A 144,179-nucleotide genomic window follows, 5' to 3' on the forward strand; every position below is an offset into this window, starting at 1 on the left:
TCATCTCTTCCGATGATTTTTGGAGTCATTCGGCAGAATGTTCACATCGTTGATGCTTGAACAGAATATATTTTTTTTAGATCACCATTGAAGTGTTGGCCTGCAATTTCACTTGTTTTTTGCGTTGGGTTTAACTTCCATGTGTGTAAAAAAATTCCTATTTTATTTGATTTCAATTTTTAAGTAGGGACTTTATTCCCTACGCTTCAACTTTTATGTGTAGAAAACCCCTTCTGTATTTATTAGGGAGTGGTTTTTAGTATAAAATACGCGTCGGCGCGAAAATCTCCCTAATTTTCATTTTCGAAAGTTAGCAACTATGGATACTAGTTGAAGTGCCCACAAACTAGAGAAAGGCATTCTCGTTTTCGGCATCCCAGTAAAGATTCCATTAAGACATACTTGAATAACCCTTACGAGAATTTGTGTAGCCCACAAGCAGAGAAACCATGAATCCGCCTTTTTAATGAAAAGGGATTCTGGTGCTCCAGGCCCTGGACAAGAGAGAACCCAAATTCTTTGACAGTTACTGGGGGCACCAAAACGCACACTTGCTCTTTGTTATATACATAGAGTCCATTCTTGTTGCTGGCATTAAGGACAAGGGTCCAGTCTGTTCTCAAATTTTCTCATCTTCACTGTCAAGATTGGCTCAAAATAGTGACAACACTAGCATCTTCTGGATTTTTGTATACATATTTTAAAAATTCATTTGGCTAAACAAAAGCATCGGCCACTTGTGACTTTCCATATGTCGGTTCATATTTCCAGATGGTATAATGTAATTGGGTGAGAATTCAATACATGGTCCATGATAGATATGGGGTAAATTTTATGCTGATCAATAGATTGATTTCTGTTGGGGAGCAGGACCATCCTACCACCCCCCCATACGAAATGATGTGTTCTGTTCTTTCTCTGGATATATATATATATACCTACCAATTTATTTACTATTCTTTCAAACTGAGCGCAACTCCGGTCCATCACCCTGGGCAGTTTACAACCAAATTAGATGTGGCAATTTACTTGCTTTAAGAAAAAAGATCATGGCATACAATTTCATCGTCACAAGGTCCCCTGTGTAGCTACTTGAAGTTTCATAGGCCACAGCTCCCTTCAAGTAGGTGAGGACTTTCTTTTATGAGGAAGTGCAAGTTCTTTTACAATCTTCCATATGTAAAATATTTTTAAAATCGATGCATATTCCGAGATTCAAGAGGACAGTGATTGTGCCCGAGTGGCGCCATGGTAAAATGCTCGTCTTCCACTATGAAGGTTACCATCAAGGTCCATGGGTTCGAATCTGGGCATAGAACGTTAGAAACAAGTTCACCTACCGATCCTGGTTCGGCCACCGATGGATGGAGCCTTCATTTCCCACCCAACTCCTTTTGTTGGAAATTGCTGTATGGCGATATATGACCGGAGTTGGTGTGCGGTGAAGTAGTGATTGTGTTTGAGTGAATTGGCTTCAGAAGAAAACCAGACCAAATTTTATACTGGAGACTTTAATGCAAATCAAAATATACATTATAAATACACAACCTGTTTATACTAAAACTTTAAGAGCTATGAAACAGTTACATTGTTTCATAGCTCATTAGAATTTTGTGGCTGTCATTCAATAAACAGATTTTCAGGCTAAAGGGCCAATGTGAAACTGAAAATTGTTTTCCTCTCCCTAACACCAGCAGTTAGCATTATCATGTTAAGCAGGCTAACCAATGAATTGTTGCCCTTAGAATAGGCATTCAATTACAAAGGCTCCATCAAGGCCCATATACAATTTACTGCCAATTACGCAACAAAAAGTTGGCATCAATACGAGATGGAACTGACTCACTGAAACAGAATCAAAACTATTATTGCCCACTTTAACTGACTGATACAATCTAAAAACCTGTTTAATTACAAGTCAGTCACAGCTGGCAATGATAATATTCTATTTATTTCAGTCAGTCTCACCTAATATTTATTGATGATGCTAACTACCAGTGTTGGAGAAACAGTGAGTCAATATGCAAGTTCACAACGGCCTTTTAGCCTCAGGAATTTAAAAGAAAAATCACATTCACTATCAATACTTGTCTTTAGTTCAGAAGGCTGAATGTTCATGTGGCACACAGTTAAGATGCCACATTAAGCCCCTCCGTCTATTTCTTGAGCACTCCAGGTACATAGTCTATGATGTGCTAATCAGCGATGAAAGTTTTTGCTGCAATTTGAAAAGAACAATATCGTAACGTCTGGGAAATGTTTTTTCTTCTTTTCTCCAGCCTAAGAAATGAATTATTCTTTTCGGGCTCATTCCATAACAAATCGACCAAAGAATAAAGAGTTAGCTGCATGAACAACTGATTTTTTTCGAATTCTTCACACGTACAAGTGGTGTTGAGGTACGAAAACACCCAAATTTTCAACGACCTGCTGCATGTATACAGTTAGTGAATGAAAAATTGTCAAATGTTGCTAGGTCATTATGGTGACTACAAAATCGGCATTGGCACCTGAAATTTTCCATATCTGATTGCTAAATCAGTCTGAATAAAACAAAATATGATTTTGTATTTATGTGTTTTTCGACATAAAATGGGATAATAAAGTTCCCCAACAGTAGGAAAAAACATTGTTTAGAACATATTAATGGTAATCATTTTTCAAATTACATTTGGAATAATGACAGCGCACGTTGACAAAAAAAAAAAAATCAGTTTTTTTAAATTGATACTGGCATTCTTCAGTCATTTGACAATTTTTCATTCTCATTAATTGTATATACTAAACACTTGCAGCGTTAAAACTAAATCTGTGAAGGCTACTTTCAATATTAATTTTTTTTGTATTTCGAATGGCATAATCAAAACAAATATTTATGTATTCATTTCAAAAAATTAAACACTTTTTAATGTGTAGTAGACATATCTGTTGTTTTTACTCACTGAAATAAAAAGCTCTATCTGAGAAAAATAGCTGCCAAAATTGGTCGAAATTTGATTTTCTGTTCACAGAGAAAAGCTAAAAGATTTAAGCTAAAATATTTCCAAAAGAAGGCCACACAAAGAAATTTCATTGAACAGAAAGTTTCAACAAATACTAGTGTTGCAACAGGAAAAATTGATAACCTTGATTCTTCAAGTTTTTTTTGTTCAAAATAATGGTGGGCTTTTGATAAAATGAGGTTTCAAAAATTAGAAGCTCAAGTTCAGGGTGATATACGATTCTTCCAATTTCTACTGTTATACTATTTTTATTCGGAATATAAAGAAAATACTGTTTTCATACATACCCATCACTCCTATATTGTTTCAATATAGCTGCTGTATAAAAAAAAAAAATTTTTTTTCAAGAGTTCCACCAAATTGAAACTCATGTAACTCCACAAATACACGGAGCAGGTTCCTGAAAATTTGAGTGTTTTCATACCACTGCACTACTTGTACATGAGAAAATTTGAAAAAAAAATCTGAGTTGGTTGAGCAACCCTCATTGGTCAAGTTGCTATGGAATCAGCTTTTGCAGACAAAGAAAAACGCACATTTCTCCAGTTAAAAGTTCAAAAAGTTCTGACTTCTGAAGAAATGTGGATGGATCCATTAAGCACATCAAACTGTATGCTGGAGCCTTAAATGTGATTCACCTGTTTTCCCGCACAGTCAGGAGTCCTGAAAAATATAGAATATTATTAAATTAATATTCCACACCTATAAACAGTTTTGTCAAAACAATGCAAATATATAATTCTAAAATAACATTGTTTCAACCCAATTGTTTTGTTTTAACTAGCAACTGCGATTTTTAAGGTACCACAAGTGTGTAAATACCTACTGCTATGTACGAAGTCATTCTTGTTTTGTGTACTTGACACATAAGTTTGTGTGTAATTTGCAAATGCAGATTTAATTAGAGAAAAAAAATAGCATTATATAATCCGCATATGTAAATTACATGAATCACTAATGAAATCTTAAGGAATGGTAAAGGCTATTGGTCATAAAATTGTTGCGGATCTCTCATACTTCTTTGCCAAGATGCACAAAAACTCACAGGAAAAAGGATTTGAGAACGAAGAAAATTTTATTTACAGCAACAAGAAATCCAGATAACTAGAGCAGCCTTTTGAGCATACATATTCTCTCTTCGAATTTTTAAGTCAGAGTCCTTTTTAGAATCTCGCTCTTCTATTCAAACAATCGTATGCCACACGTATCTTACATGTGTTAAACAAGCTTTTTCGAATTTTCATCCTTCATAACAATATTATTTTCTCTTTTTTGTTGTTGAGAAAATGTAAATTTTTCTACTCACAACATCTATAATAGTGTTCAATTTTTTTTTACAACTGAAGTGACCAATAAAAGCAGTTGAACAATGTCGCGGAGTGGTGAAAATGGAGAAAAAAATTTGCAGATCAGCAAAAAATATATTTTCACTCAACTTTGTGGGCACAAGAAAGGTAGCCATTTCACATATATGTCTTGCAGACATAAAACGGTTGTGAACCACCTGGCCAAAACAATGGCGACATTTTAGTCAGCATTTTGTTTGCAGCTGTATCAAGAAGTTTTTCTTGCAATATGATTCCTCGTGAATCACAATGGTTGCACCGTTTAGGCCAAGAATTCTTCAAAAACTACCACTCAAAACACTGTGCATGTTGACCGATACTTTTTACATTATGGTATTGTCAGGATCCGCAATTTCTTTGATTAGGGGCTGCATAAAAACTAAAATTTTTATACTTGGCGTGATAATTATAATTTCATAATTTATCTCATGCGTACTGTTACAACTGGATTTCCAATGATCATTTCTAATAATATTTTTAAATTCAAGTATAGTCCTCAACAAAATGAAACTTGGATACGTCACCCCACATGAATCTATTCTTTTCCAGAAGGACAAGCCAAACAAGAAAGCTCAATACGAATTACCTAAAAGAATTGAATAAAACTTGTCCGACGTGACATAACTTAAGCTAAGTCTCATCCCGTGGTTGGAGGGCTATATCGTAATGCAAGTTTTAACTATGGTGCTTATTTTGATTTAATATGTTTGTGGCATAGCCCACAATGAATTTACTATAGTGGATTTGATAACTGAAAACAATACAAAACAACTGAGATATTCTTTGCCAATGCATTTACAATTTGATCGGTCTGCAGCCTACCATCTTCAAATTTATGTCCCTTCTACTCCCAGCTTTATGGCGTTTATTAGAGAGAAACCCTCTCAATACCATATATACTTCAGGAGTTCTTCGTAAGGTGGAGGAATTATATTGTAGCATTTGCTTCAGTGTCATGTTTACCAGTCACGGGATAGAAATGAGTAATTGAGAGACCCCTGGGGGTGATAAACAGGATTTTCTCGAATTATTTATGTGCAGAATTTAGATCCTCATAGTCAAAAATGTTTGTTTTATCCATACAAAAAATAAATATACAGTCAAATACACTTATAACATACACCGTGGATATCACATACGTTTGTGAAGTCCTTGAAATTCGGCCCAGTCACAGCTATATATTTCATCTCTGTCATAAAATCAGGGCCTTCTTAAGAACATTATGAGCCTCCAGGCCAAGTGATTTTGTGAGGCCTTACATGGCATATTCTCAAAAAATTCAACTACTTCTCATTTTTCTGAGGCCCCTCTTCTTTTAAGGTGCCCGGGTGGGCCAATGCATTAAGACGACACTGCATAAAATACCCTGCTTAAAACATACACTGTGGATTTAACATACAAAAAGAACAGTCTTAACAAAGAAAATAATTCGGATATAACATACTGCAAAAACACCCTAAAAAATATAGTCAAAAACAGACTTTTTTACAACATTCATTGTATGTGGGTGATATCATGAGGTTTTTGATTGAAATTCTTTTCAATATACGAGAAATTACATTACAATTTCTCATTAACAGATGACACTTTAAAATTTTTATACTATTTTGGCAATACAATCTGACATATGAAATAAAATTTAATAAAATCCTATCTTTTTGTGCAAACTGTAGCATCTATACGTTTCAAATTATTGTATTTTTACTTTGTGATCTCTTCATGGATGGCGATAATGAAAGAACAATTGATGCTAATTCAAGTATATTATTGATTGGTAAAGTGTATGTAAAATTTATAAACATCAGTGGATTTTTTTATAAATTGTACAATACTGTCAACTTCAAAATAAAGCTTTTAGAAACTGGAAAACTAAAAAAAAAATCATTAATATTTCCAATTCCGAAAATGTCTGCACATTTTTATACCAGATATCCACCCAAAAACTATATTCATGATATATTCAGTTTCAATTATATGCGGCATAAACTTATTTTGTCTGCCTCAATATGAATTATATGCATATATGCTATTTTTACGTAAGCTAATTTCAAGACCTCGCTTATAAAATATACACTTTTCGAATCTCCTAGGAGGTATGTTATAACTAAACTCGGTTATATTTTCATTTCTAACTGCTGTGAGTGCTGGGCCTATGCAGATGCATACCTCACAATCATGACCGATTCAACACAAGGCCAAAAAAAAACCCAAAAAACAAAGCTAGAGATCATGTCTTCATCCGTCTAATTCCAGGAAATATATTCCCCACATTCATCCTTAGTGCATCAGACAAAATGTGTGACAAAACCAAACACATCCAATCAGCCATGCCCAAGGGGTCCAACAGACAAAGTCATGTGATTTCTATCATTGGCCTTAAATTGAGTTGACTGTGGCCAGTCCCTCCTACATTCGTCTCTTTGTTTGTGTGTGTTGCTATTTTCAAATTAAAATATCCGAAACTCAGTTGTCGCAGGTACAATATTATATAAAAAAACAAAGTTTCAAAACAAAAAATATTACATGAAACCTAGAAAGTTTCCTTTATGGAAATATCCTCTCCAAGACTGCCAGGCATATCCATGTCTTCTTCTTGTATGTATATCTTTGACAGTTCGTGAATTTGTTCTCGTACTTCATTTTCTGATTCAAAATAATTCTGGGAAAAAAAAAAGAAACAAAAGTGAATACTTAATACCTAATAAAATTATGTTACGAGTCAATTTCCGTGCATAATTGATTTGAATTTGGGTTGGGTTTTTGACAGTGCAAGTGTAAGGAATTGGTTAAAACCGAGGTGCTCACCCTTAAGAAGAGTGCCGACCACTTGATTGATTCGAAAACGTGTCACTGGCCACTTAGATGATACGTGAATGTGCAGCAGGTCACACAAGTGAACTGTAAATATGCCGCAGATCACTCAAGTGACCTGCAAATATGTCATAGATCAACTGAGTGATTTGTAAATGTACTGCAGGTCACTTAAGTGATCTGTCAATGTGCTGTGGGCAACTTGAATGATGTGGAACTGTAGCACAGGTCACTCAAGTGCTTTGTATATGGCTGTTTAAGTGGTCTGGTACTGTGTCGCATGTCGCTTAAGTAATCTGTAAATGTGCCGCTTAGCTAATTGAAAAAAAAAATCATGTTTGAGTAGAGATCGGACGCAGATTTAGTTGCTATTCTGTATTCGACTCTTTTGCTAAATATTCAATTCGACCGAATAATGCTTAGGTATTTGGCAGAATATTTATGTAAATCTGAGCACAACAAACTAATTTTAAAAAAATTACATTAATTGGAATTTTTCGAATCGATTAAAAATTTATTGATGATACATTAATTATTGTGTGGTGCATACCCATCCCTTTCTGGGCAAGAGGTTATGTCACGACGAATTTCCGGGATAAGGAAAACATGAAACTGAAAATAGAATCCTACTGCAATGATGAGGATTTGAGCATGAATTACACAATTCCACTAACTGAAAAATGCACCTACACAAGATAAGTATTGAGTTACTGAAAGGGGCAAAGAACAACTAGAGTGGAAAACTAAGTCGTAAATATTATGATGTGTTAATACTTGAGAGTAAATAATGGTTGACATTTTCTTAATTAGATGACTATTATTAGATAACTTCATTAGAAATTTATTCTGTAAGTAGTGATACCTCGGCCAATGAATGCCTTGCAAAACGAAGATTTTTTTCGTGATTTTTCTGCTTCTGATAACAGATGCAGATTCAGCAAACTGACATTCTTGATGATATGAATGCACGCACGGACATAAAATAGCTGTGTTGTGAGCTCCGATCATCACAATTACTGTCACTAGGGCCCAATCAACTCATGTACACCTCAGAATATTTTTTCAGATGTAACTACACTTCTCATTCTGAAACCCTTTGAACCATTTCCTATAAAATGAAACATTCAGCCAAAATAGAAAATGCATTAAAAAAAGTTGTAGCCTATGTTTTCAGATCATGCGTTCTTTCAGTGCTCTTAGCATCAAGCTGAACAGTCTGGGAGATTATATTTTACATCAGCATGTAACAAACAGAAATAAGCTGACCAAATCACAATGGATGAGGACACATGAATTAGATTGGGTTGTGTTAACACGAACTTTATGGTAGACTAAAGCTAGTGTTGGTTGTGCACATAACTGGAAAATAAAAAGATCTTCAGCATCTCTCTCATCTTCCTGTAGATTCTCATTTATCCAATTTTGAAGCTGTTCGTATAAATACTTCAATCAATTTTTGTCTTTTTTACAGCATTCTCCTTAGCGTTTTAAAAAACTAATCTTCAAATTTTGGGCAAAAGCTGGAACAAATCAAACAATTTTTACACAGAAATCTACGGGAAATCACGTTTCGGCTAATGAACATGATTCCAAAACAAATCTTTTTTGTTAGCCGAGGTATCATTGTAATATTGAAATACAATATATCATTGTTAAATTTCATATTGTATCATGGGAACAAAAAAATCGTTACCAGTTTTTAAGATTTATTTAAATAAAAAATTGCATAATTCAATTTATCATAATTATTTCGTTGATTTATACTCCTGTAATTGGACTTGTTATTCTGTTATACAAATTTATATAGATATATATATATATATATACATATTTAATAAAATTCCGGATGCACCCATCTTTCGGGAACGCTTTGATATCTCCTTGAGATGGGAAGCGGGGTGTGTCCTGTCCTTCAATGTTCAAGCATTAAAGAAGTGACAAACCATTGTAAAGACATAAGCATGTCTGAAACGAATAGCTAGGGAACCATCGTAACCAAAGTAAAATTCCGAAAGTGATTGTTGAGGTCCAGGAATCATTGTTGTCAGACAGTTTTTTGCCGGTTTCAGGCCTTTATCCTGCTCTTACAAACTTTTAAACTAGCCTATCATTCAATCCGGGCCCTGTTCGGTATATATGCAAAATTTCTATCAATCTAAAACTGTAGATTTGTATAGAGAGCATATATACACAGAAAATCAACTATATATACATAGACTAGCTACAATACCCGGCACTGCCCGGGTTTTCTTCAATGAGGCTTTTTGGATCATGCGCTATCTCCCTCTTTCTTTGAGGGACATGCAAACCGTGTCTAAGTTAACCAATATGGCGACGTCCTGCACGACTCATGAAAGAAATAAATCTAAATTTAAAGAAACATAGAAATGAATAGTCCCCCCGCCCCCTTTTTTTTATGGGTGTTAGGTATTTCGATTTCCTCCCCCTGAACTTCAAGTTATCTATTTCTGCCTGTTTGAGCTTCGAAAAATGCTTAATTAAAGCTGTGGAATTTTTTCGATGCACTTTACGGGGCCCATAACTAATTTTAAAAACATCCTAAACTATATGAATTTATGCAAATAAATATCAAAAGACAATACGGAGACATTAATTTTCATGCTTGAGAAGATATAAATAAAAAGTTGAAATCAATGTTATTACATGGATATCAAACTCAAACGTAGATCCGGCAAATTATTCATATTTTTAATTTTCTGGGCTTCGTATCTCCAAGTGAATTCCATATTTCAAAAATCGAGAATTCAATTTAATTTTTAAAATTATTGATGTGGCAGGGAACCCCCCCCCCCCCCACTAAATTTCCGTATTTATGCAGTTAAATCGGCAATTTTAATAGTGATTTCTACTATGAGGATCACCCTTTTCCTGACCCTCAAAGCGATGATGGTGATGATTATGACGTCTATTCAAAAAGCCTCATTACTGAGAGTATTGAAAATGTGGCAAACCATTATAAAGGCATAAACTATTATACATAACTGGCAGCATTAATGAAGTGACAAACCATTGTAAAGACATAAACACGTCTGAAACTCATCGCTAGGGAACCACGGTAACCAAAGTAAACGTTCGGAAAGTGATTGTTGAGTCCCAAAAACCATTGTTGCCGGACAGTTTTTTGCCCATTTGGGGCATTTGCCCTGGTCTTATGAAATTTTAAAGTAGCCTATCGTTCAAGTCGGGTCCCATTTGGTATATATGCAAAATTTGGCGACGATCGATCTGAAATTGTAGATTTGTATAGAGAACATACACACAGACACACAGAAAATCAATTATATATATATAGATTGTGTTGAATTTCAAGATGATTGGTATTCGGCAAAAACATTAGCAGAATACTCGATATTCGGCCAAACCGCTATTTGTCCTATCCCTAGTTGCGGGTCACCCCACAGGCACCCATATTTGTGGACTGGCTTTTGAAAATACACTAAAAATGATTATATATAGTATGCATCAAAAGAAATTTTTTCGCCTTTTCATAATATCTAATTTATATATACATACATACATTGAGTACATGTTCTTTGCCCCAACCCCCTTGAAAAAGTTTAAATGACGGCTCTGTCACACCAGACGACTCCGAGGATGACAGGTTGCGCATATATGATTTAAACTGTCAAAAAAATTTAAGTTAATTTTTTCTAACATAATTACATTAAGTAATGAGAGACTTAAATTTGTGCAAATTATAATTCAAAAATGATTATGAATTCAACTAAGCTATGCTAAAAAAACTACTACTTTTAAAAAAAACCAAAGATGGCAAAAAATATGTTAAATACATGTCATAAAATCACCTCAGTAACGCAGTGTTTTGACATCTGAACATTTTACTTAACATGGTAAAATAATGAACAAAAATATGAATAAAAAAAATTAAATGATGTCCGATAAAACCCAGTCAAGAAAAAAGAGGACTACTTTGGCCCATTTTCTTCATTCTGAAATTATTTCTTTCATTAATTCTAAATTCTGATCCATTCTGAAATAGCTTTTTATTGCTTCTGAAATTATATCTTCCGTCGATTTTGGAATTGCACTCTTTTTGCAAAGAAAAAAGAACCACCATGAAGAAAGTGACTGTTTTTATTGAAATTAAATACGTGTAAAGCTCATACACAGATAAAGAAATGATTAAAAATTCAAAGCCGTAGAACCCACCAATGGCTATCAATTGCACACTGAATGTTCAAATCAGTAATTGGTGATACCCCCCCCCCCCCTGGCGGAGATGCATGCTTGTATACGGCAATGTAAGGAGTGATAAAGATTCCTAATCTCATCTTGCCATACATTCTGTCAGGTATTCATCACTTGTTCCTCCAAATCTATATCTATGGCATTTTGGGGTGCCAGAATCTGGCAGCCTACCATGCCCCATGCATGTTCGATTGACGAAAGGTACGGTGACCTTGATAGCCAAGGAAGACTAACAACAGCACGGAGGCAGTCCAGATATATGCGGGCCGTATGGGGCCTGGCATTATGTTGTTGGAAAATGGCTTTATAAGGTCTTCGACAATGTCGTAATGGCATTACTGGTTGTATCTCCAGGGAACTACAATGGCGACAATGAGGAAAAAATAAAACGTCTGTGATTGTGTTATCTGTTTTATACAATGTTAGTTGTGCAGTAGAAATGCTCACTATGACCGAAGTTAACATTCATTAGCCTTGAAAATTTAATCATTTGCATACTTGCCATAAAGGAATTAGCATGCGAAATTTCAAGATGATCGGATTATTTTTAAGGGGTGCTTTGTTTTTTGTTTTTTTGCAAAAGAGTATTTCTTTCATTCTGAAATTATTTTTTTGTTTATTCTAGAACTTTTTTTTTCCTTAATTCTGAAAGTGTTTTCCGTCTTTCCTTTCATCTGAAATTCTGATATAGTTTGTTGGTAAACACCTTTGGCTCCAATGCCAATGTTAATAGTCACTTTCTTGACCAGTAAATCAGCACGTGTTTGGTCCACTTTCATCTTCCATTTCACTCTTGTAGACTCCTAAAAATACTTTAGAGTGTACAGTGACATTGTAGCCAGGGTTGCTCAGCACCCAGAGTAATTTGTATCCCGAAGGTTAAGCATCCCTAGAATTGATTCATATATCAAAATCTCCTATTTGAATACAAAATCTAACACCCACAGGCATAAGAAGATACAGGTTCAGTGGAACGGGGTAAGGGGAGGGGATCATCAGGAGGTGGATGGCTGTCCACCTCTGCCTTCTCTTCCCCGCCTATGCTAATAATACAATTCTTTTACTGAATAGGGATGTGATCATCTCCTTTGCTCCTTTCCTCCTGTGCCCACAGGTTTGAAACACTTCTGACGTCATCCTATTTACAGTTGTTTGAGCAGCATTCACTCACTCTGGATTCAAAAGCTTACCAAAGCCATTTTTTCTTCTTGCACAAAACTTACCTTCTCTTCATCAGAGCTGTCCAAATCAAGGGAGGACTCAATATCCATCACTGAATCTACGAATTTATCAAATTCTTGAGCATCTAGCATACTCTCAGAAGGGTTACGGTCAGAATTTTTTATTTCCTCCATCTCATTGATTTGGTCATCATCTTGGCCCCTGATCTGAAATGAAACAAAAAGAGTGTGTGGAAGGAACAAAAATTCCAAATAAATACTGTATATACCCTTGTATAAGCCGACCCCCCTCCCCAAGAAAAAATCAGAACATTTTAGAGGAGAAAAAATTGTAAATTTTCATGTCTTCAGTTCCGTCCATCACATCACTGATACACTTTTTAAAGAGTTTGATGATTTTGGTGGAAAAAGAATTCAGTGCGCCATGAATCTACCGGCACACTAGGCCAATGTCTGGTTTCTTTGAGGCACCTTTTTGGTGTTTCTTTATCTTAGGAACTTACCAATTCGGTACATAAATTCCTTAAATAGTTTTTAAAAAGCCTTACTAATGCTCATATCTAGAGGCTGTGAAATCTGTTAGTCGACTGGGTATCAGAGAAATGACTTTTTTTTTCAATTTTTTTGTTTTGGCTTCAACATAGTCAGTTGTGAGGATTGAACATTGCAACAAAAATTACTCTGATAATAAGTGACACCATCTTAATCTTCAAGCTAGCCCGTAAAGGCCAGAAAGCTGTACAATTTGATAAAGTGGGAAATCAATATTTCCTCCTTAAAAACTGGTCCATGTATAAAAACCATCCACCCCCAGATTAAAAAAGAAAAATTTTCAAAACTTGGCTTATAGGACAACACAAGTATATATTGTAGTTCATTCTAAAGTGTGAAAGAGTATCAACAATAAAGAAAAGTAACTGAATTATATTTTTGCTTAACATGATCACGAAAAAGCATGAAAACTGAGGTTTTCGATTTTAAAAAATAATTCATAAAATTTGCACCCATTTTTATGGTTCTGAAAGAAGTTTTCCTTGTATCATTTGAATGGAAATTTGTTGAGATGTTGACAATTGAAGTTCTTGACGCTTCTTGTCATGCTTTAAGTAATAAGACAACCTGTTATTGGAACACTTGTAAAATAAAGGCAGAAAATCAAGAATTTCAATCATCAGTGAGTTGGAAAATTTTCAACATCAGAATAAATTTCTTTCAGTATAAACAGGGTATCCAGACTAACAGTATCAAAAAATGTCATCGTTATGATGCGCCATCGATATATGTGGTTCTCAACTTCGAGATGCAAATGCGAGCCAATCTCCCATTAAAAAGTCTCGCCACAGAGAGCAACATGCCTACAAACAGTAAAAAATATTCAGTCATCATACTTCACTACTTCACTTCCGAAATATAGGTGGCAACAATGAAAAATCAGACAACACTAAATAATAAATAAGCACTCAGACTGTTAAGTACACACACTTCCACTTCCGGCACAACTCACTAGGTAATAAATTGCCCATGGCGATAGACCCAAGTTGTGCTCGGCTTGAAAAGAAAAAGCTGCGCTGACTGCTAGCATGGGGACACAGTGATCGTCTGAAGTTGGGTTTTCTGTGGTTTTTCAAGTTTTAGATATAAACGGATGCCGTTCTCCCATTTAAGGCTACCCAACGAGAATAATCAGGCCTACAACATTTAGAGCTTAAGCATAGTAGGTGATACAGGCAAAATAAACTGCCAAGTTGTTTGATCCCGAATTAGAAAGACAGATGTCAGCGCATAACTGAAACATATAACAGACATTCCTCAGAAACAACCTAAAATTATCAGAACTTTCTAGCACCCAACCAATATGGGTTTCGCGAAAAATAAAAATATAGAAATAACCATTTTAGAACTAAGTAGCTATTTAAATACCAGATTTAATCATAATAGATATTCACATAACAGTTTTTCTCAATCTAAAAAGAGCTTTTGACTATGTGGATCTAAGGATACTAACAGAGAAACTGTCATCAGCTGATATACGAGGTAATACATTAAACTGGTTTAAAACATATTACCTTGATAGAAAACATGCAGTTAACATATATAAAGAAATCAGTACATTCCTAGAAGTTAAAAAAGGTGTCCCCCTGGGATCTGTCCTTGGGCCGTTATTATTTCTTATTTACATAAATGACATATTCAAACTAAATATAAATGGTAAATTAATCTTGTTTGCAGGCGACAAAATACTGTATGTTGAAGATACTGAAATTGCAAATTTACTAAAAAGTCTAAGAGGACTTACACAAAATCATCACCTGGCTGAAGAAAAATAAACTTAAATTAAATATACAAAAACCAACTACATTTGTTTAAAAACAAGAAATATAAATAATTTAACTGATACAAAAATCAAAATCCATGATAACTGCCCATGTCATTTGATCATTTTTGTTGCACTACAGTCATTTTCTGCACGCGAAGGCTAATTTTAGATGGGGACCTACAATTTATTGCCAATTCCAAATGGCAGGCTTGTTTTTCTTATACTCATTGAGTCAAAATATTTCATAATGTAAGTGCCATGAAATTGATAGACTTTATGAATACAACTACCTAAGAATAATAATACAAGATGACCTAAAATGGAACTCACAATGTGAACAAATAATACAGACGTGCCACCTTTTGGAATCCAGAAATCTGGAGATTCTCCCGAAAGGGTTACCCCCACCCCTCCCGGCACTCAGACTTGATCAAAACAAAATATTCACAAAAAAAAAAAAAAAAAAAAAAAAAAAATCGAAATTTTTCAAAAATCAATTAAGAAAAAGTTTCATGTCCCTCCCCCCCCCCCTTCCCCGAGCAGAATATAATTCCATGTCAGTCTTTCCATGCAGAATAGAGAAATCACATGTACATACTGTTCCTTTCGTGGATGCTATCAGTGATTGATAATCTTGGGTATATGAACTCTTAAAAGCTTTATATTTAGCTCTATATAGCTTAAAGCTTTATATTTTCTTTCTGAAGACATATTTAATCGGAGGAAACAACTTAAAAACTTCAAAATACAAATCTGCTGACGAAAAAAATTGGGCTACAATAACGATTATACAGGAATTTCGGCAACTAAGATCATGCCTCTGATAAATGATTGCCAATACACGCTACATAAACAAAGTCACGTCTTTGCCAGTTGCTTAAATGCAGTCACCAAGACTTTTTTTACGGCTACTTGATCAAAATGACCACAGCTGTCCTCTATTGGTGTTTTCCCTAACGATGACGGCAATCATTGACGCCACAATGTGAAAGCTCACATAAAATCTAGTTTTCAGCCAAAATACAGAGAGCGGAAGGAAAGATGAAAAGTCCGGAGTCTCCCGTCGAAATCTGGAGAGTTGGCAGGTCTGTATATAGATTAAAAAACACAATCGACAATAACTTTCTAAAAGATTTATTATATGCTTGGATATACTCAATAGTAACTAACACTGCTTGGGGAGGTTATTATCAAACAAATATACAAACACTAGATAATATATATAATAGAATAAGATCTCAAATAACAAACATTACAGCAAACAATTATATAACAGAATGTCACAAACTAACTACTAGACGAAACTATATTTATATATAGTGCCATATTAACGCAGGGGTCTACCTGGGCACCTCAAGAAAAGAGGGGCCTCACAAAAATTAGAACAGGTTCAAATTTTTGAGAATTTGCTAAGTAAGGCCTCAGAAAAATCACTTGGCCAGGGGGGCCCATGATGCTCTTAAAACAGCCCTCTTTATAAATTAATAAAATTATCATTCTTAAACAAGACATATGGTTAGAAATGAAAGAAACAGAACCTATCTATGTAGATTGAATAACTTATATCAATTGCAGAAAACAAATAAAACGCTATTCCAAAAGAGTTATAGATATAACTGCTCCGAAAATGAACCATTACCATGCAACTAATCATACAAATAACAACATATATGATCCAATCACAATATATTTATAATTCTCAATAAACAATAGTTTAGAATCTATACTACAACAATAATGGACCATAAAAAAACACAATTAAAATAGTTCATTCTAAAAACATAAAAAATATAACAATTCCTGTAATCAACTTAAAAATACACGTGAATACACATTGTACGTGAATTCTGTGTTCGTCAACTGACTAATTTTATATGTTTATATTTAAATATATATGAATATTTTCTTTGTTCAGTTAAAAAATATGTATGACTTTATAAAATATTAACTAATTAGTACTGTAACAAGGCGGTTGCATGATTCAATCAACTCTTTAATTTAACTTATATCACTGGAAGGATGATCAGTCCCTTGGGGTCACAGAGTGTCTGTCATTGTAATGTTACTTTTTCAGCGTCACCTCAAACCTAATTTTGTACAAAATGAACTAAGCGGCACATTTACATATCACATAAGTTGCCTGTGGCACGATTCCAGAGCATTTAAATGGCCCGTGGCACATTTCCAGATCATTCAAGTAAGCACATTGAATGTGCCACTGGCACATCAATGTGCCAATCAATCACTCAAGTGACCACAACACATTTACAGATCACTTAGTGACCCGCACGAGTGTTACAGAACGCTTAGCGAACCACAGCAGTGTTTCAGAACACTTAAGTGGTCTGCAGCACATTTAGAGATCCCTTGAGTGACATGTGACAGTTTTAAAGCAGTTCAGCAGCCAGCGGTGAAGTTTTACATCACTCATGTTACCCACAGTACATTCCCAGATTAATTAGATGATCCGGGGCACATCCCTGTATCAGTTAAGTGATTCACAGCGTAATTATGGATCACTTGAGCGACACACTGCACAGTACCTGAGCACTTAAACGGCCCTTGACACATTTCCAAACCACTTAAAGGATATGAGGAGCATTTAGAGATCACTAATGTGGCGCTATAGAGGACTTATCAATAGGGGGAATGTTAGTTCAGGTGCCCACAAACTAGGGAAAGGTTTTTCTCATTTTTGGCACCCAAAGTAAGAATTCCATTAAGAATATATATATATTTTTATAAAGGGTGGTTGATGAAGTAAGCATCATTCAAACCTCCCCTCCCCCCCATCAGTGCTGATGTAATACTTGAATGATCCCTAATGAATATTGATTCTGAATATTGATTATTTCTTAGCATCTGCCAAAAATTTATATGAGACAACAAAAACATACCAGGTATGCAAATCTGCCACAGAGTTGCATTATTCAATTCAAAGTAGTTGTGCATGGACCTCTCTACTATAAGCCATTAGTTTTAGATTAATAGAGTCACAAAATTTTCCGATTCACATATCTACTCGGTCTAGCTGAAATTTTTATAGTTTCTCTGATTATCATTTTACAAGAGCGAAACTACAGTCAGACTTGGCTATAACGACATTAAAAATTCCTGGAAGTTCTGTTATAACCACGGTTGGCGATTCACAGGCACAACAGGCAGTGCCTTGACACAAACCTAACATTTCCATGTGAAAACTCCTTGTAACCGTGTATGAGCAGCTATCATACCAATTATACTTGTAATGAAAAATAGAGCAAGTATGACACAAAAAATCTGCAAGAGACATTCCCAGAAGATAATTGAATTTTGCAAATTATATTTGGTTCCACTTAGCCCCTATTTCCATTTGTCTTGGTTTACCTTAACTCAAAATCTTTCTGGAAGAGATTCCTTATGCCCCCCTCCTCAAAAAATCCATCCTGCTTACGATCTGGCTATGCTACATTTCACGCACGATGTCTATAGTTCATACAGTTTCTCCAGCAAAATCTTTCTGATCATTTCTATCACTCACCAAAATTTTTGAAAGTAGAAATATAATTCAAAAAATCTTAATCTTACGAATGTTTTTCCCCTTCACAGAATTCTTTTCTGAAATTTATCAAATATCTGCATACTTCGCTGACTTCTGCCTGGTTTTTCCTCTGGCCAATTCTAATTTCTCTGACTTTCCAGAATGCTGAGAATCCCGTCATATTTTAGCCACTTTTCTTAAAAAAACAATGTCCCCTAAAATTGTAATGAGCATAGTTTTGCTCTTTATCAAAAAGAACAAACACTTTTTTCTTTTTAAAGCTTACCTGGTTTCCTGCATTAAAAAATTTTTCTGAGTCTTCAACTGGAGGTACGAAAGAAGACAGATCCAATCCATCCAGATCTTCAAATTCACACTTTTCGAAAAAGTCAATCCCAGAAAACTAAAATTTGGTAATACAACCATGAAAGAATTCCATATTCTTAAATAAAGCAAAATAAAGTAAAGAAAGGTTTTCTTAGATTCAATGATTACAGTCCACGTAGTAGTACTTCGATTAACTGGTAGAGTAAATCACCTTTGATATTAAAAAGCTTGGTAAATGGACACAATCCCCTGAATATGTGAAAAGTAGAATTCAACTGATCACATATTTATTTTGACTGATGACAGTTTTCCCTCCGTCCATATCCGACAGTTTTCCCTCTGTCCATATCCAACTGTTCAATTCCATACCCTTATCTCAACTTGATTGTCTTTTATAAAAGATCACCGAACACTCGGCACAATGGCACCAGAGATAGGCATGTGCTGTCTAATCTCAGGGCCAGAACGATATTATACTATCGACTAGGGCAAGCACATATTTTGGCGAATCCCCTTCCTTTTTATAAGGTTAGCATGTTCTTAAAGGAAGTCAAAACATGAATTCAGCACTGTCTTGGTCTAGCGTTTCGTGGGGCAGCACTCGAGATTGTCAATTGTGGATTAAACTGACTATCCCTGGTCAAAAGAGGTCCAACTCCACTTTCTAACAAAAATATTCTGATGTTTGTTGTTAATGGTATTTTTAATTTAAAAATTGATAAACTGAAGGGTATAAGACTATTACTAAAAAATTACATGACCATTCCACAGTAAATACTACAATTGCAAATATTCTTCAGGCATCCAGTCATCAGAATGGCGACAATTGCATTCACAAATCGTATGAAAGTGGAAACTGTTCATCATGAAAAATCGCCAAAACTGAATTTCAAATCTGTCTGCAATATCTTTATGTTTGTACTTCATATCATTCCCCCCCCCCCACACCAGAAGCATGAATGCGTCAATTTGGGGAGGGGGGGGGGAATGGGGAGAATGAATGTGGAAAATGACGTTTGATTGTTTACTTTATCCATGTTACTCTATGGAAGTTATTTTCCTAAAATTTTTTTAAACATGCGTTTCAATAAGTATACACATTCATTTTTCTGGCAAAACTTCGATAGATATACAAGGGATTATGTTTCTGGCGGGGGGAGAATGATATTTTAATCATGTAGAACAGTGGTTTTCAACCTTTTTGGAACTGCGGCCCGGTGAATTAAAATTTCTATGAGTCTACGGCCTGGCCTGGAAGAGTTTACTCATTCATAAGATAATAATTGATAAACAACCAATTATCTTTTAGTTATGAGCTAATTATTTGATTAATTATTTAAAACCCCCTTTATTCAATTAATTAAACCCTTTCAATTATTTATTAATTTTAAGACATTTTAATTAATCTATTAATTATTAATTAAAGCTATTTATATTATTAATTGATTAATCAATTTAAACCACTTTAATTAAAATTATATTAATGAATTTAATCCATTATTATCTTATGGACTGATGTAACATTTTTTTCTTCTTTGGTACTGTATTAATAACCTGTAGAAGTCAAAACATAACCTAAATGAAGCGTTTCATCAGCAACTGCAGTAACATCCTCATTTCATAGGTGCCGGAACTTGGGTACTGAGGCTGTTTGAGCACCCCAATAAAATTTACAAGGGGCTGAGCCCCCCAATAATTAATCAGTATACAATGCAACGCACCACTCCCTCTCTTGCATAAGGGCTTGAGCCTGCATATAAGGGACAGATGGAAATTTTCAGCCCCTCTGTGTTTTTTCATTTCGATGCCTCTGCCTCATTAGAAAATGCAGTTGATCGCAAATCAATCGAAAAGTCTCAATATTCAATTTTATAGAATAATTGCACATAGTTTGCATGATACGAAGCTTTCAAAATATGAAATTTTCATTCCCAGTGGGCAATTAAATTTATTTGTGCTGACATCGATGCAACACTTATTAATTAGCACTTTTTTAATAATTTAATGTAAAATATATTTTACGATTAAATTTTGTATTTAATCTTAGCTGGAAAGAAAATAATGATATAAAAAAAAACAGTATATTGTTACTCACCATTAACACTTTCGGGCCTGAGCCTGACTCGGGATGCCGTTTTTGTTCAAGGGAACTAAGCCAGAGTCAGACTCGGACTTAAATTTTAACTCTAGTAGCTATAAAATAACTGAATATATATGTTCCCAGTGTTTTTAAACATAATCTATAAATCTTCTAGTTCCATAAAAAATTAAAAAATATAGATATATATACTTATAAATGGCAGCAGCCAATGGATGTAGCTTTATGAAATGATGTAGAAGTAAGTATAGTTGAAACACATTCGTCCTCTTCCTAGGGAAGGTAGCCATGTTTGTTGATGACAAGGTCTCCCCATTAAAAAGTCATGCCACAGAGAGCACCAGACCTACAACGATAAATTATTCAATCATTACACTTCACTCATAGTTAGAAAAACTGGTGGCAGATAGCAGCACTACACACACACACACATATATATATAACAAGCATTACACAGAAACCAACTTAACGCGCATTCCAATATGTACGAATTCGTTAGAGGAGTCAGAGGAATATTAATTCCGCAGAGGAATATGGACGAGGTGCATGTCTGGTTTAGTAGTAGTAACGGGGAGATCGGCTGACATTTGCACCTCGAAGTTGGGAACCACAGGAAACCAACTTCAGCCGACCACCACTCTGGCAACTGGGGGATTCGAACCCGAATCCTCGCCATGCAAGTCTGTCACTATGACCACTTGACCACCACAGTGGCTTATCTATTACTTCTAAAAAAACACATGGTTTCAACATGCTTAGCTTTTTTGATCGGGGTTGCTAAACATGTAAAGATGTCTTTCTCTAGGTATTAGGCACAGGCGGAGATGGACTTGAAAGTCTGGGGAGGGGCACGATGTCAATTCATATATACATTAGATCAGTCAACTCCACCTTTGACCCCGCTCCCGTATCTCTGTCCATGGTATTAGGTACCAAAAGAAAGATTTGATCATCATGAAAAATTTGATTAAGGGTGAAAAAGGTAAAAATCCAAATCTCTTGGTTGCAACATAATCTGCAGCAATGTTTCATCTAAAGGCTTTGTTTTGGGAATGCAAATTGTGCTCTAGCAAAAAAAATAGAATTAGAAATCTATTGTCCCTATAAAATTGATGAAAAAGAAATAAAAACGTAATAAATAAAAAAATTCTGAGTATAAGTGCTTGTCCAACTTGAAAATAAAATACCGAAATGCATGGGACATCTTTCAAGTGTGTGCACAAATATCACGTTAAGTGGCTGAAACAGGCAAAATACCTTGTCAGATTCCCCTATCACTTACACATGGTAAAATTTAAATTAATTTTGTTCACAATGAATTTTTCAAAAAACAAACTTCATTGCTGACTATATTTATTTCATTTATTTAGCAGGTAAAGAAGTGTCCCTAAGACTTTTCTTCATAACTTTTTTTGTCCTATTTCGTGAGAATAAGTATATGCTGTGGCTTCTATAAATATAATAGACTAAGACCAGACATGGTCCACGCTCTGTCCCAAGAGGGATGTAAGCGTTTTACCCCGAGGGGCTGGACCACAATATAATAGACTGAATAATTTATGACAATTGGCATGTAATTATATCCATTGCAGCTCCTAAAAGACAATTCTGGGATGGGGGGGGGGGTCAGAGAAATCAATTTAATTATCTTAAGGGAAGAGTCAGATTTACTCATGGGCGGGTATGGCATTTGCCTAACGCTTCATGATTTTTAGGATGCAAAAACATTTTAACAATATATCGTCTGCGTTCAAGCAGAAGTCGCTATGTTCGGTTTTAAGATTGTCAATTTAAACCATTCATGATAGGTTTACAAATGTTTAGATGACTGGTTTACAACTATTCATATCATGAAGGGCACAGATTGATAAACTTTCTGAAGTGCCAAAAGATGTTTACGTGTGTCGTAAGTTCAATACCTCATTCGTCCTTGCCGGAAACTTTCCTGACACAGTAATACAACAGAAACGGTGCCGTGACCACAGAAAAACATTGCTACCACAGGGAGTCCCACAGCGACGGGTTAGTGCACAACCACCCAGACTCTTAAAAAAGCTGCCATTTGGAATCGGCAATAAATTGCAGGTCCCAGAAAACCCCCCTTGTGTGCAGAAAAACAGGGGCAGATCTAGAGCTCGCTGTTTGGAGGGGTGATTTTACAAATAGATGAAAAAAAGTCATTTAAGCATGGGGTGACCATGTCCCAAATTTTTCATCGCTTGTTGGGGGTGATCAGCCCTCCCCAGATCCACACCTGGCAGAAAATGACAGTGGTGCAACAAAAATGATCTAATGATCATATCATGAAATAATTAATTACTGCTGTCGTCCATCAAACCCAAGATTTTAATGGACTTGGTGTTCAAGCGAAAGTCACCAACGACAACAGTTAAATAAAGAAACACTAGTTTAGATGCTTTGTCTACTCTTAATGTTTTGCTATTTGGAATAAACTGCACCTTGAAAAAATCCTTTCAACACAGGCAATGATGTGGCTGTAGTTAGCCCCCATGTTCACACAAATCACCTATCGTTCTCTGTAATTGTATCTTTACCCAAAACATTATAAAAACTATTCTGCCACTCAAACTCAAACATTGTATCAACCTTAGGGTGTAAATTTTTTTTTTTTTATCATGAAATGATTCCAACTTTCCCCAAAAATTTAATGTAACTGCCAAGTGCAGAGGTGTGGATATAATACTGCAAACTCTTACTCCGGCAAGACTCCATATTATCAGAAAGTTATTTTACGCGCTTGAGGATCGCGTCAAATGCAAGAGACAAAAACCAAGGCGATGAAACAACTACTTATTAGTAACGATTAACTAACATAATTTATCAGTGCTTAACAAAGTTAAAAACATTTTAGGTTGTAGTTATAAAAACATGCTAGCATCCGACAAGCGGGAAGGTTAAGTGTAAAAAGGCAACAAGAATAGTAACGATCTTCATTTTATAGCCAAAGACCGAGGTAGCGCATGCGCCGCTACATAACTCTATCCCCAGTTGATAGACAATACTTGACTCTTCTTCCACTCCTGGTTATGTAATCATGGCTCTTTGGTTGATCTCCTGGTTGAGCGTCTGACGTTTGTTGCTGGCTCAATGATTCAGAGGAAGTCTTGACATTGGCAGGTATCATATACGCCGGTTTTATTCGATCTATATTCACCAATTGTTCTCCTATATTGAAAAGAATAAGCAAGTTTATAGGAAAACGTTTTTTTACCAAAAATGGTCCTTCGTAAGGTGATTGAAGAGACCTTTTAGTTGCACCACGTCGTACAAACACATGTGAGCAAGATTTAAGTTCAGCTGGTATGTAAACTTGATGTGATGAGTGATGTTTAGCGGGCACTGGTTTCACTTTGCATCTGAGCTTCAACAATTAATGTGCATAGTCAGCTGTCTTTAGATGATTTTTTGATTCAATGACCATGTCCCCTGGTAGACGTAGTACAGTACCAAGAATGATCTCAGCTGACAAGGCATTCAGGTCTTCCCGATGAGCTACTCTGAACCCCAGGAGTACCAGTGGCAAGGCATTCACCCAGTTCAAATCTTTGTGGCACATTAACGCTTGCATCATTCCATTGCACTTTGGGTTGTATGAAGTTGTCCTAGCAATTTCTGTACCCATGAGCTTGTAAAGGGCACGACCAAGTGAGATTTAAACTGTCTACTCTGATCGCAAATGACCCTCAGTGGCACACCAAATCTGCTAACCCAATTAAACATGAAAGCTTTTGAAATTGTTTCTGCAGATACGTCAACAAGAGGGACCGCCTCAGGCTAGCGTGTAAAACGATCAATAATTGTTAAGCAATATCAGTATCCCTGGCATAAGGGTAAAGGCCCCACTATTATCTAAATGTGCATGTGCGAAACGTTCATCAGGTGTTTTAAAATGCATCAAAAAGATTTTGTGTGCTGAAGTATTTTAGTCTCCTGACAAGGAATGCACGTTCTACACCACAAAGTTATATCTTTTTACATATTGGGCCACACATATTTTGAAAAAATAAGATTTTTTGTAGTTCAAATTCCGGGATGGGAAAGATTATGCAATGAAAAACGTCATTTCTCAAAGTTGCGAGAATGGAGGTTCGAGCTTTTTCATCGTTATCGCAAAACTACGAAATTTCTGAATCCGGAATTTGAACTAATACAAGTTCTAAACATGTTTTTTCTTTCCCACTCAAAATTTTTTCTAATTCGGGATCTGACAGCTGCTCTTGCTCCCAGAAAGGTAGATCATCGATTGATCGAAATTCTATCTCAGAAATCCTGGAAAACGAATCTGCAACAATATTGCTGTTGCCCTCTAAATATCTGATGTAAACTGTGCAATAAAATCTAACTGTCGTAAACGACATGAAGATGCATTTTCATTCTTCTGTTTCGAAGCATATAAGAGGGGTTTATGATCCACAAATAAAGAAAATGATCTAGCCTCAAGCATATGCCTAAAATGTTGTATAGCCAAATAAGCAGCCAAAAGCTATCGTAAGTGGAGTATTTTTGCTTTTGGGTGTTAAACCTTTTGAAAAGAAACCTAAAGGTATAGGGCCCTCTGAAGAATTTTCTTGTAGAACGGCACCTATAGCAAATCTACAATCCAAAATGAGAGCAAGATTAGCTGATGGAGAAGGATGATATAACAAAGTTGCATCGGCTAAAATTTATTTTGACTTCAAAAATGCATTTTCAGTTTCTTCATTCCACTCGACAGGGCATTTGTTTTTGTTTTTTTCGTTTGAACCCATTAACAATTTATTTAGGGGTGATGAAAATTCAACAGCTTTTCGACAGAAACGTCTGTAAGAATTAATCATTCCCAAATATTGTTGAACTTTTATAGTTTTGGGCTTAGGAAAATTGATAATGGCATCAACTTTTTTTTCATCTGTTTAATTCCATGACTATCAACTATATGTCCCAAAAAACAAATTTCGGTTTTGGCGAATTCACTTTTATCTAAATTAATAGTTATGCCATAGTCCAAAAATCTCTGAAACACTGTTTCCAAATGTTTTTGGTGCATTTCAACATTTTCACTGGCCACAAGGATGTCGTCCAAATACAGAAAAACATAATCCAGACCTTGAAGCACCTCATTAATGAAACGTTGGAATGTTTGAGCAGCTCCACAGAGCCCAAAATTCATAACAGGGAACTCAAACAGACCAAAAGGTGTAATAATTGCTGTTTTAGGGATATCAGGGGGGGGGGGATGGACCGGGATTTGATGGTAGGCCCTAACTAGGTCCAATTTGGAAAATACCTTTTTGTTTATATAAATTATGTGAAAATTAAACCGGCTATAATCTCCTGTAGGCTGCCAGTCGCTAGTCCCTTTAGGAACCATGTGGAGAGACCACTTACTGCGAGAGGGTCTACAAAATTACAAAATCCCTTCTCCAATCATGTACTCCAATTCCCATTTTGTAATCTGTAATTGAGACAGATTTAACCTACGGGCTCTAGCTACAACAGGGGGGGGGGGGGGGTCCTGTTTGAAGATTTTCTTTGTGACTGGGCTTAGGATAAAACTCAGTAATTTCTTTGTACTTACTAGGCAGTGAATGATAAGGATTATCTCTGAAAATTGTTTTAATAGTTTGGATATGTGAAAGAAAAACCTGGCTTCTTGAGATGAATTTTTTTTTTTTTTGGATCCCTCAAACATTTATTTTTAATGTCCACTAATAGGCCGTAATGCAAGAGGAAATCAACACCTATAATGGGTTTCAAAACTTCAGAGATTACAAAAGGTCATTGAAAATTTTGAATAAAGGCCAAAATTCAGTGTCAATAATTTTGAGCCAAATGTGCGTATTTTTGTTTCATTTGCAGCTAAAAATGCGAGTTTTGCAACGGGCATTTTTTTGAAAGATACAAAACTGGGTAGCAACTTACATGGCTTCCAGTATTGATCAAAAGTTTCGTTTTTGAAATTTTTTCACTTACGAAAAGCCTGCGACATGTGTTTGCCGGTTTGTCAAAAACTGTCGCAATTTTTTCCGGCGAAACTAGTTTTTTGAATCTACAAATGAACAAGGCTTGACGCACCTGGTTGCACGATTTCCAAATTTTTTATGATACCAGCATTTTTCCCATTTGGGTTGCGAAACCGGATTTGTTTGCATTGTATTAAAGCGAGTATATACGCGCTTAACTGAATGAGTATTATACTCGTTTCTCAATTGAGCGATGGAAGATTCTAACTGGTCAACTTGGTTTTGCAAACTTGTCAATTTTTGCGTACTCGCTATCAACAACCATAACTGCATTTTCAGAGCACTCGCAAATTTTGTCTGCCAAAACAGCAAGTCTTGACAGATCATCTTCACTAGCAGCTAGCAAAATAGACCTAGTGGTTGAGGGCAAACAATTCAACCATAAATTTTTTTAGGAAAGAATTTTCAACTAAACCTTCACTTAGACCCTGCATTTCCCATAAAATGAATGACGGTTTTTTATCTCCAAATTCCAAGGCTTCTAACAAAGTCTTAACCTTTTTTGATTGAGAGTCCTCAAAGCCAAAATTAAACCAATTTTTAATACTAAATAAGGATTTTCCTGAGGTGGTCTAAACAATATCGGTCGCATGACTCAGCGTTTGCAGTTCAAGAGCAGCTACTAAAGTGTGGAATTTCGTGATCTCTTCACGACTTCTGACTTTATGCCCGATATTATGTCTACTAACACATTTGAGGTGGTGGCATTCTTGCTCCATGTAGCAAGATAGCATTCTATTTCTTTGTCACAAAGGTTCTCACCAATGAACTTAACTACAGAAGAAAAATTATCGGAGACTGCCCATTTTTTTTATATCATGAAGTACAAAATCTTTATATACTTTGTTAGTCTTCTGCACAGCAATTTCAGTTTTTTCAGTAAACAAACACAAGGGATTTTTGGATGCAGTTTCTGGTACGAACTCACAGCTTGTGTTTCTGGCAATATAAATGGTTGTTGCCACCAGGATTGTCGTGATTTAAATCATGATTTCAAACAACTGATTTCTTTTTTAAAAATCACTGATTTAAATCAACTTTTGTTGTAATTGAATAAAATTATTAATGCAGCTCTAAACACTGATTTAAATTTTTGTTAAGTCAATGTATGATACCCACATCAATGTATGATACTACATACAAACATACATATATATTGTAAGCAAAAATCCTTATGAAAAGTTGAACTTGAATACCATTAAAAGTATCCTCTGCAATTCGAAAAATCTTGTGTCTTTTGTTATCCTTAATGCCAAGACTTTTAAGCGTCTCCTCATCGTCAATTTCTTTTATAAAAATTGACCTTGCCAGAGCTGAAATCAAATTGTCTCTCTTATTATGACCAAGATGACGATCAGCACAATAGTCCTATCGTGAAAAAATTACTCTATAAATGGTTATATAAAAACAATAAACATATAGGCTTATATGCACTTTTAGCAAAACATGAAACCAATACTAAATAGAATGTCTGGTTTAACAGGTCAAGATTTATCCTTCATGATGTTGATGATAGGATCAGTATGGCACAAGGAACATGAAGCCATGGATACGGCATGCCACATGACAACTGTTCAAGCGGGTGGCAGAATCACATTCTGGGGAGCATTTTTCTGGTATATACTCTTGGTGGTTCAGAGTTTCCATTGCTCCAATGTCCCCCCCCCCCCCCCACCCAGTCATCCGATCTCCATCCAATTGAGCATTTATGGGGATGAGGATGAAAGGACTGTTGAAAGCTCAGAAACACCATCTTTGGGAATTAAGAGTTGCCATTCCATTATCATGGGATAATACAGTCGAATCCTGTTATAACAAACGCCATGAGACCGCGAGGAATCACTTCATTAAAACGAAATTGTGTTAAAAAGGAGTTTCAGGTTACCTATCATTGTTCCTATGTAAACTTATTTGGGAGATTAAAAGTGTTGGTTAAAACAAGATTTCTGCTAAAACGGTATTCGTTAAAACAGGATTCGATTGTATTCCTTTTCAATGGATTCAGCAACTTGTAGAGTCCATGCCTAAAAGAATATCTGCTGTCATCATTGCCAGAGGAGGTCCCACATGATATTAGTGGCAAGTAGCAGGGTGTTCCTAATTTTTTGGCCACTGAGTATCATATTTACTTATGTATTTGACAAGTTTATTCTTTTTTCGTTCCAAAAACCTAGGTCATCCTACATGTGCAAGTTCTTTTTTTTAGTGCAGATCATGCCATTTGATGTGATCAGGACCCTGATATCAATAACCGATTGATCGCCAGTAGCATAGACAAGTATATCTCTAGAGCTGGTACCTAAGGCCGTGCACATAGTGAGGCAACCAAGAGGTACAGAAGTACATAATAGAGACTAGCAACAGAAACAACTGTCTTGTTTTGTTCTACACAGCACACCATAAGAAGCAAAAAAAGAGAAAGAGGCAGCACAACGAGGTGCTGGAGTTAAACGTGTTTGTTTTCACCCCGGTCTGCCGATTGTTTTTCTTTCTTCCTTTTTTTTTCTTTCACTCTTCTGCAGAGGGATCATCATCACAGCTTTACATTTCAGAACCCCTCTGGTCCCATTTTCTCTATTCTCAACTTTTACTATGTGCAGACATCTCTTCCTCCACCCTTATGCATTTTTTCTTCCTAGTCACAATTCTTGGAACTCTCACCTCTTTGCTCTACTATGAGTGCCATCTTAGTCATTTGGGAAATACTGCATGCATTTTGAATGTACTTGACAGATCGAAAAATGATACTTTGTGGATCAAGAGTGAAAAAAAACGAGAGCTGTATCAAAGTTTTGCAGATAGTTTGAGGAAACAAAAGATGATAGCATTAAGAAAATTTACTAAAAATATTACGTAGTAAACTTGAAAATGTGCTCTGAAATCCATGCCAGAAAAATGAAGGAACTGCATTATCGATATATAGCTGGATTGTGTGTTGGATAGTAATGTTTGTGCATGGATCAAACCATATGTGTGATTTAAATATGTCACACACACACGTATATATTATATATACGAAATTACATCTGTATAATTAATAGATTTTCTGTTGTATGTATAATAATGCGTAATTCCCCCCCCCCCCCCAAATAAAGCAGAACGTTCTGCAATGAAGACTAGAAATGTTTTGGAATACATTCCCATAAGAGTTTTCTACATTTTCCTTAAAATTATACAAATTGTGGAATCTGAAGAAGATTTCTGAAATCTGCAGTAACCAAAGTGTTTCATATAATGTAACCAGCATTTCATAATGGCTGTGTCCTAAATATCAGTGATATTTTCCAAGTATGCAATTTTGTAATTTACAAGCAAGTTTACTTGATATTAGTCATAATAACTTACAGTGTAAAGTTCCTCATGTCCACGAGTGTAATCTTTACTGCGTCTTTTACACCGGTCATGTTTAAAAAGCTTTTCTTCTTTCTTTTTCCATGTTAAATTAGGGTATTTTTCACTGTCCAACGACTCTATCAGAAATTCAATTAGGCTCTTTCTTTCTGGTTTTCTACCAGTAGCAGCGTTTTCCTTTCAGCTTTTTTTAGTTTTAGGCATTTTTCTCGTTAGCTGTAAAAGAAATAAAAAGTTAATCAAATAATAGTGATATACAGAACACTTAATTTTTTCACAAACATACAGCCCATAAAAATACCAGAAAGAGTGCCTTGTTACTGAAAAGAAAACTTCCTTGATATACCACCTATAAAAAAGTTATATATTTTTACCACCTATTTTTTTTCATCTGAAAAATATTGTGTGCTAGCTATAATACCCGACAGACCAGACACGACCCAGACTCTGTCCCTCCCGGGATATAAGCCTTTTACCCATGTAGGTTGGGTCAGCTATAATACCCGGCACTGCTCAGGTTTTCAATTGCTGGGCAGATAGAAAAAGTCACAAACCACTGATTAACTGATGCTTCAGTCGATCAGTATTCAGATAATCGATGCTCAACTGTATATTATCTATTAATTCTGCATAAGTTTGTGGTAGAACATAGGGCTACTAGATGTCCTCCTTTCTGATGTCATTTCAAGAATCCTCCTACTTTTATTTAAAACAAGGATGGTCAATCCACTGCATGCCATGGTATCAGGAGTGGACATGAACGCTTTCCACAAATCAAAATCACTATTCCATTTTTCAATCAAAGAAATTCTCTCTAGCTTGTAAACCCCCTCCCCCCCCTTTTCTTATGAATGATGGTTTTGTAGGCTGCAATACCCCTATCTAATACGATAGAAACTCTTAAAGTGATAATGTGTTGCTGTTGGTTTTTCATTTTTACGCATAGTTGCTCGACGTCCCATGTGTATGAGATTCAGGATTGTCTATATGGGGGACATGCATTTTGTAATACAATTATATTGTATATCCATGATTTCTTGGGGAGGGGAGGCCAAGCCCTCCTACAAAGTTTATTAGAAAGAGGGGGGGGGGCCCAAGCACCCTGAGTCCACAGGTTCCAATGTCTGTACCCAACGTGGTGTATTGGTAATATGAACTTCTGCCAATATTACATACACAATCTACATTTTTTGTGATAATCAAATATATGACAAAAATAAATCAATTTATCAAAAGAGTGACGAACTGAACATTTTTACTAAAATAAGGCAGCAAACAATATTTTGTAGAAACTGAAAAAATGTATGTTGTCATACTCATGTCTAGTAAAAATGGAACATATGGTCTGCATGTTAAAACTCAGAGAAGCATGCACATAAAAAAAATAATGTAGATTGTGTCACAGCTTGGAAAAAAGTTACCCCCCCCCCCCCCGTTTTAGAAAATTCACCCTTTTGTCCTCCTTAGGTTTTAAAATTATTTTTCTTTTTATCCTGAGGATTTTTTTTAAAAACTTACAACTTATAGGCCTACAATCGTTCCTGCTTAGAACATTTTCCCACTTAGAATGACTAATTCTTACGAATTTACCTTTTTTCTTATATTGATAATGTTAATTTTTCCCGGATACAATGTCTGAATTTTTTGCTATGCCCGCTTACAACATTTAAAAAATTTTCATTGGGCTTTTTTCTCCCTTGAAAACAGCATACTTTTTCACTCGTAAAGAAACAAAAATGGTGTTTGTCTGTGTGCCAGCCATTAACTATCATGTGAAAAATACAGTTGGGGTATTTTTATGGCTCTTCGGAAGCAGTTATGTTTTCAGCATAAAGAATTGACTGAAAAGTACATTTTTTTCCCTTTTTTTCACAGGTTTTATGAATTTTCAAAGTTTTTACAAACTTTTTGCCCACCCTGTAGATAGATAGCAAGAAAATTAGTGAGTCAGCAAAATAGTCCTCCTCTCTCTGGTCATTACAGAATTATTGTATGTTTACTTATGGTGTATTGCATTATTAGCCTAAACAAAGTATTTTATTATATTATTGATGAAGTGCTTTTATTAGTCATTTTTATGTGAATAATTATAGAATGAATCATCCAAGTTTATATCATTTCATATGGGGAAGTTTGATTCGTTATACGAGAGCGATTTAGATAACGAGCATGTCAACTAAAGGAATTAAGCTCATTAACCGACGTTCCACTGTATTTTTTCTAACGCAAAACAATCGGACAGACGCTCCCATAAAAATTTACTTTAACCCTTAACTGGCATGGTGGGGTCATTTTGACCCCACGCATTCTTCCTCTTGCTGCCCCTTGAGAAAGAATTGCATCTGGACCATCTTATTTTCAGTACCTTTCAAGCTAGTTATTTACATGTGTTTGACAAATTTATGATAATCTAATTCTTCCTTCTATATGATTGATCAAAGTTACTGGGGGGTCAAAATGATTCCACTTCACTACTTGCATAAGTCCTTTGTCTGACGGACGGAGTGTTCAGATCGAAATGGTGTATCGGAAGAGCGTCAGTTTTCTCAATTTCAAATTAGTTGTGAAACATCAGATATCTGAAGTGATCATGAGGATAGTATTGTTAGTGAATTGTATGTAAGATCTGTGTGATCAACACTTCATAGTGTTGTTTACAAGTACTATGTTACCGATTTAGAATAAGAATAATTTCCGTACTTCTGAAAATATCGTACATATTTAGAGAGATATAGATGGCTTTTTTCTCAGCCAGAGATATCAAGGAAACAGTTATTTTCCGGATATTATGCTGAGGTGAGCTCGGAAAGAAAAGTAATCACGTCTCCGCCGGGACTCGAACCCAGGCCCTCTTGCATACCGGGCAAGCATGCTACCATCTACACTACTGGAGACACATGAATCTGCCTTCCTAATTTCATGCACTGTGTCGTGAGGCGCTGAAGTAGAGGCATTAGTAGCCTCTCTTAACTTCAGGAAATGGCCCCCCGGGTGGGACGGTTTAGAGAGATATAGATGGCTTTTTCTCAGCCAGAGATATCAAGGAAACAGTTATTTTCCGGATATTATAACTGGAATAACTGGATATAATATCCGGAAAATAACTGTTTCCTTGATAGTACATATTATTTTAATTTGTAAATTTTATTTTCTGAGTACATTTCTATCATATTCTTGTTCATTTTTAAGTCATGACAGTTGCGCTCAAAAAATTTATTAAGTAATTTAAAAATTTTCAAAAGTCACGTATCCTTCCATTTCTTTCGAATGTGTGTCTTAATAAAAGAAAACTTAGGAAAATAATTAAAGAATTTCGAAAAAATATTTAGTGAATTAATTGACGGATGAACGAAGTCATGTAAAAAAACCCATTGTTTTTATGAAGATTTTCTTGATTTTTAAAATGCATCAATACTTGCTCTAGTCAAAATGACCTCCCACGACGCCAATTACCCACAGAATTTTCACAATGACAGTTAAGGGTTAAACAAAATTAGAAAATACGTGGAATTGTTGTATTTGTAATCAATCAACACATACACGACAATGACAATACAGAACCTGACACAGTTTAAAATTAAATTGAGGTCGATGGGCAGCTGGAGCTTTGGCAAGCAAACCTAAGACTGGAATGTTCACTTATTATTTTTTCGCCATTATTTTAGTACAGAAACAAATCAATAAAAATTCATACTTAGAGGATAAAACAATAGCAAGAAATGAGATTCAGTGTTTCAAGAAAGGAAATTTCCCGATTTCCCGCCATCTCTGCGAATACCATTAACTGCGACTTCAACACGTGCTCGCGTCAAAGATCAATTGCACTATTTAAAACAAGCATGGAATTCACATTTTTAGATATAAAAACAAAAAAAACGTAAAACCTATTAAAAACACAAAATAATCGAATGGTAAAATAATTTGCTCTGGTTAAATTGTTTCGATCACGAACATTAATAACATTACGTAAAAGTAAACTTATTAGATACTTCCTTACCTTTCTGAACGGTAAATAATAAGAATATTTATTGCCAAATTATTTATATTAATCGAAATCAAAAAAAAATCTTATCGATTGGGAACTTTTTAAAAGGAAACTTACGCACACACCTGTTAACTTCGATCGCAGCCAGCCCTACACACAAGAGAGCATCCGAGCAACTGAGAGAAGAAAATAGATGTTCAAGCAAGATTTCTATGACTGGAATATAATGTGTTTGTGTGTGTTCAAGGTTGTTTGTAAAAACAGCACCAAATAGAAGGGTGTGTGACTAGCGGCATTGAAATGGCGACTTATCTCCAAGTTCTAAAGAAGTTTATTGTCGGAAAACGAAAAGCCCTTTTCTGCTGACTTTTAAGGTATCCGACTACGTTGGAAACGTCATTTTGGAAGAAAATATAGATTTCCATTTTTTTGTTTAAAGTCCTATTTGTTGTGATTCCAAATCAGGCCTTGTTTTGTTTATATGATGTTTACAATCAAAGTTACGTTCACTTTAGTGTTGCGTTTTTACATATAAGTAATACGCGAATAAAGACTTCAAACGTGTTTTAGGCCGGTATTACACTATAAAAGTTTTGTAAAAGTGCTCTTATAAAATTTGAAAAATATAGCCAATAAACTGATTTGTTGCATTTGCTCGAATGTAACCTATAAGCTTTATCGGTTGGATTTTTTAAGTTTTATGAAAGGAATGTTATCAAACTTTTATAGTGTAATCCCGGCCTTACGAAGAATAATATTTTTGACATTTTACTCTAGTTTGTGACATGATTTGTAAAAAAATCTATTCATTGCATCATTACGAAATTGTAATGTGATATTTTGCTATGCATTGTTGAGGTTATGAACCAAAATCTAAGGTATATCACATATATTTTTTGAATTGCAGTGTTTTATAGACGACATGTAGGATGAAATTTCAAAAAATTCACACATATATAATTTTAGTATTTGGGTGTAATTTATGAGCATATCATGCAATCCTTTAAATTTTGGTTCATAACCTTCAACATTAATAGCTAAATGTACTGTCAAAATCACAAAGCATTTCATTAAAAAAAATTTTTGCTATCGTGTTTCGAATATCACGTGAATTTTGCCTAAAATTTGACATAAAAACTACTTTCTCATAGAAAATGTCATAGGTAGACCAAAATTTGTCACTGTCTTCATCATTTCGAGACACTTTTTATTAAAAAATGTTATTAAAGTTCACTCCAGTACCATTTTAAAGAAAAGTGACAAGAAAGGTAGTCGGATACCTTAAATTAAACCTTTTCAGGGCAGAAGTGGTTCAAGAGAATGTCTGGTGGGGGGGGGGGGGGTATTTTTTTTTTACAGACAGGAGTTTGAAATCCCAAGAGAGGGGTCATGTTGTACAAAATTTCCCAACATTGTGGACAGGGCCGCAGCATATACCCTCTCGGGGTCCAAGCACTGACATTTTTTTGGGGGCCCCCCCCCCCTTAAAAAGGCAAAAAATTATACAAAATAGGTACATTTTCTGTGAGGGCCCCCATTTGCCCCGATTGCCCCAGCCTAGTTACGACTCTGAGAGTGAGGTTTTCTTCGTCGGGGGGGTTATTACCCCGATCACCCCTTCCTCTGTGAAACTGCCACTGTTTCATGCAGGGGTGGATCTAGAGCTCGCTGTTGGAAGGAATGATTTTCAAATTGTCGTGGATTATATAGGTGGACTATACGTGTCCCGTATTTTCCAGGATTAGTACCGACAGTTCCAATTCAGCGAATTGGAGTCTGGGGACACCCATGGGCAAGTTTTCTGGGGGTACTTGATGAATCACATTTGTTTTTTGTTGTTTTATCATTGTAAAATTCGCTTCTTCAGTAAGCTGGTGCTTTCACATGTTCCTTTCCATAGCACACTGAAGTGGGACGAAATAAAGATATGTTGTGAAGAGAGGGGGGGGGGGTGGCGACCCTAGTATATATATACATTGCCCCTCTCTCTAAAATATATCTTTTTCATGCAATGAACCGTGCGAATATAAGCTCAAATTTCAATATTTACTCATTCATAGGCGTACGCAGAATTTTCTCAAAGGGGGGGGGGTTACGTTTTTTCCTGCAAAATAACACTATAATCTCGGCTTGAGGTGGGGGGGGGGTTTAGAACCACAAGACCCCCCCCCCCCTTGCGTACACCAATGCAAAAGATATAAACTATGAAGAAAGCATGCAATAAATACAGATAATCGATAACAGTAACAAAGTATGCTCAGGGCCGTCTTAAGAGTATCATGGGCCCCCGGGCTAATTGATTTTTCAGAGGCCCTATCGGGCAAATTCTCGAAAATTTCAACCTGATCTCATTTTTGTGAGGGCCCCTGGGCCGTGCCTTAAGACGGCACTGAATATGCTTAACAAATGATGGATAACAATAACAGTATAGGTATTGTGAACTTTGGCCTGAGTTTGGTCCAACCGTCCATGTACGGTTCCGTTCGGTGCATACGAGCTCCAAGGAAAGATTGAGATATTGGTTGCCTTTGTAGAGAGTCTAGTGCGTTCACCCGGAAAGTGAAAGGAAGTGGGTTCGATTCCCCGCACAAGGGTAATTTTTTCTCTTTCCTAAATACAGGGTGGGCAAAAAGTCCGTAGAAAATTTAAAAACGAATAAACGAGTGACTTCGGTGGAAATATGCATATGAGACCGTTGTAAAAACTTTCGCTCCTAATTATTCGGCGTTTTAATTTACAGTTGGCGGAGAAGGGAGAGAGAGAGGGGGAATGAGGTACAACAGAAGGAAGGGGAAAACTTAAGGGGACCGTTAAGACCTTCGGAGAAATTCTTCTCACCAAGGACCCTTAATCACACCCCCTGAAAAACAAACATTACCTTATATGGCTCGATGACCATCTCTTTCACTCTCTTACAACCCTTTGTAATTCGACCCGTGTTTCTCATCTGGGGCCCCAAGGCAGCAGTACCGTGTACAACTGTATCTTAAGGGCTAAACTTTCTATAAAATAGATTTTCCTTCCCACTATTATTATTATTATATGTGCCATAATATATACAATTAAATATAGGTGTAATCAAATGATTAATTATGTAAGATTCCACTGTACAAATACAACATAAGGCAAAATCTATTCAATATAACAATCTTTTCTTTTCTCTACAATTAAAACTATTTTAAGATTAAGTTAATGTAATGTTATGATGAATTTTGACAATTCAACATAACAAAGTTTAATTTCAAACAAAATGCATAGAATATTTTTTTCGCTATTTTTCCATTATTTAAGTAACATTAACATTGTTGTTGCGTAGTAATAATAATAGTAAAAAAAAAAGAAGAAGAAAAGTAAGGAGAGAGCAGAGGTCAAAAGGTGATGAGAGCTCCCCTCCCGTTCCCAGAGAGAGAGGGGGGGGGGGGACAGCGTTTTTATGAGTCAGTGTGTGTGTGTGTGAGTGACTATGAGTTGAGACCTCGAGCTGGTCAATTGTACAACGATTCCCTCGATCGGGATTTCGTGCGAGTGCATTTGTTAAATTTGTGAATTAAAATTATCGTAAAATTCTAGAAAGAGTTTGCAGTCCACTTTTTTCGAGTGAGTTATCGTTCAAACATAAAGATTTGATTGATATTTGATTGGTTGGCAGGATATTTGAATGCCGAGCATAAGGATTTGAGTAGTAGAAAGATGAAATTTAGCACTTGAAATATCAAAAATTTTGAGAGTTTCACGATAACAAACAATGATTTTTTTGCGTCAGTGTGTAACCAATTTCTCATAAGTAGGGCTCTGATTTTTATGACCTAAAGATGAAACGTCGTTGCTGATAAGTTATTAGCTACTACGTTTCTTCTTTACGTCATAAAAATCAGAGCCCTTGTCATAATCTTGTATTATCAATAATTATACGGTTTCGAGATGAATGTATGTATGTATAGTGTCACTTTATTGACCGTAACATTTATTTGAAGACAACCAACCAAAAAACAACGTTAAATGCGAATAAAACGGTTTGGTGTTGGCGTCAGAAGAGACGGGGCAACAACTTTGTAATTGAGTTTTTGAGCACACGGTGTCCGTATAAAAAGTTAACATTTTTATTTTAATAACTATACACCCCCTTGCAACATGAATGGCATATCTGAGTAGTATATACACGTTATTTGGATAATTTTTCTAATTGAAAGTATTCCTGTACGGTGAACGCGGTTTGCCAGTAAAGTACCATACGTCTTGTTATCTATGCACCCTGTATATTACACATAGTAGTGCCTGTTATGTGAAATGTTGTTGTTATAGGTTGTTAAAAAGCTCCTTTAATATCAATACTTATAAAAGCAACATCCAGTTCTTTGCTCTTGAATTCGTTAATTTTAGAGAGTATTAGGTTGAGGGAACGTCTATAGAATTGCCTGACTTAAAGCCGAATTGAAGGTTAGAGTTACAGTTTTGGGATTCCAAGTGGAAGTTGAGTCTTTGGGTCAAAAGTTTTTCTAGACATTTACCTCCTGCCAGCAAAAGGGTTATTGGACGATACGAGTCGATTACGTCTGGTTTATGAAAGAGTAAAGATAGGGCAAGCACTCAATGGTCTGGCTGGATTCTAACCGTATAAGGATTGTGGATTTTCAGGATTATGATCAGATCTACCCTCCACCCCACCGTGTAGTACTTTGCTCTGAGTAGACATCAAAATTGTCTAAAGAACCGTTTCAGCTCACTTGACAACCACCAGTGGCCTTTAGGGGTTTCAGCTGTCAGGAGTATGGCTTATCAAGATTATATGAGCAGACCCCCCCCCCCCACCCCCCACCCCAGAAGGTATCGCCTCTGAGAAATGCCGTGTTTCCGCATGGGCTTACCTTGTCACGGCCTGGGCCCTCAAGTGCAGAATGGACCTCATAAAAATGAAATACGGTAAAAATTCTCACGACTTAGCATGCAAATCGACATGCAGACGTTTCTAGCCGGGTATGGGGGGGGGGGGATTCAGAAAAGTCGCCCATAGAGAGAGGGGCACATGATGCTCTTAAGACGACCCTGGCTCTGAGTCGACACCAAAAAGTGTCCAAAGAACCGTTCTCGCTCTCGCTGAACCACCCGTGATGTTTTGTTGGGATTTTGATACCGTTGAGATATTTCGGCTGTCGAGATTATGAACCATACACCCATACGGGACACCCTGTAAAAATCGATTCCGCTGCATTTCAAATAAAATGAATCCCCAATTTTAGCATCCATCAAATATAATACCATATCTTAGTTCGCAATTGAACTGCGAAGGCCGTTCCTTTTCCGCCATATCGTGTCTTAAAACGAGCGTCTGACAAGCCCGTTGCGTTTTTGATTGATTCCCATAGGAGTGGCCGACTACAACCGACAACAAAGAGGGTCATCAACCCTCTTTGTGTTCGGAAACAAATTGAAACACTTCGAGTCGACGACGTTCGAGTCCCGCCCATTCGAATTTGTTCGTACGTATGGGGGTCCCAATTAACCAAATGCTTTAAATATTCTCGTCCTTTTCACTTACCGCGTCACTGTGACGCGTGCGCACGACCCGCATCGTCCCAACTCGAATGCTGCCGTCAATTTTTCTCTGTCAAATTCAAAGACCCGTCGTCCTTTACATGCATATATGTATATATAATCGATTACTCTCCAGCGGTTTTTAGACTGATTATGAGAGTGCTCCGGACACTTATCGTGGAGGATGATCGTGTCTGAAATCGAATCCGTTGACTATAGCTCCTTAAACTGACTATCGCGTGAGTATACATATGTAAATTTTACTTAAACATCCGTATTAAAAGCATTTAAAACAAGAAAATCAGGAATAATGTTCATGTGATCAATGTTTTTTGCAACATTAATAATATATTAGTTATTATGTGTCAGGCATCTTCAACCCGTAGAGCACCACCGTGCTCCCTGAAGCTCCCGGAGTGCTCGTTGCTCATGTCCGATTCCGTGCTCGCGAGCACTTGATCAACGCTCCAATTAAACACCTTTATACAGTCAAACGTCGTTAATGAGTCATCGGAGAGAGAGCAAAAATATGACTTAGTAAGCGGAGTGACTCGTTAAACGGAGTAAGCCGTAGCTGTGCCAATTCCTGCCCGAGGACGTTTGACTTTGTACGCATTGCATTCAAAGATCGAAATCATCCTGATTTCATGCATTCCTACGCCAAACTTGCAGTAAGGGTGCTCTTCTTTTGATGATGGGTACAGGCAGTGCTCGTGATTAGAAAAAGGTTGAAGATCTCTGTTCTATATGATTAATTTGAAGTTGTATTGTAATCACTTGATGATATAGTGGAACCTCCCATTAAGGCTACTCCTCATAAGCGGACACCTCTAGTACGGACAATTTCTTTTAATTCCTTAGTATAGGTCTGCGGTGCACAAATTTTTTAGTCCGTGGGCCGGAAACTTGAATGTGTATGGTTACCATATGACCCGTATTATACGGGACATTTCCGTAATTTTGGCCGTCCCGACTTTTCCATAAAATATTTCAATTTTCAACGAATCTTATTCGAATTTCTATTTTTTTTACTGAAATCAAGGACTGAGATTATAAATTATGTGATGATAATTATCACTCCAATTATCATAATTAGTTGTAGTCAAGCAAACAGATTCATCACAGCAACTTTACTTTCCCTTCGCAAATTCTTTGGTTATAATTAGCAACTTTACTTTGACAATTTTTTGTTACTATAATTGGCAACTTATATACTTACTATAATTGGCATCACTTCCCTTTGACAATTTCATAGGATATAATTGGCAATTTTTTTCCGTTTGACAACTTTTTTAGAGATATGTACTTGGTGATTTTTTTTGCCCGTATCATCCAGATTTTCCGTATTTTCCATGACGAAAATATGGTGAGCCTTTCATTATTGATACTTACTGGGAACGTCATTCGATGGTTGGATTCGGCTCTGTGATTGTTGACAACCCAAAGGTTGTGCACCCCCTGGTATTGGGCTTTAAAATGTATTTCACTGCTTTGTAAGGACATTTTTCAATTCGCGGACAAGCTTTTCTGTCCGATATATGTCCGCTATCAAGTGGTAAAAAATTCTTTTAACTTAAACTATACTGTTGTACACTCATTGCCATAAAAATTTGCGCACCTAGAAGAAGTCGTCAAAATGAAACGAAATTTTACACATGTAAGTACTACGTTGATATAAGTAAGTGATTAGAAAATCCAAGAAAAAGGATCATTTATTGCAGAAAAAAGTACAGATTAACAGAAGGTTTAGTACTCTGTTGGACCCCCCTCGAGCGCGAATGCACGATGCGATACGAGCGGGCATTGAGGCATACAAGTTCCGTATGATGTCCTGAGACATCTCGTTCCACAGTTGCTGTAAATGCGCCTCTAGTTCGACCAACCTCGTAGGGTGTCTAACCTGCCGTCCCAAATCATCCCAGATATGCTCGATTGGTGACAAATCTGGGGATAGAGCAGGCCAGGGAAGGGTGGTAATGTGGCGGAGGCAGTCTTGTGACATCCTTGCTGTGTGTGGCCTAGCATTGTCTTGTTGAAAAATGGCTCCTGGGAGCCCTGCCATGATTGGCAACACATGTGGCTGAAGGATGTTATGAACCTTCCGCTGGGCTGTCATTGTATCATGGATCAATATTAGGGGTGACCGTGTATCGTAAGCAATGGCACCCCATACCATGACACCAGCTGTGGGAGTGGTGTGTCGCTGTAAAGCGAAGACAGGATTGAAGCGTTCACCACGGGGCCTCCACACACGAACACGATTGTCATCACTGCTCAAGTTGAATCTCGATTCGTCGCTGAAGACGACCTGGTTCCATTCCGTTGCAGTCCAATCCCGTCGTGCTCGACACCACTCCAAACGGAGGCGTTGGTGGGTGGGTGTCATTGGCAGCACACGTAATGGGCGCCGCGATACCAGATGTCCTTCAGCCAGGCGCCTTGCGATGGTTCGGGAAGACACAGGGGCCCGTAGTGAAGCTGCTGCCTGTGTCTGGATAGCCGCCAATGAGGCAGTTGGCTCTACGCGTGCGTTTCGGATGATGTGACGGTCTTCTCGACGACTGGTCTGTCGAGGGCGTCCTGAACCTGGTCGCCGTGTAAATGATGTCTCTTCTATCCACTGGTCCCAACACCTCCTCACAGTAAAATCAGAACGGCCTAGTTGACGAGCTACTCGCCGAGCTGACCACCCAGCTTCCATCATCCCGATGATTCTTCCCCTATCGAACTCTGACAACTGCTCTTCGACGGCGGCGTAACGGCATGTCTACCTCAGCATTTCCTTTGCAAACGATTAAATACACTCCAGCAAGCTCTGCTTACCTGTTTTATACTCCAAGGAGAACGAAGTTCAACGCCCTCTAGTGGCATTACGCAATGCGCAATCACGCTGCATTTCTAATCATTTGCATATCTGCCCGACATGTACCTTCAGGACAACTTTCGTTTCGATCCCACAATTATTTCTTGGTGCGCAAATTATTATGGCAACGAGTGTATTATACAGGGTGCCCACTCTTATCGTTATTCAATGGCTATTTACTTGACCGTTGGTTTTAGAGACAACTTTCAATTGGAAAAAATGTTCAAATGTTAAAAATTTATAAAAAAAAGTTACAAAATTTACATTTTAATGCGGTCTCCCGACCTCTGACTTCACATCAGAAATTTGGCGCCATGGCCCCCACATCCTGTAGCGGGGCCCCCTAGGCTGGGATCTTTTGCGGGGCCCTCGGTCAGACTTTTAACGGGCACCTTCTGCAGTTAATTTATAGCGTGAAAAAGCAAAAAAATCATGATAATCGTCCCGAGCCCCAGGATTAGAGCCTTGTCAGCCCCCCCCCCCCTATGTGGGGGCCATGGTTGTCGCCCTGTCTGTCCTAAGGCCAACAAAAAATTTCCACTTTTCTAAGTGCAATATTCGAATTTAAAAAAAAAACCGGGAAGAAGGGCAAAATGAACATCATAAACTTACGGATAATGCTCATTTCCCTCATTTACAGTTTTTCCCCTCATTTTAATTTCAAATAGCTCGGCGAATATTGCACTTTGAAACATGGAAAATTATTGTTGGCATTAGGAGAGACAGAGTAACAACTGTGTTAGTTGAAGTCAGAGGACGGAGGACAGTACGAAAAAAATTTAATTTTGTAACTGTTTTATTAATAATTCTTTAATTTGAACGGCATTTAAGATGATCGACGCGACATCGTTTTAAACATTTTTTCTTACTAAACGTTGCCTCTAAAACCAACGGTTCAGGGAATAACCGTTGAACAACGATAAGAGTATAATGTAGATATTCATGTGCGTCCATTCAGAAGAAAAAACGTATTACAGTCAAATCTCGTTATAATGAACTACAAGAGATCGGAGAAGAATCACTTCGTTATAACGGAATTTCTTTATAAAGGAATTCCAGGTTTTTGCATTGTTCCTATATAAATTTATTTAGGGGGGGGGGATTAGAACAGTGTTCGTTAAAACGAGATTTTCGCTATATCGGTATTCGTTAAAACGGTATTAGACTGTATTTGCATAGGCGGGGAGAGGGGGGACCCACCCTCAGTGTTTCCTCTCTCTCCTTCAAGGAGCCTGTATTCGCTTAGTCTTTGAGTTGAAAAATATTAAAGAATATTCTTTTTTAAATTGAAAATGATCAAAGGAAATATCTTTATATATAGGGTGTTCCAAAAAGAATCACCCGATTTTAAATCACACTTAACGGACCCACACTTCGCGACGCTTAGAACACAAAACGATTTTTGTTGTTCAGTCGCCATAGGAAAACGTATTCCACTGAGAAATCGGCATTTTCAAAATGTCTGGGCTTGTGATTGCTAAAGTAAAAAAGCTTTGAAGAAGGCGAGATATCTCGTCGATACCGGTGAGAGGGTTAAAATATTTTCCCACCAAAGAATTAGCTTCATCAAATTCTTTGGTGGTCTTCTTTATTTGTTGTCTAAATTTATAATTTTTGGAAAATTTCCTGCGTCTTGAATAAAAAACAGCCAATTTCTATATAATTCAACAATTCTATGTAATAACTGCGCTGAACACAAACCTGACCCTAGAAAAAAAGCTTGATTGACTCCACATGTAATTCCACATTTATTACATGTATAGTACTGCGATACAAATACATAGAGACACAATATTAATAAAAACACAGCAAAAATGCACAGAAACACAAATATACTGTACAGTAGTTTATTCATTCTTAACGTGGTGAAATCTCCAATAAAAAAGAACCAATAGAACTTTTTTCAGGGTGATGTTCGTGTTTAGCAGATTACAATCAATCGGAATGGTATGTTTTCAGGTATGTCGGCGCAATTTCATTGTTGTCCAGAGTTATTATGAGCAGTGTTATTCGTTATGCTCTGGTACTGCAATATGTTAGTATTTTCTTCATTGAGAAATCTGATATTTGTCTTTTATAGGTGCTCAAAAAGTACCAAGATGTTCAACCTGATTTCATTGGTCAGTTTTGGGCTTTTGATGAGTGTTGCTGATTGTGGGGTACAGGTGATTGAAAATTTTTTTCTATAACATGAAATACATGCGAGTGTACATTTTGTGTATACAGGGTGTCCCACAAATGACTCCCTGATTTTAAAATGAAATGGCTCGGAAACGGTGATCGATAGGAAAATAAAGCAAGCATATACTTATTCTGAAAGCCGTAAAAATCTGGTTCAGAATTTTCGAAATTAGTTACAGATATTGCCGACATGGAGTGCTATATGTCATGATCGCAGTTTGGAGCCCGACAAATAGGGGCAGGGGCGTAGCCAGAAATTTCGTTCGGGGGGGGGGGGGGACCAAAGTGACAGAACAATGGATTTGGCCATCTTTTTTCCTTTTTTCGGTCATTTTCTCACATTTCGGCGCCCTCTCTGTGCTACTACGAAAGACACACATTTTTGTATCTATTGTGACGTGATTGCGACGACTGCTCGCAAAGGACAGTTTATAGCCTACAGTAGACTCTCGATAATCCGGCCGTACGCTAGTCCGGCCCATCCAGTAATCCGGTGTTTTTAGGTGGGTCATCATCTAGCCTTTGAGGGGGAAAAAACATGCCTGTGCGCAGAAGTTTATATGAGTTAAATGAGCTTTTTCAATGAATTTCCAGTAATCCGGTGATTTCGGTAATCCAACTGTCGGTTGTCGGATCCAACACACTCGGGTCTGATATATGCCGGATTAGCGTAAGTCTATTGCATTTTTCTGACTCGAAACTGCTATTACAGCATACAGCGCCCCCTCTTGGCAATGTTTGCAACTCATTTCGAAACTTCTGTATCAGATTTTTACGGCTTTCAGGCATTTATTATGTTTACATGGTTTTTGAAATTTTATCCGAATGAACATGATTCGGGGTCCTTTAGGTCCACCGCCGGTCTACGATTTATTCTTTTTAATTTTACTTATTTGCTTTGTACAGCCTCGCACTTTTGTGTATATGTTACTGCCAAAGCTCGAAGTCGGCCACTTCGTGAACTGGCCAGCCCAGTTGACACGCCAATGTCAGAAATTCGGGCTTTGGCCGGCCACTACATATATATCGATCTCTATGATTCGGGGTCATCGCCGCGTTGGCGTATTTTTTGTGATATTTATGATCATTTATAATTAGCCGCAGTCTGGTATGTCGTTAATAAGCCATCGTTACTTATGACAACCCTAACGATCAAAGGAATCTGAATATCGATATCTAGTGATCCATATATAGGGATCGACATATATGGGCCGGCCAAAGCCCGGCGATAGCCCAAATTCCGGACACTGGCCGGCGCAACTGGGCCGGCCGAGGTTGACGAAGGGGCCAACCTCGGGCTTTGGCAGTAATATATATATTTATACTAGAATATATTACTCTGAAGCTCGTATTTGAATGCATGTTGTCAAACGGTCCTCTTGGTACCATAAAATAGGAGGCCGCGAACTCCTTGTATAACCCGACTCTCTTCGTATATGTCTGACCTCGCTCATGACTTTCGTAATTGTATATGAATGCACAAACATGACTTAGGGTTCCTTTAGGTCCAATGATGTATAGGAACCCCAATTATTTTTCTTTTCTCCTTGCACTCAGAATTTTCTCCGGCACGACCACGCCCTCTAGGGCGATGAGCTTATATCGCGTAAGTTGACAGAGCCTGGTCATGGTCGGTCCGTTCCGCGTATTACGTCTTCTATATCAGTGGTTCTCAACCTTTTTTTTGTCCATGGCCCCCTTTCAACCATTTCTCATTCCTATGGCTCCCTCTTGCGAACATGAATAATTTTCTACATATGGTTACAGACAGATATCATATGGTATTTATTTTTAATGCACGATTTTTTTTTCAACACCCATCATCCGATAGAAGATCCTAAAATTGTAAGAACACTTGATTGTAATAGTTGAAGATCATTATCACAAGAATGGCGCGAAAGATGAGAATCTAAAAATATTGCAAACTAGACTTCACATTATTGCCAAGTTCTTCGATTTGCTTTTCGCAATTTTCATAAAGTACGCCCAGGGCTGTCTCTTAACATTATCATACGCCTACATACAAAGCGATTTTTCTGAGAGAGGAACTACTACCTTGCTAAAAATTCCTACCTACCTATTTGCATATTTACTCTTGAAAATCGGAACCAGATCTAATTGTCACTTGGTTGCCAGAAGTGCCCAGATGGGCCCATGCAGTAAACCAAGTTCTACGAGAATAAGGACATGATTTTTGTGGGTCATTAGTGGATCAACTGTGTAGTTTGATCTATAGAAGTAAAAGAAATGCTACCATGTGTAAATTACAAACTTGACAATGTATCTAAAAAGAAAAAATACCCAATATATATAACGGTGAATCATCAAAAATAAGATACCTACTGGCAGGGCCGCAACTGGATACTTGAGTCGGGGCAACTACTCATTTAGGCACCCCCCCCCCCCATAATGCTGAAGGATAGGTTGAATGATTGAATTTGCGCCCCCTTTTGTAATGCGCCTGGGGCACCAGACTCACCTACTTCCCCCCCCCCCACTAGTTGCGGCCCTGCCTGTTGGTAATATTATGGCCATTATAAGATTCAATGGTTTCTCCTTGGAGTGTTGGTACAGCCTTTATCCATCAACCGTTCGTCGTAGTGGTATTGTTATAATTTTAAAAATTCTCAAAATATGACCAAAAATCACTGTGTACGAGTTTTGAGGATGAAAATACAGTGTACACAAAATGAAAAATGTAAATTTTTGTACGATCCCCCCCCCTCTAATTTCCAATCAGACAGTTGTTGCTCTTTCTCTTCTGAGCCCAACAAACAAATCACGTGTTTTTAACTGAGATATTTAAATTCAAAATCGGAGACAGGTGCGGGCTCAGGAGAATTTCGCGGCCAAATGCAAAAAAAAAAAAAAATTTGCGGCTCCCTCTAAAAACATTTTATGTAGTTGCTCCCGACTTACAAACTTTTCGAGTTGCGAACATAAATCTTGGAGGGGAATTTGTTTTCAGAGGGAACGCATTTTATTACACTAATTTTTTTTTCATTATTTCAGGAACGCGTTGATAGTCTGGATCGTAATCAAACACGATCCGTTGAGAGAGAATGACATTTAAATTAATTTTACAAAATTCATAGATTATCAATAATAATTAGGGCGTGGTCCACTTCCTGACACTTCATCGTGGCTCGAATCATATTGAACAGACGTCAGTTTTTTGGCATATTTAAAGCGCTTCATCATCTCCTTATCAAATATACGTTGCAATTCGATAACTTTAATCATCTTTCGAATTTTTCATTGCTATTTTTGTGTAATTTATGTAAATTAATAGAAATCAATTATCGGAATTCCATGACTTCCACAAGAGTAGGGCTGACAGGCAGGATCGTCGTAATAGCACCATAGGCCCACCCCGAGCCAAAGGTTTTTTGGAGGCCCTACCTGGAAAATTCTCGAAAAATTCAACTACGTCTCATTTTTCTGAGGCACCCCTCTTCTCTTGCTGACCTTCGGGCACGGGCCGGGGTGGGGGAAAGCATGCGTTAAGACGGCACTGCCTAAGGTTCGTTTTCAGTTTTGAATCTGGTAACCCTATCTGAAGATCACATAATCCGTGTTTTCACTTATTTGTTCGATCATCATTCATTGTGGAAAGAAATAATTATTTTTTCTACATAAAATCGATTGTTGCAAATGCACGAATTTTGTTACCGAAATTTTCGACTCAAAAAAATTTTATGCCAAAAAAATAACAAAAAGAACTTTCTCTCTTTTCATCATCGCCCGAATTGCCTGAAATTTCGAGATTAAATGGCAACAGCAGTATATGAATCAAGCCTCTGGAGAGAGTATGACGTCAGCGGTCTCCGCCTTGGCAGTGCTGAGAACTGTGTCAACACCACACTAGAAATATATTTAGTGTGGTGTTGACTGTGTCCCCCAATATCTTTCGTCGGAACATCACGTGACTCGGTGAAAACAAACATGGGACCCCCCCCCCCCCTTCCCCGTTATTTTCTTATGGCATAAATAGGAGTTTAGAACAATAAATGAAGAAATAATTTCAGCATGGACGAGATAATTCCAAAATTAATGAAAGTTATAATTTCAGCATTGAAAAAAGATAATTTCAGCATTAATGGAAGAAAATATTCCAGAATTAATGTAAGAGATAATTACAGCACTGATAAAAGTGATAATTCCAAAATTAGTGGAAGAATTAATGAAAGCGATAATAATAAAATTAATGAAAGATAATTCCAGAATGAAGGAAAGAGACAATTCCAGAATGAAGGAAAGAGACAATTCCAGAATGAAGGAAAGAGACAATTCCAGAATGAAGGAAAGAGACAATTCCAGAATTAATGAGATATAATTTCAGAATTAATGAGATATAATTTCAGAATCAACGACAGAAATAATTCCAGCATTAATAAAAGAAATAATTTCAGCATTAATGAAATAAACAAATTCAGAATTGATGAAAGCAATTATTCCAGCATTAATGAAAGAAATAATTTCAGCATTAATGAAAGAAATAATTCCAGCATTAATGAAAGAAACAAATCCAGAATTGATGAAAGCAATTATTTCAGAAGTAATGAAAGAAATAATAATTAATGAAGGAAATAAAATTCCAGAATTAATGAAAGAATATTCAAAAAATAATGAAGGAAAATCCATAATTGATGAAGGAAAATTCAAGAAATTATGAAAGAAATGATTCCAGTATTAAATAAAAATAATTTAACCTTTTTTCATCTCTCTTTAGATGAGTTCTTCTCTCTATCCTTCTTTTAAATCTTTAAAACCCAATATTTAGAGACCGAACTGTACATTTCTTTGGAAAAATTGCCAGGCGAGAAGTTTGTTTTGACCGAGTCACGCGATTTCCTTGCATTTGATGTCGCTGCGGTCGCGGTGGCTGGATTCTCCCTCCAGTAATGTCCCACCAGTAATGTCGTCTGCTTCTCTCCAGGTTACTTGTTTTGGACTTCTCCTTGTGTCCTTAAAAAATAACCGAACTGGTAGTTCGAACTTCCAGTTCTGTTTGTGAGCTTAGCTTGTAGGGAACCGAACAAACCGTCTGTCGTCTGCTCATTAAGAGGCCCTTTGTTTTGGACGTCTCCTCATGCTCAAATAAAATAATCGAACTTTCAGTTTGAATTCCCAGTTCAGTTCACGAGTTTTGTTTACAAGGAACTGAGCGGAATAAGGCATATAGTTTTTTTCACTTTGAACTTCATCATCACCACATTAGTCACTTTTAAATTTGACATTAGATGGCAGCACATTACTATAGAGTAATTCACTCTAAAAATTACGATCTAAAGCCGGGTTTTCCTAGGAATAGGTTTCTTGCGCTGCGTAAACCGAATTAGACCATTTCGCGCCGGCAGAAATGTGTTACATAATTACGCGACGCGTTTCTGTTTTCCTAGAGTGGCGCATCAGATCAGGACAGCTATATTATAGTATATATCCTTGGCATCAGCTGCTCTGTCGTCTGCATGCTCCGGTTTGAAGGGAAGCGAAAGAAAACACACGAGAGTATCGGCAAAACCACGGCGCACGACGCATTTGACTCCTCCAGAAGCAGTCGGCCAATCCCGCCCGACGTAAAACGCTGTCGTGAGGCGTATTGCGCTCTGTAGGAAAACAGTCATGCTGCTTTACTTATTGGTGAGTGGACGGCGTGTCGCGCTGGGCGAATCACGTTGCGCGTGGCACAGCAAACCTACTCCTAGGAAAACCTGGCTTTACCTGTCGTTTGCTTGTGTGGAGGACCTTTGTTTTGGATGTCTCTTTGGGTCTTGAAAAAATTACTGAACTGGAAGTTTGATCTGTCAGGTCAGTTTATAAGCTTTGAATGAAAAATTTAGTTTTTTATAGCTGAGCTTCGTCATCACCACATAAGGCACTTCTGATTTTGAAAGTAGGTAGCAGCACCAACAATATTTTTAAAAATGAATTTCTTAAAGTATTCTAAAGTATTAAATTAATTTTAATTCCCTTTTAAAATTGTTAGTGCCATTGTGAATTCGCGGCAAATGCTACAAGGCAAAAAAAAAAAAACTGCTTTGGCGGCGAAACATTTCGAGTCACCCGGTATATACGGATTTTGTCATTGCTTAACGAAATGACAAAACTGTTCATGAGAACATAATAATGATTCATTATCAGAATTTCAAGCCCATCGGATAATATAAATAAGGGGCCATTCAAGTATATATTACGTAAGCAGATATTCATCCATTTTTGACCCCCCCCCCCCCCACTTGTCAGCAAAACACTGACCCCCCTGTCACAAAATTTCGTCAGCAGCTTAGAATATTTCATATCTTCACAAAGGGGTGGTTGATGACGTAAGCAACCTTCAAACCCCCCTCCCCCTTATCATCGAAAAAGTCAGCAAATCCGAAGCCCCCCCCCCTTCCTCCCGATGCTGACGTAATACTTGAATGACCCCAAATCAGATTTTCAAATAAGAAAATTATCAATTTGTTGACTTCAATTTCGATACGGCGTAAATCTGATATTACGTTGGATGACGAGCGGCTTCGAGCGGCTTTTCAGTTCGTAATATGGCCGCTCTCTCGCAGGCGAACGAAGCAACGTGCGAGCTGGCTTAAACACAACACAATATTTCACATAATAGTCTGTACTATATTTAATATACAGGGAGCATAGGTAACGGGGCATATGACATTTTACTAGCGAACCATTGGTCCTAGAGCCATACTTCCAGTTGGAAAAAGTACCCGAATAATGTATAGTACTCAGATATTTGATTCATGTTGCCGGGGGTTATATAGTTATTAAAATACAAATGTTAACTTTTTATGTGGACACCCTGTGCCCCAAAACCCAATTGGAAAGTTGTTTCCCGGTCTCCAACAAAAAAATTCATCGTTTCTAAGTGCAATATTCGCTGAGATATTCGAAGGAAGATGGAAGAAAAAATCATTAAATGCGAGGAAACCATTTTACCCGCATTTAATGCTGTTTTTTTCCCCCCAAATTTCCTCAATTTTTCGAATTCGCATATCTCGGTGAATATTGCACTTAAAAACGTGAAATTATTTTAGTTGCCATCGGAAAAGACAGAGCAACAACTTCTTAATTGGGTTCTTTGGCACAAGGGGATGGTATAAAAAGTTGTTTTCTTTTATTTTATAACTATACAACCCCTTACAACATGAATGACATATCTGAGTTGGACACGTGATTTGGATACTTTTTCTAGTTGGGTATGTCTCTAAGACTAACGGCTAGCAAGTAGAACCATACGCCATGTTACCCATGCAGTCTGCATATACACGTAAAAAATAGTTTGAGACGAAATACAGTCGACTCTCGTTTTTACGAATACCGTTATAACGGAAAAATCGTTTTAACGAAAACTTTTCTAATTCCCCCACGGATAAGTTTACATAGGAACAATATAAAAATCTGAAATTCTTTTGTAACGAAATTTCTTTATTACTCCGGTCTCTTGGAGTTCATTATAATGGGGTTTGACTATATTCCCACCAAAAAAAATCTGATATTTTTCCACTAAAGTAATTGAACTTTTGCAATTTGAACTGAAAACAATCCTTTTTATAGTGATTATTTCATTTTACTTTTATAAATTTCGGAAGGAAACAAAAGATAGAAAGGGTGGGGAGAAAAAAAGAAAAATGGCCAAGAGGAGCTCTGTTGTGCGTAAATGCCATGAAATTCCACTTGTGCGCAAGGGGATTCGGGCCTTACACTCAGTTTTATGACAAAATTTCACATTTATGAGACGTTTGACTACGGTCACGATTAATCTCTATATAGCTTTCAATATTAAAATATTTCATTTATACGAAGCACAATTTCAATTATTTGGCATTTTCATTTTGACTCGAACTCCAAATCTTTGGCATTTAGACATCATTTCCAACTATCAAATCCACGAGGTTTTTGCAGATTGTGAAAACGCGTCGCTGAATTAGTTTTGCATGCGTATTATCAACACTGAAAACCACAAATTTTAGGTTGACAGCTACAAAGAGATGAATTCAGCCGGTTACGGACATTTCAAAGAGTGAAGACTTACGTGAGAATTTATTGCACTTTTCTGAGAAATCAGCAGATGCAGTGAGTCTCTAATAAACGGATTTAAATTGCTTTAAATGTGGTCATACGCCATTTTAGAATTTTTTTTTTTCTAATGTCCACAACATTGTTCTTGCAGGATAGGAAAATTGCATTGAAATTATTTGGGATGTTGCAGGCCAGCAGAAGGCCGCTGTGGTAGTCGAGTGGTCATAGTGACGGACTCGCATCGCCGGGTTCGAGCCCCACCGTCGCCACAGTGGTGGTCGGCTGAAGTTGGTTTTCTGTGGTTCCCAACTTCGAGGCGCAAATGCGAGCCGATCTCCCCGTTAGAAAGTCTCGCCGCAGAGAGCAACAGTCCTACAAATATTCAGTCACTACACATCACTCACTTCACTTCTGAGATAGGGATGACAGCACTGAAAAATCATACACAACACTAGATACGCACTCAGACTGTTAGGTACACACACTTACAATTCCGGCACAACTCACTAGGTAGTAAATTGCCTATGGCGATAGACCTGAGTTGTGCTCGGTTTGAAAAAAAAAAGGCCAGCAGAAGGCTTACGTAGTAGGGCAGTTAATAGGAAGCATTACAGTATAGATTAAAAAACATTTAAAGATGTGGTGTCAATCTTAGTCCTACTAAGTCCCAATACATTATCTACGTACTTGGATTGCATATAGAAACCAATCAGCAAACCAAATGACGTTAAGATCGTCTTAAATATGTTTAAAGTCACGTTTTTCCTGTTAAATTGAAATGAATGGCATATGAACACTCGCGATTTTGAAACAACGGTAATTTTATGCAATTACAGTTTCTTAAGTTATACAGCAAAATTTAATTTCGCGGGTATTTTTCCTCATGTATGATTTGGTCTCTTGGAGTTCGTTATAACTGAATTCGACTTTATTTCTCTTCAGTGGAGGCAATGGGTGTTGTCATACCCCTTCCCAAAAATTCATTAAAAAAATACCCCAGAGCAATCGTTCTTTATTCGAATTTTTATAAATATATATTCCCCATCGGACCACTCAGGTTCAGAGGTGTCGCGAGTTCGATACCCGGTTCATCCTTGTCAGAAAACTTTCCTGACACAGGCAGGGCCGTCTTAAGAGCATCATGGGCCAAGTGATTTTTCAGAGGCCCTCCCTAGCAAACATTCGAAAAATTCAACTGCTTCTAATTTTTCTGAGGCCCCCCATGCGTTAAGACGACACTGGACACAGGGGTACAACAAAAAATGGTGACTTGATCGCAGCAAAAAATTGCTACCGCACGGAGTCATCCCCATCGAGGGGTTAGCGCACCAACCTCTCGATGAGTATAAGAAACAAGCCTGCCGTTCGAATCGGCAATAAATTGTAGGTCCCGGTCTAACTAGCCCTCGTGTGCAGAAAATGACCGTGGTGCGACAAAAATGATCAATGATCAGACCACTCAGTGCCGGTTGAAGATAGCTTTGTGCTAAACTAGATGGCTATACGTCTGTAATTGCATGAAAACGATGGGGTTTTTTTACGCACAAGCTTTCATTTCTCACCCATCTACTTCTTGGATTGCATTTACTACCAGCACTCAAAAGAATGCCAATGAATGGTCAATAAATCTTTGTCTGCTTTCTTTATGGCAGCCCTCTTCGAATGAAAAGTCTTCGAACATCCACAACTTTCTGTCTTTACAGTGTTATTCCATTTTGCTTAAACCTCTTCCATAGTTTGTGTCAGGGCCTACTGTCACCCCCAAGTCGTAAACCCACCGTGAGATCATATGGCCCCCGGTTGAGAACCACTGTTCTAGATAATATTTCTGTGTTTCGTCTATGTTTGTGAACAGTGTTTCACCAGGCTCTAAATTTCTTAGCCCCTGATCTAGAATTTTAAATTCACTCAATAAGTATCGTTCGAATATTTCTGAAATGACTTCGCTTTAGAGGTCGCCCCTGACGGTCACGCCACTAACGCAAAACATCTTTGACAGGTGCGCAGTGCTCTGCACGAAGTCATGTCCGAGGACCAGTTGATGAAATACTTCGGAGTCCGAGACAAAAAACAAGGTAAAACAAATTCAGTCATACTTCATACTGCATTAAATCGTGTCCGGAAAATTCACCGACCAACAAGTCACCGAATGGAAAATTCATTGTCGGGAAAACTCACCGACGTCAGTTCGACATGAGCGAATGAACGTGTGAATGAATGATCGCTTGAGCAAGTGAAAGAGTGAGTGAATGAAAGGGCGAACCGGCCTGTCACTAGAGCTGGCTCGATCTCGCTGATTCACGTGCAAGGTCACTCAGTCAATCACAAGGTGGCTCATTCTATCACTCACTTCCTGGATCACTCATTCTATCACTCTCTTCCCGGGTCACTCATTCTATCACTAACTCACCGTGTCGCTCACTCTGTCACTCGCTAACTAGCTCACTTACACTGTTACTCCCTGACAAGGTTATACTCACTCTGTCACAAGCACTCGATCACCGGATCACGTACTTACTTGCTCTAGGTCACTCATTCTGTCCTAGATCCCTCAGTCTACTACTGGGACGCTAATCATGAGACTCTCTCACTAGGTCACTCACTCTATCTCGGTTTCTCTCACTCGCTCACTCACAACACTAACCACTCTGTCACTCACTCCACTCTATCTCGGTTTCTCTCACTCGCTCACTCACAACACTAACCACTCTGTCACTCACTCTATCTCGGTTTCTCTCACTCGCTCACTCACAACACTAACCACTCTGTCACTCACTCTATCTCGGTTTCTCTCACTCGCTCACTCACAACACTAACCACTCTGTCACTCACTCGGTCATTCCTCGCTCATTTATTGGCTCACTCACTCGTGTCGAACTGTTGTCGGTGAATTTTTCCCGTCGATGAATTGGTGGTTACTGAATTTTCCTTAAACGGGATTAAATTATTCTTGAGAAAACCAAAATGTGATAACCGATAATATACTACTACGTTCAAAACGTTCCGTGACTTATTTTATTACGGAATAATGAATATAGATAGGACCTGCTTATTTGGTGTTTCCTCCGAAGTGACTACCCTGTGCAATAATGCATTTTTGCCGTTTTTCATTAGAAAAAATAAATAAATGCTGATTGCAAGTATTTTTTTTTTGTCACGTCCTCTAGTGCAGGGGTCTTCAACATTTGTTGAGTCACGAGCACTGCCTATGCTTATCATCGAACGAAGAGCACCCTTTTACGGTAACGTTGGCGTACGTATACCTGAAATGTGTATAATTGTAATTCTCGAACGCAATTTCTAAATGGGTGTTCAATTGAAGCGTTGATTATGTGCTGGTGAGTGCTTCAAGGAGCACAACGGTGCTCGGGAGCAAAAGGTTGAAGATGACTGCTCTAGTGCCTTCATCGCTGTTCTTCGCTGCACTTCTTCGGAACCTGAGAATCGCTGCCCCTTAAGTTAATTATTTATCCGAGGAAGAAGGGGGAAAAAGAGTTACGTGGGGGCAAGATCAGGGGAAATAAGCTGGTTGTGGAAGTATCGAAATGTGATGTTCTGACAGGCAATCTGACACCAGGATGGCCCAGACCTGCGGGTCCTTAAACGTCTGCATGATTCTGTGGGACACAAGTGACCAGATCTTTGGAAGGCCAAGTCGTGGGTGTTCCAAGCACTTGGGGTGCACAAATTTTGCCGCACTTCCCTCATTCTAGTCTAATTTTTGCTAACTATTCTTTTCTCGAATTCACCACCATGTGCTAATTTTAATTCACTTGCGCCCCTCCCCCACTCTTGTGTCTTTAAGTCACTCTTTTGGCCACTGCCATGCCCACACATTCCCTAAATCACAGTTTTAGTCATTGATATGCTTGCACACTGTTCTAATCACTAACATTGAGCACACGCTCTAGGTCACTCTTTGGTCACTCACTGAGATATTTTCTTGATTTATAGGTCACTCTTTGGTCACTCACTGAGATATTTTCTTGATTTATAGGTCACTCTTTTGATCATTTACACGTTTGAACATGCTGTATGTCACTCTGTTGGTCTAACATGCTTGCACGCTCTCTAGGTCACACACTGACCTAGTCCCTCACTCTGTAGGTCACTCCTTTGGCCATTCACATGCTTGCTCACGCTCTAGGTGACTCACTGATTTGGTTTCTCGCTCTGTAAGTCACTCTTTTGCTCACTCACGTGATTGCAAACTCTCTAGGTCACTCACTGACGTAGTTCCGCACTGTCTCGGCGATGCGGATTTACTTAAGGTTATATAAATTTTCCCACCCTTCTCTCATTACTTATTTTCTTGGCCACACATTCCTCAAATTTGCCGCCCTATGAACTTGCTGTCCTGAAAAGTGCCCCCCCCCCGTAAATACGCCGCTGGGTGTTCCATCACGACAATGCGATGGCTTGCGGGATTCCTGTGTCAGATTACCTGTCGATACTTTCACACCAGCTTATTCCCCTGATCTTGTGTCGAGTGGCTTTTTCTTCGGATACAGAACGTGCTTAGTCCTAGAATCATGCTTTCCACCCCCCCCCCATCCTGGAGCAGGAGACCCTAGGCTAAAACTTTTCACGGGCCCCCGGCCCAGACTTTTCACGGGCCCACTCTATGGTAAATTTATAGCGTGGAAAAACAAAAAGAAAATGACGAGAATCGTCCCGGGCTCAGAGGCTGGAGAGTCCTGTCAGCCTCACCTTTGTGGGAACCATGCCTAGACTGGTACCTTATACGTCTAACAGACGTAGTTTCGTATAGGTTTTATTAGGCATAGATTTTTAGGTACCATTCTAATGTTAAGGAGCAACGACTATCAGGTTCCGAACAAGTGCAGCGAGCAGCGACGAAGGCACTACTACTTCTTAATCGAACCTGCCCCTCGTAGACATTCCTCTACGGAATTTCTAACGAATTCATGCCGAAATGTGCGTGTACATGTTGTGAGCCTAACTCGAAGTTTGTTCCTGTGGAATGCTTGTTGTGTGTAGTGCTGCCATCAATTTTTCTAAAAAAGAAACACCAAATAAATAGGTTCTATCATTATTCCGTAATAAAATAAGTCTCGGAACTTTTTGAACGTAGCACAGTATGTCCTTCATATTGTATTTTCTTTGCCTGTCAGTACCCGAATACGAAGTTGTCACGATCAGTGTCAAGAAGAGGAGCCAAATCAATGGCGACGACCATAATGTCGTGCGGAGAGGAGGAGTAGGCGATCTACCACTGGAGGACGAAGGAGATGGCACCATGTTCATCGACTCGTTATTCGGCCGCAGCGTGAGATTAGGACTTTTCAGGAATCCTCATCTGGTTGCTCCTGGGTTTAGGGCTTTCAAGACCGACGAAGACGGGGCCGAAGTGGAGATTTCTTCGCCGTACTCGTCGATGCCACGGCTTTGTCATTACCTGGGGAGTAACGGTAGCGTTGTAGCTGCCGTGAGTGACTGTAGGTCTACTGGCAGTCCTGGCCTAGTAAGTATAAATGTTTAACTCTGATACATGCAGTTACAAGCGGTGTTTTGGAAAGGACTCTTTAACTTTGAAATGACATAACTTGGAAACAGGTGGTACTTTTATGGGCAGTTGTGAAATTTTAAATACACCGGTTTCCAACATTAGCTACAATCTTAATTAATAGATGGCGCCTTAGTCCACTTCTTTTGGGGGAGGGAGGGGGCCTTTCAAAGTTATTGTATACTGTGAAAGTCAGAAGCTTTGATATGCAGTTTTAGTGAAGACCAAGAGTATTTTCAGATATCCCAAGGTGCAACCGTTCTTGAGCGGCCAATTAGGGCATCCTTTTCTTCGTACACCAGAAGTTTTTGCAACGATTAACTTCGTCTGAATACCTGATGTTCACGAGACTGTTTCGTGACTGCTACCCCATAACATTTCCAACGCAGTCCTTTGTGTTAAAAATACTAACCTCTGGCCTGGCAAACATAATTCGCCATACAGGGTTATTCGCCAAAGTTTTAACTAATTTTCCGAATCAGCGTATTCAAAATTCCTGGCCTGCCCTTTAAACGTACCACTTGTTTCTTCGTTCTATCAGTCACCGAAACTCTCTGTATGATTGTGGTTGGCGTTTTGATCTGCTGATTCATCGATGCTATCGCTATTACAGAGAGGAATATTGCTTCTGCCTGACCGAGGGTTACAGGTCGAGCCTCTGTCCGACGATTTGATTCCCCACTGGAAGAGAAGCCAAGAGCCAGACCACAATTCCGACGAGTCGATTCTCACTCATCCCCACGTTGTGTCCGTCCCGACGAGGTCGAAGAAACTCTCAGTAGTCGACGGTGAGTGACCCTCCCCAATGTCCTAAAATCCCAATGTCGATTATGAGAGTATTATTTATATCATGATGGATTTCTGTATCCGTGCAGAATGGGACGACGAGCACTACATCCCGGCCAATCCCAGAGAAGATTACGAAATCGACGAGAGTGACATCTTGAGTCATCTGAACTCCGATTTCGACGATCTGAACACGATCTCGGATGACGTGCCTAGAGATTCGAACGGCAAGATCCTCAAGGAAGAGATCCCGGACAAGAGGAGCAGTTCGAAACCGATATACTTGGAACTGGGACTATTCTTCGATGAGATGGCATACAACATGTTCATGCCACATGTCAAGACTGAGGACAATTTGATCAACTTGCTTCTGGGATTTGTCAATCAGGTGAACGAGAGACGAATTCTTATATTTAATTTTACCTCGATTAAAAGCAATAATGCTCCAAAATGGCCGGCAAAAGCCCTATGGCCTTGATCCTGGGGCGAAAAAAACCGTTCCTGTGCTCATTTATGCTAATTACTGCCATTTTCATGCCAATTTATGATATACAGTGGATCCCGCTTATAACATTTTCAAAAAAAACCGTCATGAAAAAAAAACGTTGTAAGCGAAAAAGCGCTTTAAAATGTTAATGATAATTACTTAGAGTTGAGACCACGAACATGAGTCGTATTAAGCGGGATTGGGAACGTTATTAGCGGGATTGATTGTAATATGATGTTGGCTATATTTCAGTTGCAAGCGATCTACCACCAGTCGATGCTGAAAAGGAAAATCCAGATCAGTCTCGTTCACATGGAGCTCATGAAGAAACAACCGGTGAGCTAACTAAGAGCTGATTTTTTAGTTAATAATTGCTAATGGAAAACTAATTCCTGTTGATGACAGACTAATCCGCTCACCATTAAAGGTATACTTTCCATTCCTTGTATTGACTATCTCATTCTCACAGAAATCGCTTCCACACGCTGACGGAGAGCGCGACAAGCTCTTGGACTCGTTCTGCAGCTACCAAGCCAGGAAGAACCCGAGTTCGGATAAGGACCCCAACCACTGGGACATTGCTCTCTACATATCCGGGTAACTTCATAACTTGAAAAAATACATGAGTTATATCTGGTACATGTACAGCCAATCCTCGACTTACGATCAGGTTCAGTTTCAAGCATCACCCCCCTATGTTGAAATCGCGCCTACTCGGCGAAAATCCACTGATCTCACCGAGGTCTCTGCATTCTTCTGGGTCCGGCCAGAGGTTCTTGGGTAGCCTTCAGGGGGGTCCGTGTGCTTGAATGAGAAAACAATCAGTTTATGGTTTTCATAGTATATCCTGAATATTATTCTGCAAAGGGCTTCGGGTTGCTTCATTTCATTGATACAAGGAGCCCAGGGCTTTCCTTTCTTTTAGTACATTGATACTGAGAAGGATTGGACACAACCTGGGGATTCTGTGGACTTCATTTTATTAGCACAAGGCAGAAGTGTGGGTCCATGGCCTTCATTTTATTGGTACAACAAGACGTGGACTTTATTTTATTTATACAAGTTATCAGTGGCTTTCCTTTCTATCTACCGACCTACATTCTATTGGTATAAGGGGGTCCGTAGACTTTATTTTATTGGTAAATTGGGTCCGTGGCTTTCCCTTTATTGGTACAAGGGACCATCCATAGAACGCAAAAGGTTAAAAATCCTGCACTAGGCCATTAAAACCATTTACGAATTTTTTTGAATACCTTCTTTGCAAATAATTTCCATACCCTCGAATTCACCGTCCTGTGCTATACCCCGCTTACCCCTCCCCTCCAGCTGTTGCAAGTATACCTGTGTTTTAATCTTTCACATGTTTTACACACTCACATACTTACACACGATCTAGGTCACTTACTGACCTGGTCCTTCGCACTGCAGGTCACTCGTTTGGTCATTCACATGCTTGCTCACGCTCAAACTCACTCTTTTACTCACTCACGCGCTCGCAAACTCTCTAGGTCATACTTTATCAATACATGGCCAGCGGGCCAATTGTCAACCTCGAAGTTATCTGATGCGGCTCGTGACCTCAAAAACCTCAATTTTCTAAAAATTAACTAAGCGGCACAATACCAGATCACTTGAGTGCCCGCGACACATTTACACATAATTAGGTACCTGGGGCACTGTAACATATCCCTCAAGTGGCCCACGGCACACCTCACTTCAATTAAGTTATCCCCGGTGCATTTCAGATCGTTCAAGTGATCCGCAGCCTAATTTCAAATGCCTTAAACAGCCCGCGACACATTTGCAGGCCACTCAAGTGACTCGCCGCATATTTAAAAATTTCTTGAGCAGCCCGTAGCACATTTCGAAATCACATAAGTAATCCGTGGCGAATTTACACATCACTTAAGTGACCTGGGGCACTGTAACAGTGTCCTGCTGTAGGTCACTCTTTTGGTAATTCACTGACCTAATCCCTTGATGTCTGAGAAGAGGCGGATTCATTGAGGGTTAAACAAATTCCTCCGCCCTTCTCACATTCTACTAGTTTTGTTGGCGGCTCATACCTCAAATTTTCCGCTCCTCAGAAGTTGCCGCCCTGGGCTATAGCCCCGCCAGCCCCCTGTAAATACGCCACTGCCCCCCCCCCCACGTTTTTACCCATGTAACGTTTCTGTGTCCTTATTCAAGAAGAGATAGTTCCTTTCACTCGATTTCTGTCCTTGAACCCTTTGACTACCCCCAAACCTCCAGATTGAGAACCACTGGTATATATGGTACATACACAAATTTTACGCAGAATATTCCTTGAAAACACATAATTCAGTCGCCAAGAAGTCTGATTATAATTTTTGTTGGCTAAATGTCAGTCGATCTGGGATTCACGAAGAGTACCGAACATTTCGTAACTCGAAAAGTTCGTAAGTCGGGATGAGGCTGTTTTTGAATTTTTCCATGAACTTATTTTATTAATTCATAAATTTGGTTTCTTCAGGTTGAATTTCTTTTCCATGGAGAATGGCGAAAAGAATGGAGTGACTATGGGTATGTTTGGTTTGTTATCCCCCGTCTTGACGTCGATCATAATTATGGAATGGCTTCCATTTTTGGATATGACATTAATTTTGTTTCGTTCGTGACTGCGCAGGGCTGGCTCCAGTTGGCGGAGTATGTTTGGCGAAACATTCGTGCGTCATCGCCGAATTCGGGACCGTCAGTGACGAAGGTAAACCGTATCCGTCGGCGGGTCTGCTGTCGACTTACGTTGCTGTCCACGAGATTGGCCACAAGTGAGTTTTAAAGTATTATTGTATTTGTAAATACATATATTAACCCCCCCCCCCTTCGACAGTTATCGCTAGGGCCCGAATTACGTGCGCTAAAAGAGAGGCAAAATATTCACTGAAAATATGAATTCTTAAAATTCGTCATAATAGTGTAGTGCTCTGCCATTTGCCATCAAGTTTTTTATTGCCATCAAGTTTTTTAACCAAAGCCCGAAGTTAGCCACTTCGCGAACTGGTCAGGTCAGTTGACCCGGCGTAAGTAAGAAATTCGGGCTTTTGCCGGCCCCTATATATCGATTACTATTATATCCCTACTGTCGATCCCTGCGATTCGGGGTCATCGCCACGTTGGTGTATTTTTTGCGATAGTTACGGCCATTTACAATTATCCATAGCTAACCGTTAACTATTATCACTAACTATGGCAACCCTAACGATCAAAGGAATCTGAGTAGCGATGTGTTAGTGATCCATATAAAGGGATGCATAGGGATCGACATGTAAGGGCCAGCCAAAGTACAGCAAAAGCCCGGATTTCGGACATTGGCCGAATCAACTGGGCCGGCCAGATTGCGAAATGGCAACTTCGGACTTTGGCAGTAACATATATTTCGAACGGAAAATTTAAATACTCTAACAGAATAATAACAGAAAAATATTATTATTTTTTGTTATATAATAAAACTAATCGATGTCTTTGATTAGCCTCGGCATGTATCACGATGGTCCACCGAACAACGACTGCCCGACTAACGGTCACGTGATGTCACCTAGTCGTGGTACGAGGGGGGAAACGACCTGGTCGTCTTGTAGCGCCAACGTCCTGAAGAAACTGAAGTAAGTACGAATAACAGGCCTGTCGCATTACGGTAAAAGCCCGAAGACCTAGGTTTTACCAAGGCGAGTTGGTAAAAGACCGAAATACGCTTGCTTACTTTTACCAAGTCGAAGCCGTTTTTGATGAACCAAATAACAATCGTGAAAATGTTAATTTCTGACCTTATTAATTGTTAATAATTATTGATTATTTAAAATTAACTAAAGAATTAATTATCCACCATGAACTTATGAGTTCCTGATGCTAGCCGAGTAAAGCCGGGATTACACTATAAAAGTTTTGTAAAAGCTCATTCAACCTGTAAGATCACCGGTTGCATTTGCTCGAATGCAACCTATTGGTTCAATTTTCAAGTTTTTTATAAAAGATCTTTTATCAAACTTTTATAGTGTAATCCCGGCCAAAGGGATATTTCTCACAAATTCATAAATTTATTGATTCAAACTGTTCAGAGTAAAATAATTAATCAATTCACTAAAAGCCTGTTTTCAATGAATGAATTGACCATCATGAATTTATTATAGTTCCTGACGTTTATTAATTAATAATTATATTTTAAATAACTACAATTTATGACAAATTGATTAATTCTTTGTTTAAATTATAATTAATTGATAATCAACCAATTAATTAATCAACCAACGTGTGATCTTATAATTTCCTGATGCTTAACTAGCGTCATAACTGATAAATACATGGTGTTTAATTAATTTGTTTATTATTTTGTAATTATAATTATAATTATTTATTAATTATAATTATAATTATAATTATTTATTAATTATAATTATAATTATTTATTAATTATAATTATAATTATAATTATAATTATTTATTAATTATAATTATAATTATAATTATAATTAGTTATTAATTAGTAACCGACATTAACTAACAAGTTTAAGATGATAAGTTGATTCATTAGAAACGGGCTTTGACTGGGTAAAAGTCCGAAATGAAAACGTTTAAAAGTGTATTTCGGGCTTTTACCAACTCGCCGTGGTAAAATTTAGGTCTTACCAGTAAAACCTAGGTTCCAACAGACTTCGGGCTTTTTTACCGCAGCATATCAATAACATTAATGAGTTTGATATTCAAACTATGGAATGATAATAACGTGTGTGTGTGTGACTTGATGCAGCAAAGACTGTCTACTGGACTCGCCTTCCCCTATGGAGAAGGATCGCGACCACTCGAAATTCAACGAACTGCCCGGTCAGACTTGGGATTCCCACGAACAGTGCCAGATCTTCTTGAGGGACGAGGACGCCACCCTGCTGAACGACACCGTCATTTCGGTAATAATATTAATTAACGACACGACGACATTTTAAAAAATACGTTTCCCGGCAGATCACATTTGTCCAATCTTCATGACTTGGATATCTTGAATCTCAGTCATTATATGTTATTTGTACGCAGATGATATGCGAACAGACGCTTTGCAAGACTCCTCACAGGATTGGCTATTACGCAGCTGGACCCGCCCTTGAAGGAACCTATTGCGGTGGAGAAAAGGTTCGTAAATAAGTATTTTTATTCCTTGTTATATACCGGCCGGTATGGTATCTGGATGATTTGGCCACTCATTTGATCACTCATAGGGTCATTAACTCACCCATACAGTCACTCACACTCTCTCATATGGCCACTTATGTGGTCATTCACTCACACTCTCTCATATGATCACTTATGTGGTCATTCACTCACACTCAATCACTCATATGGCCACTTGGTCACTCATACGGTAACTCACTCATACAGTTAATTACACACTCACTTGGCTACTCATACTGTCACTCACCCACTTACATGGTCACTCATGCAGTCTTGGCAGGCGAAATATCCGGGGTGAACTTCGGGGGTGAAATGTCGGATGCGAGATTTCTAGATCACTCTCGGCTGTCCACAAAGGCTGAACAGCCGAGGAGATCATTTCGTCACCGCTGAAGATGCTTTGTTGTTTGCAAAACTTTAATCTGGACCGATTCTCTGCAGCCGAGAAGCATCTACTGATGATACTAGCCGCGAGAGCTTGCGTTATTTCAGTTTGGGAAAAAAAGTTCAAACTCGATAACGGCAACTACTTGCAATTACCAACATTGCATACAATTATAATTAATTAATTAATCTTTATTACTCGTACGCAGTGGTGTCAACAAGGCCAGTGCAAGTCTTGGGGATCAAAGAAGCCGAAGGTAGTCAAAGGCAAATGGTCAGATTGGAGGAAAGGCGAATGCAAAAGCGGTTGCATCGAGAAAGCCAAAGGCACCGTCATGGACAAGAGATACTGCAACGATCCAAAGTGAGAACACATTTCGACTTAACTCGTCTCTGTATCCTCCAAATTTCACAAATTTACTCAATTTGTACTGAAAAAAAAATTTACTTGATTCTTCTTTATTGATCAGACCGAGGAACACGGAGAAAATGTGCGAAGGTGACAACATCAGGGTCAGTTTCTGCGACGACAAGAAGGTAAAAATTTCTCACATTTAATATTACCATATGAATAAGTGTTGTTTTTTAATGCAAATGTATATGGATCTATGCCTTCAATTTTCCATTTCAGATGTGCAAAAAGAGGAAAGTTCCAGCTGCCTACGCCAGTGAACGCTGCAAAGAATTTATCAAATATCTACCGGATGTAACGCCCTTAGGAGTTCAAGTCAAGCATAATGAAAGTAAGATGAACATTTACACTAGGGGTACTGTTTCCGATTCTACGGACTCTTCGACACAATATAATGAAGACCAAGGACCTCTTGATACCAATAAATCCTCCAAAACGAGAGATAAGGCCACATCACGATATGACAATTTCAGCTCGTTGTCCTCGTGGACTGAGTTACTTTGGCAGACCCCCCCGCCCCTTTATACCAATAAAATAAAAGCAACTGACTCCTTGCATCAGTAAAATGAAGGCCACAGACTCCTTGTACCAATAAAATGAAAGTAAAGGTTCCATGCCCCCCCCCCACCCCGTAACAATAAAATTAAGGCCGCGGACTTCTTTCACCGACGAAATTAGAGCCACGGACCCCTTGTACCATCAAACCAAGACACACTCAGGCAACATCAACGTATGACAATTTCGACTCATTGTCCTCGTGGACTGGGTGCTCTCTCTCAAGAATCCTTGTACCAATTAAAAGAAGGCCAAGGACGCCTGGTTACAATAAAAGGAAGATCACGGATCCTTTGCACCGTCAAACCGAGAGATAGCCAGGCCACATCGCCATATGACAATATCGGCTTATTTACCTCACGGAACTGGGTATCTTTGGCAACCCCTTGTACCAATAAAATGAAGGCCAAGGACACCTTGAAGGAACAAAATGAAAGCCAAGGACGCCATGTAAGAACAAAATGGAAGCAGGAAGCCTTTTGCTAGAACAAAATGAAAGCCAAGGATGCCATGCAAGAACAAATGGAAGTCAAAACCCTCCTGTACCAATAAAATGTAGACCACGAACCCTTTCTCAGAATTGCAATAAGTATATACAGTACTAAAAAATAAATGAATTTTTTTTTTCATCCAAGACCCTCTGAAGGCTTTACAACTGGGTCCGTGAACCCCTGGTTAAGAACCCCCGACCTACACATTTCATTTTAAATTATTGTAAATAAACAAGGATCAAGATGTGTTTTTTTTTTCAATCCATATCATTCCAGAACGACAATGGCAAGCTTGCGCCGTCTACTGCAAGATGAAGTCTGGAACGTGGTACACTCCGAGACAGGAACTCAACGACCGCGGGATCGACACTTTCTTCCCCGATGGCACTTGGTGCCACAACAGCGGCAAGGCAGACTTCTACTGCCAGAATCATCTGTGCCTGCCACCGCAACCGAAAGGAAGAGCGTTGAATCCCTTCGAGACGACGAGAGGGAGGAACCCCGAAGTCGACGTGCCTTATTTGAACAACGCCAAACCCAAGGGCGACAACACCCCACCAGAAAAACTCAAGGAGTTCTTCCAGTACATCGAAGGGAGGAACCCTGCTCCACTGCCGAGACCCGATGAGCTGCAGCGTCCCAGGGAAGAGGACTACTGGATTGTGGACTATTGATCTTATTCTCTCTCACTGCGCATGTTCAATCGAAAAATTATCTCATATTTATCACCACAGCATCTAAAAATATTCTAAAAATATTCCTAAAAATTATAAGTAATTAATAGGTAAAAATACGACTGGCTGGACCAGAAAGAATGTTTTGTTTGTGGTCATGGGGTTCGTCAGATAAATGACGAACCAATTTTGAACTTGATGACGTAAATTAATAAACACAATATCACTATAAAAGGATCATTTTTATTTCAAAAAAGTGTTTTTCGCGTTCATTATTTAAAATCACATTTAATGGTTTATTATGCAGTTTTGAAGGGTTATGCTTTTGCGATGTCTGAAAGGCCATTTTGTATGGATCGTGGGACATACGGAGATGAGCAAATTCACGAAATGAAGTGTGAGACTGGATTCAGTTTTTTTTTTTAGTGAGGGATTTAGTCCCACACTCGTGTGAAAAAATTAAGAGAATTTTCACATTTTGTGTCTATTTTCACAAAAAGTACTGAACCAAAGGTAACAATAATGCCACCGAAGAAGTATGCAAATATTCAGTGTCGTAAACGTAAGCGTACACGTGCGTGCGGGCGGAGCTGTGACCACGGAGGGGATGATAAGATGCACGAGGCTTTTTCTACGATTCGTGCGTTCGTACTCCTCGGCGACATTCGCTGTGTTTCTCGCAAGAGTTTTTTAAATTTTACGAGCCATCAGGTAAAATGAGTAGCCACAAACGTATGGATGACGGAATGAGATGGAGAATCGTCGGTAGATTGGAGGCAGGGCAATCACAAATATAGGTGGCTACAGAGCTCGATGTTACGCCCAGTGTCGTCTGCAATTTGTGGAAACAGTTCCAGGACACTGGATCTATATCGAGAAGACCTGGACAATGTCGTCGAAGAGTCACGACAACCAATGAGGATCATTATTTGGCACTTTCAGGACTGCTACAGCATCACAGCTCTCGCGTGAGCTGCATGCTGGCACTGAAACTCGAGTTTTACGGTTTACTGTTACCCGAAGGCTTCATGAGAGAGGGCTTTATGCCAGAAGATCCGCTGTTTGCGTCCCGCTAACTGCAGCAAAGAGTGCGCGTGTGCAAGGCATGGTGCAGACTCTGCCTTGGCTTCAGGGAGCTTCGTGCTCTTCACAGATGAGTCGAGATTCAGCCTAGACACTGATTCTCGACGTACACTCATCTGGAGAGGAGAGATCTAGTACCCGATACCATCCCTCCCACATCAGGGAAAAGGACCACTGTGGTGGTGGAAGTGTCATGGTCTGGGCAGGCATCATGTTGGACGGCCGCACACCCCTCCATGTGTTTGACAGAGGGTCAGTGACTGCTAGGACATATAGAGAGGAGATCTTAGAGCCCTATATTCGACTTTTCAGGGGCGCAGTTGGCCCTCGGTTCCTGTTCATGGACGACATCGTCTACATCGGGCTCACCTGGTAAACGATTATCTGGAAAGTGAGGATATTTGGCGTATGGTTGGTCAGCCAGATCTCCTGACCTAAACCCTATAGAACATGCCCAGAACACTCTCAGGAGGGTAATTGCATCTCGCCATCCCACTCCGACAACCATCCCGGAACTGTAAACTGCGTTGCTGTAGGAGTGGGACCGATTGCCACAGGGACTCCTCAACTGCCTTGCCTCCATCCGGTATGCCGTCGCGCTGTGCGACCTCTCTGACTGAGAGGGGACCATACCCCATATTAGACTCATTTTCGGTTCGATCTCGCAACGTGGATTTTGGACATTCCTGCAATGATGAGCTTTACTGACAATTATGCGTGCGTACTATGACTTTTGTGTAGTACATCTCTTTTTCTGTTATAACTGTGTATTCGTACCGAATTTCATTAAAATCTGTTCACTAGTTTTTCAGAAATTCGACATAATAATTCAAATAATGTGCTAATTCTCTTAATTTTGCACACGAGTGTAGTTATTCAAATGACCACCGTTTACTTAAGAAATGCTATTCGTATGAAGAGGTCGATCATCTTGAATGCAGTTCCAGATCTAGAGGGGGACTACCGCCCCTTCAAAGAACCCAATAATAGGAAAATGGACCAACCCATAAAATACGGGACAGTAACACAACCAGCTGTACAGAATAAATAATCCCCTCTAACACATCACGTGGGTCTGCACCAGCAGGGATATGATAAAGTGTCAAGTATGTGCATAAAGCTATTCAGCGTACATCGAACAATTTCTTTCTAATGGGTAGGCCATTGGGGGTTGGTGTCAAGAATCGGGCAAGATTTTCGAAATAGCGCTCAAGAATTAAGCTAGATCTATTCAGAATGAATATGCAATCTGGTAATCAATCTGTGCCCGAAACAAAGTGTTTAATCTGGTTCATAATGACAGAATGTTTTCACCAGAATTCATTTTCTTATCTTTTTTCCCCTTTTCCCTTATCTTCATTAAGATACTGATAGGAACCAAGAGACATCTTCATTGAGAGATAGTCAGGAGATCTTGGTATAGAAAATGATTGGAAAAATTCTGATTTAAGTCTTAAAATTCAAAGTAGGAGCACCCCCCCACCAACCCCATCGTAGATAATGGAGAGTAGAAATGCAGTAGAATCCGGACTAATATGGCGGAAGGGCGGGCTGGATGACAGAAAAGCCGGATAAGCCGGAGTACTATAAATGCTCACTTCCCACCATACTATCAAAAACCACCATTTTAATATAAAAAACCACTCCTATTCATATTTTGTGGCCTCGGGGTACAGGTCAGTACTTCATACATAAATGCATGCATAATGTAAATGTTTCTTATGTACTGTAATGTACGATTTAAAAATTTATTACAGGAAAAGGAAGGCCAAGAATATAAATATTGGTACGAAAATTATGTAAATACTCCGTATTTAATATGTCATTTCTAGCCAGTGAATAGTCATTATTTTATGTAAAAATGAAAATTATTGCATTTTTCTGTTAATATCGCCAAATTGGCAACAAACTTTGGAAGTTTGGCGACAAATCAGATGATTTGGCGACGTCATGGCGCCAAGAGACTTTGCCAGATAGTCGAGATTCTACTGTATTAAGTAGTAATTCAAACCAAATGACGTGGTTTTCTTCAACACAGCATTGATTCCGCATGCAATCACACACAATATTCCGTACATTCATTTATACTTTTTTTTTTAAATAAATACACTCTATACGTACTCGAATTGCCAGAGAACATTGTCATCAAGAAAGACGTTTCTAGAATGACAAGCCCACAACAAACGTGTTTACTCGCGTTCATGTTTACACATATAGAAACACAGTAGGGAAACGTCCCAATAGTTAAGAGCAGCCCATGTTATCAGTCAACTGCCGGAAAAGATTCTCGCCTCAACATCACAATGGTAGCTCAGCTTCGCCTTTCCTCGGAGATTTTATCTCCGTGAGTGTCTCGAGTGGTGCTTCTTTTTCTCCCAAGGGGGCTACGGACTCTCTCCCGTCTTCTTCTTCATCCTCACTGAGTTCTTCGTAGTTCACTTTTGGTAGTCGATACATCCATCTGCATAATGGGGAAAGAGATAATCACAGACGTATCAAAATCACTCAAGTACTTACTCACTTATCATGAGATACGTACATACTGTGTAGTGAAGAAATATTTTGTGTGCAGGGAGAACTCAACCAGTTCAATGTCAAGTTGTGATTGAACAACTTACGTAACACATTTGTGTCTAAACCTGATAATGCTTGACAGGAAAAGACTTTACGTCAAGTTTATCCCAGCCGTCAATGTAGCCACTGGATAAATCCAGGTCAAATCATCATCTATCATTAATGCAGTGTGACGCATGGCGCCCCCACAAAGGGGAGGAGGCTGACAGGGATCTAGCCCTGGGACTCGGGACAGTTCTCATCATTTTTTGCTTTTTCACGCTATAAATTAACTACAGAAGGGGCCCGTGAAAAGTCTGACCGGGGGGGGGGCAAAAGATCCCAGCCTAGGGGCCCGCTCCAGGATGTGGGGGCCATGGTGTGACTTCACTATTATACAAATACAAATACAAATACAACGCCACAACAGGCAAAATGCCCAACGAGGTGGCTGATAAAAAGATGCCCATAAAAATATGGATGTCATATGTTTCAAAAATACAGCAACCCCATTAAAAATGCAATTAACACAAATTACAAACAATATATACACATGATAAAATATTATACAATGCCCATAAAGAATACTTATGGTTGTCTTATTCTACGAATGGATAGCTTCTCGATTTACCCCAACACGTTTGTCGTATTTCTTTTTAAACGTGTCAATTGTGTTACAATTTACTACCTCCGGGGGTAAGCTATTCCATTTATTAACAACCCTATTGGAGAAAAATTCCCTGCGACACCATAACCTTGCATTGTCCCTCACCAATCGATACTGGTGTCCCCTTGTAAAAGCAGTCGATTGGCGGTGTACTAAAAGTTCATGGTCCATCCTATCCATCCCATTGAAAATTTTGAACACTTCGATCATATCTCCTCGACACCTGCGTTCATCCAATGTAAACATATTCAAAAAATAAAGTCTCTCTTCATAACTCAAACCCTGTGTGCCAATAACGACACGCGTAGCTCTTCTCTGCACCCTTTCAACCAAGTCTATGTCCCTCTGTAGGTATGGTCTCCAAAACCTTACAGCATACTCCAGTCCAGGACGAACTAAGCCTCGAAAAAGCGGAAGAATGACTTTAGGAGAACGCGAAGAGACCTTTTTGAAAATGAGACCAAGCATTCTATTCGATTTTTTGACCACCGCTGAACAATGTTCAGAAAACTTAAGTCGCTCGTCAATGAGAATTCCCAAATCGGTGACTCTAGTTGCATCCGGGATAGTGACACCATTCAACTCGTAAGAGAACCGTGGGTTGTTCGAACCAAAATGAGCGACCATGCACTTATCTACGCTAAACGTCATGCTCCATTCATTTGCCCATGCTGCAATCTTGTTTAAGTTGGTCTGGAGCAACTCCCTATCGCTTTCATTCCCGATTACCCCCATTAGCTTCACATCATCTGCGAATTTGCTAGTAATCCCATCGATACCCTGATCGTGTTTATCGATAAAAAGTGAAAAAATTATGGGGCCAAGGACACTTCCCTGAGGAACTCCACTTGTGACGTCTGTCCAACCAGAGAATTCCCCGTTCACCATAACTCGTTGCGACCTATCTCTTAACCACGATTCTATACAATTCAGCAAGTTGCCCCCTATTCCAATCTCGTGTAAACGCTTCAAGAGTTTGCCATGTTGGACCCGATCGAATGCCTTCTGGAAATCAAGGTAAACAACGTCGACATTTTTGCTCTTACCCAAAGCCTTAGTCACGTAATCATAGAAGCAAAGGAGGTTAGTTACACGTGACTTCCCCTTCCTGAACCCATGCTGATTATCCGACAATACATTATTCTCGTCTATCCACTTCACAAACTGCCTTTTGATGATAATTTCCAAAATTTTCGAGAGGGAGCTCGTCAAACTCACTGGACGATAATTAGACACCACTTCTCTACTACCCTTCTTAAATATCGGAACAACGTTAGCCAGTTTCCAATCTCTCGGGACGATACCCTCAGCAACACTACTCCTGAATATCTGTGCGACTGGCCCCAACAATTCATTAGCACCTTCCCTGAGAACCCTGGGATAGATATCATCTGGTCCTGGTGCTTTGCTTGCACATACATTTCTTAGAAGAATTAGGACCTCCACGTCTTCCACTTGAATATCGTTGAGCGTTTTATTACCCCATGCAACACCCGTATATCGAATATCATTATCTCCATTAAAAACCGACGCGAAAAAGTCATTGAAAGCACTACACATGCCTACATTGCTCTCTACTTTTGAGCCTCCTATCGAGAGGGGGCCAACTGTCCCCTTACATCCATTATTGACGTATCGAAAAAATGATTTCGGGTCAGAGCCAATGTTATCTGCCAACCTAGATTCAACTTGCTTTTTACTATCCCTTATCGCTTTCTTCAACAGTCTTCTTTTATCAGTAAACAATGATAGGTCACGTCGTCCACTTTTATACTCTCTGAATGCTCTTTTCTTTTCAAGATAAAGGTTCCGCACGCTATCCGTGAACCATAGAGGGTGTGATGTACAAACACGCTTTTTTCGAACAAAGGGTATGACGTCGTGCAAAACAGAGGACAGCTTCGTACTAAATTCTTCCCATTGACTAGCCACCCCTATGGATTCCAACCGGTCTTTGAAAACTTCCGCTAACCTTCTTCTCAAAACATCAAAGTTAGTTCTCCGAAAACAAGGAACCAGTCTTTTGTTATCAACCTTACCCGAGGAAAAGTTACAGTGAAATCTGACGATACGATGATCACTGGAAGAAAACTCTTCCCCCACCGAAACATGTTCAACTAGATCCTCAGAACTAGTAAGAACTAAATCCAAAATAGCAGTACCCCTAGTGGCTTCTGATACATGCTGATACAAAAAATTTTCGAGCACCAACGTAAGAAAGTCTCTTTCATACTGATTTCCAGATGAAAGGTTCTCCCAATCAATACCCGGGTAATTGAAATCCCCTAGTATGAGAACCCTCTTTCGCTTGCACATGTAGGAAATTTCATCATGCATTTTGGCAATGTAGTTTTGATCCCTATTCGGTGGATTGTAACAAACCCCAACAATAAGCTTATAATCCGTAGACATACATAAGATTACATTATAAGTTTATATTACAAATACAGTCGAATCGCGTTTTAACGAATACCGTTATACCGAAAATCTCGTTTTAACAACACTTTTCTTTTATTACCCCAGATAAATTTACATGGGAACAATGCCTGGAATTCCTTTATAACGAAATTTCCTTATAGCGAAGTGATTTCTCCGGTCTCTTGGAGTTCGTTATAACGGGATACGACTGTAGTTATATTATATCTATGGTATTATCGCTACAGCCAATGGATATCCCTTATGCCGTTGTTTCAACGATTAGACGTCACTTTGAATAGAAAACTGGGTTTTCCCCACACTTGGTGTCTGGTAACCGCAAAAGCAGAATATGCACGCACCGCATGTTACTGGTGAACCGTTGATCCTACAGGTATACTTTCAATTGGAAAAATGATCAAAATAACGTACTAAAGAGTCAGATGCGTATTCATGTTGCAAGGGGTTTTAGAGAACCAGTTAGAAAGTTGTTGCCATGTCTCTCCTGTTCCCAGCAAAAAAAAAATCCATGCTTTTGAGTGCGATATTCAGATATTTGAATTTAAAAAAGTTTAAAGAGTGGAGAAAAGTTGGTAAAAAACGGGATGAATGTGGGTATATGCGGGTCAGTTCACCCACTAAAAAAATTCGCAATCATCACTACCACCACCAAACCAGAACATGACTCCCACTCTGTTCCCAAAGGGGATGTAAGCGGTTAAGAAGTCATGCTGGAAAAGCCTTTCAGCATCCAGGCCGGGAGAGCCACCACGCAGAGGTCGCAACAGCAACAACCAACACCCAGAGAAATCAGAAAAGAGAGCACAAAAAGCTTAGCCCCGTAGAAGTAAAGTAAAGTAAGATTGCTCCGGGAAGCAATCATCACCAATTCGATCAATGTAAATATAACAATTAACCGACGAAAAATTCAGTCACCGATTCACCGACGAAATATTCACAGCAAACCATCCACCGAAATAAACTTCATTGACGGAAAATTCACAGTCACCAATTAAAATCAACGGCAAAAATTAAGTCAACAATTCCAAAACAGCAAATCGAAATCCACAAATTCCCTAACGAAAAATTCACAGCTGATGACTCACCAACGGAAATTCGTAAATTCACCAAAAACAAAACTCACGGGCAAGAAATTTATAAGATAAGCAGGGAACTGGTTGTCAGGCAGACATGATGACTACGAGAGAAAAATTCACTTTTGCCTCTACTGAGACTTGAACCTCACAGTTCGGGCGAGTGCTCTACCACTACACTATAGAAGCAATGATGAAGTTCTTCCTTGGATACTAGAAAGTACTGTGCGATGGACAATGAGAAACAATCAACTAATTTGACATCAAGGCCACCAGGAGGGGCGACATTATAATTAGAAATAGAAATTTACTGCCAAACAATTCACCGACGGAAAATTTACAGCCGGCAATTCGTAAAAAGTTAAGCAAGCTTCGTTGGAAATACGAAAAAATACAGGGCATTCTATAAAAACATGTGGGGCGGCCAATATTTCGGGAATGTCCCGTAAAATTCTAGTCATATGGTCATCCCGTATATATCTGTTTCGGAAACAGTCCAGAGCCTGAAAAGGTTGTGCACCTGTAGTGTATAATTTGTGTGACTCCTGCGGCTCTTGGTTTCAAAATAAAAGCCGGAAATCGTGAAGGTTTGCAGGGACATTGCAACCCCATAGCATGGCAAAATGCGCCATTGCTATTTAAGAAGATAGATGGCTCCAGCTCCTAGCCACATTCTTAGCCACTGTCGTGGTCGAGTGGTCATAGTGATGGTTATATAATACTCGCATCGCGAAGACACGAAACTGATCATGGCCCCACTCTGTCCCCATAGGGGGATATAAGCTTTCTTTCTTTCTAACCGAGCACAACTCAGGTCTATCACCATGTATGAGTGCTTTACTACCTAGTGAGTTGTCCCGGAAATATGAAACTGTGTGTGTACCTAACAGTCTGAATGCGTATGTAGTGTTGTGTTTGATTTTTTCAGTGTCGCCATCTATATTTCAGAAGTGAAGTGAGTGATGTGTTATGATTGAATTGCATTTGACCTGTTTGTAGGTGTGTTGCTCTCTGTGGCGAGACTTTTTATATGAGAGACCGGCTCGCATTCGCGCCTTGAAGTTGGGAAATAAGTTGGTCACCCAGAGGGTTTGGGCCATATTGGAAGAGCGATACGACGTGCGGAGCACTAAGCAACGAAAGACCACCAGTGGGCAAGAAGACACAAAGTTGAATTTACGTGGGCAGGTGCATACGCACATCGCGAGCAGGCATCGAAGGGGCATCGCGAAGACCCGGGTTCGAATCCCATCGTTGCAACAGCGGTGTTCGGCTGAAGTTGGTTTCCTGTGGTACCGAACTTTAAGGCGCGAACGCCAACCGGTCTCCCCGTTAAAAAGTGTCGCACACAGAGAGCAACAGGCCTACGACGGAACAAAAATCCAATCACTACACTTCACTTCTGAAGTATAGATCGCACCACTGAAAAATCAGAGGCACAACACTACATACGCACCCAGACTGTTAGGTACACACACTTACACTTCCGCCACAACTAGGTAGTAGATTTTCCAAAGATGGCGATAAACCCAAGTTGTGCTCGGTTTGAAAGAAAGTTCATTACCACGTGTAATCTTCAGCAAGGGTGTGAGAACATAGTGCGTCCATATTTCCGATTCTGTAAAACCCGCGTCATCTCCGATTAGTTAAAAACTCGAACCGAATTTCAAGCTAAGAAAAATGTTTAAATTCGGGTTTTTAACAGCATCGGAAATACGGACGCACTATGTTCACACCCACTATGTATCGAAAAATCGAGTCGGGTAGGCGTTGAATTATATGTGGTGCTGAATTGTGGGTAATTTTTCTTTTCTGTGAATTTTCCCGTCTATGAATTTGCCATCGGTGACGACAAATTTTCCGGGATGGGTGAAGAACATCGTAAGGCGCGTAACGTCTTTGTTTGTGTGTGAGCCTACTATGGTCCGTTTCAGGTTAACTTTGCAGTGAAGGGGAAGCTACGAGGGAACCGCATCACTCGTTGCTATGGGAACGAAAGCCTCTTAACCAATGTATCGACGCGCAGCCTCGGTAAGGTATGGCCGCTTCTCGCCAATCTCACTGAGAAAAATATTTTTTACGTGTAACGTAATTGTACAGTTAAATTAGTAATAATTATAGAATTAAAAGAAAACCACTGCCGATACTTTCAGAAATTAAAGTGAGGTTTTTGAAATCATTTGTTTTGTTTTTTGATTAGAAAGTGTTTTAAAATTTAGAAAAAAATAATTATCTTCTATCCGCGTGTCACTTACTCTTCATTGATGTGCCGTAAGTAACATTAAAAATTTCAAAAACAGTAATATTTTTCTGCAATGTTTCCCTTCCCTCAGCTGAAATTTATTTACAAAGAAAAATCTAAACAATATTATGAAAGCAACGTGTAATTTTAAAATACTGTATATTAACCATGGCTCTCAAAAACTTGGGGATTTCTAATTTTTTCTTCAATTTATATGGAAAAAATTAATGTTAAATAAATTAAGAAGAAGCAGGTTAACTCTGTTTTCACGTGTAAATGCAGGAATAGCACCAAATAATAATAATGATACGGAAAAGTTTAGAATTTTTCTACTCACTTTTCTTGCCGAAATTTCCGTCACTCGACCTCCCCCTTTCCCCGAACGGTATACGTCGATGCCACTTGTTTTCCCGACAGCTTTAGTCTTTTGTTACGGTTGATGTGCTGCTCATGGTTATTACGGATTATTCTTATGGAGTTTTGTTTACAACGAATATTCAAAAACCAAAAATATAGTATTCAGGAATGGAAGAGCAGAGAACTTTAGCGTGGCTATCTCTGGTGAAAATTAAGACACAACTGTCACATAAAAGATGAAAGCCCAAACCACTGTTTACCCCCCCCCCCAACTCATTTATTGTATCTGAAGAGACGCTATAGGCAAGGGGCATGAGGAGAAACAGGTGGGTGGAAGATGGCGTCCGTTCGTGTGAGTGGAAGTCGCGACTCTGTCAACACTCTCCGTGATCGGAAACTAAAACTATCCCATAAACATGGCAAAAAATAAATAATTAAAAAAAAGGAGGACATAAAACCAAAACTTCTGTACCCATAGAGGGCCTCTCATAACAATATCCGTGCTCTCGTGAAAGAAAAACACTTCTTGTAATCTATGAGTGAATATCTGAACTCACTGAAGCCTATTTTTAGGAGAAAATAAAACTGATTGAATATTCGTTTTTATGTAAGCCTATAACTGCATGTAAAGCTGAATGAAAAATTGAATCGTTATGGAAAATTCAACCAAATAACGAAAAAAAAATGTATATATACAGTATATAATTGTGTAACGAAAAAAAACACGACAGTGATATTGGCGGGGAAAATTTCTAGGATATCGCGCCAGAGTGTCGTTGCCGTTGCTATGGGTTTTTAATAATGGTAACCAATATTTTTTATAATTTAAAAATTTTAAACAAGTAAACATCGGTTAAAACGATTTTTTTTTCAGTATTTTTTTCAAAATCATAGAAAAAAATTGAAATATTCTGTATAAAGGTTCATCTTAAACCTCCGATATATGAGAACTATATTTTGCGGCGAAGGAATACACTCTCTACCTTTCTCTTCACTGCAAAGTTAACCTGAAACAGACTATAATTATTATTCCATATGGTAACTTTTTCCCTGATGCAATCACCACGACCTTTCGTACCGCGGTCTATTCAAGTCTTAAGAGTTTTCAGGGTATGTAATGAATGTGTGACGGTGATGAATCACAAAAAAAGTTCTACTCTTTACTCGAAAAACTTACACGAAAATCCCAACCGCAAGGCCAGCAAATACAGCAAATATCACATAGGTAGGATCGGGAATAGTACCCAATGTTGCGTTGAACAGCTGGGAAATCGGTATCTGAGACAGAATGGGTACCAGGGTCTCAGCTGTACTCAGGAAAGCGAAGACCTTACCTAAGAAGAGTGCATATAAAAAACCATCAAAACTCATATATATGTGTATGTTTTACATAATCATTACACAATATTATCATTAATACTGTACAGGGTGTCCCATAATTTCGTAAATAGTTTAAAAATTCAGGAAAAAAATTGAAGGAATTAATGCATTTGAATGCCGTTTGCAGCAAGTTAAAGGGGATTTTTTTCTTTTTTTTACTGCAGAAAAAAATCTAGCACAATTTTTCATCGATAGAGAGCACTGCAAACCACTGGAAGTATACACATCAGAGTCCTATAAAATGCAGGGTATACAATTAGCAGCTCATTTCTGAATTTTCCAGTTTCTTACGCTTACATTAGATATTAATTGTGATGTTATATTGGGGGATAAAGCACATTGGCGAAGTTGTTTTATCTCAGTCATGGCTGTAGCCTAACGAGCATTTCGGAAACTGAATGGGGCGCGGTAGCCCAGGTTGATAACATACGCGCCTGAAGTACGAAAGGATCTTTAGAGGTGTCGCGAGTTCGATACTCGGTTCGTCCTTGTCAGAAAATAAACTTTCCTGACACAGGGGTACAACAGAAACGGCGACATGACCGCAGAAAAAATTGCTACTGCTGGAAGTCCCCCATCGAGGGGGGGGGGGGTTAGCGCACCAACCTCTCGACGAGTATAAAACACAAGACTACCGTTCGGAATCGGCAATAAATTGTAGGTCCCGGTCTAATTAGCCCTCGTGTGCAGAAAATGGCCGTGGTGCGACAAAAATGATCAAATGATGATCGGAAACAGAAGAGATTGAAGAAAGATTCAAATCCACTCAGGTCGATGGAATGCTATCTATCGATGAAAATTTGAACTAAATTTTTTACTGTTCAAAAAAACAAAATCCTCCTTCGTGAGAATAACTTTGTCACAAACCACATTAAAATATAATTCCTTCAATTTTTATGAATTTTTATACTATTTACAAATTTATGTGACGCCCTGAATAAGAGAACATATCTTTAGCCTTACCTAAATCAGACTTCGGGATAATTTTGGATATCCTTGCCCTTCCGGCTAAGTTGGCCATCGAAGAAGGAAGACCCATAAAATTGCCTAGAAAAATAGAGTTTTGGGATGGAATTAACTTAATATCCATTAGGAAACAAAAAAGGATACGTTCTGCTATAAGTATCCGTATCTTCCTGCAATCGTCCGAATCGACGTCATTATAATCTATAATTGAAACAGTAGACGCATTAAGTGCAACTAATTTTTCAGCTGGTTTTTGGACCCTTAATGCGGATAATTTTTCTCACAAGTCCTTGAAATCAGCGGAGGATGAAATAAAATGCAGGACATTTATTCACAGAACAGCTATTTACAGGTATTTACAAGCAGAGATCTTGACGGAACGTGAACTGCACATAGAATTCGATCTACAGATAGCACTTTGTCTTCCCGATTCAATTTCAACAACTTTTAGTTCCGTTTTAGCGGCGCTACTTATAAGGGCGAAACAGACCTTCTACAACAACCTCGACGATTCGAGTGACATCTTTACGTTTCTGGTTTGGCATCATCACAACGTGGAATCGGAGCTGTCGCTAAACGTGCCAACTTGGCGGTATTTTGAGGGATTTTAAAAAAATGTGCTACCGATTATTTACAGGGTGAAAAATTACATAAAATGATAAAACATAATCAATAATCACCATTTGCGTAATTTTCGTAACAATACCTTTGTTTTTAGTTATTTTTCTTTCTTTTGTTAATTATAAATGTCTTTTCTTAGTGCCTATTTTGGGCATTTTTAGTGCCTTTGTTTTGCCTGCCTATTTGCCCATTTTTAGTGCCTAAACGTTTGGGCTGTAATTGTAACATAATAAAAGCCAAATCGTTAATTAATTAGTTAACGGTAATTACGATATAAGTATCATGAACACTTATCACACGTTCCTCACAGTTATTAATTAATTAATCACCTTTCATTAATAATCCATTGAACTTATATTATCACGTATTTATATGAATTATTTTGTGTTGTTCTTCAAGACGTGCGATTGGACTATTGGTTGGAGGGGTTTAGGGGGGTCATTCCCCATCCGTGATGGTAGGGGAACTGCCAAAGCTCTCACTATAGTGATTATATTTATTATGATTCGCACAAGATTGCGCAACCTCCCCGCGTGGTAGCGTGAGCAGCGAGCCGTCATGGCAAAATAAAAGAGAAATCTTTAATTAATATTTAATTAACTTATTAACAATTAATAGTTGATTAATTTACTAACAATAAAATAACGATTTCACTTTTATTATGTCGCAATTAATCAACGATTAATAACTAAATAATCGTTTCAAAAACTCCGTTGGATTTTGATTTCACTATAAAACGGATACTTTACCAAAAAATATTGCCAAAATTACCGAATCTTCGGTTCGTAACTCGAGTGGAACGTTCGCACAGGTCGGGGAGAGTAGTTGAACACCATTTTAATTAAACGTCTCACTTACCGAGAAAGAAGAGCCAGCTGTTGGCAGCGAACGATATGCATAGCGTCTTGGCGAGATACGACACGTTGCCGATGATCCCCAGCATCGGATCACTCATGTGAAGGACCTTCAAGAAAATCGGGACCGTTATCATCATGGTGACCGTGGTCATGACCGTGAAAATGGAAGACACGGTCGAGTATTTGGCGTTCTTCCAGTTGTAATGGTGATGAGTGAATATTTGAGATACATTCCCAGATCCTATTCAAAAACGAGAGGAAAACAGAAAAATTAATGGCGTACGGGTGTTTCAAAATTGATGGATAGAAAACGTTAGAAGGTGATAACTAGGGCCCGGATTTTGATGACATTTGCTTTTTTTTTTGCATTTTTCTACACTTTTCCGGTTTAAAAAGGCATATTTTCAAGTTTCACGGCATTTTTTGGGATATTTTTCACTTTTTAAGATGCATCGGCTTCATCACTTCATTTGTATCTGTCTTTATAGATAACAACCTGGCCAAACAAGGCTAAGCTTTGCCAGTTTAGCCTTGTTTGGCCAGGTGAATATAGTGAAAATTTTTTAATAGTCAAACTAAGTATGCTCGTTGGGGAAGGCCACTTTACTACTATAAAATTTGAAAAGATGGGAAAAAATATGACTGGGAATCGATTAAAATTTTTAACCGGGGAATAAAATTATTAAATCTATTAATCGAAATTTTGAATCGATTAATCAAAATTTGCAATGGGGTAATCAAAATCTGGAATCGATTAGTCACAATTTTAATCGATTAGTCACAATTTTAATCGATTAATCACACTTTTTCGCCTATTAATCGAATTTTAATCGAATATTTTCAAATGCTATTCATTCACAGCAAACGTAGTGTTGGTAGCTGTATAATATCAATTGATGAAATAAAAATATATTCTATTCATTTCACGCAACTATCCATTGAATTTTAATCGAATATGTTAAAATTCTAAAACTTCATAACAAAAAGTATTAGGTAAAATTTTTTTCTTTTATTTATTTTATTTGATTAAAATATCGATTCAAATATTTTTAAACGTGGCCAGCTATCAGAAATGTTATGTGTACGATGATAATTTAAGACGTCCAATCTGTTCCCGTCAAATAAATAAAAATCAACTATGAACTTTTAATGAAAATTTCAAACGAATTTTAATTGGATTGATCGAGTCGATTACCTCTACTAAAATTTTCAACTGCGATTAACAATTGATCGATTGACCGACCCGATTAATCGATAAATCGTACCAGCCCTAATGTAAATAGATTAACAAATAAAAGCCCGCCCGATTGAAGCTATTTAATGTCGTTGCTTTTTGCCAGAAACATTGAATGTGCAAATTTCTAGAACTGGAATACTACTTTTTGAATGCTTACTCTAGCCATGTTACTTGTTAACAATGCCAATACATCGAGAATATTTTGAAGGAGTTTTCGAGAAAAATACAATAAATCTTTGAATGCGATAGGACCAAAGTATCGAGTACGACCAAAGTATCAAAGTAATGTACGTACAGTTTAAAACGTGGGCTGGAGAAAAGAAATGTATGCTTTCAAAATTAGCTATGCATGAAATCACACCTGACACTACTGAATAGAGAGTAAAATTACATGGCATACTGAATAAAAAAAAAATGCGGAATGGATACAAATTTAGTGATTAGGAGAAAAGTACACCGTTGCATTCCGAGAATCATACAATATACAATTTTTACATGAAAATTAGACGAAAGCAATCCAATTACAAATTATATGAAATACGCAAACAGCTAGGGAAAGCGTTACGCACTTAGTAGTCCGTGAGCAATTATAGAGGAAAATGTATTTTCTTGCTTTGTGTAATTTTGAGACGCTTCGCGTACATGTATTCTCTCCTGTAACCGTGTATTATGGGCCCATTTTTTCACACCCCCCCCCCCCGTATTGCTCCATAGTTTTGACGAACTAGGAAGTGCATAGCGCTTCCCGCTGGCCGTTTGCGTATTCATATAGTTTGTAAGTGGATTGTTTATTCATATATTTTCATGAAATAGTGTATTGTTATTAGACATTTGAAAAGCAACGGAGCTGCATGTGAGCTCTTCCCCTAGCCGCTTATTTTCACATACTATTAGGTACACAATTGCATCTTTTTTTAAATTTTTATATGCAGTATATTTGTCATGCACTTTTTCCTCCTTTCTAGTAGTGTAAATACCCAATTTTGTAACCAATGTACATTTTTTTCCCCTGCAGCCATGCTTTTAACTGCGCTTGTATTTTTCGACACTTTGATTATTATTCACATCATCTTGACTCTTCCTGCCTCTGTCATACTCTTTTTTACCCCGGTGGTGTGACCTAGCGGTTAGAAATTTTTCGGAATATGGACTGGGTCACCGTTTTGGTTAGTAGGTAAGTAAGCCATGTTACTTTATGGAAATTGCTCTCCTAAAATGTTTCGTAAAATATGTTTCAATAGGGATACGCATTTTCTTAGGTTTTCATTAGGTTCTCCATTTCTCCATTCCATTCATTTCTCTGGCATAAGGGGGACGATATGCTGAACATGCTTGTCACATCCTGCAATTTCTTATCTTGGTAATTATAGAAATCATCACTAGTTTTCGCTCAATCGACTTGTGTTTCCTCATGTCGAAAACTTTGATCAAAATATTGATTGAAATATTCTTAAATACGGTCACTTACATATCTGAGATGTATAGGAATATAATTTAAGACATTTAATCGTTTAGTCAAATAAATCAAGTTTATAATTTAACTTTCAATAAAAATTTTAATCGAATTTCGATCGTATTTCGTCGATTAACTCAACAACAAAAAAATTTTCAATTGCTATTAACAATTGATCGATTAACCGACCCGATTAATCGGACCAGCCCTAGAAATAGCAAAAACAGTGAACTTTGAATATTTCTGATGTTTAAAAATTTTGAAATTGAAAGAGAATTTTATTTTGAGATCAGATTTTTTTCCCCCTTCAAATATCCCTAACAACATCTGTAAATGTTGAGAGACATTTATCTTCGTATGAAAGTTTATTTGCAGAAATTTGTAATTTGCAATATTCAGATTTTTATAAATTCATAATCATTCATAATAAATTGAATAAATTGGAAATTGTTGTTTTGAAAAATTCCATATGCTGTTTTTGATGGAATGTAATGTTGACAATGAATTTGCATGTGATTATCAACTTCAGTTCATTAATTTCATTGCTTAAAAAAAATTCAGGAAAATTTTGTTAAAGTTCCTGTACTCTGAGTAGTTTTTCCTCAAAGAAATGCTTTTCCGAATACAGGCAAATTTTCAGGATATCCTAATGAGACCATGGGAGAGAGATTTATGCAGTAATGGAAATAGTTCAGTTTTCGACCACCAGGTGAATAAGTGGAGCTTTTTTTTAATTGAATTTTCATTCTTTCCATGGTCTATACATAGTGTATGTACGAGTTTCAACGGAATACATCCTCCAGAACGGGCGCTGGTCTGTACGTATACTGACTGGTGGTACATTCGCCAGAGTAGTGTCAGTATACAGGAACTACACAGACCTATTTAGCGCCCGTTCCCGAGGACGTATTCCATTGAAACTTGATAAGTACGCTATATGGACCATGGGAGAAACGTGAAATTCAATAAAAAGCGCTACTTTTTCACCTGGTGATCGAAAATTGAACTTTTTTTTTGTTTCATAAATCTCTTTCCTACGGTGTCATTAAGATATCCTGAAAATGTGTCTGTATTCGGATGAGTAGTTTCGAGGGTACACGGGAGCTTCAATTATATAATCACCTTGTGATTAAAATAGTGTTTAGATTATTAAAAAAAAAATTCCTTTCACTTTCGAACACAATCGGTGTTTTAACCTCTTTACGATCACGGGCGTAATATTACGTCCAAACACCAGTGGAACCAATTCAAACAAGTTATCTGTGTTTTCTTTCTTCTCTCTTCGCAATCGCAAAGCTTTGTAGCAACCCTATTATCACGGTTGTCTATTATCTACGGCAGTTACTTCTTCTTCCCCTACTTTCTTTATAATGTAACTTTCTACTACAGTCGAATCCCGTTATAACGAACTCCAAGAGAACGGGGAAATCACTTCGTTATAACGAAAATCGTTAACAAAGGAATTCTAGGTTTTTGTATTATTCCTATGTAAACTTATATGGGGGAATTAGAAAACTGTTCGTTAAAACAAGATTTTCGCTATAACGGTATTCGTTAAAACGAGATTTTCGCTATAACGGTATTCGTTAAAACGGGATTCGACTGTATATACACGTAAGAGCGAAACAGAACACGTAGTAGGGTGAACAAAGGACTAAAAAACTATCTATGTATTATATTATAATTTTTCTTATATTTTTTTCCCACCCCCCTTACCGCCGTGAGACAGGTTGGTTTTGCCCTCCTGTTGACAGGCTGGACCTTCCAGATCGATACAGTGCGGTGAGACTTCAGCTTGGTGCACGTTGCACCAAGCCCTGGGGTCAGCGGCTTTAGCTATGTAGCTATAGCGAAAAACCACGCGACGGACATTAAGAGGGTTGGCACCACATCCTCGAATTTAGCTCCGCTGGCTCTCGATTCGGGAATTATTTCCGTCTCGCCCAGTCAGATCTGTACTGAGTCAGATGGTGGCATCCGATTTCCGAAGTTACTTGCATGTCCTTAGGGATGGGTGCAGGGGTGAACCAATGAGCTTCCCGCCCCCTTTTTCCTTTTTCCCAACGCTCGGTTAGGTTTGGGCAAGGTTGCCATATTTATCGCTGATTCATTAAAGGTAGACCATCAAAGTTTCTTGCTAAAAACCTTGTACGTGAAGTGGTTTAAGAATTTTTATTTTTGTTTTAATAGCGTTCCCTCTTCGTTTTATGACGTTTTTCTAGTTTTTGTTTTGATTTTTTTGGAACTTTTTTTTGATTTCTTAGGGCATTTTTTCTAGTTTTTGGAACTTTTTTAAGGTCGTTTTTTAAAATTCTTTTAGATCAAAAACATCCGAACCTTGATGATAACACACAACTCGTATACAAAAAGAAATCACCCTACAGTGTATGAAAGGAACAGGAACAGATGGCGCTTCCCAATGAACGCAATGGAATCATCGTTCACGGGGTGGTGCGGGGAATTCATGGGAAGATAGGTCGAGTTGTGTGATGCTGATATATATATATATATACACTGTGCATACAGGCGTACGTTTCTACAAATTTACCCAACTCACCAAATGAGATTAGGAGTCCTATAGACATAGCCAGGAGCAGCATCCAGAGCTGCAGCCTCCCTCTGTGCGGTCTGTATTTAATCGTTGCCCTGAAACCTTCGAGGAAGTTCTTGGACGAGAAGAACGCTTTCGCCTTCTGTCTCCAGGTGTCGGTGTTGCCGAAACCCCTGGTCTCCTTCAGGAAGAAGAATATGAACAGGATGGTCAGGATACGAACTCCGAGGGCGATCGAGAAGACCGTTGGCCCATTGTAATACTTGTATATCATCCCTCCAGCGAAAATGCCGATGGGCATGGCGAATCCCAAGGAAGCTTCCAGCAACGTGTATTTGATGGTCCTGTTCTCGGCGGTTGTTATGTCCGAGGCATAACTGTACAGGATCGTTATGACGACCACGAACCCGCCACTGAAAGCGGTGAATAAGGGCGATATATAGTACCACTCGACTCTCGCTTCCGATGCGTACGCCCAGACTGCGGACGTGAAATCGTCTAAAATGGCACCGATTAATGCGACTATCAACGGTAGTCTCCTTCCGTACGTGTCACTGTAGGGACCCATGAAACAAGCCAGGATCGACGACGGCAGGGCTGCTATCAAGGTATGCCCCAAGTGGTAGTTATTCGACATTTTTTCGACTTCCGTCTTCTCAGCTTCGTACTCTTTGAGGTCCAGGTGATCACAGATGTCGTCCGGATACTTCAGGTGGACCCTACACACCCTGTCCATCATCATCGCGACGGACGTGGCGGATTTCGACATGTAGGTTGCGATGTACAGGAAAGTTATCAGTTCTAGTTTCAAAGACGTTATGAAATTGAATGCCTGAATGACGCCCGATACCACTGTCGAATAGATGTCGGCACCTTGAGGATCCTTCCGGAGATCAATCAGCTCGAGTTGCGCCGCGTCGCCGCTCCTTCGGCTCAAATCTATCGATTTGAGTCTTGAAGGTTTTTCGACTCCCTTGGAGTCTTCCAATTCGTTCTTATCGGCCATATTACACCGAATTGAGGAGGTTCTGAGAAGGTTCAGAGGACTTTCTGACCTATTATACCGTGAACTCTTTCAAGTGACTACAAAATCGTCTTCTTTTAGGCGTCAGATATTCATCATTGATACCTACGGAAGGAAGAGCACATGTTAAACATTCGATAGTGAACAAGTACGGTAGATTCAATTTATTCTGTTACTAAAAACCATACATGTACCTCTCTTTGTCTCTCTTGCGTTAGCATTGAAAGTGTTGATGAATTGGTGAATGCCGGAAAGTGCTTTTATCTAGTATTGTGCTTTTGTCTAACGTATTTATGATGTCAGCGTTGTGCGCATTTCATGCTAAATATTTCTTGCATTCTAATGTAAGCTGTAATCCTGTAGTTCTATTATGATTGTAATGTAACGTGAATTGTTATGTAAAGTAAATTGCTAACCTCGGGGGGCAATGGTGTTCCCTGGGGTAGGATGTAATTTTTTTTAATTGAAAAAATAAATGCTCCCTATGGTGAATCACATTTGCCGGGCCGGGGTAAGTAACTCATTTCGTGCAATCTATCTTCCATATTTGAAAGGTATGTGAAAGTAGTAGATGCCCAAATTTTCGTGCTAAAATTTACCGACAGAAAATTTACCAGACACATCGAATGAACTGACAGAAAATTCCCTTTTATTTTTCAACCGGTTAACTATTACCGACAATTCACCGATGGTGAATTCGCTGCCACCAATTCACTCTAGTGGAAACCTCGCTGCCAACAATTAACTTTTATTTTTAAAGCAGACACAGCACTAGCTTTAGTTCCAAAATCAATTACTGCTATCAATTCAACAACGGAAGATCTGCAGCCGAAAACTCACTGACAGAAAATTCACAGTCTAAAATTCACCGAACTTAACCAAGGCTTTAGTGCTAATCAATTATCCCCGAAATTTAACCGACCGCAAAAATTCATCAGCAGAAAATCCATATCCAACAATCGACAGACAGAAAATTCACCGCCAAAAATTCACAAACGGAGAATTAATTCTCCGCCAACAATTCAGTGACAGAAAATTCACAGTCTGAAATTCATTGAACGCAGAAAAGGCTTTAGCGCCAATCAATTATCCCCCAAAAATACACCGACGAAAAACTGACAGCCAATAATTCAGGGGGGAAAAATTCACCAGCAGAAAATTAATAGTAAACAATTCACACACAGAAAATTCACCGCCAACAATTCACTGACAGAAAATTCAGTCAGAAAAACAGTCTAAAATTCATCGAACGCAGCCAAGGCTTTAGTGCCAATCAGTTAATCCCGGTATGGCTTTTCTCATCCACCTCGTTGGGCATTTTGCCTGTTGTGGCGTTGTATTTGTATTTGTATAAAAATAAACCGACGGAAATATATATTCCATCAGAAGTAAAATTTACCTTCATACGACGTTCATCATTATGTGTAATCTTGAGTAAAAGTCATATACACTGAAGAGCCAAAAAAACTGGTCACCTGCCTAATATCGTGTAGGGCCCCCGCGAGCACGCAGAAGTGCCGCAACACGACGTGGCATGGACTCGACTAATGTCTGAAGTAGTGCTGGAGATAATTGACACCATGAATCCAGCGGGGCTGTCCATAAATCCGTAGGAGTAAAAGGGAGGTGGAGATCTCTTCTGAACAGCACGTTGCAAGGCATCCCAGATATGTTCAATAATGTTCATGTCTGGGGATTTAGGTGGCAAACGGAAGTGTGTAAAGTCAGAAGAGTGTTCCTGGAGCCACTTTGTAGCAATTCTGGACGTGTCGCATTGTTCTGCTGAAATTGTCCAAGTCCGTCGGAATGCACAATGGGTGCAGGTGATCAGGCAGGATGCTTACGTACCTGTCAGAGTCGTATCTAGACGTATCAGGGGTCCCATATCACGTCAACTGCACACGCTCCATACCATCACAGAGCCTCCACCAGCTTGAACAGTCCCCTGTTCACATGTAGGGTCCATGGATTCATGAGGTTGTCTCCATACCCGTACACGTCCATCAGCTCGAAGCAATTGGAACCGAGACTCGTCAGACCACGCAACGTGTTTCCAGTCTTCAACAGTCCAATGTCGGTGTTGTCGGGCCCAGGGGAGGCGTAAAGCTTTGTGTCGTGCAGTCATCAAGGGTACACGAGTGGGCCTTCGGCTCCGAAAGCCCATATCGATGATGTTTCGTTGAATGGTTCGCACGCTGACACTTGTTGAAGATGGCCCAGCATTGAAATCTGCAGCAATTTGCGGAAGGGTTGCACGTCTGTCACGTTTAATGATTCTCGTCAGTCCCGTTCTTGCATGATCTTTTTCCGACCGCAGCGATGTCGTAGATTTAATTTTTTACCGGATTCCCCACACTCGTGAAATGGTCGTACGTGAAAATCCAAATTTCATCGCTACCTCGGAGATGTTATGTCCCATCTCTCGTGCGCTGACTTTAACACCACGTTCAAACTCACTTAAATCTCGATAACCTGCCATTGTAGCAGCAGTAACCGATCTAACAGTTATGCCAGACACTTGTTGTGTAATGTAGGCGTTGCCGACCGCAGCGCCGTACTCTGATTGGTTCCATATCTCTTTATTTGCATACGCATGCCTGTACCAGTTTTTTTGGCTCTTCAGTTTATATATATATACATACATATATTGAGAGCGTGTACTATGAATTACAGAATAAGAAATACAGTTGCTATAACGGAATCCCGTTTTAACGAATACCGTTATAGCGAAAATCTCGTTTTAACGAACGGTTTTCTAATCCCTCTAGTAAGTATACATAGGAACAATGCAAACAATCTGAAATTCCTTTATAACGAAATTTCGTTGTAACGAAGTGTTTTCTCCGGTTTCTCGGAGTTCGTTATAACGGGATTCGACTGTATATGAGAGTTGTCCGTGCTGGTCTGCCCTCTCAGGCCAACACCGACCAATTCAGAAAGATTTATTGGTTAAGTTAGATCAATGTGTGTGTGTGTTTCCCAAAGTGGGCAATATCGCCGCCGGTGGGCGATGGAATAATCCAGGGGGCGACAGAAGCTACGACTGTAACATAGGATCCTATGGGTTCTCTGTAGTTGGGGGCGCTGATAGGAAAAAATTCTGAAGAGGTGGGGGGCGATGGAATAAAGAGTTTGGGAAACTATGGGCTCGATTATAGAGACAAATTACTTCAGGTATGGCTTGCTACTTTTTTGTCAGTCATAAGATGCTATTAGCCCTTGTGGGGTACCGGTAGCTTCTACAGCCTAAATTCACCCTCTGGGTGATGATATAGTATCTCATGAATTCGCATATACAGGGTGATTATAAAAAAACTATCCCGACATATGGGCCCCTAACTATCATACCATTCACAGAAACTGAATGAAATTTTGGCATAAGGTATTTTGAGGTATGCGCTCAAGAATGATATGGAAAACAACAGTGTCACTCTAACAGTTACGGTTACAGTGAGAAAATTTCGAAAATATCAAATAGCAACACCAAGTTTTTTGTATTGGAATGTGATCTCCATTGTGAAAAACCCTAAATAGCGTTCGAACGCAACTGTAGCATGAAAATCACCGGCGGTAGACAGGCTGAAAGTGAGGACAACCAATAAGGACAGAGAAGCAGCATAAAATAAAGCATTTTATTGTGTTTCCACATGACCTTGTGGAGGACTAATCAGTCTGGGATCTCAGCCGAAGAAACGGTGTGACGAATGAAACGAACATTAATGCTCTGGTGCACGGCAAAGTCCTTTTTCCTTGCCTAGCTCCGGGGATTTTCGTGCTACAGGTGCCATTCCAACGCTATTTAGTGTTTTTCAGTATGGAGATCGCATTCCAATGCAAAAAACTTGGTGTTGCCATTTGATATTTTCGAAATTTTCTTACTGTAACCGTAACTGTTAGAGTGACACTGTTGTTTTCCATATCATTCTTGAGCGCATACCTCAAAATACCTGATGCCAAAATTTCATTCAGTTTCTGTGAATGGTATAATAGTCAGGGGCCCATATGTCGGGATAGTTTTTTTATAATCACCCCGTAAATATGAGACGTGTTGTTTTTTTCTTCTGGTGGTAGGCACAGCTAAGGCATTGAGTTAAAATAGCAATAAACTGCCTTCATGATGGTAGGTTAACGCTGCAGGACCCAATCCAAAAAGAAGATGCATGCAGTTTTATTGCACACAGTAAAATTTCAGAAGGGGTTACACAAAAGTGACCATGTGGGAAGACTCAAAAAGCGCAGCGTAGGGGAACGAACGCATATGCGACCTCTATGTGTATCGAACATACAGAGTGCATAGCCAACGGGGATGGGGGGGGGGGGGTGTTATGGCATTTTACTGGCGAACCGTTGATCCTACAGGTATACTTGCAGTTAGGGAAAGTTTTCAAATAACGTGTAGTACTCAAATATGTCGGGGCATTTTTCAAGGGGCTGTATAGTTGTTAAAATGAAAAGAAATAACTTTTTATATAGGCCCCGTGTGCCCCAAAACCCAATTACAAAAATATTGCCCTGTCTCTCCTGATGCCAAAAAAAAAAAAAAATTACACGTTTCTGAACAATATTCACTGATAATTCGAATTCGAAAAATGGAGGAAATTTGGGGGGGGGGGAGAGAAACAGCGTTAAAAGCGGGTAAAGCGGTTTTTCTGCATTTAGAGCTGTTACTCCATTTTTCGAATTCGAGTATCGCCGTGAATATTGCACTTAGAAACATGGATTTTTTTTTTGGCATCAGGAGAGACAGGGCAACAACTTTCTAATTGGTTTTTAGGCACTCGGGGAATGTATACAAAATCGATTTTTTTTTATAACTATACAACCCCTTGCAACATGAATGACATATCTGAGTACTGCACGTCATTTGAAAACTTTTTCTAACTGGAAGTATACCTGTAGGATCAATGGTTCGCCAGTAAAATGTCATACCTCCCCCCAACCCCCGTTTGCTGTGCACCTTGTATATGAAGAGTACTTTTCAGAAGTTACATGAGTAGTCAATACAGGGTCTTTTTGTCGTAAGTTCGGGCCCTTGGGCAAATATGAATTTTTTGGGCCCCTCTCCTCAACATATAGTATTTTTTGAGGCAGAGTCGTATGCAGGGAAGAAGGAGGGTGTGAACTGTGCCTAAAGTACAAAAAGAAAAAAAAACCCAGTTATTTCAGGACCCCAGGGTATGTGCCCAGTTTGCCCCTGCGAGAAACTGGCCCTGATTCAATACGCTCCAAATTGAATCTATGTATATAAAATTGATTTTCTGTCTATCTATGTGTGTTCTGTATACAAATCTGCAATTTTAGACTGATCGTCGCCAAATTTTGCATATATACCAAACAGGGCCTAGATTGAATGATAGGCTGCATTAAATGTTCGTCAGAGCTGGGCAAATGCCCGAAATGAGCAAAAAAATTGTCGGGCAACAATGGTTTCTGAGCCCCAACAATCACTTTCAGAATGTTTACTTTGGTTACCGTGGTTCCCAAGCAATGCGTTTAGACATGCATATACCTTTATAATGGTTTGCCACTTCTTTAAAGCTGCCAGTATTAAGTATAATAGTTTATGCCCTTATAATGTTTTGTAATTTTTTCAATCCTCCCAGTAATGGAAAAAAACCCGGGCAGCGCCGGGTATTATAGCTAGTAGGCATCTATGAAGCGTACTTGGACGAGATTGGTATTACAAATTTCCCAAATGCAACAACTAGCCCTGCTGAAATAGAACTCAAAAACGAGGATTTCCACCAATTTTTCTTAAGAAATTGACAGATAATATTTATACATAGAATTCAACAATTTGTACTTACATATAGTTATATTTGTTGTGTATAATGGGGCAATAGAATTTGAAGTTCTTTGAAGAATTCTCGCAGAAATGTTTTTCTTTCCGAGGAATATCACGAGAGAGAGAGATACGCTATGTATATACGTTAGAAGCAATGGCGTAAACACACCGGAACAATTGTATCGTACATCTGATAAAATAAAAAAGGCAATCTATTCTAATGTGTATATAGGTGTGAAATCTAGCCAAAAGGAGAGGGAAAGAATTGCATTCTCTCAAAGGTGATAAGAGAAAAACTACCATTCGAAGCAAAACGGATGGCGTTCCCATAGCGTACAATCTCGATGGAGGCCATGAAAGCATTTCCGCCACTGTTAACGTGCATGTGTCTGTGTATGTCTCTCTCTTCCTAACACACACACACACACACACACACACAAACGAAAAAGAAAGAAAGCAGTGTAAAATGTTTTTCGATTTCGAGCATGATATTCTCATATTATGTTGAAACCGATCTTTCGTGCTTCAATCGCCACTGGAAATGAGAAGGAACATTGCTCACCCCCTCCGAAATGCGAAAGAAGCGAGCATTGCGTACCTTCGTGAACGGTGGGGAAGCGGGATTTCAACCCAGGAATGAAAAAGAGTCTTGTGCAGCGCATGCCCCTAGAGATGCGAATGAAGCTAGCTCACCGCCCCCCCCCCCAAGAAATGCTACATAGGCGAGCGTTACGTTCCTCCAAAGGAACGAGAAGGAAGCTCGCTCTCACTCCAGGAATGGAAGACGAGGCGTGCGGTGTATGTCCCCCCTAAAAATGCCGAGGAAGCTTCCTCAGCCCCCCCCCCCAGAAATGCAAAATAGGCGAGCGTTGCGTAACCCTTACAAATGTGGAGGAAACTTGCTTGTGAATGAAGTCGTAGGTTGGTTCCATAGCAAATGGCGTATTATTCGGCTTCCTTCTATAGAGAGGGAGAGAAATTCTTGTTGAAATAATTTACAATCACCATGTACATAGTAAAGGAGAAATATTTTGCAGTTTATCGCAAAGAGAATTTTTAATACTCAATACGTATTGATAATAATTCCTTAAACCCGAAACTTCTGTTTCATATGAGTAATAAAAATCAGGTTGTTTTCCACAAAGACTCATAGAAATGATGAAAATATACATTTCTCACGAGATAATTGACCAATTCTAATGCGGGGTAAGTAACTAAAAATAGTTTTAGGGGTGATAACACCGCAAAAAAGTGATTATGGGCCAAAATTATTGCTGTGTTATCCAGAGCCGCCTTTTCAGAGATGTGTGAGAGGTGCTCGCATTATTTACAGAAGTGATAAAAATATTTATTGCATTTTTCTTTTTGTCATAATGCCAAAAAATGTCAAAGTTATTCATCCAACGAACTGTGACGCCATAGCACCCACATCCTAGAGCGGGGCCCTACGCTGGGATATTTTTCGGGGCCCCCCCGGTCTGACTTTTCACGGGGCCCTACTGGCGAATGTTTGCAAGGCAGTTTGTGACATTTTGGAGACTTCTCCAGCGGGCCCCGGGGAGGGCCAGATCTGACTATTTAAAACAACATTGGTATGGAATACGATCTTTTCTGCGCTCTGAGGTGGCATGAAACTGTCGCGGGGCAGAAAACAAACTCTGCACATGCAATGTCAGCATCCCGGGAAGACGAACGATCGAACGGCAGCAAAATACCTCACGAGACTCGCTTTTAGGCCCATTGGGTGCTAGCATCGCCTTTTGTATGTTATTGTAAAAAATACATCATGGAGAGATGGGGCTTCACTGGGTGGTGCGCATGCGCAGCATCGGGGATTTCACCGCATGGTAAGGAGCCGGACGGCAGAATTTCATCATATATTACAAGTCGGAACGAGTGGCCCACTGCTGCTTTGCCAGCTTGATGGGACGGGACGGGATAGGGGGCCCTCAATATGGATAAGGGAGGATAGAGGGTTGGATGTGCCGGAGCGGGGAGCCATCGAATGAATCTCGAGGGCGCTCCGGTCGGGCACATTCGGCACTCTCCAGCACGGACCAACTCAGCTGAGTAAATGGCTTATATCCCTAGCGGGAAAAAGCCAGGTCCCTGCCTGGTACTTCCGGGCCCCTTCTGTAGTTAATTTATAGCGTGGAAAAGCAAAAAATGATGAGAACTGTTCAAGGCTAGAGCCCTGTCAGATCCCCCCCCCACTTTGTGAGGGCCACGTGTGACGCATTAACGATTTGGCGTGCCGGACTTTAAATATTTTTGAAGTCCCTCCCCCGAACCCTGCTTTATATATTTCGGGGCAGGGGGGATTGAGGGCAGTTGTCATCCAAATAAATCATGAGGAAAAACATAAACATTAGAAAACATTAAAGAAAACAGCATTATACAGAATGTAACAGGGAATTTCGGGAACAAAAATCTTTCCAAAAAATACGGACTCTCAATTAGATTGTGACGTAATTCATATACAAAAATTAGAGAAAATTTCAAATTGATGAAAATTCAAAAATAAATAAAAGAACTTCATAAATCTTAACTTACTAAAATTTTAAATTAATGAGAGAAATCACTGTAAAGTTGATAAAAAATTCCGAATATTGATGAAAGTTTGAAACCGATGAAAGAACTTCAGAACTAATAAAAATTTGAAATTGATGAAAGCAATAATTTCGGTCGGAGAATTACAGAAACAATTCCAGTCACAATTCACAAAAGAAGTAGTTAAAATTAATGAGAGAAATGATTCCGAAACTAATTATAATCCAGTTAATAAAGGAAATGGTTGAAAGTTCACAGAAAATTTTTTTTTGAAAATTAATGAAAAAAGTACTTACTGAAGTAATTAAAAATCAGAATTAATAAAAGAACTAATTGAAAATTAATGAAAGAAAAATTCATATTTAATGAAAGAAAAATGGAAATTAATATTCAGAATTAATAAAAGAAATAACAAAATTTATAGTCAGAATTAGTGAAAGAAATAATTTAAAATTAATGAAAGAAATAACTAAAAATTAATACCCAGAATTATGAAAGAACTAATTGAAAATTAATATTCAGAATTAATTAAAGAAATCATCCAAAATTAATGAAAAAAACAATTCACAATTAATGAAAGAAATAATTCAAAATTAATGAAAGAAACAATTCCAGTTAATGAAAGAAATAATTAATAATTAATGAAATAAAAATGAAAATTAATAGTCAGGATTAATGAAAGAAATAACTGAAAATTAATATTCAGAATAATTGAAAGAAATAATTCAAAATTAATGAAAGAAAAAATAAAAATTAAGTCAGAATTAATAAAAAAAATAACTGAAAATTAAGTCAGAATTAATAAAAAAATAACTGAAAATTAAGTCAGAATTAATAAAAAAATAACTGAAAATTAATAGTCAGAACTAATGAAAGAAATAATTCAAAATTAATAGAAGAAATAATTCAAAATTAATAGAAGAAATAATTCAAAATTAATGAGAGAAACAATTCCTGTTAATGAAAGGAATAATTAATGAAAAAAAAGAAAATTAATATTCAGAATTAATGAAAGAAATAACTGAAAATTAATATTCAGAGTTAATGAAAGAAATAACTTAAAATTAGTAAAAGAAACAGTTCACAATTAATGAAAGAAATAATTCAAAATTAATGAAAGAAATAATTCAAAATTAATGAAAGAAATAATTCAAAATTAATGAAAGAAATAATTCAAAATTAATGAAAGAAATAATTCAAAATTAATGAAAGAAATAATTCAAAATTAATTAAAAACGCTTAAAATTTACAAAATCAAAAAGTGAAAAATAACGAAAGAAATAATTCAAAATTAATGAGAAAAATAATCCAGAATTAATGAAAGGGCCCAGCTATCATTTTCACCACAGTCCCCACGTCAGGCTACAGCCGGCGGTGCTCTGGGTTTCATAACCACTTCATATTTTCCTTCCAATCCAAATATCCAAATTCACTCAATTCAACACTGAAACGTCCATTTCAGGCATTTCCGTCGACGAGACAATGCCTCATCGCCTTACGAACCGAAACAAATCCCTCACGTCATTCAATGGCAAATAAAATTGCAGTGTTTACTGCACTATCATTTGGCACAGAACCTGTTTGTTTTTAATGGTAAAATGGAGAAAGCGATCGGCTCAAGGACGACTTGCAACTTGGAAAAAAAAAAAAAAAATGAAAACGAAAACTTACCATTAAGCGGCACACGCACAAAATGAGCGCATGCAACGGCGGAAGCGTTCTTTTCCGCTTGTCATTCAGATCCGTGTTATTTTAATGAAAGAAGGGGAAAACGTCTTAATTGGCTTTGTCATGGCGAGAAAATAAATTGTAAGCCGCTTCAATTAAGCATATTGTCATCACCGGTGAAATCCAGACAATGCCATACAATGTGAATACGTCGAGGAGAAGTCTTCTCGTGGGAGGATCGAGTTCGATGGTCAATTCAAGATGGAGAAGTAGGTAAGAGTCAAAGGTAAGCGCTTAAAATGCATCGATGAATTCTCGTTCGAGCGAAGACACGAATCGAGACTGGTTTTTCCCTTACGACGTGAAAGAATTTTGGGAATCGATGGGAGATAAGATCAAGAGAATCGATATCGGAATCGATCTATATCTCGATGAATTTTTCCGGTACCGGACCCTGTTCCAATCGAAATCCCGACTGTTTAGAAATTTGTATTTTAAAGCAGGCATCTTCAATCCGTTGCTCGCGAGCACCATTGTGTTTGGCTCCCCGAAGCACCCAGACTGCTCGGTGCTCACGTCCGATTTGGTGCTCGCGAGCACTTGATCAACGTTTCATTCAAACACCTTGCGCAAATTGTGTGCATTCAGTTATTAAGATCATCCGGATTTAATGCATTCGGGTATGCCGTAAGAGTGCTCTTCTTCTGATGATGGGTACAGGCAGTGCTCGCGACTGGAAAAAGGTTAAAGATCTCTGTGTTTTAAAGTAAAAACTTGAAATAAAATATTAAAGTTTATGTAAAATATAACAGTTCGCACTGTTGAAAAATTGTTGCTACTTTTTTAATGTGTTATACAGGGTGTCCTGTAAGTCCTTATTCGGCGTGTATAAAACATATGAAGGCATCTAAAATTACTGTAAAGAAGGCAGAGGCTGATTTCACGGTGGGATCACCGGGAGCGCTCCTGGGGCCCAAGTTCTGAGAAGAGCCCCCCCGAAAAAAACAAACTTAACAATTTTTTCTAGTTTAAGTTGGTACAATGCTTCCTCTTGCGTCCGGGGCTTCAACCGACTAAAATCCGCTTCAGAAAGAAGGACATGTCCTCGTAAATGAGAACGCCTGGCTACCACAGTTTTCCGCACTCTCATCCTAATACTTAAAGTGGGCTTTCCTTCATTGATCGCAATTGCCATTATAGAAAACAAATCGGAAGATCACGTGACATTATCCATGCACGAGCGTATGACATACACTTCTAAACAACTGTTTGTTTACGAATACAATATCCTTTATACCGACCAGTTATACAGGGTGTTCCGCAAGTCCTAATTTGGCCTTTATCTCATTAACTGTTCGTCGTATAGGTATGGTTTGAGTTTGAAAAATGCTCAGAATGTGTTCAGGAATCACTATGTACCAGTTTCAAGAGTGAAAATACAGCGTGTCATAAAATCTTTTGCTTTCCCGGCCGGACTACCGGATGGAGTTATTTTTTCGGTACCACCACACCCTCGGGGGTGCTGAGCTAAAATCGCAAACGGGACATAACCGGGTTTTGCTCGGTTTGTTCAATTCAATTCATGTGTGTCATAAAATAAAAAAATCTAGATATTTATACGGTTCCCCCGTTTCCTATTTTCCCATTAGAATGTTGTCACCTTGTCTTTCCTGAGGCAAAAAAAAAAGTCTTTGTTTTCTCTCATTTTTGCTGTTCTTTCTGAAGTTTGTTTTTCGATTTTTGAATTCAAATGTCTCTGCGAATATTACACTATTAGAAACATGGAATATTTTTTTGTTGGTCTCAGGAGAGACAGGGCAAAAACTTTCTAATTGGAAGTTAGAAGACGGGGGTTGGGGGGGGTCCGGTATTCCGGTATAAAAATTCATATATACTTTCTAATTTCACGACACACTGTATTTTCACTCCCGAAACTGTTACAAAGTGATTCTTTTGAGCATTTTTTTCAAATTATAACCATATCCATGGCCCCTACATCCTGTAGCGGGGCCCCTAGGCTGGGATCTTTTGCGGGTCCCTCGGTCAGACTTTCAACGGCCCTTCTGTAGCTAATTTATAGCGTGAAAAAGCAAAAAAATGATGATAATCATCCCGGGCGCCAGGGCTAGAGCCCTGTCAGCTCCCCCTATGTGGGGGCCATGACCATACCTCTACGACGAACGGTTGATCAGATAAAGGAGAACAAGTCTTTATTAGCTTTGTCTTGCTGAGAAAATACATTTTGAATCACTTTAATTAACTACATTGCCATCACCGGTGAAATCCAGGCAATGTCGTACGGTGTGAATGAGTTGAGAAGAAGTCTTTTCAACAGAGACGAGAGAGGATCGAGTTCGGTGGAGTAATTCGAGATTAAGAATTAAGTGAATGGTAAGCGCTTAAAATTCTAATTGAATGAATTCTATGAATTGATAAAATTCTAAAATTGTAAATGAATGAATTCTCTTCAAAGCGGAGAAACCCAAAGAGACAGGTTTTTTTTTTACAATAAAGAATTTTCGGAATCGATGAGAACTATCGAGAGAATCGAATAGAACTATCGAGAGAATCGATTAGAAACATCCATATATCGATTAATTTTTTTTTCTTTTCCGGATTGAATCCCGATTGAAATTCCGACTGTGCAGAAATTGAAATTTTAAAATAAAGCTACAAATAAAATTTGAGTTTTATTCAAAATATAATAGCTCCGACTGCTTAAATAATTTATTGTTTAAAAAATAAATGGGGAAAACTGCCGCTAATTTTTAGAATGTGTTTGTGGATTCTGAACCGTATTGGAATTTGAACTCGGACCTGACTGAGATGAATTTTCTCAGGGGGTTACCGAGTCTATTGACTCCCATAAGCTTCCCTGTTCGATGCTGATCCATACGAACTGGATGGAGAATATTAGAAATTGTTTGAATGTGAGCTGGGTGTCTGAGTGTGCGTGCATAACATGAGTGGCAATAAAAGATATTAAAATATACAGTCCGAGCTATACTCAGAGAGTCAGTATAAATTAAATCAATCAAAATCAATTAGGGAAATATGAATTCCATAAGTTGTGTCTTGTCATAGAAAAAATTGGAAGTTGGAGAGCTAGGAAAGCTAGAAAGCTTTCTATAATCCTAGAAGAGAATATACTTCGTTATAACCCTAAGAATGCTTTCTGGAATCCTAAAAGAAAATATACTCCGTTATTATCATAAGAATGCTTTCTAAAATCCTAGATGGTAATATACTCCGTTACAGACTAAAGAATGCTTGCTGGAATGCTAGAAGAGAATATACTCCGTTACAACCCCCAAAAACGTTTTCTCGATTCCTAAAAGGAAATATACACTCCGTTACAACCCCAAAGAATGCTTTCTCGAAAAAAAAAAAGCTCTGCACTCTTTCCAAAAATGCACGCACTTCTAGTTAAGCAATACTTTTCCGTATAAGGCCATAAAAACGACTCGTTTTTCTACAGAAGTTACGGTTGAATAATGGTCTCCTAATGGACATTCACTGTCAAAATATCACTTCTGCAGTTCATGGTTCAGTTCCATTAGGGAATTTCGAATACTAGACATTGTGGAAAAATTATGTAATGATTTATTTTTGCTATTTATTGCCATCGGTATATGCTGCGGATTCCAAATAAAAGTCATCAGGTGAAGTCTTCAAATTGAATTTCAATCTACGAACAGTAGTGAAATAAACAATCGATAATTTTACGGGATTTTCCACGATTTGATCAGATGATATTTGTTATCGATTTCGGTGATTGTTCTCTCTTTTATCTGTGTAACACATCATGTGCAGGGTCACTGTCGAAATTATCAGTTATGCATTCCCTTCTGATAACGCAGCAAAGGTCGTGTTCGGTGATGTCTATGTGATTGTAAGAATTTACACTAGAGTCGAATTTTCAACCATTTCTATACGTGTGGGTGGAAACATTGGAAAGTTCTGTGGGAGGCAGTCATGTGAAGGACGCCCATATTGCACGGGAGTTTGAAATTGCTGATACGTGACAGTATGGCACTTGAGTAGCGGTTTCATTCGAAGGAAACTGCTTAAGACAAACGCTGAGAAGATCACTGTTTGCTCTAACTTGGCGCAATTCGTCTTTCGACTGTTATAGTCATCGATTACTGTTAGATTTTATCGATGAATTAGAAAGAGAAAAGAACGCGCGTGGTTCCTAATTCGATAATTAGGTAAAATTAATAACCCCACTAGTACCAGTAAACAAGTGACTAGACACGTGAAATCCCATTCCAGCGGAGTCAGTCGCTCGCTCGTCACTTGCAGTCACTGTAAGGCCGGTCGTTCACTGGAAGCTACTATGATCGAAAGCAAGTCGCAGAATAAGTCACGTGCCCGGGCAAGACCGCTATAGTAGTGTTCCGCATACACGCGACTTGTTTTCGCGCCTAGTAGCTTCCAATAAACGGCCGGTCTAAATTGATCGTTTGTAGTGGACAACGATCTATAAATTTCTGTGCGTGGGGTCAGTCTTACGAATACGGACGACTACGTGAGACTCGTATATCGCTCGAGGTCGTTTTCACTGGACGACGATCCTAAGACTACCGAGAGCTGTTTACAGTTGACTTAGGCTGGTATGCTCTCGCAAATTTTTCAGCAGTACTGGATATAGCATTCAGACTGTTAGATACACATGAGCACTTGCGGCACAATTCATTCGATAGTAAATTTCCTTCGATAGACCGGAGTCGTGTTCGATTTGAAAGAAAGAACTCCTTTGACATTATTGTGATGCTACAATATGCGAGTTGACACGCGTCGGAGGTGAAGAGATGTGTACACATCGTGTATTGGCATGTCTTTCTAAAAATTTTGTCGGATATTTTGCATATATTGACTAAATGTTTCTTTAGACTCCAGATAGTTTGAAATTCATACGTACATGCTTTGGGCATAGGGCGACCAAATTTCGAAATAACGAAACCACGACAACTGCCCAATTCTCATCAACTTTCGCCAAATATCACCAATTCTTGATAACTATTCTCGCTAAATAGCGCGAATTCTTGATAAGCAATTCTCGCCATAGATGACCAATCCACGCCAAACATAATGAATTCTCGCCAAATATATCACCTTTTTTTTCTTTTTTCAAACATTGACAATGACCAACAAATGGAAATTGCCCATCGATAGACCGGAGTTGTGCTCGGTTTGAAAGAAAGGAAAGGATTTTATCAACGACGAAATCATTTAATATTATGTTCTCCCGGTAGCAACCAAACAATGAAAACAAAACTAGGATATATAGTCATCCTCTTGGTGATCACATTTTTTTCGAGACAGTTGCGGCACATTGCCTATCACCATCAAAAAGTGAGTACTAATGTGCAAAATCCACAATCGTTGCTAAACTTCCGCAAAAATTTACAGATAAATGCAGATAATGAGAAATGAAGGACATTTACAAATCACAAATGAATCAAAATGCACGTCACAAAATGAGGGAAAAAATTTAACGTGACAAATACGTGAGATGAATATATTTTTAGTCATCAATAACTATATGATTCATATATGTTTTGCAACTCATCTTCATATCTCCATCCTTAGTCAAGATCAGAAGCTTAATTGTTATTTACTCGAAAGCTTAGTTGGAGGGGGAAAAAAACGGGACAGCTAACAAAACGGAAAAACACAGAGATGTCCCATAAAAATACTTATCGTGTAACCTAGACATCAATATCTACTACTACTAATAATAATAATAAACCCCACATGCACCTCATCCACATTCCTCTGCGGAATTTGCAACGAATTGGTGCATGTTGGAATGTTCGTGTACGTATTGTGAGAGAGGGATCAAGTCAGTTAGCGACCAAAACATAACTCCCGGAGAATGTGTGAGAATGGGATTGATGTAGAAAGTTGCCTAGAGAGCGAGGGATCAGGTTAATAAGCGACCAAAACAGTGACCTGGAGAGTGTGTGAACATGGGATTGACCTAGAGAGTGGCATAGAGAGCGAAGGATCAGGTCAATAAGCGACCAAAACAGTGACCTGGAGAGTGTGTGAGCAGAAGCGTGACCTAGAGAGTGGCCTACAGAGCGAGGGATCAGGTCAATAAGTGACCAAAACAGTGACCTGGAAAGTGTGTGAGCATGGAATTGACCTAAGAGTGGCATAGAGAGCGAAGGATCAGGTCAATAAGTGACCAAAACAGTGACCTGGGGAGTATGTGAGCAGGGGCGTGACATGGAGAGTGGCCTAGAGAGCCAGGGATCAGGTCAATAAGCGACCAAAACAGTGACCTGGAGAGTGTGTGTGCATGAGAATTGACCTAGAGACTGGCATAGAGAGCGAGGGATCTGGAGAATGTGCGAGCATGGGATTGACCTCGAGAGTGGCATAGAGAGCGAGGGATCTGGAGAATGTGTGAGCATGGGATTGACCTAGAGAGTGGCATAGAGAGCGAGGGATCTGGAGAATGTGCGAGCATGGGATTGATCTCGAGAGTGGCATAGAGAGCGAGGGATCTGGAGAATGTGCGAGCATGGGATTGACCTAGAGAGTGGCATAGAGAGCGAGGGATCTGGAGAATGTGTGAGCATGGGATTGACCTAGAGAGTGGCATAGAGAGCGAGGGATCTGGAGAATGTGCGAGCATGGGATTGACCTAGAGAGTGGCATAGAGAGCGAGGGATCTGGAGAATGTGCGAGCATGGGATTGACCTAGAGAGTGGCATAGAGAGCGAGGGATCTGAAGAATGTGCGAGCATGGGATCCACCTATCGAATAGCCTGGAGAGCGAGGGATCCGGTCCGAGAATGACCAGAGTGAGCAAGAAAGCGTGCAAGCACGTGAGCAACAAAAACGTACCATTCCTTTCAACAACAACAAAGATATTCGTATCCTCTTTCCACAGTAAATTGCTGTTTAAAATAAATAAATGGCTCAGGTTACCACATCGTATCCGTATCGCCATCAAAATATAATTACCTCTATCATATCATTTTTGTTTACAGCCAGTGACGTAGAAAAAAATTCGACGAAGAAAAAAAAAATGGCGAAAATACTGATTATGCGAATAATATCAGTAAGCAGAGAAAGAGGAAAGAAATAAAAAAAAAAACCCATTTTTATTGTTTTTCTTCCTCATTTGAAATCTCTTCGGTGCGGGAAGAGGCTGTTACAATAAGTCTTTGCCGTTCATACACAATGCACACGTACAAAATGAAGCCAAGTAACTGAGATACGCCGCAAAGAGAAGAATTATTCAGGTAAGGCTTAGTTTTATTTTTGGCCTGTTTTTTCACAGATCTGTTGGCGGGATTTTGAACGTATGAAAACGCCTCGATCGATTTTAGTCCCAAATAGTTATTACGGATAGTGATATAAAGAGAAATGAGCCCATAAAGTGGTTCCACACATACACGTTTTGGACAGTATCCAACCATGGGTAAGTTGACATTGGTGTTGTTAAAAATGTCTAACTGTTGGCAGGGGTTCAGTTCAGTGAACAGCTAGACCATAGAAGTCCTCAACGTTTATTGACTCGCGGAGCTTTATTTTTAATCTATAGCCCCGTTTACATGGGGGAATGGGAAAAGCGGGTTTGAACCTCCGCTTCAAAGATTTCCACCAAAACCCTTTTGCATGGACCGACACTTTAGCCTTCCACTTTCTGGATGGCCACGTGGGTCGAATTTACCTTTCAAAGGATTGTAGGAGAAAGGGGGGTCACACTCCCCATGTATCCCCCTTAGCCCCGTTTACATGGGGAAACAAAATATCCCGCAAAGTTACAGGAATTTTCGCTACAATCAGTTTGCACATGTAAACGGGGCTCAATAAAGAAGGGCAATTCCTGCTCCCCGTTTGTTTCCCGTAAGAAGAGGGGGAAAAAGTCGTCGAGTGGGTGCTGCCGCAAAATTGCACATTATTTTATTGTCTTGGAGCTACCACGGCGCCTCTCAGTAAAGCACGCGGAACACGGGTTGAGAACCGCTGACCTTGGGAGTTTGCAAGCATGTGAGAGGTGAAAAATGTGTGCAAGAGCATATGTAGAATGATCAAAAGAGTGACCAGTTCTGTGAATGACAAAAAAAAGTGACCAAGAAAGTGTGCAAGCATGTGACTGACCAAAAGTTTTCAACTAGAGTGTGTGTAAGGAGAGGAGTGACCTAGAGAGTGCGTGAGCATGGGAGTAACCTAAAGATGGAAGGACTCGGTGGGTGAGTAGCCGAAAGAGTAACTAAAGAAAGTGTGGCTCTAAGAAAGAGTGTGCATGTATCCAATCAAAAGAGTGACTAAGAAAGTATGCAAGCATGTGATGGATATAAAGAGTGATTTATAAAATGTGTGAACATAGGAGTGACCTAAAGAGCGAAGGACTGGGTCATCGAGCGGAGTAATCAAGAAACTGTGCAAGCGCGTGAGTAACCAAAACAGCAGCGGTTCTCAACCTATATATAGTGAAACCTGTATAAGACGAACACTGTATTAAACGGAAACCTGTCTTAAACGGAATCAAAATACAGTCTGTTCAAATATTAGAGTTTCTTTTTGCACCTTTATAAAACAGAAATCTGTCTAAGGGTGTGAACATAGTGCGTCCGCATTTCAGATTCTATAAACCCACGTCGTCTCCGATTGGTTAAAAACCCGAATTTCGAGCTAAAAAAAGTTGAAATTCGGGTTTTTGACCAATCAAAGACTACGCGAGTTTCCAGAATCTGAAATACGGACGCACTATGTTCACATCCTTAGACATATTTCCGTTTTATAAAGGTGCAAAAAGGAGCTCTAATAATTAAACAGACTATATTTTGATTCCGTTTAAGACAAGAGTCCCGTATATATATGGGACAACAAGCAATTTCCAACCCCCTTAATGTTTTCTTCATTTCGGTGGGGTCCGTAAGCGGATTTAATGGCGGGCTCCCTGGGCCTCAACTTCCGAAGGACCCCGAAAAACCTCAACTTAACACATTTTTGAAATTTAAGAAGGCCCAATATTTTCTTCTGCGTACGGGGCCTCAACCGGCTTTAATCCCCGCCTCTGCGTGGGTACTTGCCAGAATGTGTGATCCCTAATATATTCATGTTTACAGAGTTGTGCTTGTTTCGTGTTCTTGCTGGTAATGCCACTTGGCTGTCAAGCATCTTCGAAGAACGATTGGTGGGGGGGGGGGGGGCACAGCTGAGTATCATGGCAAATATGCAAGGTGGTCATGAAGTAACTTTGCCGAGACGTACGACGTTCCCTGACGTTTATGCATTGCGAAGTGATGGGCGTAGTGAGGAACCATGACTGGCGTTAGAACGGTAGCCTACCTGCAGCAAAATCAACGTCGGCGCAGGATGAAGACAGAGAATGAAGATCTCACCAAGGGTGTTGGTGCGCTAACCCTCCCTCAGGTTGAGGACTTCCTACAGGAGTACATATACCGTTCCAACGCCATTTATAGTTTTAGCTGCACCGATCACTTTGCAATGACGCTTTTTTGGATCACGTGATATCTCACACTCTCTTTGAGGGACATACAAACCGTACCCAAGGTAACCATGGCAACTTCCTTCCGTCTATTCAAATTCAAAGAGTCTCATGCATAAAATCGAGTGTTGCAATTTGGGTTTTAAAATTTATTTATTTTTTGCTGTGACCGTAACCGCGAGAGCTAGGTTTCTATTTCTCTACTCAGTCTCGATAGCATACTCTGAATATCTCGAATTTTACTGTCAGCAGTTGATTTCTGCGGCCGCTAGGGGTTCGTATATCGACAAAGTTATTTTATGAGCACTCTGTACTTTTCTATAGCAGTTGTGTACAATGGCCGGATATCGGCCCAAGGGCCAGATATCGTCGACGTTCAAGCAGAAATCACCAAGTCCAGTTTTGAGATTTTGCCAATTCAAACTTCGTCGTTACGAAAAATAGTATGAAAATTCTTTTAAAAAATTTCCAACACCTCCATAGTAGATTTACTGAAGATAATTGGTCATGATTCATAACTGTTCATATCATGAAGCAATTAATTGGAATTTTCAGTCAAATTCAGTTAATCCGTCAAAATTTGTTTTTTGGACTCGGTAACTTTTGCTTGAACGCCAATGATATGTGGTATTTCTACCGCTCACGGGCCAGGAACTAAAATATATATGAAGTGACCATATTACCCGTATTTTACGGGACAATTCCCACAGCTTTTTCCGTCCCGATTTTCTACGAATCTTACTTGGATTTCTGTTTTCTTTATTGAAATTATTAATTATATGATGATGATAATTATCACTCTAATTATATCATAATTATAGGCGGATTAATATATTGGTTTCACATATATGTCAAACCTCTATTTTCCGCCATTAGCGATTTTTCAGCAATTTTAAACATTTGACCAAGTGAGTTTAGTCAAATTTTTTGGCTATAATTATCAACTTTATTTCCTTTTGCAGTGGCGTCGGAGCCGGGGGTGCAATGGGTGCTCAAGCACCCACGGTACTTCATAGCACCGTTCTGAGCACCCCCAGAAACCAAAATCTCCCATAAAATGATCAAGTCGGGCACTCACAGGTCTCAGATACTTCCGACGCCTCTGCCCCTTTGACAATTTATTTAGCTATAATTAGCAACTTTCCTCTTGACAATTTGGCTATAATTAGCAACTATAGTTGTTCCCGCGTGGATCCCGATTTACCGTATTTTCATGAAGGAAATATATGGTCAGCCTTTTACAACTGATATTTTTTTTTACCGGAAGACCTTTCGCGGGTAGGATGAATCTCTTGGCGGGCTGCATTTCTGCTCGCGGGCCGGAGGTTGAGCAGCCCCTGGTCTATTGCCCTCGTGACCTTACCATTCGACCATGCGTCACAATTTATTGGGAAGGAACGATGCAAAAAGAATGTATGAAACTAGCTTTTATGTACGAATTTGATTGATCTCATAAACACGCTAGGAGTCACGTGACGCTATCAGAGAACTAACTGAGTGGTTGCAAGTATCGTACTAATCTGAACTAGTTCATTGATAGACATGGTCGACCCTTGTATTCTTGGCGCCAGATACGCCAATGGATCGTCACAGCCACCTACGGCAAGCGTGGCAGGGTCGAACCTCCGGCAGAATCGGCAGGATCTCCCTCAGGGGTTCCCGAGCGTACTTCTGGACCGTGTCGATGTGCTGGGGGACGTTGAGTCCGGGATTCGCGTCGATTTCCGTCGGGCATATGAGATCGACAACTCGGACAGTCTTCCTCGGTAGGCACCCCGCGTACCCCGGGACGACGTAGTTCAAATTCCCCGGGTGGTTCTTGTAGCCTCCCAGCTTCCTCCAGTAGTGCTTCCACCTGCCGCGGTGCACGTTGAGGTCGAGCGCCGCGCTCTCGCCGTACAGCATGTCCTCGGCCACCTTCTCGCGTTCCAGATAATCCAGCAAGAGGTACTTCGGCAGGACGTGGGCCAAAGTGTGCCTGCCCGGAAGTAGGTACCTGTGAGTCGTGAGGCCGTCGTACCGGTTGCCTATGTTGTAGGTACTCTCCGGGAACGCGGCGAAGGGTCCTTTCTGGTACGACGTCGGCATGTAGTTGGAATAATAGATGGTATTCCTCTCCTCCATTATCTCGACTCGATGTACACGCTTCTTACTATATTCTGATGAGATTTTACAATTCAGGTATTTTTAGGAGCAAGGCGCAACTGAAGCTAAATTGGCGAGAATTAATCAGATATAACACTGCTATTTTTTGATTTAGCTGTTATTCTTGCATAAATGGCAACAATGAATGAAGTTAAGGGCTAGAATTTCTAATTTGGAAATGGGTAGCGGACTAAATTAAGTGGTCTGGAACTGTGCAGTAGTGATCTGTAAATGTGCCGTGAGTCACCTAAGTGCTTTAGAACTGGGTCGCATGGCACATAACAAGTCAGAGCCTAAACGATCGTGCGGGCGAGATACTAACGAAAATTCATGCTTTCTAAACTTTCTCGGTCTTAAAGGGTTAAGTGATCTTGAAATGTACCGCCGGCCGCTTCAGCGATCTGAAAATGTGCTGCGGGTCACTTACGTGATCTGGGGATACACCACGGGCCACTCAAGTGACGTAGAACTGCACCGCCGGTCACTTAAACGTTCTTGAAATGCGACGCAGGTCACTTGGCTCATGTGTCCCGCGCAGCTCAACTAATTTAGGAGTGTGCTACGGGTCACTCAAGTGATGTGGAACTGCACCACCGGTCACTTGGTTAAGCTGGAAATGTGCCGCTTAGTTCATTTTTACAAAACTGAGTTTGAGGTCGCGGGCCAAATCAGATGACTCCGAAGACCACATTTGACCTGCGGGCCGTGGGTTCGGCATGTATGATACCAACTATAGGGTCTGACCTAAATCGCCATCATGATCATAAAATGACTATATATGCAACTTATACAATACCATTCATTCTCTAACTGTGGGAAACGCTTTAATGGGAAGGAGAGAAAAAAGTTCACAGCCGGGTTTTCCTAGGAGCAGGTTTCCTGTGCTGCGCGCAACGTGATTCGCCCAGCGCGACACGTCGTCCACTCACCAATAAGAAAAGCAGCACGACTGTTTTCCTACAGAGCGCAATACGCCTCGCGACAGCGCTTTACGTCGGGCGTGATTGGCCCACTGCTTCTGGAGGAGTCAAATGCGTCATGTGCCGTGCGTTTTGAAAATGTTCTCTTCACTCTTGTGTGTTGTCTTCCCTTCCCTTCAAACCCTTCAATTCTACTATAATATAGCCGTCCTGATCTGATGCGCCACGCCAGGAAAACATAAACGCGTAGCGTAATTATGTAACACGTTTCTGCCGGCGCGAAATGGTTGAATTCGGTTCACGCTGCACAAAAAACATATTCCTAGGAAAACCAAGCGTAATAAACTTTTTTTAATCGGTTATAAGCCTTTTATGGCACAGTCGATCAGCGTGAAAGCGTGAGGAGATTCGGGCGCTCAAGGTACCCATGTGCAGTGGCGGCCTGACATACAGTAGAGGCAAACAAAGCACCATCTCGGGTCCCGAACTTTTGGAAGGTCAATCCTCATTTTAAGCATTTCATAAGTAAAAAAATTGCTTTGGGCCTCTTGTAAATTCAGGGGCCGACACTGCACTCGTTTAAATTCTTTTGGGCTCGTGGTGGCACGTTTGAAAGATGCGCTTGGAAAAATTTCGAAAGACTCGATCGTAGTTTTGAAAGGCTTCGAAAACACGTATGAAGGATTTGGGAGATCAGAAAAAGCGTTTGTAGATTTTGGAAGATTGAGGGACGTGCTTGTAAATGTGGGAGGTAAGTGAAGGCACGTGACGATTTCGAGAGCTAAGTGTACGGGCTTGCAGATCACGAAAGTTAAAAGAAGATACGCCAAGAATTTTTATCAAAATAGACGCATGCTGAATGAAGAAGCTTACATGTTTAGCAACTTGGGATAGCTAGGGAGGTACGTGAAGTTTTAAGTTGCTCAAGAGCCGAGAGCAAATTTTGTACTGTGTGGACCAGGTGAACGCGTGCAGATTTTGCAAACACAAAAAAAAGAAACGTATACCGATTTTAGACGAACAGGGAAAACGCGTGCAGATTTGATTTCGAAAGCACATGGAAAAATGTATGGAGCTTTTGCAAGCATTAGGAGAACGCGTACAGATTTTGTACGGACAAGAAGAGTGCGTGCAGATTTTGCGAGCACAAGAAGAAAGAACGTGTAGATTTTGCAAGCACAAGAAGAAAGAATGTATGCAGATTTTGCGAGCACAGGGAGAATGTATGAAGACTTTCCAAAGCATTAGGAAAACGCGTGAAAATTTTGCAAGCACGAAAAAAGTGGGTGCAGATTTTAAACAAACTAAGCCATGCAGATTTGGCAAACACAAGAAGAAAGAACGCGTGCAGATTTTGAAAGCACACTTGAATTTTTACTATGCAATTCTATTGCACTGCGAAAGTGGGAGAAGGCTCAGGTTTAACGGAATTCTTCTGATGCATAATAACTATTGCGAACTCTGTATCCACGTTTTACGTTTCTGCATAATCATACACATATGCTTTTTTTTAATTTTCTACTATTTTCTAGATCCGAAAAGCTGCAGCATGATTCTTGGTCAAGAAACAAAGGAAGTTGTTGTTACGTAATGAGTTTCATACACATCGACCACTAGAGCATCGCATTTCTTGTACATATATGTGCCAAACCATGTTCAAGTACCTTCTGTGATATAGTCTTCGAAGAATCTGTTTGTTTACTTCAACCGCATAAGCGGGAAAAAACAACTATTTAAATATTCACGTGGAATAAATTGAGTTCTGTTCCATGATGAACGGCAAGGATCAGCCTCCTATGACGGTCTCCGAAATTCCAGCAAAAAGAGCCATCGCCATAGATGACTTGGAGGATGACGATGACCCGCCACTCTACCACGATGAGAGTTTGCCGAACTGCGGTTACCAAACTTTCAAGAACGAACCGAGCTCTCCCCCGAACGGCAAAGACTCCGAAAGCAAAAGTAGCCGACTCATTGCGTGCATCACGAACGCAACTATCGAGCCATTCATGTTCCTCTACATGTTTTCCTACATGTTAACTGTCGTGTGTACCAAAACTTTGCAGATGGAGAAAGGTTGCAGACACGAGCTCAATTTCTCCGAAGCCATTTGCTCAAACCTCAGCGCTCATGAAGACGAGAAAGTCCTAGTCGAAAGAATCGCCAATAACTACGGTCTGTACACTAACCTGATACGGTTCATACCGGCGACGCTGGTCGTTATATTCATGGGATCGTGGAGTGACAAGTACGGCAGGAAACCACCACTCGTGCTCGGAGTCATCGGAGTGATCCTGTCAGACATCGGGCTCGTACTCAACGCACTATACTACGATGCACCTCTCGAATATTTCCTGTTGGCCAACGTCCCTTCTGGTCTCAGCGGTGGCTTCATAAACGTCATGTCTATAACATACAGTCTGGCGACCGAGTCCGCATCGGAGAAATTCCGTACCATCAAGTTCGCCCTCGTCGAACTCGGGATGGCGCTTGGAATGTCGCTCGGAACCTTGGCCGGTGGTATCATGTCCAAGAATTATTCGTACGTGACGATATTCACCACGGCCACGATCGGCCATTGTTTCACGATCCTGTGGGTGCTGTTCGTGATGACCGAGACCCGTGGCAAGGACATCAGCGTTGGCTGGAAGAAGAAGCTGTGCGACTTATTCAGGGTGGAGCACGTGCTGGAAGGATTCGCAGCCACGCTGAAGAAGAGGCCGGACAGTGGAAGGTGCCGAATTTGGATGCTTGTCCTGACTATGTGTGGCGTGGTCATCTCCTACATAGGTAAGCGATTTCAAGTTTTTTACGGAAGTTTACAACCATATGTATTTTTTTCATGCACGTTTATCTCATTAGCGTCATAAATCATGGTATTTATTACAGATTGGTCCACGTCTAGTCATGCTCCTGCTGGGACTCGTGTAACTTGCTGAGCTCACGGGTTATATAGGTGGGAAGACAAATCTCAACTTTCTTGGGTCGTAGGTCATAAGAGAGGTTGGTTTCAACCTGCCCGAGTCATGCTGGAGGCATAAATCCTGGATTAGTTGACCATTTGAATTTTTGAATACTTCCGCCAAAACCTGACGAGCAACTTAATACTGCCTTCTTAAGGAGCGTATATATTAGCGCGGATCATGTAATGAAAGAATTCGCAATCCGTTGTTTAGTAATTTGTGAAGTGTTGTGAACGATTCTTGAGCTGTTTCAACTGGACCCGCCTGGGTACATTGCAAGATCGGCGCGCCAATGTATACGTGCCTTTAAGTAAACGACTAAGCAGGACTTGTGTGGACTGATCATGTCGAATTTTAGGGCGCTGTTCATACCGGCCAAAAAAGCCTCATGTGCCTATTATATATCTACTATTCTAGAGAGTTTTAGAGATCAGTATAATCCGTAGGATGCAGACCTGACTCCTCCGTGATGATATACGCTGAAAAATAGTAAACCAGACGCCGCAAATCCTGCCATTATAGACTGGTAGGGTGAGAAGGGCAGAACCCCAGAATCAAGTTCCAGCGTTTAGCCGTTCGGAAGAGGTGTTGCTCTCTTGATTCGCTCCTCTCTGCTCTTGTCTATGATTCAGATCATACACGATGAGGAGACTCCGAGAGGGGGTAGGGGAGGCCTAGAGATTTGTTCCTACGCGGTCTCCAGGTTTCGACCATGAGACAATGACTGCAACGACCATCCCAGACAATGAGTCTATCACGGTTCGTTCAAGGCAGTGATACGAAAGTTTCAATAGCTGGCTGATGCAAAGATGAATTTAGGAAAGAATATTCAACTGCTTTTACGGGGAATCAAACCCACGTCTTCTCACTTGTAGGGGGTGAGTCTAGCACTCTCAACCCTTTTTAATTGATACAAATTTAAAATTAATAAAAATTCGAGATTGATAGAAATTAAAAATCAGTGAAAATTCAGTCCTTCGCGCTGTCCTTATTTTCGTTGGCTGCAAAAGAGCGTGCTGTGCTGTGTCAAGTTTTAGCAATTTGGCATCCTGGCCTAATTGTAGCACACGCCCGTCCACTCGCCAGGGAATTCTCCGAGCTTTAGCTTCTGCTCGTTTGATCCACGTCTACACCGGAACCTTATTTTGCCAATCAGGCTGTGGTTTGAGACCATCCGTAAAGTCCAACATCTACAAGCAGTGAATATCTAGCGCTGTCCACGTGATTTGCGTGGCTCTACAGGAACTCTTTGATGCACCAAAAAAGGCGGAGTGTCCTTCAAACCAATGATTCCTTCGTTGTTTCTATCGTCCACATTGCTTCTCGTGAACTCAGCAAGTCGCGTGAGAACGACCTCGAGAAAAAAAAGTGGCGGGGAGCCTATCTTAATGCAATGCACCGAGTTGTCTTTTCCAATTGTGTTATGATGGCCATGGTCATAGCTTGCAATCTCTATTCTTATTTCTTTCCACAGCGCTCGCCGAGGTGGAATTCATGTACACTTACCACCGATACGGATGGGACAACGCAAAATATTCCAGCGTCTCGATGGTTTTCAGCATCATGGGAATCTTCGTATCAGTCCTGGTCATCCCAGTGTTGATCAAGTTCTTCAAGGTGAAAGATACGACGCTCGGACTGACCGGAGTGATTTCGATGACGTCCAAGGACATCCTTTTGGGATCAGCGGCAAAACCATGGCTTTACTTCGTTGGTAAGCGAGCACCAGAAAAAACTCATATTTTTTTTATGTTACATCGATGGACTTTAACCTTTTCATGATACGCCGAAGGGTGCCCTAATGTGTGTGATTTGTTCCGGTCTAGGAAGTTCCAGTGGTGTGTTCAGCGGATTAGCGCCATTAGCTGTGAGATCATATCTGTCTAAGATGCTGCATAAAGACGAATTAGGTAAGTAGAAGTAACTCTTCGTTTGTATTCCAGTCTGTCGTCACGGTAAAGCGATGATTCTGGGCTGAAGGGTCGTGGTCCAGAGCAAATGGACGGATGACTACAGCTGATAACCAAGTTATGCATGTTGGGCAACTTCTGTGGATGAAAGTCGATAGTAAAGTCATCTATGGTAGATAGTGCCGTCTTAATGGCATGGCCCTGGTGGGGGGACTTCAAGAAAAGAGAGGTCTCAGGAAAAATGAGTAGTTAAATTTTTCGAGAATTTGCCAGTAAGGGCCGGCTTCAGAAAAATCACTTGACCGGGGGGGAGGGGCCATGACGCTCTTAAAACGGTCCTGGTTGTAGATGTATCGTATTTTAATAGGATTTTATTCAGGAATAGCCCCATTCGCGCCTGCGTCTCCACTGCAGTTTCTTACAGAAGTGCACGGAGCGTTCAGATTCAAAATTTCCTCTGGAACACGGCTTTTGATCAAACCAGTGTAATCGCAAAATAATGATACCGGACCAAACACTTATGACCTAGAGCGAATTTTGATTCCTAGTGTGTGTGTGCGAGTGTGCGTGCATGTATGTGTGTTACCCCCATCCCTCTCAAATACCTAGATCATGACGGAATCACGTGAGGTTGGTATCTTCAGTGGATGAAAACTGATAGCTGAGTCATTTGCGGCATAGGTTAATACAGAGGGTGGGCGATGTGGGAAATCGCCCCTTCCGTTCTCTCTAAACAAGTTCGGCGGAGGTGAACAATCAACCCATCTCGTTCACTATGCGCACGATTCGGTGATTCTCCTCTCCTCCGTTCGGAGTGCCCGTGTCCACATATGATCTGCAGTACTCATCTTCGGTAGATTGCAGTCGATTGCCGAGCCCTCTGAAATAGGTACCTTCGGTATGAATTACAGCCGATAGCCGAGTCATCTGGAATAGACATTTTCAATGAATGATAGCTGGCGAACCGAACGATGGCCCAGTTCCATATCCCATTTTTTTGCTCTCTAGTGGCGTGGTGGTAAGTTGCTCGCCTACCATCGTGAAGTTTGCTGTCCCGGTTCCAGGTTCAAACCAGCACCTCCTAGAGATAGAAGGCCTCTGCACTCTGCTTGTGACGTCAGTAAGTAGTCCATTTCCCCTGAGAATATTCAGGGGAAAAATTTCCTGCTCGTTCCAGTATTATCGTTGTGAGGAAAAGAAATGATCTCGGGCTCAGAATTGGCGAGTTCTATGCCCCACATCCAATCACTATGCGGTATTTGTGTCAGGAAGATTCTACGCCAAAATAAGAAGAAACGAAGTAGGATGGTGTGTTTCAAAATGTGGCAAACTTGCTAGTTAGTCTGAATGACGTTTGTGGCAAACACTTCAGAGGCCTTCTATCTCTGGGAGGTGCTGTTCAAACCCGGGGAAAAATATAGATAAGATATATTCCCTTACGAGCTTGAAGTGACCACCGATAGATGGCAGCTTCATTTCCAACCGAACTCATTAACGGGTTGCAGCAAATTGCAATATTGGCCAGAGTTCGCCAATATTGCCTCTGATATGGCCAGAGTTGGTGTTTGGTGAAGTTGTCCATATTCCAAGGAACTTCTGATAGTCCGTCGACTATATGAATGATAACTGTGAGTCATCTATAGTAGACATCTTAAATGAACGATAGCTGAGTCACCCGAGATAACATCATCAGTAGATGACAGCCGAATATCGTCAAGAACTGTATCGATGATCACAACGGTTGATCTACTGTAGCACAATGGACGCTCTGAGGCTCTAAGAAACGCTTATTAGTGCGTGACAACGCTCAGATATTTATACCATATTCTTTATATCCAAATTTTTGACTTATAAACAAACGCTAAATGCGTCCACGCCCTGGGAACACCTTGAAAGCTGTAAAAGATGTAAAGTGGAATGCATATATCATCATCATCATTGTCAGCCGATAGACTACGTTATTTATGATAGACATTTTCCGCTGGTGAAAGCAGAATCACGTGGTAATCTGCGATGAATGACAGCCGAGTCAGCTCTGGACCTGGCGGAGAAGATCACATGTATTAAGGCTCCCCAGTAAGGCCTAAAGATGGTTAACATTTGCATTCGAAATTTCTTTCGGACTGAGGTCTGTTGAATCCAGAATCATCGTTTTAACATGAGTTTAATGATGCATGAAGTTACGATCACTAATTCGAGTGCCTTGATTCTCTTCCAGGTAAAGTTTTCGCTTTCATCGCCGCGTGCGAGTCACTAGTTCCTGTCGGCGGTGTTCTTCTAGTCACCAAAGTGTACAACGCCACCATTTCCGTGGTACCGGGGGCGCCGTTTTACGTCGCTGCTGCGCTTCTTGTGCCTGCCGTAGGAACGTTTCTGTAAGTAAAACGGAAATATATTATCAAAAACATCAATCGCGTGACGAAATGTGATATTCAAATCACGCGATGCCTGTTTTATCAGCGTTATTTCTCACAAAAAAGCGTTAGGTAGTGATGGAAACATACCTACATCGTTGTGTGTGTGTGGTAAATGGTTATCTTTTGTGACTGATAACAAAAATGATGAAAAAGGAGAAATATTCGGCTGTTTAAAATGGCGGAATCTACGTGAATGTCACCTGAATTCACGCTGTCAATTCAGTTAACTGAAATGAAGCAGCAGCCATCGTAAATACGAACTGACCTTTTTTTTTTTTTTTGTCATTTTTGACAGCAGTCACACAACACAAAATTCTATGCGCCCATCTCTAGCTTCTAATCTGTAATTTTGAAGACAGATGGCAGCACCAAAAGTTATATCTAGTTTTCCGCTAAAAAAAGAGGGAAAAAGATGTCCATATCTATCTTTCTATCCCTTTGGTCCCCCCCCCCACCCCCGCCCCGAACGATATTTCTGGCTACAAGCCTGTTAATACCTAAGAAGTGCCATCTCCACCTTTCCTTTTGTTAAGTATTCCACGCTCCACATGTCAGCCCTCATTGTATTGCTTAGCATAACCTGAAACCATGGTACAATGAATGCCAAGTAAAGCATTATTAAGTAAGTCATCATGGCTGCGTACATGGATTTTTTTAGTGGTTCTGTAGATCTCTCTCGTGGTGCATACAGCTAAAAAAAAGAGAGTTGACTCGTTGGTTTGACTAGGGGCCGTTCAAGTATTACGTAAGCAAATTTTTAGTCATTTTTGACCCCTCCCTCCCCCTTGTCAGCAAAAGTCAGCACGCTGACCCCTCCCCCTGTCAGCAAAATTTCGTCATCAGCTATGCCCCCCTGAATCCTAACTCATATTTTCATAAAGGGTGGTTGATGACGTAAGCGTTATCCAACCCCCTTCCCCTTGTCATCAAATCGGAAACCCCGTCATCGATGATGACGTAATACTTGAACGGCCCCCTAGTTGAGCATGTAACAGGTTTGCCGCTCGGTCTCGGAAATGAAATCATTGAAAAAAAAAAATCAGGACAGGGAACAGCGATTGGCTATAGCGACGATACTGGCGTAACAATTACGTTCAAAGGTTACGGACGAGTCAACCCATTACCTCCTAGAACCTCTGGGAGGTTCTTCCTTGTATCTAGGAGGTAATTGTGGTAATTGTCAACCTAGATCTACGTAGCCTACTGCTAAGATGACTATAAAAGTGAACGGACTCACCGACCTCCATTTATCTACCCATCTTTGAACAAAAAACGGGTTTGCTGACCAAGTGACATCTAATCAAGAGCAGGAAGGATAGCAAACAGCGATTGGCTACGGCGACAATGCTGTCGTCACACTTTTCCTCAAACATGGCGGATGAGTCAGTCTATATATATATATATATATATAGTACATAATTTTCCAAACTTTTTGTTTCATCCCCCCTTCTTCAGAAATGTTTTTCTCTCTTCGCCCCCAACTCAAGCAATCCTATGTTATATACTCGTAGCTTCCATCGCCCCCGGACCATTGCCATAGGGGGTCGATATTTCCCACTTTGGGAAACACTGGTCTAGTATTTCATGAAGCTCTCTACGTTTTGCAAGTTCTGCGCATATTCACGCATGTTACGTCATTGTTGTGAACAGCACAGCGCAATAATGTGGGCATTTCATTCATTTAAACCGAGCACAACTCAGGTCTATCACCATTTATGGGCGATTTACTACATAGTGAGTTGTGCCGGAGTTGTAACTGTGTGTGTACCTAACAGTCCGAGTGCGTATGTAGTGTTGTATTTGATTTTTCAGTGCTGCCATCTATATTTCAGAAGGGAAGTGAGTGATGTGTTATGCTTGAATTACATTTGTGCTCTTTGTAGGTCTGTTGCTCTCTGTGGCGATGCGAGTCCGTCACTATGACCTCTCGACCACCATAGCGGCCAATAATGTGGGCAATATTCAAATTATTCACTTGAAATTTGATAAAATCCTGAGTCATTTCATGCACGACTGTGCTAATTTCGTTGCTGTAATTAATCGGGGTCCCAGTTTGGATGTGTTCCCAGTGCTAAATACACAGTCGAGTCATATTATTGTGACCACCAGGGCAGTCTCTTTACAACACTACGAGCCCTCAGGCAAACTTGTGTTCTGCCTTCTCCCTCCCCTGCCATCTTGGTCTCTTCAAAGTGCACGCGTGTTAAAAGTAGTAGAATCCAAATTTAAATGATTGGCGATATTATGTGGATTTTGGCAATAATTAGCGATTTCGCTCACCTTTGGCACAATTTTAGCGACAACTAGCGATTTGCCTGGAGAAGTATGGTTAGCCTACGCAAAACTTTTTCTGAGTATAGATATAAGCTGGTGACCACATTAACAAGACTCGGCAATATTGCAATTATTAAAAACAGGGCGTAAATTCGTGTGAATAGCTAAAAAAATCCATAAAAATCGAAGGAATTGGTATATTGAAGGCGATTTTTTTTGCGAGAAAAAAAAAAAACCTTTATTCAGTACAGAAAACAATTAGTTTAAATTTTTGTTGATAGAGGACGCTACACGCAAAAGTCCGATGGGAGTGATTGGATCCGAACCTTTCTTAAATCTCATATCTCTTCTATCCGAAATATTCGTAAACGTTCAGCCGGCGATTTGTGGCTGAGGTAAAACAACCTCCCCTAACGGACACTTTTTCTGATCCCCCGGTCCTGTGGAATAGGGCGTTAACATATTTCACTACTCATTAGCGGATACTCTTGATAGCGGACAGTAAAATCAGGCAAACTGTAATTTATTTATTAAACTTTCATACTTTATTTGGGAATTATGCATAATCGCCGGTAAAAGGAGTAAATGTAGTGAAATTTAATCAAACTTCTTTATTTATCGAGACGATTGGGGATTAGATGCATAACCACCGGTGTATCACAGTAACACACACATAAACATTTTAACATTAAAATGTATAAGAACCAATCACGACCGAAGCCAAACGTCGTATAAATGTGACAGTCGTATAAACGAGGCTCTAGTCTGCCGTACCTCCCCATTAGCAGGCACTCCCTGTTAAAGGACAAACGCTTTAGTCTCGTGGGTGTCCGTTATCATTAGAGTTAGTGCTTTATTCAGCAATGTCTTCATCTCAATGAAAACCTTATGTAAGCTCAGTAAGGAAAGTCAGGAATGAGTGGGATGACCATACGTCCAGTATTCTCCGGGATAGTCCCAGTTTTTTATGGTTTTTTTTGGCTCTCCCGATTTTTTTGCAAAAATGTCCCTGTTTTTCACGTATTTTCAACGAAGCTAACTTGACTTTTCATTCTGCAAATCAGCGATAAAAATTATCTTTCCTTAACTCACAAATTATATATTACGATAATTACGACTTCAAACTATAAACAAAACAGAAAACAAACAAAAAACTACAAAAGAATATTCATCTCACACATTAATTTATTTAATTCCCTGCAATTTCAAGTGACGCATTATTTCCCGCGATTGGCGACTTTTCTGTCATTTTAGCACGAGTTGGCGGCATTGTTTACTTTTGGCATCCTTTTTGGCGATAATTGGCAATGTTCCGTTTATCGAAGGCTCAATTTCCCGTATTTTTCTCGAACAAATATGGCAAGCCTAGGAATGAGCTATTAATCGTATACCCTGCACATTTCCAGTGATTTGTTTTCGTGCAGCGCCCTTTACCGACAAAAACGTGGACTACATTGTGTTTTTCCGCATAAAAAAAAAAAATAAATACCTCTTCCTGATTCCCACGAAGCGGTTTTTTGCGAACCGCATTCAAATTACACTAATTCCTTCACTATTTTATCAATTTTTAAACTGTATTTATTGGGGGTACCCCGTATTTCCATTGGATTCGTATGTAACTTTATCTTTTGCAGGTGGTTGAAAGTACGAAAAACGCAACCCATCCATCAGCTACTGATCAAGGGAAGTGTCCAGAACTGAATGGCGCCGGGACACGGGTCCAGACACGACCACCTAGATAACCCCCTGATAGCAAAATTTCGTGATATAATAGGTTATCTAGGTGGTCGTGGTCCAGAGCGACGCGCCAGTGAGTGACAACTTGGTGATATTACAGACCACGTGGCTGGCTCACGTCCCGTATTTTACGGGACAGAAGAATTATTTTCTGCTTCCAGACTCTCTTCAACAGGATCCGTGCCGGATCCAGGCGCCTCGATTGGACCGATAATAGAAACGGGTATTCATTCTGGAGCGTGGATGCTCAAAACTAGTCGTAACCGGTTCACGAATATAAAAAATATTTCAATTTCTTAATTATGAGAGAACGATTTCATCAATATGTGGTGTGTGTATGTGTCTTGTGTATTTTATGGAAATAAACTATTTAATTTCTTAGTGAAGTGAATTTATCTGATTCTGGTCGGTTAGAATTGGTTTTATGTTGTTTTCCAGCTTCGAGGTCTCGGTCTCTAGTTCTCAAAATTCCCAATTTCAACACATTCCGCAGCCACAGTGCCATCCGGTGGGAGAGTGATGAGATCTTCATCGTATGAGATCTTCACATCGGAGGTCAGGGGTCCATGGCCTCCACATCCTGAAGCAGGGCCCCTAGGCTGGGATCTTTTACGGGCCCCCCGACCAGACTTTCATGGGGCCTCCTTTATGATGAATTTATAGCGTGAAAAAACAAAAAAATGATTAAAATCCTCCCGGGCCCCAGCCTTGTCAGCCCACCCCTTGTGGGGGCCATGCCGGGGTCAATACCATATGGTTTCCTAAAGTTTTCCAGCTCGATGGAGAGCATACGAACCAGCTCTGCTATTGTGTGGAACACGAATACCCGGATACGAGTTCTATCGGCGGTACAGTAGTGTCCGGCTGAAGACGAGTTTTCTAATTTTGAGGCGTGGATTCGGAGTGGGGGGGGGGTTGATGGGGGGGGGGGGCAATCGACTCCTCTCAAGAGCCAAAAAAAATGAGGGGGGGGGGAATTTATGTCTCGTAAAATACGGGAAGATTCAACGAGCTAATGATGCCTGCCCCCTCCCCATTGGCAGCTGAAGATGTATGCCTCGGCTTCATTCGCAGCTGATGAGATCTCTGCCTGCCTCAGGCCCATAACTGGGCTAGGGCTCTGAGCTAATGAGGATTCTCACAAAAAATGTACTTTTATTTTACATAATACCCTTTCATAAACCTTTCGGGAGAAGTGACGGGGGAGGTAGAGCACGAAAACGTCTGCCCCTGGGCCCGAGAATGCACGCTTCGTCCAAGTGCCCTATTTCGGGATTTGGCAGTAACATAAAATTTATTGGGAAGATGGATGGGCTCAAATAGCCTCAGCCCCCAAGTTCCAGCGCCTACGACCCGCCTTAGAGTAGTATAAATTAAGAGAATGAATATATACAGGATATTCCATAAACTTGTAAACAGTTTAAAAATTCATAAAAATTGAGGGAATTCGCATGCGATCTGTGAGAAGTTATCCTCACGAAGGGATTTTTTGGAAATCGGAAAATAATTCAAATTTTTGTCTATAGATGGCACTGCAAGAAAGCAAATCGTTGGAGGGGGAAAAATGATCATATTTTATGATCTGATGAAAGGGCGACAATTTACACAACACTTATGAAGCAGCAGTTTTTTTAGGGTAAATGCTTGGGGAATAATTTTCCCTAAATGTAGGAATTTTTTACAATCACGTGCGAAATTCGGGAAGATAGAAGAATCTCCCAAAGCAGCGGTTCTCAACCGGTGTTCCGCGGGGCCCCTAAGGGCTACGTGTGAACTCCCAGGGGCTCTACCGTCACTGGAGGAAAATAAAAAGAAACCAGTAAATTTTTGAAATTTTTTTTTATTATTTTTGAATAGTAAAATAAGTCAGTAACTTTGATGAATAAATAAAAATAGGCCTACCGGGCTCCGCCATAGAATTTATATACCGGAAAGGGCTACGTGGGTCAAAAAAGGTTGAAAACCACTGTCCTAAAATTTCGGGAGTCCGGGAGGCGTAAGGGGTCATTCAAGTATTACGTCAGCATCGATGGGGGGGGGGGGGCGGTTTCCGATTTACTGACTTTTGATGACGGGGGGGGGGGGGTGGTTTGGAAAATGCTACCACCCTTTATGAAAATATGAAATATTCTTAATGGCATCTTACTTGGTGTGCAAAAAAACCTTTCGATAGTTTGTGGGCACTTGAAATAACATTCCCCCTATTGATAAGTCCCCATACAGAGCCACTTTAGTGATCTCTAACTCCAGACACACACACACAAAAGTTTTTAATGAATACTCTACATGTTCAACCCTCAAACTAAGCAAACAAAAAAGTAATAAACCGAATGGTCCACATACACACCCTCCCACAAATGACCTTGAAAAGATACAATTTCTGCATTGGCAGAATCATAAATTGTAATCTACAAAATTTGTAATATTTCGCAATTTAATGGTGATCAATAAAAAATCCTCAATTAAAATCAATTTAATGAATTTTGTTGATAGGATTTGGTAAAAAAGTAGGACAAAAACTAGAAAGTAGGAAAAAAACTTCTATTCAACTGCTTATATATATATGTGTATTGATATAAACATCTTTTGCACTCTTTTCATAACACATAGCTGTTTAAAAAAAGTTCTTTTATGCCATACATGCAATGTTGATTTCTGTTGTATGAAATTATCGAGATAATCACTGATACTTAAAACGATACCCTTATTGTACATAGCATTAGAATATATGTAGCGATAAATAATCATAAATTGTAGAACTAAAATGTCCTTTAATTTAGCAGTGCTGATTGCATATGATGCTGGAGAAAAAGCTCCTAGAACTTGTTATAAGTGTAAAAGTAAGAATGACAACTTCACAATAACTTTTTGACTGTTTTAATACTAAGTTTCTCAGGTCAAAAACCTAATCCTGTGGTCCCGATTCATATTTTGAATTAACAGCTCTATTCCGTTTAGTAAATTGAACACAGGTAATTAGTGGTTTAGATAGAATGAATCATAAAATTATGTATTATCTATTCTAGACTCTGTCAAAAAATTCAAAATTGCAAATTATAAATAACATTTTGTTTTAATTGTCGCAATAAAATTAGTGTTTAAAAATAAAATCAATATACAAAAAAGTATATTTCTCATCATGTTATCAACCTATTGTGTTCAAAATATTATCCAAAAGCATTCATTTAGATTTTTGACAAATTTCGACAGTTTTTGTTGTCAAAAACCCAACCGTGACTGGAACGTATTTAGACTACGAAACACGGTTGAATGTATTTCAAACACCCAAACTCTGACTACATGCATGTGTTTTCATGGGTAATCACAGTCTACAAACTTTTAGATACTATTTACCTACATTAACAATCGTAACTCAATTTTACAAATCAATACATTTTTATGAACTAGTACTCTGGTCGCAAACAATGTGTTAATTCTTTGTCCTTCCATTCACGAACTAATTGTTCAAGTCCATATGAAATCGCAAAAACATGCAATCGCATAGACTGTATCAAACATATAAAAAAGTGTAAAACGTTTCAAGAAATGCATATGCCTTAAAAAAATAATAAAAAATATCGCTGAGAGAATTACTTCATGAACTTTTACTTACACCAGTAGTTGGATACATACATAGGCTATAATCCTATACTGTGAATGTATATCAAGTGGTGCCACATGATTCAACACTAACATTAGATTGTGAAACTCTCGAATGGTAGGACAATATTTCATGTTCAAGTCCATCCCAAAGTTCGACAAATCTCAGGGCAACAGACATAGCTGCAGACTTTATGGAACGAGTATTAGGGTGATTTCTTCAACAATTCTAATTTTCTTAACACAGAAACCTGCCCAAAGAAATTTTACAGGTATTTTTCATACCTAAAAATAAAACTGTCAGAATTTTACCATTATTGGCCGTGGTAAAAAAAATTCTAATAATGACGGTTAAAAAAAAAAAAAAAAAAGTTGCCACATTGAAGAAAACTAACTACCATTTTTCCTATCATTTACGGACTACCATCCACCAAGAAAATTTTCAGATTATTATGTAGGCATTGGCAGCCCAATTGCCATGGCTAATTTGGTTTGATTTCTGTCATTATGACATTCAAATCAAAATTATGCCAGGGATCATTATGGGATTAAAAAAAAACAGGATGTTATCACGGCGATTGAAAATTGACTTCATTGGTGAATCAGATCTTTTTCCCCTTGCCAAACAAAACACGCCACCATGATTTGGCTCAATACCTAATAAGCAGGGCGACATCCTTTAAAGCAGTGTTCTCCAGCCATTGATCCATGAACAGTCCACCCAGTTCATATAGCCACAGCATAATTTGAAATTTCTCCCATCCCTTTTTTTTTTGCTGGAGACCTAACATCATCTCTTCTATTTATTAATTTTGTTTTTCAGTCCTCAAATTATTTCTCCTATTCAATTATTTTTTTGGTGGACCCCAAAGATTATTTTTCATATTTTTTGCCAGACTGCAAATTATTATTTTTTTGCCAGACCCCAAATTATTTCTCCTATTTAATTTCTTTTTGCCAGACTGCAAATAATTTATTTTATTTATTTATTACCATTCACTTATTTTTTGCCAGTACTCAAATTATCTCTCATATTTATTTTATGTTTAAAAAAATTAATTTCTAATTAATAATTATTAAAAATAAATTCTTCCCATTTATTTTTTGATGGACTGCAAGTTATTTACATTGATTTTATGCCTGACTGCACAAATTATTTCCATTCATTTTTTGCAAGACTGCAAATTATTTATTTTTGTCAGACTGCAAATTGTGTGCGTGTTCTTCCTATTGATTTTTTGCCTGACCGCAAATTACTTCCATTTATGCAAGAGACTGCAAATAATTTATTTTATTTATATATATTTATTACCATTCATTTATTTTTTGCCAGTACTCAAATTATCTCATATTTATTTTGCTTAAAAAATTAATTATTATTAAAAATAAATTATTTCTATTTATTTTTTGCCAGACTGCAAATTATTTCCATTCATTTTTTTCCAGACTGCGAATTATTTCAATTCATTTTTTGCCAGACTGCAAATACTTTCTCATACTTACATTTTTTTTACAGTTCACAAATTATCACTCTTAATCCTGAAACTATTCAACTACTTAGTCTGCAGTTGTGTGAAAATGTTGGAGACCATTGCTTTAACCCCCCCCCCCCAAAAAAAAAAAGAAAACTAAGGAAAAATTAGGTATTTTTTTGGGGTTTACCTTAAAATTTTGGGAGATCTAGAAAATGTTTGGGGCTCTACGTGAGAAAATGCCAAAACATGGGAGAGTTTACTGCTACCCTATTAGGATATTGGTATTGACTTTTAGATATTTTATGTGTGATTATTAAATTAACATCAAACCAAAGCACAAAATTCTCTAAAAATATATTAAGGAAGTTATTAAGATAGAAAAATGGCAATTTGTCTCAGAAAAGCTGAAAAAAAAAATGTTTAGGACCATTTTTCTAGCAATAAAAGTATGCAGGGCTACAAAGAAATTTTGCTGGTACCGAAATATAAAAAAAAACAATTTTTCAAGCCTTGGTCAATTTGAAAATTTCACATATGCACAAGAACTAGATCATCAAATTGTGAGGCACCACTGTGCAACTTTGGTCATGATGAAATGAGTCACTGCTTATGGATATGATAAAATGCTGTCAATACGTTACATAAACATTTTACCATACAATCACTGATGGATTTCAACCAATCCTTCATTGAATCAAACATTACAGTAAGGAGATGCCAACAACTCGATACTTGTTACAACAATGCATAAAACAAAATATCAAGATGTATAAAAACAGTAATTATGTAACATTCAGCTCGGCAAATACAAGACCAACAACGACATGGCGCTGAAGCCTACAAGAAGAAAAAACATCTTCGCTAGCTTGTCCTCCTTAGCATTTAGTTCGTGCGGAAGCACCTCGAAAAATGTCACATACACAAATGTTCCAGCAGCTATCCCTTGCAGAATCCCGCTAGCGATAGCGACAGGAAGACCAGAACCTATCCCTGACACTAACGACCCGATAACAGTACCCAACGGCGACATAAATGCGAAAATAGAGATGCAGCGAATCATCACACTTCTCGTGAATCTGCTATGAGTAAGGTTCAGACCGAGAGTGAAAGCGATGATGCTTTTGTGTATGAGAACGGCCACTAATATACTTATAACGTTCTCAGTGGAAGATTGGAGACCGATCGCCAGACCCTCAAATATGGAATGTAGCGAAAGAGCCAAGACGAGGACAACAGATCTGAGTGAAGAATGGGAACTTTGATCTTTATGGTAGGACATTTCTTTCTCAATGTTGCGAGGACCTTCCACAGGCATCGTACCATATGTTGGTGTGCTGACAGTTGTGGAGATGCTGGAAACATTATGGTTGTGAGAATGCTGGTGATTTAGGAAAGGCACGTCTTCCAGCTCCTCGTTTTCTTGCTTGAATGTTAGTACGACCTATAAAGAAGCATCTGTATTAAAAAAATTTTGATTCATGGTTTTACATTAAATAATACTGAACGAACATGATTTAAAAAACTGGATTTTGAGGGAACACAGAACTTTGTAGCCAGTGTAATAAGTAGAGCCCGGATTATATGCACTAAAAAAGTGGCAAAATATGCTCTAAAAATATGCAAATATGCACTTAAAAATGCAAAAATAAGCACTTAAAATGCAAAAATAAGCACTTAAAAATGCAAAAATAAGCACTTAAAAATGCAAAAATAAGCACTTAAAATACCAGAATATTCATTAAACATCCCAGAATATGCACTAGAAATCTTGAAAAAGTCAAAAATTCTGAAATATGCACAAAAAATGAGAAAATATGCATTAAAGTACATGAGGGACATATAGTGTTTTGTAAATGAATACATATGTACTAAGAAATATTATATATATATATATATATATATATATATATATATATATATATATATATATGCATATGAAAATAACTTCTACATGCCAAATTTTCTCTAGAAATAGCCTTACAATAAAACGGTTAATATTCATAAACTACTTTAAAAATATGTATTAATTCATTAAATTTCACCTGCGGGGCGGGGGGGGGGGGGAAACCAATGTTATGGAAATATTATGAACAATATGTTTGTATTAAAAATTCTTTGATTTTATGCATTTATATGCATTAATGCTAAATATGCAAATGCATACGTGCATATAATCCGAGCTCTAGTCATAAGGAAGGCTTCCACTCAAAAAATTAGAAGAAAAAAAAAATGAAAACGTAGGATACCCTCCTTAGCCAACATAATCATAGCATAATAATAAAAAATAAAATTACGTATTTAAAAAAAAATGTTTAATTAATTTTTTTTTCATAGCACTATTTCAGTATCGTGTAAGATTGACTCGAGAAAAAGAAAAATTACTACAAAAAGAATTCTGGGCCAAAACCAGGGTATGAAAAAATCATGATTTAAAAAAAAAAAAAAAATCAGATTTTTTTTTTATACAAATACAAATACAAATACAAATGCAACGCCACAACAGGCAAAATGCCCAACGAGGTGGCTGATAAAAAGATGCCCATAAAAATATGGTTGTCATATGTTTCAAAAATAAATTATTTAAATCACATTTTTTAAAATTAAAACTATTTTCTCGTTAATCACAACAAATCTTATTAATCATTAAGAACACATATTTTCATATCACTTAACTGCTTTTTTTCCACCTAATCACTCAAATTGAATTACACATTAATGAATATACCACAAACGAACTACAAGCAAAAAATATACGAACACCAAAAATCTGTGTTTATGCAACATACAAATACAACGCCACAACAGGCAAAACGCCCAACGATGTCGCTGAGAAAAAGATGCCCATAAAAATATGGATGTCATATATTTAAAAAAAACAGCAACCCAATTAAAAATGCAATTAACAAAAATTGTAAACAATATATACACGTGATAAAATATTATACAACGCCCATAAAGAATACTTATGGTTGTCTTATTCTAAGTAAGGATAGCTTCTCGATTTACCCCAACATGTTTATCGTATTTCTTTTTAAACGTGTCCATTGTGTTACAATTTACTACCTCCGGGGGTAAGCTATTCCATTTATTAACAACCCTATTAGAGAAAAATTCCCTGCGACACCATAGCCTTGCATTGTCCCTCACCAATCGATACTGGTGTCCCCTTGTAAAAGGACTTCGCTACAAAAAGAATTTTGGGCCAAAACCAGGGCATGAAAAAATGATGAAAGGCCATTGAGCCCAAATTAACTTCATGGATTAACATTTTTTTTAAATACAGAAAAGTGCTTTTATCCATGAGTGCCTCCGCCCTATTAAAGTGAATGCAGAGTGGCAATGCAATATCACGCGCATGGTGGAGGTATCTCAATTTACTCCGATGCACCGTTTAGCATCAACTAAATAAAAACAAGTTCTATTGTCAAGATTGTTTCCTTGCACAATGAATAGATGTATTTCCAACTTGCATGATGTTGCTTCATAGTTTGAACATTTTTATTCTTTCACAGATTCTATGGGTTTTGGTAAAAAACGGGTGAACTCAAAATTTTAATACGAAAAGTAAAGTCGAAAGCACAATGATATCTATGTTGGTACAACATCTATTATTATTTTGAATCAGCAGTTAGGGCAAGGCTTTATACAAAAAATTATTATTCCTGTTTTTTAATCATGGGAATACTCTAGTGCAGCGGTTCTCAACCTTTTTTGACTCGCTGAGGCTTTTTCAGGCATATAATTTCTATGGTGCAGCCCTGTAGACCTATTTTTTACTTATTCAGCAAAATTATAGATTTATTTTTTTTTTATTCTAAAGTAATTATAATTATTTTCTTCAAATTATTGTTTTTTATTTTATTTTCCTCGAGCAGCAGCGGAGCCCCAAGGGCTCCCGGCGGAGCACCGGTTGAGAACCGCTGCTCTAGTGCCACATTGCAATGCATTGAAAATAGTGCAGTTTAAGCTCCCTATATTTTTCCGCAACGTTTTCCATGCATAAAATCTAGAAATAGAGCAGTTTTCTTTCTGCAGTGTATCTTGGGATTAAGTTCACGTCTATATATTTTTGCTCCCACACGAGATCTTCTATACTTCTTATAATCACAAACTTTATCACATATCAGTAGCAAGCGAACCATACCAAGCTGCATTTACTTCAATATCATCGAATTTATGTAAAGAAAAAACAAAATTTGAATTTTGTGATTTAAATCAAGATGATTTAAATCGGTGAAACCTGGCCAAAATCAGCAACCACAGATAATTCTTTTCTATCTTTCCTCAAAATATTATACTACATTATTTTGTGGAGTCTTCCATAGTCCAATTTGTCAACTCTCTTTGACAACGCACAGCAATTATGAAGACATGTAGGCCTAAATTTGTTAAAAGAATGCCGCTCTTTCAAGACCACAGCGGAAATTACTTAGTCCAATGTAAATAAGTCAAGGTGAACCTGTATGGTTTTACTGTGTCATCCATCCTTTTTTTTCAACGGATTTGTTTATATTCTCAGTCCTAGAAGCAGGGCCATCTTAAGGGCATCATGGGCCCACGGGCCAAGTGAGTCCCTACCTGGACAATTTTCGAAAATTTCAACCGGTTCTCATTCTTGTGAGGCCTCTTCTCTTGAGATGCCTGGGCAGTGCCCATGCGTTAAGACGGCACTGCCTAGAAGTGAAAACTTGAAAAAAAAAAGGAAAAATAGAAACACTATTGACAAAAAATAGGGGAAAAAATGGAATTCTTAACTCTCTGTAGGCCACTCTTTCAGTCACTCACTGACCCTTGCTGCGAATTTATTGAGATTGATACAAATTTTACCGCCTTTCTCCCATTCTACTGATTTTCGCTACCCCTCTGAACCTGCTGTTCTGAGCAATAGCTCGCCCGTAAATACGCCACAGCAAATTGGTTTCAATCAGCTTGAATTAACTGGTATTTCAAATTGCCGCTGTGGTGGTCAAGTGATCATAGTGACGGACTCGCGTGGCGAGGTCCCAGGTTCGAACTCCACTGTTGCCATAGTGGTGGCCGGCTGAAGTTGGTTTTCTGTGGTTCCCAACTTCAGTCCTTTAAAAAGTCTCGCCGCAGAGAGCAACATACTTACACATACAAACAGTACAAATGTAATTCAATCATAACACATCACTCGCTTCACTTCTGAAACATAGATGGCGGCAATAAAAAATCAAACACAGCACTACATACGCATTCAGACTGTTACTGTGTACACACACCGAGTTACACTTCCGGCACAACTCACTGGGTAATAAATCACCCATAGATGGTGATAGACCTGAGTTGCACTCGGTTTGAAGGAAAGAAAGAAAGAAGAGGTATTTCAAATTACACTAATAAGATGGAAAAGATTTCATGAAGTCGGTGTAAAAGATGGCTTTACCTGTTCAATTATTAGCACAAGTAGGAACCCGAACGCCAGTAGAAACTCAGAAACGGGGAAAGTCTCTTTAGCTTGCAAGGCGTCGAAAACCTTGGTCATCTGTTTCTGCACGTCCGGGAAGAGATGGAGCAAGCACGTGCCGAGGAACACGCCGCCGCCACAGCAGCTCAAGAGACTCAGTATCCTCGAATACTTCTGGCGCACATTGGTGTCTTGTCCGCGGGCCTTCGACAACAGACACAGCGGCAGAGACGCGAACACCAGAGTCAGGACGAGCAACGCCAGGGCCGCGATCCATTTCACTATCTCCACCTTCATTTTTCGAGAAAATCGACTTCTTCTTTCTCAGATCACAGCCAAAATTATACGCTCACAGCTGTGATGTCTCGACCGCTGTAAACATCACACTCCCTTATCTCTCATGAATACGTGAAAGAATGAAAGGGATAGGAGAAAAAAAAGATAATATCCTTATCTCACAAGAAGACTCTTTTATCACAGCCTGAAAACTGGTCCAGCGTTGTTAAGTCACGATGTTTTATGGTGATTACGAGGATTAAAAGTCGGTGAAGGTCTTAAAGATGAGACTACTTCTCAATCTGATAAAAAAAATGAGATCTCTCATCCTTTTATAACATTTCTGTCATGTGATCCGTAATTAAAGGATGACGCAACACCAGCAGAAGATATATACAGACGTTTTTATTTTCTTTCTTGTTTACTCACGACGAAAGGGCGGGAATTATTGAGGAATTTGTAGATAGAAGAGCTCTTTGATCCCCGTCGATCATCCTTACCATGTGACACTGTTTGTTATGTTTTTTCTTGTTTACTTTTTTTTATTTGTTTCTTGTTTCAGTTTCGTTGTATAATATTTACTGAGTTGTTTTATGATATGAATTAGATTTTTTACTGGAAAATTTCAAACTTTTTCCTTGAATAAAATCGGTGGTGACTATCGAATATTACATCATATACAGCTGAAGGCCACAAAAACTAGCGCTGCTACTGCGGCGATTGTTACAAACATTATTGTGGTAACGAATTTGATTCTTGAATGATTGATAAGGACCAGTGTCAGCGAAAATATAATTTTGAAGAGTAATTTCCCTCCTCTTCGAAATTTTGAGAGGAATTTTTGTAAAACTATGTTTTTTTTGTTTTTGTTTATGTTCATTAGTCAGAAATAACTCTATTAATAAAAGTAACCTAAAATTTGAAAGAATATTTTCACCCATAGGCGGAATAGACTTGGAAGTCTGAGCGGGGGGGGGGGGGGGGGTTGTCACTATTGTTGGACAAGATGATGATGATGTCAATTCATATAGTATAATACATAGGCCTACATATATATATTAGATCAGTCGACTCCCATTTTGACGCTGGGGGAGGGGCGGGGTCAATTGGCTCCCTATGCCCCCCTCCCGTATATCCACTCATGTTTTCACCCCTTAACAAAATTTGGAGGAGTAAAATTGAAATTTCCATGCGTGCATCTAGATATATACATTAGTACTTACGTATTGGCGAATACTGATATGGACTGTATTTTTGGACGTCAAGGCTTTTTGTAATGAAAATGTCAGGTTTTATCAATGAAGGTCGCCTCTATGATCTCTGATGCTATATCTTTCAAACTTTCTTTAATTCTTCTTTCTTTCAAACAGGGCATAACTCCGGTCTATCGCCATGGGCAATTTACTACCGATCGAGTTCTGATGGAAGTGTGAGTGTATGTGTGTACCTAACAGTCTTTGAATGCGTTTTTGGTATTGTGTGTGGTGTGTGGTAAGTGTGAGTGTATGTGTGTACCTAACAGTCTTTGAATGCGTTTTTGGTATTGTGTGTGGTGTGTGGTAAGTGTGAGTGTATGTGTGTACCTAACAGTCTTTGAATGCGTTTTTGGTATTGTGTGTGGTGTTTGGTTTTAGTGCTGCCATCTATATTTCGAATTTTGAATGAAGAGTAACCATTGCATATTTGTGCCGTTGTAGGCCTGTTGTTCTCCGTGGCGGGACTTTTTTATGGGGAGATCGGCTTGCATTGACGCCTTTAAGTTGGGAACCCCAGAAAACCTTCAACCGACCACCACTGTGGCGGCGTAGAGGTTCGAGCCCGAGTGCTCGCGATGCAAGTTTGCCACTAAGACCACTCGAAAACTGATACATTGCTTTTTTCAAACCGACCGGAACTCAGGTCCATTGCCATAAGCAATTTACTACCTAGTGAGTTGTGCCGGAAGTGTATAAATTGTTACTGTATATAATATCAATCGATCTTTATATTTATCAAGTTTTTCCGAAAAATATTTGACTTGTGAGCGCTCGCCTTGAATTTTTCGTTGGGGACTGATTTCTAAGTTGATTCTGGGGTGCTCTACGTCATGATAAAAAAATTTTGTGGTTGCTAGAGCACCCACAACCAATGGTTTCTTACCTGATTTCATCGTCTCGAGGTCACTCTTTTGGTCACTCACACACACGCCATTCTTCGCTTTCCAGGTCACTCTCAGATTCCCCATACACAGACTCTCTAGGTAACTTCCATGCTCTACATGTTACTTTTTTGGTCACGCATAGACCTGTCGCCCCCTCACTCTCTAGGTCGCTGTTTCAATCACTCTTTGACCGGGCACCTTGCTCTTCAATTGACCCTTTTCGTCAGTGAAAAGCAGGGGGGGGGGGGCGGAAATGTGTTTTAAATCTGCGGGCGCTTGACTTTTACACACACATAGCTATATTTCCCTAACCACCAATCGCTATATTTCAATTTACTGCCATTAATGAGATGGGTAGAAAATGAAAGCGATGTCTACCGGTGGTCGCCCCAAGCTCGTTAGGGAAAATATCTTAACCATATTCTCCCTCGGATTCGAACCCGTGACACCAACCTTCACGGCGGTAGACAAGCATTCTTACTACCACTCCAATCGGACGCCGAGTTTTGCGTCGGATACTTTGATTTTTGAGTTAATTCTGGGGGTGCTCTGCGTGTGATAGAAAATTTTGTGGTTGCCTGAGCACCCACAGCAGCCCCGGATTCTAGGCCACTGCTCACATGCTTGCATACTATTTTGGCCTCTCAGACGTAAAGTATATTTTGATCAATTTTGGTTGCCTTTTAGTTACCGACATTGGTAAAATTTCCGAGATTTTGGGATTTTAGCGTTGATTGGCGACTTTACTAACACTTTTTTGGTGACAAGACCTGGGGGCGCTCAAAAAATCGCAGCCTAAGGGCCTTGCTGCATTATGTGGGGGGTTCATAGAATTTATATCCGTTTTAAGCTTTATGATGCAAGCTATTTGAACACCCCCTTCCCGTTTATTAAATTATGTATATTTTTTTTAAACGTATATTTATTTTCGATATGAAGATTTTTTCATATATTAGCTGTAATAATACTATTTAAATTACGGGAGTTCATAAAAATTCATAATAGTTTTTTGATAACTTCCGATATAAGGTGCTTTTACTCTGGTTTTGTTTTTGTTATTTTTGCTTGGTGTTTTCGGATTTCAAACACTTTGTGATGTTGGACTGCTGCCAGTATATATACTTTGAGGAGCGAATGCGAGCCGTTCTCCCCTTTAAATAGTCTCGCCAAAGAGAGCAACAGACCTACAACGTTAAAATATTCAATCATTACACTTTACTCATAGTCAGAAAAATTAACGGCATATGGCAGCACTACACGTAACAAGCATTACACAGAAAAAAACTTCGCGTTAAGTTTACAACACGTGCACACACATTCCTTCATGTACCAATTCGTTGGAAATTCCGTGGAGGAATGTGTGCGAGGTGCATGTACGGTTTAGTAATGGTTAGGATTACCAGATGCGAAAACTGAGAAAGGAAGACGTCTGCGCATTCACCCTCAGTGACGTCACTTATCCCAATTTTCACAATAGATGGTGTCACTATTCCGACCAATATAAAACAGGCCACAGCAATAATTTTTTTCGGACTTTTAAACAGAACTGCTAAAGAATGCAAAAAAATGCAATGTATGAATTTTTCGTCACGAAAGTGAATTTAAAGTCTAAACGTAGAAAATATACTGCAATAGAATTTTTGGAAACCAAGTAGAGTAAATGACCGTAATTACTCATTTTGAGCGTTAAACATGCATGTGATTTTGTACAATGTCCAGCGTTTTATAGATGCTGGATTTGAACCCATTCACATAAGTTTAAATTTTTATATTTTATCTCCTCGCAATCGTAATCTTCTAATGACTTCTACTTGTTGTTGCGAATGAAACTTGAACCAGAAGGGTGTTCCTTGCGCAAGTGATAATATGAACGATTATTTGATAAAATGCTTTAAATACGTAGGTATCTTATCAAGTTCTTTTTTCGCTAGAATTTTCATGCTATTTCATCAATGACAAGAGACTTTGTCTCCCATTATATCACTGGGGGGAACTGTTTGTTTCAGGTTGGAAAAATTATGTAAGTGTTCATAAAACTGCTGTACCTGGAATCGGGTAGGGAAGGTGGGGAGCTCAACATTTTTGTGAAATATCAAATGCTTTTTTGAAGTTTCGACATGAATCCTTAAGTCAGTTTATTGGTTAATCCGACTCCCGCATTGTTCATCCAACTAATCAAATGTTTTGAATAACTCTTTAGGGTTCATCGAGTAGTAAATATTCCTATCAGCAGGAAGCGTTAAATGTAGAGTAATCAGATAAGATAAAATCCGTGATACATGTTGAAAAATTGAAAGGATTACAGTCAACAGATATACGCAACCGCTGTTCTACATTGAATATTTATCCGAAGAGGATGTCACTCCCCGCCATTCATAAGAAGGTTTCAACAGCTGGCTGATGCGGAGATAAATTCAGGAGAGAAAGTTCAATTGCGGGCACTAACACGTCCTCTGACTGGCCGGGTGAGCGCACTAGACTACGTTTAAAAGCAATAAAGACTCTCTCCTTAGACCTCGTGTGCGTCGAAGCCGCTTGAAAGTTACTTTTTTAATGCAGCTTTGGTGTGCGCTGAACGGGATCGTAAGTGAGCAGTGTTGCCAACTGCCAAAAAGTTTTCCAACTAGATTCTTCATAAAAAAAACAACAACTAGAAATCGCACTTAGACAACCAGAATTAATTTTAGCTATTATTATGATGATCATACGTCCCGTATTTTCCGGGGAAATTTCAGTTTTTTAATTTAATAAAAAACTACTGGAAAAGACCGACACGGAATTTTTTTTGAAAAAGACTAGAAAAATAACTAGCAAATTGGTTGATTTTTTTTTGCAACTAAATGGTTGAAAAAAAGACCAGATCTAGTTGGTAATTAACAAATTGTAAGTGAGGGAACCGAGAATGATATCATATTCGGATAAGTCACCATCTGGTGGTAGTGTCAGCTGCTGTGAGCTTTGGCCCGAGTTAGGTCTGGCTGTCCATGTACGGTTCGTATGAGTTCTAAGGAACGAGATGTTCTGTGTTTGTAGTGTAGTGGTCTAGCGCGCTCAAGTGAGAGGACGTGCGTTTGATTCCCCACACAGGCTGTTGAATTTTCTTTCCTGAATTCATCTTTGCATCAGCAAACTGTTGAAACTTTCGTATTTGTACACACCGCACTAATAGTTGTCTAATGGTCGATTTATAATCGTTATTCCTAGAGGATACTTCCAATTACAAAAGCTATTTGTAACTGGATAATGTATGAGGTGAAATCGTACAACGTCCTCAACTTATATATATATGATGTCCGAGTTCATTACGTGCTCGAAGTCCTGCTATCCTGGAGCGAATTTTAGTCGGTTGAGATCCCGGATGCAAGAGAAAGTATTGGGCCACTTAAATTAGCAAAAAGTCGAGACCCCCGGCACACCCGCCGTTAAATCCGCCTCTGCTGTCATCCATCTTTCAAAATGGAAATGACTTTTCTGTTTGACAATTATCGTGTTGCTGCTCTGCATTGTAGACTTTTTTTTTACTGTGACGCGAACTCCAGGACGTGGTTCCCAGACTTCATCACGGTTGAGTTTAGAAACCCTATCTATAACCATTCGAAGAATAACAGCAAAGCAAACAACCGATCAAGAACTCAATTCATGACTTCAAGAAGCCCCTTAATAAGGCATTGTATGAGTAGCGTGTGCTGTTTGGGAAAATAACATCTTGCGCTTTCTTGAGCATCTCAAGTGGCTTCGAGTCAACAAGCTCGTGAATAGAAATAGCAATGAGATAATAGTTGCCCTTAACGGAAAAAGAAAGAAGTGATAAGCAAATATGAAATGGAATAAAAGGTGTGCAAATATCGAGAAAAATAAACTGATTCGGAAACAGAAGTTTCTAGAAACGTAGTAATTTTTTTTTTTTTTGTCGATCCCACCGCTACTAGAAGTGCTTTTGGATAGAGAGGATATTTATTGAACTCTTCTGAATATTCTCACGATGGATGATAAATAGTCTAGTTAGAACAGATGTTGGCTCGTGATTTTCGTTTTCTTCTTTTAAGGTATCCGACTCAGTGACGTCTAAACATATGGGCCCACCCGGGCACGGCCCTGGGGGCCTCAAGAAAAGGGGCCCCACAAAAATGAGATCTGGTGGAAATTTTCTAGAATTAATCAGGTGGGGCCTCAGTAAAATCACTTGGCCCGAGGGCCCATGATGTTCTTATGACGGCTCTGATCCGACTACGTATCTCGTCACCTTTCTATAAAATGGTACTGAAGTGAACTTTGATAGTATAACATTTTTTGAATAGTGTATTTCATTTCTTTTTTTTTTGATAGAAAGGGTCCCAAAATGATGCAAACAATAATGAATTTTGGACTACTTATGCCATTTTCTGTGAAAAAGTCATTTTTATGTCAAATTTTAAGCAAAATTAGCATAATATTCAAAATACGATTGCAAAAAAAATTCTATGAATGAAATGTTTTGTTCAAGATATACAGAAGACTGGATGTTGTGAAGATATTTATTATTTTAGATGTTAATTTTTTAAGGAAGGAAAAAACATCTCTGCCTCGAGTCGAACCCGGGTTCCTCGATTGCCGGACGAGTGCTCTGACCACTAAGCTACAGAGGAGATAGAGATTTTCCTTCGCTAGAGCGTATATGTGCCGAACGGAACCGTGCAATGGACGGTGAACCGATCAGCTAATAGCTCATGGACGACGAGCCACCAGATGGCTATATATATGACATGAATGTCGCTCTCCACTTGTTAATACAAGATATAGATTGTGGCTATTGAGCCATATGTCCATGAGCTATTAGCTCATGGTATAAGAGCTATTAGCTCTTATACTCCTGTAAGTGCTAATGCGCTTTTCTTTTATCCCATCAACTGGCCGTCGTAGAGGAATAGTTTCAATTTAAAAATGCTCAAAATGCGTTCAAAAATTACCCTGTACCAGTTTTGAGAGTGAAAATACAGTGCATCAGCACATAAAAAAATCTAAATTTTTATACGGTCCCCCCATGTCCTCTAACTTCCAATTAGAAAGTTGTTGTCCTGTCTCGCCTGAAGCCAACGAAAAAAAAAATATATCCAAATCTTCAAGTGTAATTCGCTGAGATATTCAAATTCGCAAATTCGGAGAAAAGTTGGGAAATGACGTCATAAATGAGGGGGGAAAGGAGCGTTGTCCGTTAGTTTTTGCTGTTCTTTCATTACGATTCTCTGGTTTTTGAATTCGAATATCTCAACGAATACTGCACTTAAAAACATGGATTTTTTTTTTTTTTTTGGCCTTAGGAGATACAGGAGAACTTTCTAACTGGAAGCTAGAGGACAAAGGGGACCTTAAAAAATTTAGATTTTGTGACACACTGTATTTTCACTCTCAAAGCTGGTACAGGATAATTTTTGAACGCCTTTTGATAATTTTTTTTAAATTGGAGTCATACCCATACGATGGACGATTGATGAGATAAAGGCCGCATTAGTACTTACAGCACACCCTGCATAGTAGAATACCATATTAAAAAAATTTCGTAATGATACAAAATGAATAAATTTTTAGAAAAAAATCGTGTTTCAAATTCAACTTGAAATGCAAAAAAAAAACGTCATTCTCTTCGTTGAACCCGTTTTTAAGTTTTTATTCGCGTATTACTTGCATGTAAACAAGCAACACTAAGTAGACGTGAGTGACTTCGGTTCTGAGCGTCGTGCAAACAAACAAAACAAGGCCTGTTTTTGGAATCACGAAAATTGGGGGGCTTTCATAAGAAATAAACTAAATATCGATGTTTTCTTCCAAAACGACGTTTTCAACGCAGTCGGATGCAGTAATGAAAGGAATGTTGCGTCATGGCATGAATTTCAAGTTTCTGAAATTTCGTAATTTTATACTTACTGTTATTACACTGCAATAACATATTTCCTTGTATATGTGTGTCTCGTTTTCATCATTAATTTATATGCGTCTCTATCTCTCTCTCTCATACCTGCGTAATTCACATCATCATCAAAAAATGATGTGACGCATGTCGAATGAGATGGAATTTTTGAATCATATTTTCGACAACATTCATTTATTTCTACAACTACATTATTACCAATTGTCCTCTTTGTGTATAGACCAGTGATTCCCAACGTGGGCGTTAACGCCCCCCGGGGGACGGTAGAAGCTACGGGTATAATATAGGATACTATGGGTTGGATTGCGATGGGAGAAAACATTTCTGAAGAAGGGGGCGATGGGGGACCAAAAAAGTTTGGGGAAACTATGGTATAGACCAGCGGTTCTCAACCGGTGTTCCCCGGAGCCCTCAGGGCTCCGTGTGAACTCCCAGGGTCTCCGCGGCCGCTTGAGAAAAATAAAAAAAAGACAGTATAAATTTGAAAAAAATAATTATTAATACTTTTGAATAATAAAAATAAGTCAGTAACTCTGATGAATAAATAAAAATAGGCCTACGGGGCTCCGCCATAGAGATTATATACTGGAAAGGGCTCCGTGGGTCAAAAAAGATTGAGAACCGCTGGTATAGACCATGCGTGCCCAGTCATTTTATTTTACGGTCGCTTTATGTAGATTTCAATTTCTGAACCAATTCAGGGGCGGTTTGCTTCCGTAAAGCGATGTGAAGGGCTCCCCCGAGCTACCAAGTATAGAAGAGTAGACGTGGTCCAGGACCTGGCCTAGCCATGGTAGAGGGCTGACTATAGCCACCAAGCCGAAAGGGGAGATGTGGCCCAGGACCTGGGCTGACCACTGTGACACGAAGGGCTCACCCGAGTCACCAAGCCTAGAAGAGTAGACGTGGTTCAGGACTTAGACCACGCCTGTTAGTCTTCTGTAGCTCTAGTGAGCAAATTTGTTGGCTCACTAGAGCTACAGAAGCCATAGACATAAATTTTGAGTATTGGGAATTTTTTTTTTCTAATTATAACATTTATAACTTTTTTTTGTATCTATTTTTTTCAATGTGTATTATATATATATGCATAATTAAATATCCTACACCGACCAGCCCCTCATCCGGGACAATGGCTAAAATTGACAATTGTCGATAGAGCCTGGGGGGTGTACGGTACAAAATGGAATGAAATGAAACTTCTCCGTAAATATTGTGGTTCTGATGACTAAAAGCATAAGCCCACTCGGGCATGGCGGGATCCGGAAATTTTGCCTCCAATATTTTGCCCCGACGTTTCATCCCCAGTGCATTTCCCAACCGGAAAATTTTCGCCGGACATTTCGCCTGCCCTGATCGTGTGAGTGACTTTGTTGGTCACCGTGTTATTGGATGAGTGAATGACCAAGTAAGTGACTCTCTGTATGAGTGAGTGAGTGATCAAGTGAGTGGCCGTATGAGTAAGTGAGTGTGAGTGATTGCATGGTTGAGTAAATTACCATATGAATGATCGAGTGAGTAACCAAGTTGGTGATCGTCCCTCATTTGGTCAATCATACGGTCACGCGTATGGTTACTAACACGATCACACAGTTGGCCACTCATATGTTTACTCATACGGTCACTCACTTGGACACTCACAGAGTCACTCACATAGTCACTCACTTGATCACTCGTACGGTCAAGGCAGGTCAAATGCCAGGGATGGAATGAACAGCAGACAAAAAGTGCTAGAGGAGAAATGTCGGGAACAATATTTCCGCGGACGGGCATGGCCTAGGGGTAAGGGTAGCCGCATGCATGGGGTGTCACTCTTGGAGGGCACCAAGTCCAAGCTGACAGGACGAAAAAAAGCTTTGTCGACCAAAAAAAAGGGTCAAGGGGTGCCAAAAATAGGGCCGCCAAGAGTGGAGATATTTTTTCTCGAGCAGCCCCTCACCCAGGGGCCTCGCTTACAAAGGGCGCCATAAAAACGAGATCTGGTAATACAGTCGAATCCCGTTGTAACGAACTCCAAGAGACCGGAGAAATCACTTCGTTATAACGAAATTTCGTTATAAAGGAATTCCAGGTTTTTGCATTATTCCTATGTAAATTTATCTGGGGGGCTTAGAAAAATGTTCGTTAAAATGATATTTTCGCTATAACGGTATCCGTTAAAACGGGATTCGACTGTACATCATTTTCAAGATTGTATCTGTAAATTGGTAGATTGGTACTTCTAGAGTCAAGTAGACGATCCAAGAATATCCTTTTGTCCAGAGGCTTAGGATGCTGTTAAGACAGACTTGTGTTCGAGCATCTACAGCACGGATTTCCAACTGGTGTTCCTCGTATCCCTGGGGTTCCGTGGCAGCTTTTTGGGAGTTCAGCGTGATCAAACGCCACGAAGCCTTCTAAAACCTCGGAACTCTTAAAGCTTTCAAAAAGGAGAACTATTTGTTACTGATACTCGCATCGCTTTGTTTAGAATTTTAACCAGATAAATTCGTTTAAAAAATCCAGACCAACTACAGTGACTAACCTAGCGAGTGCGCAAGCATGTGAGTGACCAAAATGATGGCCTTAATCATGGGATAAAAACAGTGAAATAGAGGGTGTGAAAGCATGTGAACGATCGAAGGAGTGACCTAGACACAAAGGCAGTCTGCTACAGTGTGGGAGAAAGGCTAAGCAAGCTATATAGTCCAGAACAGCTAATTTGGAGGAAAGGAAACTAGACTAAAATGGGTGAAGGACGGAAAAATTTGTTTAGCCCACAGGCAACGGTACTATAAATCCTCCTCTGGAGCGAAGCCCTTACCGGAGGGCCCTAAAATTATGTGGACTTTGTTAATTGCTCGAATTTCCAAGTGGAAAATTGAGACATTTGCTCCAAGCGGCACCTACTATTTATCATCCCACCACATCTAATTACCATGGAGTGCCTCCAAGCACACGAAAATGTCTTCCGGGCCGTGCTTGGTGGGCCCCATGCGTTAAAACGGTCCCGGGGTAGTTTAACAAGGCGCTATACCTTCCTCGTTCAATTAAGAAGCGAACAAAATGAGTGAAACAGCACTCAATGCTTGATAATTAATAAATACTCCTCTGTTGAGAAAGCACTGCAGGTGTGGTTCTCTTTTGGCTGGAAAACAATAAGTTGTTCATTGTTAATGCAGTGGCGCTATCTCTTGCAAATGCATGTAAGAAACATAGCTTTAAACGAGTGCGCATGCGTCCTCATGTGTAAGTTTAGTAATGCCTGGTAACCAAGGTCAACGCTTTCTCTAGCATATTTAGTATGTAAATATGCTACGCGAAAATAGATAAATAATAACGTTACACGTTGGATCCCTTGCTGCTATCTAATGCAATTATAAAAAATACTCAGCTTCAGCTTGCTTAAAAAATCCTGTTGGAGCTGAGCTGAATGAAAATTTTTGTTTCGGGTGGTAGCTTTGTATTTTCCAGGTAGAGGGAACAGACACATTTCTCTATAATTTCACCGGCACAGACTTGTTGTTTCTCTGCGCACAGAATTTTGATATCTGTGCGGAATGAAAAAAATAACATGCCCTACCTTTTATACACGATATGGTGGATTTTTTTTTTCTGCGCGATAAAAGCCCTGTGTACACGGAAGCATTCTCTCAGCTGTGTTTAACAATACGCAACTAAATGCGTGATTTGGGAATAAAAATTAAATTCTACTCCTCGAAATTTTGTTG

At 39.1% G+C, this 144,179-nt stretch overlaps 5 protein-coding genes across 8 annotated transcripts; 2 read left to right on the forward strand and 3 right to left on the reverse strand.

The window, feature by feature from the left end:
• Positions 1-1,505: 1,505 nt before the first annotated feature.
• Positions 1,506-34,488, reverse strand: LOC149079179 (uncharacterized). 4 transcript variants are annotated; one of them, XM_089240084.1, is made up of 7 exons: positions 34,309-34,488; positions 30,201-30,422; positions 28,052-28,223; positions 12,613-12,777; positions 10,698-10,802; positions 6,879-7,007; positions 1,506-3,665 (listed from the first exon to the last, which is right to left on the reverse strand). In XM_089240084.1, exons 3-6 carry the CDS (start codon positions 28,130-28,132, stop codon positions 6,879-6,881), a joined length of 480 nt encoding a protein of 159 aa, XP_089096210.1. In that variant the 5' UTR covers positions 28,133-28,223; positions 30,201-30,422; positions 34,309-34,488; the 3' UTR covers positions 1,506-3,665. The 4 variants fall into 4 exon arrangements, with proteins under 4 accessions (XP_089096210.1, XP_089096208.1, XP_089096209.1 ...); XM_089240082.1 differs by having other exon boundaries at positions 6,872-7,007; positions 34,309-34,486; XM_089240083.1 differs by having other exon boundaries at positions 6,872-7,007; positions 34,317-34,484.
• A 5,240-nt stretch (positions 34,489-39,728) lies between these two features.
• LOC149079180 (A disintegrin and metalloproteinase with thrombospondin motifs adt-1-like) lies at positions 39,729-67,532 on the forward strand. Its single transcript, XM_089240087.1, has 17 exons — positions 39,729-39,962; positions 44,667-44,751; positions 54,801-54,876; positions 57,937-58,286; positions 58,942-59,116; positions 59,204-59,502; positions 59,854-59,937; positions 60,071-60,198; positions 62,096-62,145; positions 62,249-62,390; positions 63,093-63,224; positions 64,367-64,523; positions 64,648-64,743; positions 65,376-65,530; positions 65,637-65,703; positions 65,798-65,909; positions 66,901-67,532. The coding sequence occupies exons 2-17, from the start codon at positions 44,686-44,688 to the stop codon at positions 67,296-67,298; spliced, it is 2,487 nt and encodes an 828-aa protein (XP_089096213.1). The 5' UTR covers positions 39,729-39,962; positions 44,667-44,685; the 3' UTR covers positions 67,299-67,532.
• Positions 67,533-70,547: 3,015 nt separating this feature from the next.
• Positions 70,548-93,775, reverse strand: LOC149079181 (putative peptidoglycan muropeptide transporter SLC46). Its single transcript, XM_089240088.1, has 6 exons — positions 93,606-93,775; positions 86,781-87,903; positions 81,535-81,774; positions 80,053-80,136; positions 78,887-79,043; positions 70,548-70,842 (listed from the first exon to the last, which is right to left on the reverse strand). Exons 2-6 carry the CDS (start codon positions 87,778-87,780, stop codon positions 70,680-70,682), a joined length of 1,644 nt encoding a protein of 547 aa, XP_089096214.1. The 5' UTR covers positions 87,781-87,903; positions 93,606-93,775; the 3' UTR covers positions 70,548-70,679.
• Positions 93,776-111,971: 18,196 nt separating this feature from the next.
• On the forward strand, positions 111,972-122,026 carry LOC149079182 (proton-coupled folate transporter-like). The gene is made up of 5 exons (XM_089240089.1): positions 111,972-113,134; positions 114,782-115,021; positions 115,134-115,217; positions 117,436-117,592; positions 121,543-122,026. Exons 1-5 carry the CDS (start codon positions 112,114-112,116, stop codon positions 121,607-121,609), a joined length of 1,569 nt encoding a protein of 522 aa, XP_089096215.1. The 5' UTR covers positions 111,972-112,113; the 3' UTR covers positions 121,610-122,026.
• A 5,328-nt stretch (positions 122,027-127,354) lies between these two features.
• LOC149079183 (zinc transporter ZIP1-like) lies at positions 127,355-132,578 on the reverse strand. Its single transcript, XM_089240090.1, has 2 exons — positions 132,128-132,578; positions 127,355-128,161 (listed from the first exon to the last, which is right to left on the reverse strand). Exons 1-2 carry the CDS (start codon positions 132,443-132,445, stop codon positions 127,514-127,516), a joined length of 966 nt encoding a protein of 321 aa, XP_089096216.1. The 5' UTR covers positions 132,446-132,578; the 3' UTR covers positions 127,355-127,513.
• Between the last annotated feature and the right edge of the window lie 11,601 nt (positions 132,579-144,179).

The sequence above is a fragment of the Pholcus phalangioides genome, unplaced genomic scaffold (assembly GCF_987345545.1).
Source record: "Pholcus phalangioides strain wild (caught in Gottingen) unplaced genomic scaffold, Ppha-v1.0 ptg000012l_1, whole genome shotgun sequence".
Classification (NCBI taxonomy): Eukaryota; Metazoa; Arthropoda; class Arachnida; order Araneae; family Pholcidae; genus Pholcus; species Pholcus phalangioides.

Bases quoted from the DNA above. Each gene is read 5' to 3' on its own strand.
- LOC149079182 (XM_089240089.1), top strand. From the start codon at position 112,114: ATGATGAACGGCAAGGATCAGCCTCCTATGACGGTCTCCGAAATTCCA. The intron at 115,022-115,133 runs GTAAGCGAGCAC...GTTCCGGTCTAG, and splicing joins ACCATGGCTTTACTTCGTTG to GAAGTTCCAGTGGTGTGTTC. The intron at 115,218-117,435 runs GTAAGTAGAAGT...ATTCTCTTCCAG, and splicing joins GCTGCATAAAGACGAATTAG to GTAAAGTTTTCGCTTTCATC.
- LOC149079181 (XM_089240088.1), bottom strand. From the start codon at position 87,780: ATGGCCGATAAGAACGAATTGGAAGACTCCAAGGGAGTCGAAAAACCT. The intron at 80,137-81,534 runs GTAAGTGAGACG...CTATTTTTCTAG, and splicing joins CAGCTGGCTCTTCTTTCTCG to GCAATTTTATGGGTCTTCCT. The intron at 79,044-80,052 runs GTAAGGCTAAAG...CACTCTTCTTAG, and splicing joins TATCCCGAAGTCTGATTTAG to GTAAGGTCTTCGCTTTCCTG.
- LOC149079179 (XM_089240084.1), bottom strand. From the start codon at position 28,132: ATGAGGAGACGCTTAAAAGTCTTGGCATTAAGGATAACAAAAGACACA. The intron at 12,778-28,051 runs GTATTCAAGTTC...GTTTCATTTCAG, and splicing joins TGCAGAGGATACTTTTAATG to ATCAGGGGCCAAGATGATGA. The intron at 10,803-12,612 runs GTAAGTTTTGTG...TTTTTTTGACAG, and splicing joins ACAGCTCTGATGAAGAGAAG to TTTAAATCATATATGCGCAA.
- LOC149079180 (XM_089240087.1), top strand. From the start codon at position 44,686: ATGTTCAACCTGATTTCATTGGTCAGTTTTGGGCTTTTGATGAGTGTT. The intron at 60,199-62,095 runs GTAACTTCATAA...TGGTTTCTTCAG, and splicing joins ATTGCTCTCTACATATCCGG to GTTGAATTTCTTTTCCATGG. The intron at 62,391-63,092 runs GTGAGTTTTAAA...GTCTTTGATTAG, and splicing joins GTCCACGAGATTGGCCACAA to CCTCGGCATGTATCACGATG.
- LOC149079183 (XM_089240090.1), bottom strand. From the start codon at position 132,445: ATGAAGGTGGAGATAGTGAAATGGATCGCGGCCCTGGCGTTGCTCGTC. The intron at 128,162-132,127 runs GTAAAGCCATCT...GCTTCTTTATAG, and splicing joins TTGTGCTAATAATTGAACAG to GTCGTACTAACATTCAAGCA.